The following is a 109,014-nucleotide window of genomic DNA, read 5'->3' as shown; positions in this document are numbered from 1 at the left end:
GCCTTTTTTTCGACAAAAAAGTTAATAATGTTATATATACTGCGATACAAATTCGATTGATCAGGCGAGTCATGTCGTCCGGAGACCTATTTTTTATATCATTCTATATATATCTCGCAAAACTGAACAAATTTTGTTCTACATGTCCTATCAAAATTTTCTTGAGAAAAAAGTTATTGATTGCAACATTTATCAGATTGTTAAGGCGAGTCATAAGGCCCGTGGGCCTTTTTCTTGATATCATTGAAAGATCTTGCAAAAGTGAACAACTTTTGTTCTACATGTCTTATCAAAAGTTTCTCCAGAAAAAGGTTATTGATTGTGACACAAATCAAACTGTTCAAGCGAACCATGAGGCTCGTTCGCCTTTTTCATGATGTTGTTCGAAAGATCTTTCAAAACTGAACAACTTTTGTTCTAGATGTCTTATTAAAAGTTTCTTGACAAAAATGTTATAGATTGCAACAATAACCCAACTGTTTAGGTGAGCGATGAGACCCGCAGGCCTATTTCTTAACATCGTTAGTTAACGCTTGCGAAACTGAACAACATTTGTTCTACATGTCTTATCAAAAGTTTCTCCAGAAAAAAGTTATTGATTGTGACACTATTCAAACTGTTCAGGCGAGCCATGAGGCCCGTTGACCTTTTTCATGATGTTGTTCGAAAGATCTTGCAAAACTGAACAACTTTTACTCTAGATGTCTCATTAAAAGTTTCTTGACGAAAATGTTATAGATTGCAACAATAACCCAACTGTTCAGGTGAGCCATGAGACCCGCAGGCCTATTTCTTAACATCGTTAGTTAACGCTTGTGAAACTGAACAACTTTTGTTCTACATGTCTTGTCAAAAGTTTCTTGAGAAAAAAGTTATTAATGTTATTAATTGTGATACAAATTCCACTGTTCAGGCGAACCATGATGCCCGCAGGCCTGTTTTTGATATCATTAGATAGATCTTGCAAAACTGAACAACTTTTATTCTACATGTTTTATCAAAGTTTCGTGAGGAAAACGTTAATCATTGTAACAGAAATTCAATGGTTCAGGCGAGCCATGAGGCCCATTTCTTGATACGGCACGAAAAATCTCAATAAACTGTACAACTTTTGTTATATATGTCTAAACAAAATATTTACGATTATAAAGTTATGCGACATTTATCAGAAAGTTAAGGCGAGTCATAAGGCCCGTGGGCCTTTTTCTTGATATCGTTTGAAAGATCTTGCAAAACTGAACAACTTTTATTCTACATGTTTTATCAAAGTTTCGTGAGGAAAACGTTAATCATTGTAACAGAAATTCAATGGTTCAGGCGAGCCATGAGGCCCATTGGCCCATTTCTTGATACGGCACGAAAGATCTCAATAAACTGTACAACTTTTGTTATATATGTCTAAACAAAATATTTACGAGTATAAAGCTATGCGACATTTATCACTATTAAGGCGAGTCATAAGGCCTGTGGGCCTTTTTCTTGATATCGTTTGAAAGATCTTGCAAAACTGAACAACTTTTGTTCTACATGTCTTATCAAAAGATTCTCGAGAAAAAAGTTAGTAATTGTGACACTAATCAAACTGTTCAGGCGAGCCATGGGGCCCGTTGGCCTTTTTCATGATGTTGTTCGAAAGATCTTGCAAAACTGAACAACTTTTGTTCTAGATGTCTTATTAAAAGTTTCTTGACAAAAATGTTATAGATTGCAACAATAACCCAACTGTTCAGGTGAGCCATAAGACCCACAGGCCTATTTCTTAACATCGTTAGTTAACGCTTGCGAAACTGAACAACTTTTGTTCTACATGTCTTGTCAAAAGTTTCTCGAGAAAAAGGTTATCAATGTTATTAATTGCGATACAAATTCGACTGTTCAGGCGAGCCATGACGCCCGGGAGCCTTTTTTAAGATATCATTAAATAGATCTTGCAAAACTGAACAACTTTTATTCTACATGTCTTACCAAAAGTTTCGTGAGAAAAAAGTTTATCATTGTAACAGAAATTCAATGGTTCAGGCGAGTCATGAGGCCCATGGGCCTATTTCTTGATATGACACGAAAGATCTCAATAAACTGTACAACTTTTGTTATATATATCTAAACAAAATATTTACGAGTAAAAGGTTCTGATTTTAAACGTGGAAAAAAATTGGACACTTTTTTAAACTCCAGTTTCGACCCCTACCGAGCTTCCATACTAGGCACTTCCGGAAATTTTTAAAACCCAGGTGCACAACTACATCATGTCGTCTAATATCACTGAAAATTTCAGCACTCTAGCTTTTACCGATTTTGAGTTTTTGTCTGGACAAAATGGTCATCTGAAAATCGATAAAAGGGGGATAACTTCCAACCGGAAGTGATTTTTCAAAAATTGAAACGGCGGTACAAACTTCATATGGCAACGCATCAATCCTGAAAATTTGAAGCAAATCGACCCAGCCATCTCCGAGAAATCTTCTGCACAAAAATCGGTAAGGAGAAAAAAAAAGAATAATAACTAGATTCGATCTCGTTGCGAGCAACGAGTGGGTCTTCCGTCCAAATTTAGATGTGATTAGATAAGAATTTGACTGAGATTTTCGTTCATAAATAATGATACAAATATATTGTCTAGACGTACAATTTAGCTTTGGTAATGTTTTACAAATATTGATCATTTAAATGTTATAAATTAAAGACTCTCTCTACCTCTCGGCAACTAATTAAAGGGGTCAGCTTTTTTTTGAGAAAAAAGTTAATAATGTTATTTACTGCGATACAGATTCAACTGATCAGGTGAGTCATGCCGCCCGGAGGCCTATTTTGTTTTTTTATATCATTCTAGATATATCTCGCAAAACTGAACAAATTTTGTTCTACATGTCCTATGGAAATTTTCTTAAGAAAAAAGTTATTGATTGCGACATTTATCAGACTGTTAAGGCGAGTCATAAGGCCCGTGGGCCTTTTTCTTGATATCATTTGAAAGATCTTGCAAACCTGAACAACTTTTGGTCTACATGTTTTATCAAAAGTTTCTCCAGAAAAAAGCTATTGATTGTGACACTAATCAAACTGTTCAGGCGAGCCATGAGGCCCGTTCGCCTTTTTCATGATGTTGTTTGAAACATCTTGCAAAACTGAACAACTTTTGCTCTAGATGTCTCATTAAAAGTTTCTTGACTAAAATGTTATAGATTACAACAATAACCCAACTGTTCAGGTGAGCCATGAGACCCGCAGGTCTTATTCTTAACATCGTTAGTAACGCTTGCGAATCTGAACAACTTTTGTTCTACATGTCTTATCAAAAGTTTCTCGAGAAAAAAGTTATTAATGTTATTAATTGTGATACAAATTCGACTGTTCAGGCGAGCCATGACCCCCGCAGGCCTATTTTTTGATATCATTAGATAGATCTTGCAAAACTGAACAACTTTTATTCTACATGTTTCATCAAAGTTTCGTGACGAAAAAGTTAATCATTGTAACAGAAATTCAATGGTTCAGGCGAGCCATGAAGCCCATGGGCCCATTTCTTGATACGACACGAAAGATCTCAATAAACTGTACAACTTTTGTTATATATGTCTAAAAAAAATATTTACGAGTATAACGTTATGCGACATTTATCACTGTTAAGGCGAGTCATAAGGCCCGTGGGCCTTTTTCTTGATATCGTTTGAAAGATCTTGCAAAACTGAACAACTTTTGTTCTACATGTCTTATCAAAAGATTCTCAAGAAAAAAGTTAGTAATTGTGACACTTATCAAACTGTTCAGGCGAGCCATGGGGCCCGTTGGCCTTTTTCATGATGTTGTTCGAAAGATCTTGCAAAACTGAACAACTTTTGTTCAAGATGTCTTATTAAAAGTTTCTTGACAAAAATGTTATAGATTGCAACAATAACCCAACTGTTCAGGTGAGCCATGAGACCCGCAGGCCTATTTATTAACATCGTTAGTTAACCCTTGCGAAACTGAACAACTTTTGTTCTACATGTCTTGTCAAAAGTTTCTCGAGAAAAAAGTTATTAATGTTATTAATTGTGATACAAATTCGACTGTTCAGGCGAGCCATGACGCCCTGAGGCCTAGTTTTTTATATCATTAGATAGATCTTGCAAACCTAAACAACTTTTATTCTACATGTCTTATCAAAAGTTTCGTGAGAAAAAAGTTAATCATTGTAACAGAAATTCAATGGTTCAGGCGAGCCATGAGGCCTATGGGCCCATTTTTTGATATGACACGAAAGATCTCAATAAACTGTACAACTTTTGTTATACATGTCTAAGCAAAATATTTACGAGTAAATAGTTATGATTTTAAACGTGGAGAAAAATGAGACACTTTTTAAAACTCCATTTTCGACCCCTACCGAGCTTCCATACTAGGCACTTCCGGAAATTTTTAAAACCCAGGTGCACAACTACAACATGTCGTCTAACATCACTGAAAATTTCAGCACTGTAGCTTTTATCGTTTTTGAGTTTTTGTCTGGACAAAATGGTCATCTGAAAATCGATAAAAGGGGGATAACTTCCAACCGGAAGTGATTTTTCAAAAATTGAAACGGCGGTACAAACTTCATATGGCAACGCATCAATCCTGAAAATTTGAAGCAAATTGATCCAGCCATCTCCGAGAAATCTTCTGCACAAAAATCGGTAAGGAGAAAAAAAAAAGAATAATAATAATAAGAAAAGTGAAAAATCAACAATAGAATAATAGAAGGGTCTTCCGCTGAAGACGGAAGACCCTAATAAGTATTTCCTATTTTCAACCTATGTATAGGTACTGATTCAATACTTATTTTCTTCTCGGTCAAAATATGTTTTATACTTATTACTTAAACCTATCTAGTTAGAATTCATACCAATTTAAATTCTAATGTTATATAGTTTTGAAAATACTTCATTTTGTAGCGAAAGGGTTGTTTAAATCAAAAACATCTGCCTCTGCTAGATTGTATCGTTTTTGTTTTATAAAAGGTGAAGATAATGAACAGTGATCAATCTGATAACCCCTACAAGCAATACAAAATAGATAGATGGGCAAACACGGACCCCTGGACACACCTGAGGTGGGATCAGGTGCCTAATATTCTTCATATTTGCCAATACAACCTGTCATTTGGGTCAAATGCTGTCTGGTGTGTTTCATACCGATTGTTAGGCTGTACTAGGCATACTGATTTTGACTGCAGATTACTCAGTTTACCTGATCAAGATACTCTACGGCTCATGGCGGGCATGACCGGTCGACAGGGGATGATTTCTCCTTCTAGGCACCTGATCGCACTTCTGGTATATGCGGCGATCCGTGATTGCCCAATTAACAGTCTATTTTGTATTCCTTTTAGGAGTTGAGATATTGATTACAGTTCGTTATCTTCACTTGTCATTTATACCCAATTTGTAATGTATCATACAAGTGAAAGGTTAATATGACGAACGGTAATCAATCTCATAAGGAATTAAAAAAAAATAAGTGTTGGGCAAACATGGACCACTGGACATACCTGAGATAAAATCAGGTGCGTAGCAGGAGTAAGCATCCTCTGTCGACCGGTCACACCCGCCGTAGAAGTAGCATATATTTGAAACTAATTCAAATCCTGTAAATACATGATTTTTGTCGATATATATTTTTTCCAAACAGAACGCCAATTCTTAAAAAATGTCTAAATTGAATTACCAGAAATTTTGTATGAAAATTTCGTTTTTAAAACTATAATTCTATATCCCCACTTTGTAAAGTTCCATATTAAATCATGAAACAAGACATTGTAGAAACCGACCTCTAATCGAATACTATAAAATTTATGCAATTCATGGAATCAAAAATTTCTCCGAAATGAATAATGTACTTATATACAATGGGGATTTGGCTATTGTTCATACATAAACAAAAGAAGTTTTAGAATTGAAATTACAACGAAAGATTTCAAGATATACGAATTTTAATAACTGATATTTCTTAATTCTTGAACTTTAACACAAACTCAAGGTGCAGACCTAGACTTGTACATGACACATCTAGATATTTCTGTAATACACGAAACTTCCCATATTCATATAGCAATATTCCATTATCACCTGCATATGTTGTGTATATATCTCAACTGATTTGATGGGTAAGAGCTTGTTCTGTGTATAATCAATTTTTAATTCGAGGCAGGCTACTGACAAACAAGTTGATGGTGCAGGGGTTTCAACAGTCTCGTTTAAAGTCAACATTCGCAAATTATATGGTCGTTATAATGATCAAGTTTGCCACCACAACCTATAAGTTGGTCAAATGCCATGTGACGTGTTTCATACCAATTGTTAGGCCGTTCATCGTTCACTGATATTGACTACGGATAACTCCTCCTAGGCACCTGATCCCAGCTCTGGTATATCAAGGGGTCCATCTTTGCCCAGCTCTCTACTTTGTATTGCTTATAGGAGTTATGAGATTGATCACTGTTTAGTATCTTCTTTCTTACACTGATACATGGTATATAACGTATTCCGTCGTGTGTATACATGTATTGATATTTGACATGACATTGGGAGTTCGACTTTCTGTGAACGAATTCAATGTTCTTAAAGGTCATACACAATGCGGTAATATCCTACGTAATAACCCCAGCTTTTGTGTGGTTGGACACGTTCTCCAACAATGTTTGTACAGAGCTCCAATTCGGAATTAAGGAGAAATAACACACCAATTACATTCCTCAGTTTAAGATCACACGGTTTAAAAGAAACACAGAAATATTGCTGCTCTTCAGTTTATACATTCACTTATTTTTCAAAAGAAAGTCAGCCACTATGACGATGTGGCATTCCTCCTAAATACAAATCCAATTGGTGATATTCCTATGTTCCTATTACTTCCCCCCCAAATTCATCGTATTATAAAAGGTTGACGAGTTTTCAAAATACACATATGGGGCATGTTAATAGGAGAATATTTGGTGATGTTGGACTTCATTTTGATATTCTTCGCATAACCGCATGCGTTTTGCACACAGCATATAATTATTGTTACATTATTCAGGATTTGAAATGGTCAATTCATACACCTGTCATGGTAAGCAAAAGATGTATGTAAGAGTTTGCTCTGTAACATGCTATGTGATTTTAATGCTACGGTAATTTAATCCTAGCCCATCATCCAAAGGGTAGTGATAATCCCAAGATGAAAATTTGAAGATAATGAGAGCAGCGATCAATCTCATAACTCCTATAAGGAATACAGAATGAAGAGTTGGGCAAACACGGGTTCCTGTACTTAGCAGTGGTGGGATCAGGTACCTAGGAGGAGTAAGCATTCCCTGTCGACCGGACAATTTAATCGTAGCAAGATTGGCCATTGTGGTTTACATGCTATTAGAAATGGTGTCCATGGAATGCAATCCTAAAACCCTATTAAAAACCGTCTCCCTTTTGGAAGAATCATAATTGATGTCGTATTTCTTATAATAGATAATGAAGTTCAATATTCACATTTTGAAAGCATAACGAATACACAAGATGACATCCCAAAAGATATTGAAAACATACATAGTTGTACATGGTCAGTGGATTAGGAATGATTGTATCCTATGTTATACTTACCCTAACCCTGACGTTACACTTTCAAAGAATGCTTGTATTCAGCGTTATATCCTAATTATCGTTACTAATCATCTTATTTGCATTGTTTTCTTCTGGATGTTTATGATAGTTATAAGGATCTAGTTTGCCAATACAGCCCATCAGTAGGTCAAATGCTGTCTGACGTGTTTCATACCGATTGTTAAGCCGTTCTTGGCACACTGATCTTCATTACGGATTACTCCGTTTACTTGCTCAAGACATAGGGTTCATGGCGGGTGTGTCCCGTCGACAGGGAAAACTTACTCCTCCTAAGCACATGATCCCACCTCTGGTATGTCCAGGGGTCCGTGTTTGTCCAACGATGTATTTTGTATTCCTTACAGGAGTTATGAAATTGACTGTTTGTTATCTTCAACTTTCATACATTTGTAATAATGTTGTGTTTTCACTGATGCAATTGAATTTAAGGTGGGATTTTCTGTTTTTTTTATACTTAAATGAAGAAACCGAACGGCCGAGATTAATTTACATGAAATTTTCTGAGTGTGTTGGGCAAGTAGTATGGAATCTGACCGATTATTAAATACCATTAAAACCAGAATTTTTTTTTTTGCGTTACTTGATAGGCTACATGTATATACTTTTTAAGGATTGTATGCATATAGAAAATTTATGACCTACTTTCTTGCTCTTCCTCACGGGCATATCCACTGTCCATATATAGTAAATTGCCGTAGAGATTGTTTGTACTCTGTGTTAAAAGCACGATTGTATACTGCGTGTAAGGAATACGAAATGGAGAGTTGGACAAACACGGACCCCTAGATATACCAGAGGTGGGATCAGGTTCCTAGGAGGAGTAAGCATCCCCTGTCAACCTGTCACACGCGCCGAGAGCGTTACATATTATACCATAGTTAAATAACTATCGGCTTTTAAGTAAAGTGCTCAAGATAATATGCCGTTTGCTTATTCTTGCGCACGAGATATTTATTCTCAAACACGATATACTTATTTTTACGCAAGAGATAATGCAAAGGTGAAGATAGCAAAGAGTGGTGAATTTCATAACTCTATAAGGAATACAAAATAGAGAGTTGGGCAAACCCGAACTTCTGGATATACCAGAGGTGGAATCAGGTATGTCATACAACACTACAAACGTGTCGTAAAACTATACAAACTTATTTCAAGAGAATACACTACTGTACTTGCTAATTAATTCAATGACAAACCGAAGAGGTGGTTGTGATTACGAAGATGAAGTATACAATTGACCTGAACAAACTGAACCTGGGTATTTAACACTGTTTGATAATAGTTCACGGTGTGGAGGATTTTGATCATTTGATACCTTTGTTAAAGCCGTACACCATTATTGACACGTTTAACAGCTAGTTAATGAAGATTTAAAGTTTCTGATACCATCTTTAAATTATATGTTGTAAAGACATTGCAAATACACCAGTGTAGAGTATGAAATTCTCTATTTGAAAATGTCAAGTATTCGAACCTACTTCTATTTTGTGTAATTCAGAAAGTGGATTTATAAAAGTTTTTAATTACTTGGGAAATGTGTTGAACGATGCCCTGTCACATTTTAGTATTCAGATATGATGAAGGTATGGATGCTTATAAATGTTAATGGATTAGAAACACTTTATCATTATTTTTTTCTTTGAATCATTTATTCAAAATTATCAATATTTGTAGAGAACCCTTGAAAGATCTAACAGAAGACGACGAAAAGCAGGTAAGTTTAAATAGTTATATCATTAACTATAACTCCTTCCTGCACTATTGTACTTTCAACCATCATTACGATAAAATTATATTGATTCCAAACTTTGAATTGTACGTGCTTTCAAAAGGTCCCAGGAAATATATAGTAACGCTGCGATTAAGCAATTTAGAAGAGACGGTTACAGTTTCGTAGTTTGCCTTATGAAACGAAAGTAATTTAACGCATGTGTCAAATCTTCATTGCGTTGATTTGTTTGTAGCTAAATTAAAGTGATATGAAATTACCAGCCGCCATTTTCATTGTCAGGCTCAAAGTTTAGGTAACAGTAAAATTGTCTTTGTTTTCTTGCTTATCAAAAATAATTTTAGAATAATCTGTTAATTACAACTCCAAATAAAAGGCTAATTTTTTAAACCAAGACATGAGTTCTGTGTCGTAGGTGCATTTACTGGTACTCTGGGTGGCTATATAGTAAATGGGACAAAGAGTTGGGGAAACAAGAAATATTAAAGACTAATTTTTAAGCATAATATAAAAACTTATACGGTACCAATTTTGATGCACCAAATGCGCATTTCGACAAATAATGTCTCTTTAGTGATGCTCAACCGAAATGTTTGAAATCCGAAATAACAATGAAGTTTTAGAGCTATTATAGGGAAAACAGTGTGTAGGCGGTGTTATGCGAGTACAAGTAGGTATACAAGGGATAATACAGAATTTTCCCCCAAGGGTGTGGAACTCACTACATTCAATGTTCCCAATCTTCTCTCGGGTATAAGACAAGGGGTGGGACTCTCTACATACAATGTTCCCAATCTTCTCTCGGGTATAAGACAAAGGGGTGCGACTCACTACATACAATGTTCCCAATCTTCTATCGGGTATAAGACATGGGGGTGGGACTCTCTACATACAATGTTCCCAATCTTCTCTCAGGAATATAACAAGGGGTGGGACTCACTACATACAATGTTCCCAATCTTCTCTCGGGTAAATGACAAGGGGATGGGAATCACTACATACAATGTTCCCAATCTTCTCTCGGGTATAGGACAAAGGGGAGGGACTGTCTACATACAATGTTCCCAATCTTCTCTCGGATATAAGACAAGGGGGTGGGACTCGCTACATATAATGTTCCCAATCTTCTCTCGGGTATAAGACAAGAGGGTGGGACTCTCTACATACAATGTTCCCAATCTTCTCTCGGGTATAAGCCAATGGGGAGGGATTCTTTACATACAATGTTCCCAATTTTCTCTCGGGAATAAAACAAGGGGGTGGGTCTCTCTACATACAATGTTCTCAATCTTCTATCGGGTATAAGACAAGGGGGTGGGACTCACTACATACAATGTTCCCAATCTTCTATCGGGTATAAGACAAGGGGGTGGGACTCTCTCCATACAATGTTCCCAATCGTCTCTCGGGTATAAGACAAGGGGGTAGGACTCTCTACATACAATGTTCCTAATCTTCTATCGAGTATAAGACAAGGGGGTGGGACTCTCTACATACAATGTTCCCAATCTTCTCTCGGGTATAAGACAAGGGGGTGGGACTCACTACATACAATGTTCCCAATCTTCTCTCGGGTATAAGGCAAGGGGGAGGGACTCTCTACATACAATGTTCCCAATCTTCTATCGGGTATAAGACAAGGGGGTGGGACTCTCTACATACAATGTTCCTAATCTTCTATCGGGTATAAGACAAGGGGGTGGGACTCTCTACATACAATGTTCCCAATCTTCTCTCGGGTATAAGACAAGGGGGTGGGGCTCACTACATACAATGTTCCCAATCTTCTCTCGGGTAAAAGACAATGGGGAGGGACTCTCTACATACAATGTTCCCAATCTTCTGTCAGGAATATAACAAGGGGTGGGACTCTCTACATACAATGTTCCCAATCTTCTCTCGGGTATAAGACAATGGGGAGGGACTCTCTACATACAATGTTCCCAATCTTCTCTCAGGAATATAACAAGGGGTGGGACTCGCTACATATAATGTTCCCGATCTACGCTCATGGAAAAGAGAATGGGGCTCGCTACATACAATTTTCGCAATCTATTCTCTTAGTGTGGTGAATATTTTTTATTCAATGCCAAGCTGAGAATATATTTCAAATCTATTTTAAAATTACCACCTAGCATTGGCATATTTTCATAGATTTTAATATCTGACGTAGATTTAAGTTTCCAACGTGTTTTGTCAACACCTCCCCTCTCACTTACTCCCGTTTTGTCGGTAACGATACGTTGGGATCATTCAAAAGCATATGCTTAATCAAGATAATCATGATAGTATTGTTATTATACAGGATTTATAAAACGCCAAATATAATGTAAAATTACTCTAAAGCACTGTACATGACTATATTAAAAAATGTACAAGTAAATTACATAAATTTAAAATATATAAACCATACAAATACGTTAAGAAATGTGAGCATATACAAATATTAAAATTTGTATGAAAAACAAATGCAACAATGGATAAATCAATATATCAAGATAATATAACAATGTATGAAATAATACAACAATGCACATGTCAATACATTAAAATGATATAAAAATGTAGAAGTCCATATATTAAGATGAATAAAGATTTCAGAGTAGTCTGGATATGCTTTTGATAACATGGATACTAAACAAAGATCATTTGACAGCATGGAAACTTAATAAAGATAATTTAATATAGCGCTCACGGCGGGTGACCGGTCGACAGGGGATGCTTATTCCTCCTAGGCACTTGATCCCACCTCTGGTGTGTCCAGGGGTCCGTGTTTGCCCAACTATCTATTTTGTATTGCTTATAGGCGTTATGAGATTGATGACTGTTCATTATCTTCACGTTTTCATTTTCTAAAACAACACATGTTTCAAATTATACATACCATATTGTATTGCTAATCTAATTTATTGACAACTTGGACGCTTCAACATGAAACATATCTTTAGAATAGGTTCCAAAAGCATCCGCAAACAGGTTTCCAATGAAATATGTGTGTAGCACATGTGCATAACAGGCGTGTATGGCCAGATAATGTGTATTGACTCTGAATTGACAAAGGTCAATATCATTAAAAACATCATTTAGCGAAGTTAAAGGTCACCGAACAATTCAAAATTAGAGAGACTTCACAATATTCGATAAAGAGGTTGTTCAGAAGCAGATACATATCTTATGAAGATTATTTATAATCCTAATCTAACATCACTTGGACAAGGTGAAGATAATGAGAAGAATATCAGTATACCCGTGAGGGTCATAATTACATAACTGTAGAATAAAACCGATCAGGTTGATGAGTTTGAAAGATGCAAGGTGAAGATAACGAACAGGGATCAATCTGATAACTCCTACAAGCAATACATAATAGATAGTTGGGCAAACACGGACCCCTGGATACACCAGAGGTTGGATCAGGTGCCTAGGAGGAGTAAGCATCCCCTGTTGACCGGTCAAGATGAATCAACAACATACTACCTTTTTTTCATTTTCATGTGACTGTTAAGGTCCATGGGCCTCCAAAATATCAATATTCCATGTACTCTGTTAGTATACGATATTTTAATTACATGTACTCATGGTCAAAAGTCAACAATGACGTTAGTAAAAATATGTATTTTCTAGAATCTCTGTTTAATCTTTTTAAGTGTGAAGAGCAAAGCAATTTATTGTGAGAAATGAAAAACAAAATGCTTTTACAGTACTACTCCTTGAGTTTGATGCATTTATACAGACGTTTTGTAACAAATGGCATTTTACATGTGAAAAGGATAGGTCTAAATTTAAGATTATTCGGGACGACTTTAACTATGACGTATTTTGTCAGCCTTTGATATTTGTAAAATAAATTCAATGCACGCAACAACTTCACATGTGGTCAGAAAGAAAACAATGGCTTTGAGGTGTTTTGACATCGAGTTCATCGTTCGTAAATCTTGGAATACGGGCCTATCAAACTAAATTCGTTGTGTTAGAAAATGTACTAAAGCATACGAATTGATTGGAAAGTAGCTTAAGACAGCCAAGTGGTCAGAAGAAACTCGATTTATTTCGGAATAGAAAACGTGTCAAAAACACGGGTTGTATTTTGAAACATCTCTACAACCCTATTTCGTTTGCATGCATATTTAAAACTTTTTGGTTTCGTTTTCTGTATAGAGTACCGTGAAATTGATATCTTTATCAAAATTGAAATTTACAAAATGAGCATAACGTAAGGCGAGCACAATATGTATCTTTATTCATTTGCAAAATATTGAAACTTAATCCTATCTCTATCAATTCAGACATGTGAACAGATTTCAATTTAAGTGCAAAACTTTGAAGAAGGCGTTTGGAAATGACCAGTTTCAAGCTTTTTATAAGAAGACGCCATTATACAGATCTTGATTGTTTCGTTGTTTTACGGGGTTTATTTTACTCTTACTGAGATATCACCAGCTGTAGGTGAAGTACCACAAATTTAGACCTATACTTAGCTCTCAGGGCTGTAGCAGTTGGGGATTCTTTACCGTGTCAACGCTTGCCGTTTTATCGGCCATATCTGAAAGCTCTTTAAAAATGCCGAACCTTTGGAGAAGGTGCGATCTCCACTTTTATTTCCGTGAGCTCGAACTCAAGACTTGTCTGTTACATCGTGAACGTTTTACCACTGATCTATCAGTGTTGTAGGTTGTGGACAATGGAAAGGAGTATAATCATGGCAAATGATAGATGGTTAATAAAATGCTTGTATTAAAAGAATGGAAATAATTAACAAGCTGTTGAATGGATGTCCATAAAGGTAATATGTTAGCCACATAGCTCAGAAGCTTAATAAACCAAAGAATATTTAGAGTGAAAAAATCTTGTCAGCTCAACTGAGCCAAAGGCCCGAAGAACATATTGCATTGCCAATGGAATAAGATGTACGTAATTAATTTGGAATATAGGATGTATCTTAAGATCCGTTCTGCCAAATTACATTTTAGCCACGATCTTCAAAACATACTACAGTGAAGAGTACTATTCTAGAAAATCGAGATGAATGGAGAGCAAGAATCAATGTAAGCCATTGGTATTCAATACTTCGGCATGTCTATCTTTCTTCCATTACAATTATTTTACTTATAAAATTGTGTATGGGGTTAGTCAAACATAAACAAAATGTTCATCCTCAACATTAGCAATGACTAGTGTTATTGTCTATATATTCTTACCGTTCCACAGACCAAAAGTGATAACATCACTCGAAAAAAGGTTGTATCCTTTGACGATGAAATGACACGGCAGAGATTGAATGCAAAGCATGATACGGGGTCTTGATTCTACAGAAGAAGAAGACATTCTAATATTCTAACAGCATAAGGTGTTACATAATCTGTGTATCGCTGATTGCAGATAATACAACGAATACTAAGAGTGGTTTTTACGCTAAACTGCACATATGAAGCAAAAGACGACAACATAAATGTCACTGTAAATAAGCTATCCAATAATCAAACAACAGACAAGTCTGCACTTTCAGCCTGTCTATATTTATTTTCATATACAAGGTGAATGGTCGTGTGTGTCAGATTATTATTGTTCTCGCAATGATACGAACAAAATATGAGTCATTCTTCGCTAATAATAATTCGTTAAGTTCGCTGGCATTGCATTCCTCTCATTAAAAGTATGTGATTTTTTCAACTAACATTGGTAAAAGATGGATTTTCAAATTCGCGAATTTGTGCAAACTATTACTTTCAATGAACTCCAGTATATAGCAATATTAGTTAAACAGCACTTTTTCATAACTTAAAAATATTTTCGCTGTTAGTTATTGAAAATTTAGTCCTTTTTTCCTTTGACAAGTCGCGTTAGCATAAGGAATATGATGTTATAGCTTCCCTTTTGACTATACTCCACAAATCGATAAAGTTCTCGCTTATTACATTTAAATATCAATCATAAAAGATATAGTATAGAATAAAATTGACTTCCAAATTAGGACCTAATTAGTGATTCCATACAACAAATGTGATTACGCATACATACGATGCACAAAGATAGCAGAACGAAAGACAAAATAAACTCTTGTTCAGCTTCAATAACAATATGGCATGGTGGATAGATTTCTTAATCAACATACGTGTGAAATATTCTATAAATATTTGCTGTTTGAACTTGTATAAATTCTCTAAAAATTGTGCTCAAAGCTTAAAATAATACGTTAAGGTACAATGCATACTGACAAAGATATTATATATGTCTTAAGTTAATACAATAATCACGTGGTTTGAAATTGAAGAACACCCTGGAACTGTTACTTTGTTGTTTGGCAAATTCACTAAAGAAAAAACAAAAACAAAAAATTTCTAATCATTTAGATTTAAATTCCCTCATAAAATAAACTCCAACATTTCAAAATACTTTACTGATGTTTTCCAGGTCAAGAAATTCATCTCCCGCCCTTCCGAAACCAAAAACCATACAACTCGCTCTCGATTATATCAAATTATCTCCAAAGAAGACCTTTTATTATTTTCGGATATCCTTTCCTATTTACTAAGCTAACAAAATATCAACATAGATCAATCATACATTTTGAAATAAATTTTATTTACTAAATTTTACTACTACAAAACTTTTCAATCTGTTGTTTTTACTATTGTGAATATATCCTCCGTGTTTTGTTGAAAGATATTTTATTTCTGTATTTCTATTCAATATTTGTATTCCTTATTGCCGATGTACATGTATGTACTGAGATTCCGAATTTCCTCTGCAAAACGAACCCATTTACATCCATCCCCAGACTGAAGGGAAGGGATACCAAAACAAATCTACCCGATTATCTACTGGCATCATCTAACGACTTTATATATTCGCCCATCTCTGAAATCTTAAAATTGATATATAAGCAATGTTTTTTATCATAGGCACATTTTGTGTCCTTCCAAAACAGTCCCGTGGGGATCCGAGTTAGAATAGGTCCTCAGTACCCCTTGCTTGTTGTAAAAGGCGACTAAATGGGACGGTCCTTCGGATGAGACCGCAAAAACCGAAGTCCCGTGTCACAGCAGGTGTAGAACGATAAAGATCCCTCCTAAATTTTACAGCCCTTCACCGGCAATGGTGACGTCTCCATAAGAGTGAAAGATTCTCGAGAGGGACGTTAAATAATATACAATCAATCAATCCATTCAAACATGGCACCAATTTGTGCGGTACCGTACGATTTGAGCGTGGTTAAGTTCCGTTAGAGCATATAAACCAAAACAAACGTAAGCGTGACGACAAATCGAGAGGAACAATCATGGAGCTATCGTATCCCATAAATAATAGTATTCTGTAATCTATATACCTCCAATTATGTATTGAGCTTGGATAAGCTAGATCCCATTCTGTACCTAGTACATTTAGGTCTCCAATGAGTATTACATTGGGAATAGTTTTGTTGGATAATTACTCACAAAAATATTCATATGTATAAAATCATTCAATGTTTTAATATGTATCATCGATTTTAGATAATGAATCAATTCTAATCATAATAAATTTGTATAGAAAAATCCATGAACTCGTTTTTCACTGGGTGAAGTCAGGAGCAAGGTAAATTACTCGCGTTTACTTTTTGTTGTCAAGGAACATTGATATCCGCGGAAACACAACAGGAAAGAATGCAGCGCTTCTGTTGGAATTGTTAAATCTGTTAACCTACAATTAACAAGCATGTTGTCTGTCCTTAGAACACTGGAGAGGATTTTGAGAAACAAATGAAAGTCCCAAAAATCTTAATTTGGAATCGACAAGATGATGTGAATATTGCTAGAATTCGTTTTGGTCATTCAAGGTTGAAACATTGAGATATGCTTAACCGGGACTTCAATCTAGAATTATATTCTAATTACTCGTTTCACTTAAACGCAATCCGAACATCGCTCGACTTATTCCGTCAAGTGGAGAAAAAACCTGCAATACATCACCATATTGTAATTATTTTAGGTCATATGACAAAACAAATGACAGTGATTCACCCGCAATTTACATTATGACCACAAAGAAACCCACATCGAGTTACCAGTACCTAGAATTATCGTTGAATTTTTTAAAAAGAAAATGTGAATGGCCATAATAATTCAAACTGTCGCCTTCAAGGCATACATGTATTTTGACTGCGGATAACTCCGTTTACCTGATCAGGATATGGGGCTCACGGCGGGTGTGACCGGTCAACAGGGGATGCTTACTCCTCCTAGGCACCTGATCCCACCTCTGGTGTGTCCAGGGGTCCGTGTTTGCCCAACTATCTAATTTGTATTGCTTGTAGGAGTTATCAGATTGATCACTGTTCGTTATCTTCACCTTGCATGTATGTCTAGTAACAAAATATACACCGGTTTGGAAGGTCGTTATCTTATGTATACATGCAACGTGTAAAATTGAAGCAACCATATATTTCTAGAATAAAACGTTCCATTCAACTTTTATTTATAATTTATATCCCACTAAAGGAGAATTACCTAAATATATACAATAAAAGAATAAACATACCAGACAGTAAAGCAGAAAAATCGAAAGAATATGTATTCTTTCTCTGTCGATCATCCTCTCCATCACCGCGGCGGTGGTCTAGAGGTTGAGCATTCACCCCACATGCGAAAGGCCGGGGTTCGAATCCCGGCCGCATCAGACACAAGTCGTTAAAACAGGTAGTGACAGTTTCATCGCCAAACGCTCAGCATCAGGTGTGAATGTCACTGGTCCTCGGAAATGACGTTAAAAACGGATGTCCCGTGTCACAGGAGGTGTGGCACGCCAAAGAACCCTCACTGCTCAATGACCGTAATCGCCGAACATAGGCCTAAATTTCAAGCCTTTCACCGGTATTGGTGACATCTCCATATGAGTGAAATATTCTTGAGCTTAAACAATACAAAATTAAATCAAACCACTTCATCCACATTTCTCACATCTTGACTTTGAAAGACTTATTCAAACACCAGGAGTTGTAGCACAGATCTATTCTCTACCATCAGGATCACTGCTTGCGTCACAGACCCCTGCTTTAAACTTCTCTTTACACTATCCTAAAGATATCCCATACAAGAAGAGTCTTCTTATTTAGCATTGCACCAGAACGATTTCCCAACACACGCTGCAACCACAGATTACTGTTTTTCTGTCATCCAGCCTTTTTCATCAATCTGCACAAGGACATCAGACGCCAGCTTCTCTTTTAGCATTGTCTTTCTCTTGAAGATCACCATAGGGTTTAACTTTGTACCGTCAGCAAGGCAGCTTAACACAACAACCGTCGTGGATGACCTATCTGCACTTGTTGATATACTGTCACTGTTTTCTGAACAGGGATTTCAATTTCCTCGGCAAGAAATCGGGTAGACCTGGATACAATTTCCTCGTATATAAATCATCGATTGATGTATACATGACTTCGCTGTATAGGATGACAATTATTCCGCTAGTTTCCCTTTAATGTCTCTAAACCTGGCTCGTTCAAGTGAATGTTGACTTGGTTCAACCCCCCAAAATATACATGGTTCCGCACTTCTCTTTAATCTTCTACCTAAAGGTGTTGTTCATAAAACTAGAATGTTTTAAATATCACCACTTTAGTTCAAAACCACACACTAACAAATAATTGAATTACTTTATGAGATTGTTCACGGTTCGTTATATTCACATATCAGTCATTGGATTATGAGATTGTTCATGGCTCGTTATGTTCAAATATCAGTCATTGGATTATGAGATTGTTCACGGTTCGTTATGTTCTCTTTTTGTGTACTGTGAAAGCCCTTCGTACCAGTATTTCTCCTCTTGTTCGTTGTAATCAGTTTTGCAACATCACCAAAATACAGTCCACACAATATCTATTATATTGCAGTAAAATATCTTGAATAAGACTACACATGCTCTTCCAGTATGATTAACACACTTCATCGTAGTTTTCAAAATAATAGTTGATGTTCTGCAAATTGAATGTTTCTGTAAATGTAATTGCTTGCCTATTTTTCTGTAGAAGGTGTAGTAGATGGGTTTCTACAGCCCACCAAAATGAAGGCTTACCTAGGAGCAAAGGAAATCAAAATCACATGGCAGCCCCCTCTTCACACTAGAAGAGGGACCATGGCTTATCAAGTAGAATGGCGGGAAAAATCAAAACCAGCCGCTGTGACAAATAAAGCAGAAACAAAAGGACATACGTACACTATCACACACCTTCAGGCGAACACAGAATACGACGTACGGGTGCTGGCTTATCCACCTGGAGCTATGCCCACCATACCTGAGGAGGGAAACAAAGCTGAAGGTGTGTATTTCGTCACGACTTTTGCATCTTCCTCCAGATACGTGCACTTTGGATACTCTGACTAATATGATTACACATGTCATTGAATTCAATGACTTCATACATCTAATACTAAGTATGTCAAACTTTGTAGTTCCACCAAACTTAGATGAAATTCAGCAGCAACAAGTGCAAAAGATCCCTGAAGGTAACAGAATCATGTTCTTTTCCCTTTGTATGTTTTCCCCCAGCACATTGTAAAGTAACACTGAATGAAATGTTTTCATTCAGAGTAAAACAGAGAGATAAGTCATTTGAATCAGCATTGTATTGAATTCATAACAAACTTTGATATTGTTCCTATTTTCGTTTTCGCAGGGTCCATCATCGCACAAGCAGGGACCGAATTTGCTCTGATGCAAGGTAATGTGTTATTGTAGGTAGGATGATGGGATATGGGTAGTTTATATTGTAAAGTTTCTTACAAGTTAACACTTCTATCATGAAATATATTCCTTTTCTTATTTTGTAGCTAAAATAAAGGATGCAGAGAAAATCATCCAGTCAAAGCCTGCAGAACTAGAAGCTGTCGACGAAGGTAGAATATTTCCCTTACTTAATTGTATCTAAATTCTATAAGTGCAGAACTGAGTCATATGGGTCAGAACAAATCCTTGATATAGTGCAGCTGAATTTCCTAACAAAAGACAATTAAATGATTAATAAAATTTATTCACAATTAATAATTGATAGAAAATTGTAACAATAGCAAAATATGAACATTAAATCCGAACAGAATCTACACACACACAAAATAGAAATCCAAAATCGGAGTTCCGGTGAAATAAAATCCACATGAATAAAGTGTCTAGCCAGAGCTTTTTTTTTATCAAAACAATGTTAGTGTTTTTATTATAGGAGTGGATTTTCTAGTACAATTTTGTAAGACCATGATGCAACCATTACGTAATCGTTCTACTAAAAATAGCATGTACTGAGATCCTGAACAATCTAGATCACAGGTTTGACAACAAATATAAACATCACTTCTCTAGAACAACCTAGTTCAACTTAGTGCAAATACCAATACACAATACCTTACACAGCACGAGTCTGGTTTTCATTGAAAGCTGAGTTGGGGTACTGTTTGTTCTGAAGTTGAAATAAAAAACGTATTTAGAAGTCAGTCCTAAACAGTAAACAGACGAGAATGGAAGTATTCATTTATATCAACTATCTGATAAATCGAGATAATGCAAAGTGAAGATAACGAACAGTGATCAATCTCATAACTCCTATAAGCAATAAAAATAGATAGTTGGGCAAACACGGACCCCTGGACACACCAGAGGTGGGATCCGGCGCCTAGGAGGAGTAAGCATCCCCTGTTGACCAGTCACACCCGCTATGAGCCCTATATCCTGATCAAGTAAACAGAGTTATCCGCAGTCAAAACCAGTGTGCCAAGAACGTCTTAACAATCGGTATGAAACACGTCAGACAGCATTTGACCTAATGATAGGTCGTATTGACGAACTAAATCGTTATAACGACCATATAATTTGCAAAATGCTGACTTCAATCGAGACTGTTGAAACCCCTGTACCATCAACTTGTTTGTCAGAAGCTTACCTCCATTTAAAAACTGACTATACGCAGAATAAGCTCTTGCATATCGAATCAGTTGAGATATATATACACCATATGCAGGTGATAATGTAATATTGCTACATAAATATGGGAAGTTGACGATGGAGAAGCTGAAATCATCCCGTTTGTCATACAGTTGAGTTGTCAGTTTGCCGTTAATGCCTACTTTCAATAAAATATTTAGGTATGAAGCAGAAATTGACGACTCTGTGGTGTCCTTTATTTCGAGCTCACAGGGATATATGAAATCAACATATGAATGAAAGTTATTATTGTTAATAGACAAAACGTCATCGATATATCGAATGTCGAATTCAAGGCCACAGCGAGAGAATTTTTCTTCTCACGTAGAAGTTTTTTAATAAATTCTGGTTCATATGAATATAGAAACAGGTCAGCTAGCAAAAGAGCACAATTCGTGCCCATGGGAATTCCAACAGACTGTTGGAAGACCTCATCACTAAAGGCCACGAAGATATTGTCAATGAGGAACTCTAGCAAATCTTTTATTTCAACTTCAGAGGATGATATGAAATGAAGTTAGGCAAATGAGGTGTAAGGGCCTTGCAATCGATAAACAAGTTTTATTCTACCCATTTGTGCGTCCAACATGGTTTAGAAAATGGGTCAAATTCATGGCTTCTATATTATTTGGTCTCATGATGCCATCGAAAGAAGACAAGTATTTTAAATCTTTTGATTCTGAAATATCAGAGATGGCGATACAACAGGGAGAAGTCATGATCACCGGGCAAAATCTGTTTAATTTAAATAGTTATATATTTAAATTAAAGAGATATGTCTCTTTGAAATAAATTGGTATCTGTTTTTGAAAATTTAACGAGATATCTCTCTAATTTAAAGCGATATCTATTTTTACATTGATAGATATATATCTCTTTACGCTAGAGAGATATCTTTGTCTTTGAGAAATATATTTCTCGCTTTAAGAGATGTCTCTGAAAGAGAAAAAGATATCTCCTTAGCTCAAAGAGATATCTCTTTTGGTTAAAGAGCTATCTCCCTAGCGTGTATATATATATATATATATATATATATATATATATATATAAAAGCACTAAAGTTCGAACAACACCCGATATATATATATATATATATATATATATATATATATATATATACCTAACTCACAGATATATGTCTACAACCAATAGAGATATTTCTCTAGTGTAAAGAGATATCTCCCTTATCTAAAGAGATGCCTTATTTTACGACTGGATAGTAAAACGGCTTGCCATATAAATGCGTTCATAACAACAACGATGGTACTAATATTATACCGAATAAGGAATTTATTCGCAACTTCGAATATTAAACCATTCTCTTGTATTCTACGAGTCAATTGTTAACAATGTATCAAAATAAAACATAGATTAACTCACCAAATACTTTATTTCTTTCTGATTTGTTTTTTATGTTGAAGATTCTGATAACGAAAGTACAACTACGTCAAGGCGGGGTGAGTAGAAACAATTTAAATCATCTGTGTGACTCAGGTGACCCAATTTGATCACCTCGTATCCAGGGTCATGTGTCGTAAAATGTATGGCACTTGGTGAACAAGTATCTGATTTGAATTGTAATCAAATTCTGACTAAATATCCTGTTTTAAGTAACAATAAGTACAACATATACTGATTGATAATCGACAGATACTTCGTAGATTACGCGTTGAAGCTTGAAACTTTCATGCTTATAGAATGATCAACCATAACACACAATGTTTAAAGAATAATTGACTTTAACACACAATGTTTATAGAATGATCGACTATAACACACAATGTTTATAGAATGATGACTATAACACACAATGTTTATAGAATGATGGACTATAATACACAATGTTTATAGAATGATTGACTATAACACACAATGTTTATAGAATGATCGACTATAACACACAATGTATAGAATGATTGACTATAACACACAATGTATAGAATGATCGACTATAACACACAATGTTTATAGAATGATGACTATAACACACAATGTTTATAGAATGATGACTATAACACACAATGTATAGAATGATTGACTATAACACACAATGTATAGAATGATTGACTATAACACACAATGTATAGAATGATCGACTATAACACACAATGTTTATAGAATGATGACTATAACACACAATGTTTATAGAATGATGACTATAACACACAATGTTTATAGAATGATGACTATAACACACAATGTTTATAGAATGATGACTATAACACACAATGTTTATAGAATGATGGACTATAATACACAATGTTTATAGAATGATTGACTATAATACGCAATGTTTATAGAATGATCGACTATAACACACAATGTATAGAATGATTGACTATAACACACAATGTATAGAATGATCGACTATAACACACAATGTTTATAGAATGATGACTATAACACACAATGTTTATAGAATGATGACTATAACACACAATGTTTATAGAATGATGACTATAACACACAATGTTTATAGAATGATTGACTATAACACACAATGTATAGAATGATTGACTATAACACACAATGTTTATAGAATGATGACTATAACACACAATGTTTATAGAATGATGACTATAACACACAATGTTTATAGAATGATTGACTATAACACACAATGTTTATAGAATGATGGACTATAATACACAATGTTTATAGAATGATTGACTATAACACACAATGTTTATAGAATGATCGACTATAACACACAATGTATAGAATGATTGACTATAACACACAATGTATAGAATGATCGACTATAACACACAATGTTTATAGAATGATGACTATAACACACAATGTTTATAGTATGATGACTATAACACACAATGTATAGAATGATTGACTATAACACACAATGTTTATAGAATGATGACTATAACACACAATGTTTGACTATAACACACAATGTTTATAGAATGATGACTATAACACACAATGTTTATAGAATGATGACTATAACACACAATGTATAGAATGATTGACTATAACACACAATGTTTATAGAATGATGACTATAACACACAATGTTTATAGAATGATGACTATAACACACAATGTTTATAGAATGATGGACTATAATACACAATGTTTATAGAATGATTGACTATAACACACAATGTTTATAGAATGATCGACTATAACACACAATGTATAGAATGATTGACTATAACACACAATGGCCCGGGTTCAGTGAATGTGTGTTATTTGACGAGGTTTTTCCACGGTCGTGATAGGCCTGTGTTTAGAGCGTTTGCTTCGTGACTGGTAGGTCGTGAGTTCGAGTCCCCTTTGTGCCTTGGTGATTGTAGTTGGGGAGGGGGGCTAGGTTCGCAACCGAGGGGTTCGTTTCTCTATCCCGGCGGTGTATCAAACCTAAAACGTTTAACATAGTAACGGTTCATTTGTAAATATACTGGCACTAGGTGTGGTCTTTTAGATATGACCTTGACAACAGGCGCCGTGTCATGGCAGACATTGGTACGATTATTATACCTCACAGTTCTAAATTTGTGGCATTTCACCTCAAGCTGGTGAGTGAATAAGTATTCTCGTGTAAAACGAATAGAGAAAAGCTAACCATACTTTCTTGCAGAAATAAAGTTCTCACGACCTACACCTTATCTTAACGTGCAGTTATAATTAACCTAATCCTAGCCCTTAAAGTTAAAACGTTTGCCAAAAATTAAAAAGTTCCTATATGAACTCTACTGCACATAACAATAATTCACAGATATACAAATTACATCTTGTCACAATCACATAACTATAAATTACATAAATACAAATTATCTCTTATCACAATCACATAACAACAATTCAAAGAAATACAAATTATCTCTTGTCGCAGTCACACCCTCGAAGTTGTTCAATATGGATATACATGTCAGATTCTACTGTACATTGTTCAATATGGATACACATGTCAGATTCTACTGTACATTGTTCAATATGGATACACATGTCAGATTCTACTGTACATTGTTCAATATGGATACACAGGTCAGATTCTACTGGACATTGTTCAATATGGATACACATGTCAGATTCTACTGTACATCGTTCAATATGGATACACATGTCAGATTCTATTATACATTGTTCAATATGGATACACAGGTCAGATTCTACTGTACATTGTTCAATATGGATATACAGGTCCTACTGTACATTGTGTAATTATTGCACTGGGAACACTTCCTGACTAGAAACGGCTACCCTCCGTTCTGTTTTCAGTTTCTAGTTGTTTCAAACTTAAATGACTGTTTAGGGCCATGGCTCTAGTTGGAGTTTCTCTGTTAGGGAACTCCCTTAACGTCCTAATGGCGACGGAGACAACTCGAAAGCACCAACATGAGGTTAATATTGAGTTGTCGCACCCGTTTCCTCGAACCCTTGGCATTATAATTAGGATAAGAACGCAAGAGTGAAAAATATGATCGCAACAATGAGAGGATACAAGGGTATTAATACGACCTTAATCTCCCCCGGTAGTCGTGCGACACCAACCTCCCACGCTCACAATGAGAGGATAGGAAGGATATCAATGCAAAATTAAGCTCCCACATTCACAATGTTACCCTACAGGTGACAATTAGAACACCATAAATATAGGGTTATCTCTCGATATAACGCCCCCCTCCCCGTTATAATACCAACCCCGCTTATTGCTAAAAAAAATTCCAAGTCCTGTTTATCTTGCTATTTAAATACCCGGTATTGCGTCATCCCTCTCATACCCCTATTCTAACACAGGTACCGCTTGGTCGATTACCGTTAACACCCTCCCCCGAATAATACCTGCGAATTATCTTACCTCGCGAAAAGTTTTTACTAACCGCGCCTACACAATTATATGCCCTTTGTTTTCAAGGTGTTCAGTTTTTTGAGTAGATAATCACTTAAGTTTATAATTTGAGTTCAAACATTTAGTCATTGAATTGCGGCATGGCGAACACACAGATATAGAGTAGGTGTGTTATTTTGGATATTAAACAAAACAGCATATAACAGGGGGTGGGGCTGTAGCTTTCTTATAAATGCTTGTACACCGTAGATGTGTATAGAGTAAATAACAGTCAAGGACTCTTTTTCAGTTGATAAACCTCCTATATTGGTACCTAAACGGAAAGAGCCCAAGAGTAAGTATATCTATCATTCATCATCTGTATTTAACACAGCCTTCACTTATTTATGGTGAGAGTCTTAAGCTAAAGCGCTACATTCAAGATGCCGGTGAAGAAGTTCGAAGTTAATCTCGGTTGAGATTCATTTCGGCTGGATTTTACATAATCTTGGAGCAGTCCTTCATATTTAATGTCTGGAAAATTAATGTGCACCTAAGTGATATTGCCGCTCTATTCAGATGAGTTATATGTTTATTAAACTAACTCTGTATCAATATTGGTGCCACATTACTTACCATTTAGGTTTGTAAATTCCACAATAATAACTGTCACTAAATTTTCCGTTCAGTTGATGACTTCCATGGCACAATATTTTATCTCCTGAAATTGAAGAGTCCATATAGTCTGTTTTATTCAATTTTCTTATATATAGTATCTACACATACCTACTTGTATATCGAACATCCAGGTTTTATGAGTGTGTATGATGTGCATAAATCTTGTTCACTACGAACTACCCAGAAGTAGGAATCTGTATGTGTAATGTTGATACAATTCACCGTTTCAAACAGGAATATAGCTTGAGATACTTTTTAAAGTTTCTCCAAGACTGTGGTTTTTCATATCTACAGAAATTAAGATATTCTACTTGATACTTGACAATAAATCAACATAATTAAGTTCAACACCTGTAATTATCATATCGCTTTGCTGTAATCAATCATTATACATGTATATGTTTTTTTCTTTTTAGAAGTTGTGTTCATTATTCTAAATGATCTCTTCAAGAAAAGTAAACCACTTCCCATCTTAAAGAAAACCTTAGGTAATGACATGTAATTCAGTTTCATAATTCATTTTAAAGAAATCATTATCATTTGACATGCAATGTAATGTAATGACGTGTATTGCGGTTTCATGAATTTTTTTTTTTTTTTTTTTTTTTAGAGAAATCAGTTTTCGTGGATTTGTATAATGTAACTTTATCGGAAGTTAATTTATTACCGTCCTTAGTGAAAAACTGTGCTGCGGTAGTTCAATGGTTATATCGTTCGCTTTGTGTATTTGATTAATAGCTCGCTCCTATGATTACATACTGTACACATGTGAGTCATGTAATTTGATAAATGCCTCGCTCCAATTATTCCACATGTGAGTCACGTGATTTGTTCTTCATCATCTCAGTGAAAAACATGCAAAATGGTCCAGTAGCCAAATTCTCTGTTTGGATTCAAACTTTGCCAGTAATATCTAGTATGAATGAATTGAAAATGTGTATCCCGATCATTCTACTGGTACAAGGTGGTAGACATGTTTCTAAAAATAGACCCTCTGTAACAAGATTTTAAGTCAAATTTTACTGTTTTTTGGGGTTTTGTTTTTTTTGTTTTTTTTTGTCCAACTGTGGGGATAAATCAAATGAAATCTTAAATAACTGTTGATATATTTTATTTTGCAAGTTAATAAATCAGGTAACCGTGTCTTGCAATTACAGTCGACATGGCTGACATCCATCCTGTTTAAGTGCAAAAGGTCATGAAAATGACATATTGTCACATTTTGAAAAATATGCAAATTTTCTAAATTTTTAAAATACCCTTACAGTCATAGCGGAGAATTAAACTTTAAAAAACATTTTGCTTATCGTTAACCAATCTATTGTATACAAAATATAAAAACTCTGCTGACGGCAAATGTATTTTATAGTATTTTTTACGGTATGAATATATGATATATTTTCATGACAAAATGTCAAAGTTTTTAGAGCATGTGTAGTGTTATATACATAATGAATTCAGAAAAATTGAAAACATCAAAAAATGTCTCAATAAAAAATGATGAGATTACCTAAAGTGTTCTAGGAAAATGTCTTTACTGGGGTACTTTATCAAAACCTCGTTGATAAAATGGATATATTGATTGGATAGTAAAACAAATAGATAGATAGATATATTGCAATTCAATATAATGACTTTGATGATGTAATTGGTTATTAAAAGAGTGTAAGAATATAAATGCAATTTATCTCTCACAGCAAATTTGCTAAAACTGTTTGAAAGAGACATGATTGTGAAAGATGACCTCATAGTAAAACTTCACAATGGCGGGAAGGACGACATTATGCATGAACTGCAGAAAATCACGTCCAGAAAGGATTTCTTCAGTTACAGCATGTTTATGTGCTTCATTGCGACCCACGGGAACATTGAAGGATTCAACACCAGTGATGAACACACGATCCCTTACCAAGATTTATTTAAAATGGTCTCCAAAAACGTTTGGAAAGATTTCATGGACAAACCAAAGATTTTCTTCATAGACACGTGTCGCACGCGCATGGACAAAAGAGGTATTTTACATGTATTAATTGGTATAAATTCTAATGTTGATTTTCAAACTGCTGTGATTCAAGCGGCTATGATAAATTGTCTTTTTTTTTTTATTTCGGTAAACAATGTGGCCGAAATTACAAAGAATGGATCATAATCAATGTTTCAGAATGCGGCTTTACAGGATTGTTTATGTTTCAGCGTGACATTGTAATAATCATGCAGTATATATGCAGCTCTTTTTCATTTTATTTAAGATCAAACAGGTAAATTTACAATCTCGACACAGATTTTAATTAAAGTCTTATTTGTTTCTAGAGCTGTCCGAATTTCCAGGTTTACCGGTACCGTTATATTTAAAATCAAAACTTACAAAGTTGGGATGAGATGCATAAACAAACAAAAGCATCTAACAAATCATTTTTCATTAATTCCATTTAGTAAAACGAAAAGTATGGTGTGAAATCGAATCATAGACGTTTGGATGATTCAAAGTTAAACTGTTTTCCAGATAGAATTTCAACTAAGCAATTTCAACTCTTATCGAATGCAATATGTAAAATCTGTATTTTCTCACGAAAAGTAAACTTAATCAGAACAGCCAAGATCCAATCGGATCACGCGCTCGTCCTTTTCCGTGACTGGTAAGAAGACTCGGACATGGATCGGCGCAAAGATTGCATCAAATCGATGTATTTCTTTGCTGCATGGGGATGAAGTTAAAAGGCTAGAACTGAATCCCTGTATATGTGTTATTTGAATTTTTACCAGATTCATTTTTGGCATCATTAACGACTTATTCTCTCTAATACATAGACATACAAGTGGGAATTGATAGTGGTTGAATACATTAGATATTTATGATATCTTACATGCGTTTGAAAGCTTGCGTTTTATATTGCAATGTACGACCGTGACGTCATGGTTACATTTATGTACATGTATTACAGCAACCGACTCTGATGGCGTCGATCTACATGTTCATACGAAGTTCATTTATGGTTAACCGAGTGTTACGATTGCCTAAGATCCCGCAGAAAAATGCTTTTACGTACGACTTATCAGACCAGCCTAAGATCCTGCAAAACAATGCTTTTACGTACGACTTAATCAGAACGGCCCAAGACCAGGCAAAACAATGCTTTTCAAGTATTTATTTATTTCAGGTTTGTATCCAAAAGATCTGAAGATACAGGAACTGTCGTTGAACGAGCTATCTGTAAAATGGACACCTCCAGAATTGTTTGAACATTTCGAGTTGAACTACTTGGTGAACGTATATGAATTCGATCAGAACAAAGTGTACGTCAAAAAACATGAAATTGTTTCCCAGGAACCCAGTTGTTTGCTCAGTGATCTTAATGCGATGACAACCTACAAAATAAGTGTCTGGCCAGTGCTAGCAAAGACACAGAAAAAGAAGGGCTGGCCCAATCACACAAAATATATCATTCAAGACGTAGGTAAGTCTCATATTTCTTCTTTGTATCACGATCTGAAATTATACAAATGTAACTTTAGCCTTGGAGGATACCTGATTCTCTTGCATCTGTATATAAAATCACGATGAATAGAGTTACCAGAGTCTGTCTATTTTTGCCTGATTTCGCCTGTCTCTCATGGTATAGTTAACAGACTGTCTATGTTTGGTATATTTCGCTTGTCTTTCTATCATGGTATACCGAGTGCTATCAGAAGGCGTAACAAGTCGAAACCTACATGCAGATTCTTAGAATTAGTGTTTGATATAGAACAATTTGTGTTATAAAACTCTTTCAAAGTCCACGTCTGCATTGGATATTTACGGAAAGCATTGTGACCAATGCAAAAGGAGTAATATTATTTACACTGATCATATAAAACACAACACTCGATCAAATACAGTTACCTACACTGCTGATATGAAATACTCGAATAGATCCTCAGTACATCATTGCTTGTCGTGAGAGGCGACTAAATGGAGATGAGATCACAAAAACATATGTCCTCAGTATCCCCTTGCTTGTCGTAAGAGGCGACTAAATGGGGCGGGTCCTTCGGATGAGACCGCAAAAACCAAGGTCCCGTGTCACAGCAGGTGTGGCACAATAACGATCCCTCCCTTCTCAAACCCTAAGCGCCGAGCAAAGGCCTAAATTTTGCAGTTCTTCATCGGCAGTGGTGACGTCTCCATATGAGTGAAAAAATCTCAAGCGGAACATCAAACAGTGTATTATCAATCAATCAATCATACGTACATTTGCAATGTAGATGAACTCTTTTCAGAGAAGTAGCATACCTTTGCATGATATTAATCTTTCTCCTTATCTTAATGAAGAGGAACCAAGAGAAATCCAAATGGTAGCAGCTTCCACTCATTCAATAACAATATCATGGTGGCTGGAGAATGACGTAGAGGGACAGAAATTTATAGCTAAATGCAGAAAGAAAACTGGGGGAGATGAAATTTCCGAGCAGCTCGAAATTGTTCCAGGGCAACAACAGACCCATATGATAGATTACCTCAGTAGCAATACTAACTACCTCGTTGGAATTTACATTGGTTCTACGGTATATCTTCCGGAAGTCCAATTCAAAACAAAAGCTAAAAGTAAGTACTATTATATTTGTACAGTCATCTGATTATGTGTTAAATCGTCAAATGGTTTACTTCGAAAGAGAAAGCGAGAGGAAACCATGAATAAAGTACATGTAGTTTAAATGTCTAGGGATTTTTGTACGAAATTTAATATTGATACTAACCGGTCGAGGTAGCTCAGTAGTACAGAAGAGAGATTGGTAGTTCGAGCCCCGCATGTCATGCCTGCGTCAAACCTAACACCCAAATATAGGTAGTGATGCATCTTCGCCAATCCCTCGGTAATTCGAAAGTGAAAAGCACGTTGTTTTTTTATATGACCTTAAAAACGGAAGCCTCATGTCACGACAAAGGTTGGCATGTTAAAGAAACCTCACTGCTCCGGCCCTGAGTGCTACGCATAGGTCTAAATTTGTGGTACTTCACCTACAACTGGTGATGTCTCAATATGGATGAAAACTTCTAGACGAGATGTAACACAAACAATACAAAATGTATGTTGGACCCTATAATATCAATTTCTTGCAGAATGCTTCAACTTCTTTTTATGAAAGATGAAGATAACAAACAGTGATCAATCTCATAACTCCTATAGGTAATACAAATTAGAGAATTGGGCAAACACGGACCCCTGGACACCTCAGAGATGGGATCAGGTGCCTAGGAGGAGTAAGAATCCTCTGTCGACCGATCACACCCGTCGTAAGCTTTATATCTTGATCAGGTACATTTAAACGGAGTTATCTGTAGTCAAAATCAGTGTGCCAAGAACGGCCTAACCCTGACAATATTATCTCCCTTACAAGATTTATATCTATACTAACTGGAGACGCAAAATTGAGTTGTTGACATTAACGGCAAACTGACAACTCAACTGTATGACAAACAGAATGATTTCAGCTTCTCCATTGTCAACTTCCCATATTTATGTAGCAACATTCCATTATCACCTGCATATGTTGTTTATATCTCTCAACTGATTCGATACGCAAGAGTTTGTTCTGCGTATGGTCAGGTTTTGAATCGAGGCAAGCTACTGATAAACAAGTTGATGTCAGCGTTTTGCAAATTCTATGGTCGTTATAACGATCTAGTTTGTCAACACGACCTATAATTGGGTCAAAAGCTGTCTGACGTGTTCCATACCGATTGTTAGGTCGCTCTGGGTACACTGACTTTGACTACGGATAACTCCGTTTACCTGATCAGGGTATGGGGCTCACGGCGGGTTTGACCGCTCGACAGGGGATGCTTACTCCTCCTAGGTACCTGATCCCACCTCTGGTGTGTCCAGAGGTCCGTGTTTGCTCAACTCTCTATTTTGTATTGCTTATAGGAGTTATGAGGTTGATCACTGTTCGTTATCTTCACCTTTCATATGGATATTGAAACTGCGATGTATCTTAACCCCTGCTCTTTTTGTAATACGTATATGTACATTAATCAACGACTTAGTCACCATTCCTACTTTTTATAAACCCACTGCTTTAATCTTTTATTAACCCCTTCTTCTTTTCAGTTTGCAAAATAGGTTTACATAATCAATGAATTTAATTGGCTTCCCCCTTCTAATTTGTTTGCCATATACATAGAAATATATATATTTATACATATCACAACCCAACACTTTGATTCTGAGAGAGAGAGAGAGAGAGAGAGAGAGAGAGAGAGAGAGAGATTTTCGTTATTAACAATCACCTCTTGAGATGAAACGTGGATGTTAGATGTAGGTGTGTTGTAAGGCAAATTCCAAACAGTAAGAGCATTCAGACTGGATAATTCTCTCATTTGACTGGTAGATTTACATAATGAATATTCCTTTGTTATTGCATATTCTAGTACAGCCACAGAACCTGATATTTGAGGATGTGCAATCTTTTGAAGTCGTTGTTTCCTGGGAGCCGCCTCTACAGGAATACCATGGAATATCGCACTACTTGGTGGAGTACAGATCCAAGTTTATTATTGACTTTGTTGAAGTGCCTGCGAGGCCCATATCAAAGAAATATGAATGCAAACTTTCAGACATGGAGCCTGATATATTATACAAAATAAGAGTTTATGCAGAAAAGGATAAAGGAAGAGGCGACCCCACAGATTTCATACAATGTCGAACCCCAAAGGTTGGTAAGTGGAGCATACTATATAGGTCGCTACAGAGGAGTATTGAACTCTTGGCTGACAGTTCTGAAGGTATCTGTCCCGTGGGGATCCGGGTTAGAATAGGTCCTCAGTACCCCTTGCTTGTTGTAAGAGGCAACTAAATTGGGTAGTCATTCGGATGAAACTGTAAAAGCCGAGGTTCCGTGTGACAGTAGGTGTGGAACGATAAAGATCCCTCCCTGCTCAAAGGCCGTAAGCGCCGAACATAGGCCTAAATTTTGCAGCCCTTCTCCAGTAATGGCGACGTCTTCTTATGAGTGAAATATTCTCGATAGTCCCTATCAATATTCAATCAATCTGAAGGTATCTTTGCTTTTTTGCGTCAAGAAAATTCTAGTATTTGACACATTACGTTCCGGGTAGTGTGAATTCTTTTACATTTGAAGGTATATAGGTCGGGTACCTCGCGAATTAATTACCAAGAAAAAGATTATTGTTTCCGTATTATAAGCTATATAAAATGTGCATTTCTTACAAATCCATCACATTGGTCTTAATAAAGTATTGGTCTATTCAATACAAGGGGAAAAAATGAAATTTAACCACCTTTCAATGAAAGGTGAAGATAATGAACAGTAATCAACCTCATAACTCCTATAAGGAATACAAAATAGAAAGTTGGGCGAACACGGACCACTGAGCACACCAGAGGTGGGATCAGGTAACTAGGAGGAGTAAGCATCCCCAGTCGACTGGTCCCACCTGCTGTGAGCCCTATATCCTGATCAGCTAAACGGAGTCATCCGTAGTCAAACTTGGTGTGCCAAAAACGACCTAACAATCGGTATGAAACACATCAGACAGCATTTGACCCCATGATAGGTTATATTAACGAACTAGATCGGTAAAACAACCATAGAATTTGCAAAATTCTGACTTCAATCGAGACTGTTGAAACCCCTGTACCATTAACTTGTTTGTCAGTTGCTTGCCTCGATTTAAAAACTGACCATACGCAGAAAAAGCACTTGCGTATCGAATCAGTTGAGAGATATAACCACCATATGCAGGTGATAATGGAATATTGCTAATATCTATCACTCAAAATGGTTCTCCCTACCCATTTTTCTGATTGTAGTTTTGCTTTGTTTAATCTCTGAACTTATCCCACCAACAGCCTATAAGCCGTCCACGCTTTCGAGTCGCCATTTTGTTTATTTGTGATGTAACGTGATCATAAAAGGAAAGAGAAAGGAATACAGAGGTTGACCCCTGTCAAATGACAGCTAAATAGTAAGGACATGCCTATTCCGAATAGAATACCAAACGTGTAAAATAATCACGTGATTGATCTTGTAGGTCCAACAGACTTGGAGATAAAAACCGACACAACAACGATATCAGTGTTCTGGAATGAAGCCGTGCTTCCCAGTGAAAAATCTAAAACAATTTACAGACTATCACTACGTTATGACGGCGTTCTTATAACCAACGGTGCTGTGTTTCGATCCAAGAAAAAGGAACCGCTCCATAAGTATAGCTGTAAGTTTTCAGATCTATGGACTGGAACACCGTACAAGTTAACAATATTAACAGTGTCTGATGACCAGATCTGGGATCCACCTATCATAATGGAAGTTAAGACGAGGAAAGGTAAAACAAAAAGATTATTAATAATTTTGATAAAAAAAGAACCCAGTGAACATATTAGATAGAAAAGCGTGAAATCTACGGAAAATCACATTCAAACTATTGAGTAATCGTGTCCAATGTAATCTATACGGTTTTCTTTTATACGTCTGTCTTTAGATGGGTCGTATATTTTATGGTACAGCGATTTCTGTACGCCCATCCTTTTGTAGCTTTCTGTTTTCGTTTCTCTGTCCCATGTCAAGCTAAAACCTGCTGTGTATCTGTCATGGGAGTCACTTTAGATCATATTACAATTTGGATCCACTTCAACCTCTCTTCCCTTTGTTTCATATGTAATGTGGGGTATACGTGTGTGGCAGGATGGTCGTCAGGTATTGAAATAGCAAGAGGAGTTCTATGGTTTATTCTGTTTTAATACATTAAAACTATGAGTAAATATTCATCATCCTTTTCAGTACTTTACAAAGGAGTCAAATGAAGAAGGGATCTGTAAGGATATACCATGCAAAACAATTTAGATACAGATATACTGTTACAATATACATACTACACTAACTTTGCTTCACTTTACATAGTTACTTTAATCAGGATGAAGGGTCCCGTAACGATAAAATCTATAAAAACAATTTACAAAAGATAAGATATAATGTTACAGTACACATACTAATAAACTTACTTTGCTTCACTTTAAACACATGCTGTATTTTTCTGCACTCACACTTTACAAATTGCATTTTACTACATAAAGATATCACATACTGCATTTTACTACATATACATATTACACACTGCATTTTACTACATATACATATTATACATTGTATTGTACTTCATACATTACATACTGCATTTTAATGTATATACACATTACACACTGCATTTTACTGCTTATACACAATTACACACTGCATTTTACTACATATACGTATTACATACTGTATTTTACTGCATATACATATTACACACTGCATTTTACTGTATATATATATTACACACTGTATTTTACTACATATACATATTACACACTGCATTTTACTACATATACACATTACATACTACATATTAGTAGATATACACATTACATACTACATTCTAATACATATTCATATTATACACTGCGGTTTACTGTATATATATATATATATATATATATATATATATATATATACATATATATATATATATATAATATTTTACTGCATATACACAATTACACACTGCATTTTACTGCATATACACTATACTTTATTATATAACATTTTATTGCGTACTCTGGGCGTTTCCCTATACTCAGACATGAACAGTGTACCGTACATTTACGTTTTAAACTTTTACTCATACAATGCAAAAGGAAGTATGTCGCAACTTGGCTGATATTACCTTAAGTAAACTTCAACAACTCATGGCTGATGAAAAACATCCTGCATAAGCTTGTGACTGGCGTATTCTGTACCATTCCCGGTACTCTTGTTACATCTTGGTATTCATATTTCATTCAGATAATGCTAAAATCAACTTTTAGAAATATTTTGGTTTTCTCAACTAATCAGCTGAATGAACTTGACGAAATATTGTTATCCGTCGTCGTGTATCGTAGGCGTTTGAACATTTTCTCTTCCCAGAATGATCACTAAACTTGATATGGAACATCTTTTGGGTCAATGGACATGATTGATAGAGGTTTCCCTCTTACAATTACTACATCACATGTTTTTCTGTTTGATGTCCAATATATAAGTCAAATCTCTATCCTACCACCATTACTCCTAACTTAAGGGGTCAGACATTTTACAACAGGGGATGCTTACTCCTCCTAGGCACCTGATCCCGCCTCTGGTGTGTCCAGGGGTCCGTGTTTGCCCAACTATCTATTTTGTATTGCTTGTAGGAGTTATGAGATTGATCACTGTTCGTTATCTTCACCTTGCATATAAGTCAAATCTCTACCCTACCACCATTACTCCTAACTTAAGGGGTCAGACATTTTACAATATATAAGTCAAATCTCTACCCTACCATCATTACTCCTAACTTAAGGGGTCAGACATTTTACAATATATAAGTCAAAACCCTACCCTACCACCATTACTCCTAACTTAAGGGGTCAGACATTTTACAATATATAAGTCAAAACCCTACCCTACCACCATTACTCCTAACTTAAGGGATCAGACATTTTACAATATATAAGTCAAAACCCTACCCTACCACCATTACTCCTAACTTAAGGGATCAGACATTTTACAATATATAAGTCAAAACCCTACCCTACCACCATTACTCCTAACTTAAGGGATCAGACATTTTACAATATATAAGTCAAAACCTTACCCTACCACCATTACTCCTAACTTAAGGGGTCAGACATTTTACAATATATAGAGACGCTAATATCTTCATTATTACTCTGTAATAACTTTAGTTAGTCCAGATGAGGTTTAAAAGAAAAAAACACCGTATGGACAAATAAGCCCAACCCTGTAAACAGAACCCCTGACTCAGAAGCCATAAATTTCACAACTTTGTTAAGAACCTCTAGGAAATTCTTCTAAAGAGACCCACACTGCATACTTCACATAATAAGAAGGCATATACCAGAACTGAAATTTTTTTATCCTGGGTCAAGAACTGAAGCCTCAGGGTAGGGTTATATGGATGATTCAGTGAAACAGAGTTGACATCTGTATGAATCTTCCTTATTTCTTAACGAAAATATATAGCAAACAAATAACCCCTGCCAACACAGTTGTTACAGAGGAATATACCTACATGTTCGTTGTAAAAAAAAAGTTACATTAAAAGTATAAGTATTCTGACCGGATGATGTGTAATAATCAATCACAAAATCTTAAGCCCACATCGTTCGGGGGTTTGAAAAAAACATTCGTTGCACCATCAGCATGCAACACCTTTATTCATGTAAGATTTAAGGTGACAGAGATACCCCGATGACCGGTAAGGTCTATGGGACTCTTGTATCTTTGTGACGAATCTCCGGCAAGTCACTGTTAAGGCAAATGAGTCTTCGCTGTAAGGCGTATCCTGCTTACGTTAATGTCTTAATTTAACTTTTCCTCTTTTGGCCAATAGCAAATATGATACATTTCTCATTTTCTATTAACTTCATTTTGGTTTGTTTACTACTTGTAGTTGTTAATATTCCATTAATATCAATATTATATGCTTCTTGCGTTATGTAATTGTAATTACTTGAATAATGAAATAATCTGTAGAATGCAAGGTGAAGAGAATGTAAGTAAATATTTCAAGAATTTTGGTTTGTTTTAATAAATGTAAACATTTGCACCAATCAATGTACACTGTTATCAGACAGGAACAGGACGAGCTTAGAACCAAGAGACAACAACTTCTACATTGTGTATGGCGACTCCTTGTCCGGTACTGCAAAAGGCACGGACTGCTGGTTTCTGAATTCAGTGATAAAACATCTCAGAAATAAATACTTGCAGTAAGTTATGATTCTGATCTGTATGTGACACTTGCTCTGTAGTTGAGCTATTGCATTTTCGTCTTAGAAATGTTGAAGACACAAGCAACTGCCTCATAATTAAATACCGTTTTGAAGATATACATATGACACCTGCGTCAAAATTAAAACTACGAAATATTTAAAGCCTTTTAGCTAACATGAACCAAAGGCTATGATGAGCTCTTTCAATGTGCGACTGAGATTCTTCGTGACTTCAAATTTTCATTTTCATTTAAAAAATAATGGATGAAATTCAACCAAACATGACAAATGCTATGCTTATAGGCAAATATGATTTAGATTTATTTAAATGCAAGATAAAGTCTCCTACAAGGGGACATAATTAGACATTTTTGGAGTGATTTTATTCTAATGGTAGGGATATAATGTACATGATTACATAAAAAAATCCCTGAAGGATAAAGAGGATGATATTTGTAAAATTAATACGCAGATTTCCATGTTGTGCAAATGTAAGCTAGAATATATCACTATGTTATGCAAGCAATTCATGTTTATTCAGGTTTAATAATGACCGTCAAGGTCAGAGGAGAGGAAATAAGATTTCAACCTTTACATAACATCATGTAGGATATTTTGCAGAATGCTACAACTACAACGTACCAATGAACGTGTTAATTTAAAGAGGCACTACAGCTTATTTTCCATATCTTAATCGTGTAGGTCTTTTTCAAATACTAACTTTGTTTTCAATTACAGGATTATTCCATATATCTGTTAATTAGGTGTCATATCAGATTAATACTAATATTTTTTATTCCCTAGACATAACCTTGAGGATATTGTAGGCTTCGTGATGGAGGACCTTCCAAAGAGACAAAAGAAAAAAATGCGGGAACCTGTCATCGTCTCAACAATACAGTCCATAATCCCGATCTAGTTACTGTCAGCAAAATACATCATTACAATCTAGTTAAAATCAGCAGGTTACATAATTACAATCTAGTTACAATCAGCAGGTTACCTAATTATAATCTAGTTACAATCAGCAGAATACATAATTACAATCTAGTTACAATCAGCAGGTTACATAATTACAATCTAGTTACAATCAGCAGGTTACCTAATTATAATCTAGTTACAATCAGCAGAATACATAATTACAATCTAGTTACAATCAGCAGATTACATAATTATAATCTAGTTACAATCAGCAGAATACATAATTACAATCTAGTTACAATCAGCAGAATACATCATTACAATCTAGTTACAATCAGCAGAATACATCATTACAATCTAGTTACAATCAGCAGAATACATAATTACAATCTAGTTACAATCAGCAGACTACATAATTACAATCTAGTTACAATCAGCAGAATACATAATTACAATCTAGTTACAATCAGCAGGTTACCTAATTACAATTTAGTTACAATCAGCAGATTACATAATTACAATCTAGTTACCGTCAGCTGATTACATAATTACAGTCTAGTTAAAATCAGCTTATTACATTAAATAATTACAATCTAGTCAAAATCAGTTTATTACATTACAAAATTACAATTTAGTTACAATCACCTGACTACATAATTACAATCTAGTTACAATCAGCATATTACATTACATAATTACAATCTAGTTACAATCAGCTGATTACATTACATAATTGAAATCTAGTTACAATCAGCTGATTACATTGTATAATTACAATCTAGTTACAATCAACTGATTACATTACATAATTGCTATCTAGTTACAATCAACTGATTACATTACATAATTGCTATCTAGTTACAATCAACTGATTACATTACATAATTACAATCTAGTTACAATCAGCTGATTACATTACATAATTGCTATCTAGTTACAATCAACTGATTACATTACATAATTGAAATCTAGTTACAATCAACTGATTACATTACATAATTACAACCTAGTTACAATCAACTGATTACATTACATAATTGCTATCTAGTTACAATCAACTGATTACATAATTACAATCTAGTTACAATCAACTGATTAAATTACATAATTGCAATCTAGTTACAATCAACTGATTACATTACATAATTGCTATCTAGTTACAATCAACTGATTACATTACATAATTACAATCTAGTTACAATCAGCTGATTACATTACATAATTGCTATCTAGTTACAATCAACTGATTACATTACATAATTACAATAGAGTTACAATCAACTGATTAAATTACATAATTGCAATCTAGTTACAATCAACTGATTACATTACATAATTGCAATCTAGTTACAATCAACTGATTACATTACATAATTACAATAGAGTTACAATCAACTGATTACATTACATAATTGCAATCTAGTTACAATCAACTGATTACATTACATAATTGCAATATAGTTACAATCAGCTGATTTTATTACAGAACCGGTCTTCATTACTGTGTCCACTTTGATTTTCTTCATATTTAGCATGTATGTTTTTTATCTTAATTAACATTTGCCACACCCACAACAGTCACAACACATATTCAACACAGAGCATAGAACACACTTACACACACCATATCACACACACACACACATATACACACATATACACTGTGTACGTACAAGGTTTGCTGCGTTGTGGCAAAATCCGGAGATTCAGAGATGAGATGGAAAATGACAAACTGTAACACAGCAATATTTCATAGCTAAATAGGACGCTGACGTTTCTTGACTTGGTTGTATTATATCTGTTATATCTAGTTACATGTGTGCGGTATCCAGGCAGACGACTGTCTTATCATTATTTCATAATTATCATTCAATAAATCGTAAACTATTAGCTTCCTGTTTATGTTTTGTACAGCTACCTCTGCAAAAAGGTTTAATTTGAAAAAGAAAATGCGCATAAAACTTTAACATACTAAAACTTCTAATTTTATAGTAGTTTCGCATTGTCGCGATGGTGTAATCCAACTTCTTGATGATGATCACGTTTCACAAATGTAAAGATGGTGGACGTCATATTGCATTAAGCTCTGACAAAAGATTATAAAATGCACATATACAAGTTTTTCTTATCAAGTTATATGTACAAAGGAGAAGGCATGGCTCACATTCTCACTAAAATTTCATGATAAGACTTTAAAAATTTGTTTGGAGACAATGCATTATTAAAGATATACAATCACGATCATGATGTACGTCTTAGTAACTTTAGAGTTTCAAAAGAAAATGGCATACATATTTATTATTATCATTATTTGAATTTTACATACATTTGTTTTGGAAGAAAGGGGCGCACGTTTGACTGTGTATTATCTTAATACTAGAGTTGCAGATGATACAGGTGTACAAAATATGTAAGTTTGAGAAGTAGAGAACTGTGTTCTATATATTCTGAAGAAATATTTGCTTTAAATGTTATCAATGTTGGCTATGAATGAGAAAATTTGGAATTGTCATTAATTTTGTGAACTTGGAATATACCATCATCACAAATCACGATTATTTAGTCCACACTTTCATGATAGACAGAATCAATGAGAAACACCCGTGAGTAACCGACAATGGAAATCCGCTAAAACTGATGCTTATTTCACATTGTTACATGTAGGCCGTTCTTGACGCACTGGTTTTGACTGCGGATAACTCCGTTTACTTGATCAGGATATTGGGCGCACGGCGGGTGTGACCGGTCGACAGGGGATGTGTATTCCTCCTAGGCACCTGATCCTCCCTCTGGTGTGTCTAGGGGTCCATTTTTATCCTACTCGTAAATTTATGTTCTTTGTAGGTGTTATGAGATTGATGACTGTATTTATCTTCACCTTTTCATAAAGTGATGAGTTTCAGAAGTGCCCTTGATCATTCCCGCCTCTATGATTTTACAATCGGCCATACATCTTGAATACAGAATTATTAAGCTTTCATACACGTTTATGAATTGCTCCTCCCAGGGGTTTTATTGTAGTTGACTGCATTTGATGAAGAAAAAAATGTCAAAGCTACAGATCAGAAAATTGCATACGCCATCGAAAGAAAAATAAGATTTGTTCCACCGTAAACTTGCGGACAATAGGCTTAATTTGCGGAGAAGTGTTGACCTTGCATGTGTATCACTGATGGTGTTGATCAGTACATTTCCTATCAATCCCAATTATTATGTGATGTCGTATTGTGACATTCTTTCTTCTATGATTGTCAGGCGTCCTTTGTTCTTTACTAGTGTGGTCGAGATTCCTGGCAAGTTGAATATATATTTATAAAGTTCAACCCCCGTCAATATTCAAAATAATTCATTTATCATATTTCACCTTCCATTCATGCTATTATCTAACTACTGTTCCAGACCGGTCGCAGTATCTCAAAACCTAAATATATGTAGTGTTTGCTCTGCCATACGCTCGGCTTATAGCATCACGGGTATTTCGGATATGACTTTAAAACGGAGATCCCGTTGCATGTTAAAGAACCCTCATTGCTACGGCCATGAACATTAAGCATAAGTTTAAATTTGTGGTACTTCACTTCTAGCTGGTAACGCCTCAGTGTTTACGGGGGTAAAACAAACAAAGAACCATTGTTCCAGTCCTCCAAATATTGTTGTAACATGGTGTTAGTCATGTATATTTTCAGTTTTCTATGTACTTTGGGGTACAGGAATTACGGATCGTTAAAACATTCGATTATACTCAGGTAACCTGTTGTAAAATGGGCTTGTTTGCGTCGTCCGTTAACATTTTCGTAAAGAGCCATTTGTAATTATATTTGTATCGAGCGAAATAACACCTATTATTTTTATTCCAACCCCCCCACCCCTCATCTGAAAGGGTTGGTTCAGAATATTAAAATATGCTTGCATCATGATATCGGAGACGTGTCGTATATGCGATTATGAAATCAATTTGTTATAATACTGTTACGTAAGATGGAAAAAGGTGTTTATTGTTTTAATAAAAGGTAAAATTCACATGATTTTAAGTTTTTATTTGTTGTCTCCGGCCGATGATGTGCAACGGGTTTTGCTGTTCCTCGGTTACTATTGGAAACAGGTGTGGGTTTTCTGTTGTGGTGGTGGTGGTTGTAGAGGTGGTTGTGGTAGGTGCCTTAGTTAAATGATGACTACAATCGTAGCTTAGGGAACATATCTCGAAATCAAACTTCCTGTCACTGAAATATGAACATGTTGAAACAATGTAAATTATATAAAATTCATTTGATCCAATCGTTCAAGCTGGACACACGACTAGGGTTTGTTTTTCTATCGCATAGCTGGGGTTATCCGCGTGCGTGAAAATTGACGATTTTCTAGGTCATAGGTATACAAATGATTTTACGGAATATAATTTGGCAGGCATAGTTCTCAAACATGAAAATTGATAAGCGCTGTATTGTTAATAACTTGCCTGTAAAGCGTTTTACTTTCGTCAGAAATAACTGGCGTTTAAAAGAATCAGTATATTTCCTTCTATTTACCTCCCATGCTGAAGAGTGCTACATGTACCTTTAGCATGGAAAAACTGCGATACAGAGAAATCCTTCTTGAGAAAATACATATTGAATATGGCTGCAGGCACCTTTGAGTGCAAATTAAGCTATTCAAAAGTTGGCGGTATGATACAATAACATAAGTCAAAATTATCACACTGCAAAACAAAAGTTATACGGATTATAGTGAGTGTATGCACGGCTCTGCCTACCTGTGTACCGAAGAAGTGGTAAAACAATGTGGATGATTAACTCTTCTATTTAATGGACTCACACAATAATTAAACAGTGGATGACGGAGTCTTTTATCGGGCTAACACAATAATACAGCAGCGAATGGCCAGCTTCCATTTACCAGACACATGCAATGATAGAACACTTATGGTTGACAAGCCCTTTCGGTCAGGAATTCCCATTTAACAGACACATGCAATGACGTAAATTTTAAAGATACAAAGGATATTGCCGAATGTTTTGATAATTACTTTTGTAACATTGATCATGAGCTAGGAAAACATTTTGATGACACTTTACCTACAGTTGAAGAACAAATACCTAAAAATTCTTATACAATACCAGGTATAACTGCATAATTTATTGAAAATGAGATAAAATGTATGTCTGCATCAAAGGCAACAGGTGTTTGGATGGTATCTCTGTCAAACTTCTAAAACTTTCATCAAACAGTGTATGTGATATTCTTGCATATATTTTCAACTATTCTATCTCTTCATGTACTTGTGTAGATGACTGGATAAAGGCACGTGTTGTACCACTTTTTAAATCAGGGGATGAATGTCTAGTTAATAATTATCGGCCTGTATCCATTTTACTATGTGTTAGCAAAATTTTAGAAAGGCATGTTTTTAATTCATTTTATGAGTATTTGTTAGTAAATTCTCTAATTACAGATTGTCAGTCTGGTTTTAGGCCAAAACACTCAAGTGAAAGTACTCTTATTTCTCTAGTAGATAGATCACTTAAAAATATTGATGAAGGTAAACTTACTGGTGTACTTTTTATAGACTTACGGAAAGCATTTGACACTGTCAATCACAAGGTTTTATTGCACAAACTCAAGTCATTTGGCATAGATACTTTTGAATGGTTTAAATCATATCTAACAAATAGTACACAGAGGGTTATTTGGAAAGGCAATTTATCGGATGAAAAAAATGTAACCATTGGAGTTCCGCAAGGCTCTATTTTAGGCCCATTGTTTTTATCCTGTATATTAATGAATATCCACAAGCACTGAAACATTATCATGTAAATATGTATGCAGGTGATACTTCACAAGATGTAACAGATAAGTCAGTGGAAAATATTGAGTCAAAGATGTGTGAAGATCTTCAGCGCAGTATAATGTGGATTAAGGAAAATAAATTTAGTTTAAACCTGTCTAAAACTCAATGTATGCTTATTGGATCGGCACAAAAATTATCAAAGTATCGAAAATTACTTGGTATTATTAATGATGAAACTTTGTCCTGGAAAAGTCATAGAATCACTTATGAACAAGATTTCCAAGAGAATTGGCATTTTAAGAGAAATAAGATATTTTATGTCAAACGATGCGCTGCTGATGACTTTTTATACTATGATTTTTCCACATTTTACATATTGTTGTACTATATGGAGCAATCCAAGAAATGCTGTAAATGTGAATAAGCTTTTTATATTGCAAAAACGAGCTGCAAGGGTAATTCTTAACATCAGAAATTTTGAAACACCATCTAATGTCATGTTTACAGAACTTAACTGGTTGCCTCTAAAATACGGATGTATATTTAATTGGTGTTATAAAATTTAGAAATTCATTTCAAAATTAAGGATTATCTCCCTCATGCATAGCTCTTATCCTTGGACGAATTTGGCTCCATTGTTTTGGCACGCTGTTTTTTGGCTATATTTAGCTCTAAAACTTCATAGTTATTTCGGATTTCAAACATTTCGGTTGAGCATCACTGAAGAGACATTATTTGTTGAAATGCGCAGCTGGTACATCAAAATTGGTACCGTATAAGTTTTATCTATCAGATTACTTTGTCTATAGAATAGTCATTTTAGTGTATAAAGTTTTACATGGTTGAATGCCAGATTATTTAAATGTTTTTAAATATGTATCAGAAGGCAGTCAGAGGCAAACTAGAAATTCTAATTCAAATATATTGTATATACCCAGGGCAAAAACAGATTATAGTAGAAGATCTTTCAGCATTTCAGGGAGCACAGTGTGGAATGCCTTGAGTCAAAATATAAGAAACTCAACAAGTGTTGTGTGTTTTAAGAGAAATTATCTTAGAGATTATTACCATACTTTTTCAGCTTCATTTTGTTCCTATTTATCTTGCATTCATAATTATTTCTTAAGTTTATATGTATTCTACTTATTTTAATCTGTGTTTATTTTACTAATATCTGTCTGTATGTATGTTATATGCAGGACCATATTGAAAACTAACGTTATCGCTAAATATGTAATCCTGGATAAATAAAGGCTTTATTATTATTATTATTATTATGGAACACTTGTGGTCGGCCTGACCTTTCGGACAGAAACTTCCATTTAACAGACACATGCAGTGATGGCAAACTTATGGTCGACCAGCCCTGTCGGAAAGAAACTTCCATTTATCAGACACATTAAATGATGGAACACATATGGTTGACCAGATATTTCGGACATGAACTTACTCGGACGTATTATTGTGAAAACTAACAACTCCTCTGATGAATTGGTTTGCTGGAACCAAGTAACTGAAGTATCCTCCAAATCCATTCAGCCACCCGGTGTATTTGCAGTTATACACGCACATCACTGTGTGAGATAAAACATAACACAATACATAATGGTATCTGACTTCCGTTTTTTTTTTTTATTAATATGCTATATCATAAGGTTTCAAATATCACCTTTTTGGCCAAGTGATTTTGGTGAAGATTTTTAAATGGCCCAATTCTAGTTTTCCCTTTTCTTGTCTTCCCTTGAAAGGATATATAACTCCTCATTTGAACAATTTTTTGTGCGGATCGGGGGTAGAATAGGTCCTCAATACCCCTTGCTTGTCGCAAAATACGACTCAATGGGGCGGTCGTTCGGATGAGACCGCAAAAACCAAGGCCCCGTGTCACAGGAGGTGTGGCACAATAAAGATCCCTCCCTGCTCAAAGGCCGTAAGTGCCGTGCATAGGCCTAAATTTTGCTGTCTTTCACCACCAATGATGACGTCTCCATATGAGTGAAAGAATCTCAAGAGGGACGTTAAACAATATACAATAAATCATTTGAACAATTCCAAATCTCCTTTTCTCGAGGATTTTTAAGTTTGGTTGAAATTGGCCAAGTGAAAATGTGATGTTTACAGACAGACAGACAGAAAACGGAGAGAAGGTGATCAGAAAAGATCACTAGAGCTTATGGTTCAGGTGGGCTAAAAAATAAAAGTTTGGGTAAAAAGTTTGACTTATGTCAAATATTTGACTTTGCCTTGGGCTTGATTCCGAAGTTTTCTCTAGTGAATTTCTTATGTAAGTCGAAGATAACCAACAGTGATCAGTCTCAAAACTCCTATAAATAGAAAGTTGGGCAAACATGGACCCCTGGATATACCAGAGATGGGATCAGGTGCCTAGGAGGAGTAAGCATCCCCTTGCGACCGGTCACGCCTGCCGTGAGCCCTATATCTTGATCCGGTATACAGAGTCATCCGTAGTCAAACCAAGAGCGGCCTAACAATCGGTAGGAAACACGTCAGACAACATTTGACAGGTTGTATTGGCAAACAAGATTGGCAAAATGTCAAAGCCCTTCCACAAAACTAATTTGGCAAATTTGATCGAAAATTTTCCAGGGTTCTGGAAAAAACGCAGACTCACGATCGTAAAACTTCTTTTGAGCCTTGAGGAACTCAAGAGAACACAGAGACATGGTGATTGTCTACTTACGCGGAACATCACAACATTTAAATCTGAATTTTCTATCTTCAAAATAATTGTCGTGATAGCTTTCTATTCCGTCAATGATTCCACCCCGGGGACATTGAAACACTAGAGGTTTGTCCATCTCATTCACGTAACCTGCATCAAAATATGAAAAGGATTTATTAGGAAGCATTTTCATTTTTGTCTAATATCGAAGAGAAGTATCAAAACATCTTAAAATGGAAGAATAATAGAATTTGTGTAAAACCACACCTTATATTACATTCCTCTAAATCAATTTATATATGTTTTCATACAATGCAATGCTTCATAATATATTGAGGATTATTCAGCTTTCTACATCTAAGCCATGTCTCTTCATCTAAGCAGTAGTCTAGTTTAAAATCAAGCAATTAATATTATGTTAGGCTTGATCATTTTATGTTTAAATGCAAATACTAGTATCCAATGGTTCCAAATTTGATTCGTTTTACGTGCGAGAAATTAAGTACAGTAGATTAATCATTTTTGTATAATACGAAATTGTGTCGAGTGATCAACAAAATACAGTTTTTGTTTGTGTAGGGAAATTATAGTACTTGCTGTCTACGAAATTATTTATGTATGAATAAATTACTTGTCATAAATTCAGTAGATTAGATTGCCCTTGAAAATTGATGAAACCACAAAATGTAAATACAAGTCGGACACGTAGCTGCCTATACGCATATACCCAACTGCGTACACATCATTTGCTTAAGTCATTACAAGTACACACTGTGAGATGGCATAATGAAACACTTAAGAAAGTAATTTTGTGACTTTGTGCTTTGGAAATAGACAAGAAACCCTGTTTCTACGCACAAAAAATACTTAAGTATTTTCATTGGTAGAACCCAGGATAATCGGGGGAGGGGGGCTTCACCCCTGGGCCCCCGTCTCAGGGCGGCCACCAGGCCCTATGCCGTACTATGCATACCCTTCATTCATAACGAACAGTGATCAATCTCATAACTCCTATTAGCAATATAAAATAAAGATGGCAAACATGAACCCTGGCTATACCAGAGGTGGGGTCAAGTGCCTAGGAGAAGTAGCATCCCCTGTCGACCGGTCACACCCGCTGTGAGCCATATATCTCGATCAGGTAAATAGGGGTATCCGTAGTCAATATCAGTGTGCCAAGAATGGTCTAACAATCGGTATGAAACAAGCCAGACAGAATTTGACCCAATGATAGGTTGCATTGGCAAACTAGATCGTTATAAGACCATAGAATTTGCAAAATGCTGACTTTGAACGAGATTTGAAATCCCTGCACCATCAAATTGTTTGTCAGTAGCTTGCCTCGATTTAAAAGCTGACCATACGCAGATCAAGATCTTGCGTATCGAATCAGTTGAGAGATAAAAACATGATATACAGGTGATAAAGCAATATTGCTACATAAATATGGGAATTTGACGATGGAGAAGCAGAAATCATCCCGTTTGCCATAACGTTCAGTTGTTCGTTTGCCGTTAATGTCTACTTTCAATAGAATATCTAAGTAGGCAGCAGAAGTGGACAACTCTGGTGTTTTATTTCGAATCCACATGGATATATCGAATCAGCCTATGAATGAAAAATATAATGGTTAATAGATAATACGTCGTCGGTGTATCTAAATGTGGAATTGAAGGCCACAGCAAGAGATTTATTCTTCTCATGTAGGAGTTTTTGAATAAATTCTTCTTCATAAGAATGTAAAAACAGGTCAGCTAACAAAGGAGCACAATTCATGCCTATGGGAATTCCAACAGACTGTTGGAAGACCTGATCACCAAAGACTAAGAAAATATTGCGAATGATGAACCCCAGTGTATTTTTTATTTCAACTTCAGAATACTTGTGCATGGAATCAGAGTGATGTTTAACAATAGTAATTTTTTAGAACGTTGAATTGAAAATATCCACAAGCATTAGCAATAAATAAATCCGTTCTCTCTCTCTCTCTCTCTCTCTCTCTCTCTCTCTCTCTCTCTCTCATGCTCCATCTTTAACACTTCGTTATATATGAATAAATGCGTACTCGCCATCTGGTTTTCGGGTTTCGTTCATAGAGTGACACGCTCAGAAATTTAACGCGTCGTTTGAAATAAATTGAAAATGATTGATGATTGATTGATTCATGTTTTCTGCCACACTCAACAATTTTTCAGTTATATGGTGGAGCCCAGTTTTTATTGGTGGAAGAGAGAAGAACCCAGGTCAATGTACCTGGGAAGAGACCACCGACCTTCCGAAAGTAAACTGGGAAACTTTCTCACCGCCGCGAGCGGGATTCGAACCCGCACCGACAGAGGTGAGAGGCCGTGTGAATTTGAGCGCGATGCTCTAACCTCTCGACCACGGAAATTGAAAAGAAATATGAACAGTTTTATATTGATCTATCAGCATTTTTCTCAAAAATATCATATTCAGAATAATATCTACAAAACGCACACCTTTCCGATCATGTTAGAAAACAAATCCTCAAAAGGCTAATATTAGGACGGTTTGACTTAAATCTAGAAATGATATTTAGTGTTTAAACATTAATGAAGATATTTTGAATGTGTAGAAAAATCATAATTATGCTTAAAAACTATTCATGGTAGACCATTGCCTGGCTGTTGAATACAGGTAAACTTCCCTTGGGGTACTAATCATCAAAACCAGCCAGTACAAAATTACACCAATCAAAATAAATTCTGAAGATTTTTTATTAAAGGATAAAATGTACAGAAGGCTTATGATGAGTTCAAGAGTTTAAGTACTGTGTGAAACATGTACTAAGAATGTGAAACCTTCGTTACCGACATATATATGTACATAGCGTACATTAAACTATAATCTAAACATCAGTATCTAACGAATGCCAGATAAGCCTGAAATTCAAAGTGGTGACCATCACAGTTGAGGTGCAAAATAGGCATGCTCCTGCGAGCATAACGCTATATTTGCATCTCTTTTCTGGTTTATGAGATGGTCCCCAACATCTGTTGAGAAAGTGAGAATGATTGTACCTGTCCAAGCGCAGGATGAATGCAGGAGAGACGAGTTGGGGCTACATCGGAGATTGAACTTCCGGTCATGATGATAATCACTGAATGGACTTTGAATCCCTGTCAGGTACTGGCCATTGGGGCATTCAAAGCGAAACCTTTTGTCATAATCGTTTACCCAGGTCCAGTCAGAAACACAGCCTTCGAACGTCAAAGCCAGAAGAAATATTGCTGCAACAATCACAAATCGACTGATAGGAAAAAATGAACCTACGATTCAAAATATTAATTCAACATAGCGGTGAGAATTGTAGTATAAATTGTGTCGTAGTCTTGATTTAGGGGTTGTAATCAAGCCATTAGTAAGTTTTCAATGAGTTGTAATTAAGGTTTGTTGTAATCAATCCATTAGTCAGTTTTCAATGAGTTGTAATTAAGGTTTTAGTCAATGGTGTATGGGAAGCGTGAAGTTAACGCACAGTGATCAATTAAAATACAACTCCTAAACAGGGCTAAAGCACAGCCTTGGAGAAACCAGAGGTCGGATCAGGTGTCTAAAAGGAGTAATCATCCCTACGGACCGGTTACACCCGCTGTGACACTCTGTCGTGATCAGATAAACGAAAGGATTGGTTGTTTATTGTATGACGTCCCGCTCGAGAATTTTTCACTCATATGGAGATGTCACTATTGCCGAAAAAACGCTGCAAAAAGTTAAGCCAATATTCGGCACTTAAGTCCTTTGGGCAGGACGGGGTCTTTATCGTAGCACACCTGCCGTGACTTGTTTGCTGTCTCATCCAAATACTCGACAAGCAAGGGGTACAGAACACCTATTCTAACCCGGATCCCCACGGGGTAACAAAGTAATCCGTGTATAGAATCAGGAGGAGTAACTATCCCCTGTTAACCGCTCACACCCGCTGTGAGTCCTATATCTAATCAGGTAAGCGCCGTAATCCGTAGTCAGAACTTGCGTGCCACGAACGGCCTAACAAGTCAGACAACATTTGAGCCAAGGACAGGTTGTGTTGACAAAGTAGAAGTTGACGATGGAGAAGTTTGTAAGAAGTCTAGGAGTTATACCCAAAGTATCTATCAGTACTCTACGAGTTGCCCCTGACCTGAAATTATCTCCATTTTGTCATAGGTAGGGTAAATTCTTTTTATTACAAATTATGATATGTTTTTAAAAAAGCGATTTTAAGAAATATATATAACCGATATATGGTTTCCTTCAAAATGGGATGCCAGTGCTCAATATTTCCCAAATGAAAAAATAATGCTTCTATACCAATATTCATAAAATCTGCTTCATACCAATAGTACATACCAAAACACTTACAGATGGTGACGTTTCACAATGGGATATCAAAGAACAAAACCAAGCAAAACAACCAAAGCAATATTATCCACCAAGATCATAGCAGAATTATTAGCGAAATATGTCAGTTGTTTAAGAGATAGATAACAGCTATACCTGTGAGAGTCATTATTTCCGTACTGTACCTACTGATAGCCTATTTAACAGTCACATATAACATTATCAGAGTAGTACATGTAACATCAAAACCATGTTGGAGACGCGTCCGTTTTTAAAACAATTTTGTTCCGATTATTTTCGACTTGCTTACTTGGTACATCTCCATACCCACGAAAATACACATGCAAAACAATAATATTAGGGTAACAAAATCGAACCTTTATGCTGTCATAAAGTAGAATACCAGAGAACTCTTTAGTTCGATATGTTAATGCCATAGATACAGACAAATATGACAAATATACAATAGTGGTTATGAGAGGCTCTGTTTGTCATATATCTCTCAAGCTGATGTAGATGATATATTAGCGGGGGGGGGGGGGGTCTGTGTATTTAAGTAATTTTATTCATATATTCATACACAAAATATAATACAATGATAGGTTGTATTGGCAAACAAGATCATTATAACGACCATAGAATTTACAAAATGCTGAATTTAAACGAGATACTTGATTGATTGATTGTACATTGTTTAACGCCTCTCTCTCGAGAATCTTTCACTCATATGGAGATATCACTATTGCCGGTAAGGAGATGTGATATTTAGCCATATGATCGGTGCTTACAGTATTTGAGCAAGGACTGATATTTATCATGCCACACCTGATGTAACACAAGGCCTCTGATTTTTCGGTCTAGATCTCACCCGAAGGACCGTCCCATTTAATTGCATCGTACGACAAGCAAGGGGTACTGCAAACCTATTCTAACCGGGATCCCCACGGGACACGAGACAGTGAAAACCCTTGTAACATCAACTTGTTTATCAGTAACATGCATTGGGTGTATCAACTGATTATACGCAGAACAAGCTCTTGCTTATCAAATCAGTTGAGAGACCTACACATTACATACAAGTAAAAATGGAATATTGCTTCGTAGATATGAGCCGATGGTGATGGGGAAGCTTACGTAATCCCTTTTGTCATAACATTAAGTTGTTAGTTTCTCGATAAAATCAATGTTCAATAGAATATCTAAGTATGAAGCATATGTGGAAAACTCTGTGGTGTCTTTCATTTTAAGTTCACTGGGATATATGAAATGCTGTCTGACGTGTTTCATGCCGTTCATAACACACGGATTTTGACTACTGATTGCTCAGTTTACCTGATCAAGATATAGGGTTCACGGCGGGTTTGATCGGTCGACAAGGTATGCTCACTCCTCCTAGGTACATTATCCCACCTCTGGAATATCCAGGAATCCGTATTTGTCAAACTCGCTAATTTTTATTCCCCATAGGTGGTATTGATAACTTTTTTCACATTTCATGAATGAAAATTATTTTGTTGATAGATAAAACATCGTTCATATATTTAATTGTAGAGTTGAACGCCACAGAAAGAGATTTATTCTTCTCATGTTCAAGATTTGAATAAATTCTACTTCATAATAATAAAAAAAAAACAGGTCAGCTAACAAATTAGCACAATTCGTGCCCATAGAAATTCCAACAGATAGTTGGACGACCTGATCACCAAAGACTACAAAGATGTTGTCAATTAGGAACTCAGTATATCTTAACATACTCTTCAAAGTACTTGTGTGCAGAATCAGTTTAACAAAGCAATTCTTGGATGACTGATCACTAGATATGGATATTTCCTTTTTCTTTTGTTGAAGACGCAATTGTCTTTGATGTCAAAAAGTCTAACCTTTAATTGGCCATGTAAACTGTTCAAAAGTAATACGTTTTAATGCTGTTGATTTAAGAAAAGCGTTGTTATTTTGAATTTACGAAAGGTTCTTTAGAATTTGTAAAATCCATATTGGAATGACACCACTTCTTGCATATGTTGTGGCACAATACGATTGAATTTACAGTATCATCTTGTGACTAAAACAATTTCTACAAAACCATCGTAAATCAAGGATCCTGCCAAACTTATCCTAAGTCACTAACTGTCCACTGATTATGCTGTTCATCGTAAGTCATCTGCGATTCTGATTATCCTTTGGATTACCGGTATTTAGATCCCTCTACTTTGATCTATTGTATTGTATTGTTTATTACCATGAATCGTTCAGTTGGTAGATTTAATGTTTCATTTTATGCAAGATATGAATTTTATCAACACATATTATCATTTTCAATATGACATATCCAGAAGGCAAAGCAGGATAGTGAAAAGAAGATTACAAAGACACCATGTTACTGATTTGTGTTGACTTTTACGGTGACCTCAGGCGACCTACTTTAATGTCTCCCTCACTAACTATGTCACTATAGATCATGGTAGCCCTAACTCACAGTTTTACAGTGGGGAGTACGATTTGAATTTGGAAAACGAATCTCTTCTTTTGTTTATCATACATATATGTATATAGCACTGAATTGTGTATCCGTTCTTAATCTTAAGTCCAGGTATATTGTTGTTAACCTGGTCTGCCATATTTTCGTCTTTATCAAAGTCCTCTTTCATTTTAAGTAGTAACCGAATAATCTTTATTAATATGATACGTGGTGCCCAATATGCAGATGTGCAATAAGGTTTTGGAATTTTCAATTTTATCCTTGGGGCCAAATGGGGTAAAAATTATGACTTTTCTAAACAAACCTGGTTCCCTAAACTCCTCTTACAATTTACACAGTAACCAAATTTTCTTTTTGGAAGATTATTGGTGGTGCCCAGTAGATGTTCAGTAAGATTTGGAAATTTTCAATTTTACCCAGGGGGACAAATAGGAGTCAAAAAGCGGTGATTTTCTACCAAATTCTTGTTCACAGAACTCCTCTTACATTTTATGCAGTAGCCAAATCATCTTTTGGAAGATTATTGCTGGTGCCATGTAAATGTGCAATATGGTTTTGGAATTTTTATTTTCATCCTTGGGCCTAAATGGGGGTCTATAAACGACGATTTCGTTTATAAAACAAACCTGGTACCCAGAACTCCTCTTCAAATTCATGTAATGCCAAATAATCTTTTGGAAAATGATTGGTGGTGTCCTATAAATGTGCAATAAGGTTTCAGAATTTTCATTTTTATCCTGGGGGCCAAATGGGGGTCGAAAAACGACGCTTTTTCTAAAACAATCCTTGGTTTCCTAACTCTTCTGACAATTTATGCAATAGTTATTTACACGGGAGAATGGGGTGGAAAAAGAGCGAACAAAATCCTAGAGATGGGATATCAACCATTTTAAAGACATTTCAATAATCAAAAAATGATAGGGGTTGGGGTGACCCCTGGACACTTTCCCATCAGAGTATTTGATGCATCTTGATATGAGCACAATGAATATATATTGTTTTGGGATTAAGTCCTCGGTTGTTAAGTATATCACACTTGTTTCTTTGTCACACTCCTCTTTTAACAATTATAAAATGGGTTTTGGATGAATCCAGGGCACTTGCCCAACAGAATACTTAATGCACCTTGAAATAAGCAGCAAGGATATATATGGTATAAGGTATGTAAAACTTATACGGTACCAATTTTGATGCACCAGATGTGCATTTCGACAAATAATGTCTCCTCAGTGATGCTCAACCGAAATGTTTGAAATCCGAAATAACTATGAAGTTTTAGAGCTAAATATAGCCATAAACAGCGTGCCAAAAAAAGTGGAAACCAAATTCGTCCAAGGATAAGAGCTATGCATGAGGGGGATAATCCTTAATTTTGAAATAAATTTCTAAATTTTATAACAGCAATTAAATATACATCCATATTTTCAAGCCAGTAACGAAGTACTTAGCTACTGGGCTGTTAAGTAATAATTACCATAGCTTCTTTTCTGGTTACACAAGTACAACGTAGAATTCGTGTATATCTAAATACAAACACTTGCGTGCAGATATTACTATCTTATGACAGCATCTAGTTTCCAGTTGTATCTGTCACGCCTTCATTTAAATATACCAAATCACAATGACTTATTAATTAGGAGTCTCTGTCTATCTGCAATAAAAGCAGGTGTCAGCGATTAAAACTTCCATTGATATTTAAAACACGATGTTGAATACAGTACGTATTTTTGCGGTTTTAGTATTTATTTCTTTACAATTTGGATGCAGTTTCCAAATGCCACCAGTCCATATTGCAAAAGTCATGCGAGGTAAGTTTTTTCTGGTGTAGGCATAGCCATTCTCGACGCTAAATTGTATATAGGACGCTATCATTCACTCAGACCAAACCACATGACCGGTTGACAAGGGATGATTACTTCTCCTAGGCATCTGATCCCACCTCTGGTATATCCAGGGTTCAGTGTTTGCCCAACTCTCTCTTTTTTGTATTGCTTATATGATTTATGAAATTGATCACTGTTCGTTTTCTTCGCCTTTCATTATTCCTCCGATCCTAGGCAACCGTTTGTCGTAAAGTTGAGTTGTTAATTTGCCGATGGCATCTATGTTCGATAAAATATCAAGGTATGATTTTGACTACGGTTAATTCCGTTTATCTGATCAGGATATAGGCCTCACGGCGGGTGTGACCGGTTGACAGGGAATGCTTACTCCTCCTAGGCACCTGATCTCGCCTCTGGTATGTCCAAAGGTCCGTGTTTGTCCAACTCATGAATTTGTATTCCTTATGGGAGGTATAAGATTAGTCACTGTTGGTTCGTTTTACCTCTCATTCATGTACATCTGACAGTATGGTCTTGGTTCACTGGTTTATCAATCCTAATAAGCATGATCATTTACAGATTGCGAATGTCCACGTATCTGTGTGAAGTATCTGCATATATGTCTAATAGCTGGGGGATGCAGACGATGTAAAATGCCGAACTATGGGAAAAGAAGGTACGAAGTTGTTAAACGGGCTTCAGAATCAACTTGCGCAGATGTAAATTTTATTGTGGTTATTATATATGAAGTATTTCGTTCTCAGTGTGTAATTTGAAATAACGTTTATAAATGTGCTGCTCTGCTCCACAGTTTGGCATGAACAAAATACAATCTTATACGTTTTCTGATAACATATTATCTATATATTATAACGTATTTTAGTTTTGCAAAATCAATTTGTAAATATTCTTGTGAAAGTATGTAGCATTCTCGTTCAAATACACTTACTTTCTTCTATTACCATAACTTCACTGCGAATCCCATCTTATAATTTTTTAAAATTTATTTTGATATTTAGGATATGTCAATGTTAATAACATACAATGAAAGTGTTCTTTTTATTGTTTTTATCCTTTGTTTTGCAATTTTATAAGAAAATGATTAACATTATAAAAAATAAAAACGTCACATTTGATATAAAACGTTACGTTTGCTCAATTACATTATTTCGTTTTCTAGTACATGTATTATGGGGATTCATCCGTGTTAGTAAAATATTTTATCGGAAGTCAAAATCAGTCTTCCAAGAACGGCCTAGCAATCGGTATGAAACAAATCAGACAGCGTTTTACCTAATGATAGGTTGTATTGACAAACTAGATGTTATAACGACCATATAATTTGCGAAATGCTGACTTCAATCGAGAATGTTTAAAAACCTGCATCATCAACTTGTTTTTCAGTAGCTTGCCTCGATTGAAAAACTGACCATACGCAGAACAAGCTCCTGTGTGTCGAATCAGTTGGGAGATAAAAACACAATATGTAGGTGATAATGAAATATTGCTACCGGTACATAAATATGGGAAATTGACTATGGAGAAACTGCAATCATCTAGTTTGTCATGAAGTTGAGTTGTTAGTTTGTTTTTAATATCAATTTACATTAAAATATCTAAGTATGAAGCAAAAATGGACGACTCTGTGGTGTCTTTTATTTCGAGTTTACAAGGATATATCGAATCGACATATGAATGAAAGTTATTATTATTAATAGATAAAACGTCGTCGATATATCTAAATGTAAAGGCCACAGCAAGAGATTTTTTTCTTCTCATATAGAAGTTTGTGAATAAATTCTGCTTCATAGGATTATAAAAACAGGTCGACTAATGTATAATGTCAAATTTGAAAAAGCTTAATGTTGGATTTCAAAATTAACCCTTTTGATATTGTATTTCGTGCTGGATGTAGATAAGTAAGCTTGTCTAAATTCTTCGTCTTTCATGCTCAGTACTTAATCCAACAGCTGACTAAGGCATACCATACTTATAAAAAGTATCCCAGAAGCCCCTAGTGTCATATTTCTAAACAAGTGTCTTTTATCTTTTAGTATATGTATATACATCCACTCATGTTTAAAGTTAATGCTTTGTTTCTTACAGTTATGTTCCCAAACATCAACCTAAACTGGCCACAATATCCGGAATACATCTACAGAATTGAATCCAATTAATCGTGAACGTGGAAAATGATGCTGTGATAAACCATGATATCATTCATCATTCACTTTGGTCTATGTTCTTTACAATGTTTCGCGAGTCATTTCCTCTGAATATAGAGGGCGCACAGTACGTTGCGGTCTTTGATTCATGAGTAATATATATATATATATATATATATATATATATATATATATATATATATAAAAGAATTGCTGTATATCATATTATAAAGTACCAGTGAAAATTATTGGAAAGAATTTTAAAAGTGCAATGACTGAAAAATTGCACGTCCTCTGTGTGAATTATTAGCAGTCAATGTTAGGTCATGATGTTACAGAATATGTAATTAACATTCATTGGTTCTTGACTTCTTTATATATCAAGTTGTCTTTGGCATATTCCTCGTGTTTTGTGATTATTTTTACATGCACAATCCAATACATACACTTTAATTTCTTCAATTGCACAATGTATGGTCTTTTTTCCTGTGTCACGTTTCAGCCATGTTTTCTGTATATTGTGAAGTTAATTGTTTTTCCATTAATTTTGACTTGAACTAGTAGCCACTTTTAGTATATTTTGTGTTGTTGCTGATATCTCTGATGTCAGTTGCAGTTTTATATATTTCGTACAATATGTTAGGTCAAGCCCACGTTGTTTACTGTTTTTGTCAATCTTAATAAATTATCACATTTCGTGCAAACTGTGTTTCGTTATGACTATGAACTGCGTAAAACAAAGGTAAGAGATAAAGCACGGTGTTGGGTTCAATATCATTTGAGATATGTATGAATATTGTTTTCACTTCACACTGTGGAAAAAAATACTATACAAATTATTCACTTAAAAGTATGTACATTTATGCTGTATGAATTGGATATAACTATTGGAATAAAAGTACGTGTGTTTTTATTACGCTATTCAAGTGATATTCTTCATGTATATTATACCATTAGACTAGATCGGATTAAAAAATAATCAAGTTGAGTTCCTATTTATCTTTGAGTCGGATGACATACGCCCCATTTCGAAATATCTATGATTACGTGACGGCAAGCTGAATTTAGAAAGTAAACAATTATAGCAAGCCAAAAGTATGGAAAACCTGCGGATTGTTGGCGGAACACGTTGAAACACAACCAGACAGCGAACGATGTAGAGAGAACTACTTTAAGCGATATACGTGCGAGTTTAATAAACTATTTTAAGACTGTAAACTTTTTTACTGTAAACAAATCCTCTTCTGTTATATTTCCAATGATACATTTCCCGCGCACTATCGCACATTCACCACAAACGTCAATCCTTTATAATAATCCCCATTTTACGTTGTATTCAATTGACCAATACTTTAATGCCAATCAATGTTTTGTTGAATTTACATAGTTTATTACGGCGGGTTTGATCAGTCAACAGGGGGGGGGGGGGGGGGCTTACTTCCCCTACGTTATTGATCCCATCCTGGTGTGTCCAGGGTTCTGTGTTTGCCCTACCCTTAAGTTTGTAATCTGTAGCGGAAGTATGAGATCGATAACTGTTCGTTTCTTCACTTTGCCATGCTGACAAAATTCCAATACAGAAAAATTATTGTTCAAAAGGATATGTATAACTTTTTCTTTACTGAAAGTTGAAGATGACGAACAGTGATCAATCTCATAACTCCTATAAGCAATACAAAATAGAGTTGGGCAAACACGGGCCCCTGGATATACCAGAGGCGGGATCAGGTGCCTAGAAGGAGTAAGCATCCCCTGTCAACCGGTCTGTGATGGGAAATACATGTATTTAAACTAAGTAAATGGGTTTAGAGGAATTTTACATAGCTTTATAGAGGATGCATGGTTTCAATCTAGGATATTGTCATCTGAAGGAATTTCACATTTTCTGGCTTTGGGGGACTTCACAAAAAAATCAATAAAATTCCATGTGAAGTTCTCTTTCGATAAAACTGGTATTTCTTTATACATATAGATTCAAAAGTCTGTAAGAAATTATTTACATTCAGTTAGACATTGTGTCACCTAAAGAGTATTTGAGCGGTTTCGAGCCAAATGGGTCCTTAAGGAATTTAATACTAAAGTATAAACTATAGAGAGCAATCCCCTAAAATGTTAGAGCAATGTCGATTGTCGTTAAGATAACACAGCCAATCAAAGATAACAACTAAGTGGTGATTGGTCATGATGACGTTTTTCTTTACAAGTAAGCAAAAACAAATGCATAACTTTTTGTCATTATGACGTTTTAAAACAGAGTTGAATATTACAAGTTTTGTTTTTTTTAATAGGAATGGTTCATTTATTCAATAACATTTAAATCAGTTGTATTTATGGAGGAGTAAGTGCTGCATTTATTTGAAAATAGTGATATATTTTTTTCGTTTTTAATGTCAGTAACAAATATTGGGAAATGATTCGTACAATGTAAAAGTTGTCAATATGCTAAATGCCATTTCAAACAAATACAAATGTATAAAGATTAACAAATATTCCGCCACTTTAAAATATAGTTTAAAGATTGTCTCTTCGGATCTCCGCTAGTACGGATGTCAGCCCTCTTCTGCCAGAAGCGCCCTTAATCTGCTAGCTGCAGCTTGTAATCTACAACAAAGATATAGAAAGGAAATTATCTACATAAAAACACATTTCTACCATATATCCGCCAGTTATACGTTGTTTGTGCAATTATTACAAGACATTTAACTTATCAATGACAATTGTTGATGAAAATATTGTAACATGATGTTTCATTTTCAGATGAAATGACGCAAAACCTATCACGATCCGTAGATTTGCTCCATGCATTAACCTGTTAACATTTGAACTTTTCAACTTTCAATGTAGTATGTACATGTATATGATGAAAAGCAACCAAAACATATATTTCCATAAACGTCAACAAAGACAAAATCAAGGGTACTGCAATATTTGTACTGTTTTAGACATATCAGGTGCGGTACGCATCATACATAAGGCTATTGGGATTTTAAAGGCGTAATAACGCGAACGAAAGACGTATTACCGCGTGTCCAAGTCGTAACAACGAGAAAAATGTTTAATGGTTATACAATAATAGAATGGGTATGAGGGAAATGGCGGATTCATTGTCCCTCGAAACATAAAAAGTTATTTAACGAGGCGGCGAAACAGCGAAGGAAAGAGTTTTTTTTAGAAGGGGTTCATAAATTTGCTATTTCCCGAATTACCCATTCTATTAACTGTTTTATTATTCCGAAACAATGTTGTTAATTACATCAATGGGGAGATAGTCCCAGGGAGTAGCTCTTTTTGTACAGGAAGTAATCCTCAGATGGGAGAAGGCATTATCAGAGAAATAGACAGTTTGATCATCTCATGTAATAGAGAACAATCAGTAGCTTAACGTGAAAGAAAAGCGTAATAACAAAAACGAAAGTAACACAAAGCAAAGACGTGCGTAACAAAGCGAGAAAAGGTTGATAAAACAGAAAGTTAAAATACGTAAAACCAGCTGTGTCCCATAAGCCTAAATATGACGATTGTGTTCACCCTATACAATGAATAACAGTTTTCTTGTTTGACTTTATTTTTGTAGCATAATTTGATCTCTAAAAGCATAAAAACACTACTGGTAAATGTATTCATTGTCATTCTTTTTCAAAAATGATAAGACGTGATATTATGAGGAAAATTTACATTAAATAACTATGCTTCTATCTTTTGATAATAGGAGTTATGAGATTGACGTTATCTATTCGTTATCTTTACCTTTCATAAGAGATATTTAGATTTTTAAAAAATAGTAACTTAATAACTTGCGTTATTGCACCTTTTTTCCAACGTAATAGCACTTTTGTTTTTACGTTACTCCGTTTACCTGCTCGAGATATAGGGTTCACTGTGGGGATGGCTGGTCGACAGAGGATGCTTACTTCTCTTAGGCACCTCTCTGGTGTGTGCAAGGGACCGTGTTTGTCCAAATCTTAATTTTTTTATATTGGAAGTAATCCTCCACATCTGCTTCGTAGTTAGATATTTTATTGATAGTAGATATTAACGGCAAACTAACAATTCAACTTTATGACAGACGGGATGATTTCAGCTTATCCATCGTCAACTTCTCATATTCATGTAGCAATATTCCACTAGCACCTGCATATGGTGTTTATATCTCTCAACTGATTCGATACGCAAGAGCTTGGTCTGCGTATGACCAGTTTCAAAAGTCTCGTTTAAAGTCAACATTTCTCAAATTCTATGGACGTTATAATGATCAAGTTACGAAAGGGATTTGTAGAGAGTCGATCTTCATAACGGCGCCATTATACACCTTCGTTTTCAGTCCACGCTATTACGCCTTTGAGACACGTTAACACCAATTAGGTTCTGTTAACCCCGTTTGACCTCTATGACGGCATTTTACCTTTAAGCTCCATAAGAAAGTTTGTAATATTACTAATAATGCACCTACTTTATGCAATACAAGTTATATAAGTATGGAAGCGTGTACCAGTATGTTTAAGGGATATGAACTATGAAATTCGCTTTGTAGCTGTACACCCTCTAAATTTTTCTACACTATTTTTTTTTTCATTGTTTCTTAAGAGTTAAGCCATTGCTGTCAATGAAATCTGATGAATTGATAAACCTTCAATTCACCTCTCCGTACTCGACATAATTCAAAACTTCAATAGAATGCGAGTTATTATGGGTACAAGTTGTTCACCTTCATTGTTGTGACGGAATTAAGACTATTTGATTCAATTCCCGAGAGGTTACGAACGGGTTTTTCTTAATTCTCGCGTAATTGTTTTCAATCCGATGATTCTTGACAATGTTTTAACTTCATTAAAGGGACATTGAAGCGCCGTACTTCCATGTATAATGAATGAAAACAGCCCATATTCTTGCTTTGATAGCATAAGCTTATTTTAAAAATTAATTAGTTTCTTTATTCGCTTATTTTGACGTAGATATATATATATATTTCATCAGTATTTAATGGTAGTACACAGACCACAGAGAATTGATGTTATACAGTACCTGGGAATAACTGTGTAGATTTACATGAATTATTCACTAGAAACCCAAAGTACATCGTATACATAATACATCCTTTACGTGATGCAAAGATAAGTATTTTCAAAATCTGTGTAATGAAATTTGAAAAGTCATATTTCATTGTGCTGTATAAAATTCTTTGTAAAAATACTCCGCACTTACCCTCGTTTGCCGTAATTTGGAGTTTTACACACTCGGCATGCTCCGGCGACCAAACATTGATTCAGATTTCTGATACAGTCATACGGGCACTGGCACTCTACAAAGTCAATATTAATAATTTAAAAAATCCGTTCTTTTATTACGGAGAACATGGATTTTTTTTTAAGATAACACACCTATTAAGTATCCTCGTATTGATTTTTTACCTGAGCGCTTCATTGGTTTTAATCACTATCTAATCTTTCTTCATTAGACATAGATGAGTAAAGTTGATTTCTTATTTACAATATTAAACACCAATCACAATGCATCTCATCTCTGATCTGATCTTTGTTTATAAATTCCTATGCTATGACAGTGATAAACAACCGGCTTTGATTATTAAATCCACACCTTAAATTAATTTGTCACTCTCATCAAAGATTTGTTTTAGAATTGACGAACCCCTCCTCTTTATCACTTTATTGCTTACGTCATGATCAGTTAGATGTCTTAATTCGCTGTTTGAAGTTTTCTCCATTAGGCTAAGCCTAGTAAGTTGATGTTTATTCATGTTATCAGTTGACTAATGTAATTATATTGTGCAATACACTCCGAATTTTATTATCCCTTTTCTCTCTTTGGGGGGGGGGGGGTGATAGGGCTGTTTTTGCTTCTTTTTTTCCAGGTCATCTGAGTCAATTGTAAAATCACTTGAAGATTTCTCTCATAAGTCTACAAAGTTTTTGGAAAGATAACGTCATAAGCGATACGTCATCACGTTTTGTGCATGTGGCGTATCGCGGACGATTTTTACATACATGTGTATATGTTCACGTGACTCCTATCAAATGAGCAAAGGTAATGCAAACCACTCTTTGATAGAGGATTACCCAATGAACAAGCAATGAACTCGAACATTGTGAACATATATTTGCTATGCTTCATTTACTCCAAACACTGAAGAGATAAAAAAAAAAAGTCGGTGATTTCACCTGCTGTTTATTTTAGCCGGTCTTACATTGAGTTTTGAGGCGTTTATCGAAATTCTGTAATCACCTAGATCATGGCAATGTTGACCAAGGTCAGACGAGGAGCATGAACAGACATTAGATGCTTGGCCTTGGCATAAAGATTATTGATAACCAGAAAAAAAGCATATCCCCTGAGGAGTTTTCTTTGTTTAACAAATCTTCATATATCCTGAACATCCATGCACTAAATTGTTTACTATACCGAATCAAGCACATTTATCAATTAATTATCAAAACAAAAACAAACCCAAAAAAATCAACTAGTACTCTAACATATGAAATGTGAGGATAAGGAACAGTAATTAATTTCATAACTCTTATAAGGAATACAAAATAGACAGTTGGGCATACAGGATCCCTGAATATACTAGAGGTGGGATCGAGTGCCTAGAAGGAGAAAGCATCCCCTGTCGACCGGTCACACCCATGCATTTATTCAACTCATTGTCAAAATGAAAACTACCACCATCCAATTAAAGAAATCAACAGTCTTGGAATATTTAAACAAAACACTATTATGAATTTTCTAACAACTCAAAGACTGACATTAGCGAAACTAATAATTTGACAAATCAATCACCTCCTAACGATGTCGGGTTAAACCCGAAGATTCGTTTCTCTTGATCATTGATGTTGATTTTAACACGACAGTTTCCGGAGCAATGTGCTCAGACGTTTAACTATCCACACCCCCAGCGATATCCAGAGAAATGTGCTCAGACGTTTAACTATCCACACCCCCAGTGATATCCGGAGAAATGTGATCAGACGTTTAACTATCCACCTCCAACGATATCCAGAGAAATGTGCTCAGACGTTTAACTATCCAGCTCCAACGATATCCAGAGAAATGTGCTCAAACGTTTAACTATCCAGCTCCAACGATAACCAGAGAATTTGCTCAGACGTTTAACTATCCAACTCCAACGATATCCAGAGAAATGTGCTCAGACGTTTAACTATCCAGCTCAAGCGATATCCATCTGATTTAGTTGATTTGGTTTGGTCAACATTGCGAAGAACATTTTGAAATGCGAGCTCATTTGACTCCAAGTGGTCAAGCAGGTCAATATCAAAGAATGAAAGTGTTCTCTGTCATTACTTACAAACTTTCTCTCCCTCTTCTGCACAGGTAAAGAATTATTTAAAACCAGTTTTCTCTGCAATTCATAGATTGTGTTCACATCAAACACCAGAGTGTCTCCACTTCTGTATATCCTCCCCCAACATGGGGTTCGTGTTCTGTCTCCCTCCTCCGTTCTATTCCGTTCAGACTGGTTAAACCGGCTTGAATAAATATTTCATTGATCCCATTAAATTCGGCGTCCTTCACAATATCAATGCTTCTTTTCTCTTTAAGAAAGCGTTTTCACCCTTAACTGCAGTGCACTTTTCTTGAAATATTTTCCGATGTTTTCCAGGCACCAAAGTAGAATAATTTCAACGCCTTATTCAAGTCGTCGATAGCCATGTCTTCAAAGTGTCTACAATCCCGTGGGGATCCGGGTTAGAATAGGTCCTCAGTACCCTTTGCTTGTCGTAGAAGGACACTAAATGGGGCGGTCCTTCGGATGAGATCGCGAGAACCAAGGTCCCGTGTCACAGTAGGTGTGACACGATAAAGATCCCTCCCTGCTCAAAGGCCATAAGCGCCGAACATAGGCCTAAATTTTGCAGCCCTTCACCGGCAGTGGTGATGTCTCCATATCAGTGAAATATTCTCGAGAGGGACGTTAAACAATATTAAATCAATCAATGTTATTTAAATGTTTTACACAGAAGCACTATATACCACGTTTTGTCCTGCCCAGGAGTAAGACCCTTAGCCCCCGGGGATCATGAAATGCACAATTTTGGTAGAGTTTTGAAAAATGGTCAATTTTTGCAGTTTCTACCACCTCCTTAACGGTGCCGGAGGTGCAGTAGTCCTGAAATTTACAATTTGTGTCCCTCTTGTCCCAAAAATGCTTCATACGAGAAAGAATTGGAAGAGTAGTTATCAAGAAGTTATAAATGTTCAATTATTAACGTACGATGGATGATGTGCGATGACGAATGCAGACCAATTGCAAAGAGTCACCCAAACTCAGATGACTTAAGCAAAACGTTCAGAAATAAAATTCATCCTGGCAATACTTCTGAACTGGAGAAATACTTGCAGAAGTGCTTACCAGTTTTAATCACCATAAACACATTAAGGCATCTATGTTTTGAGAATTAGATAAGATGCATTTATTGCATCATCAGCGTTTTAAATTTGTAAAGATAAAAGTTTTATTTCGCCCGTAACCTGTGTATGACAACACAAGAATATGGATCCAATTTCACATTTTAAAAAACTTTGAAGTTTTTAAAGCACAATTTACTTTATCTAATGAAGAGTATTTAGAAAGAAAGATCTTAGACAGTAAAACGTACCCCGGAGAGGAGTATGTAAATTCTAACTTAAAACTACATCTTTTTACATCATTTTCGTACTACAACAGAACGCATTGAATATGAATATACGAGGGCGAGTTAATAAGTAACCAGCCTATCCCATTTCAGATTGACAGAGACTGTCACGATTTCCATGCCTTGTTTCAATACATGTTTTATACCTGGGTACAAAATTGCATGCGTTTCGAGTCATTCTTTAGTAAGATATTGAATGTCAAACATGGCTAGTGATGCAAAGGCATGGGTTTTTTTTCTAAAGTTGAGAACTGTGCTATAATTCGGTACTTGTTAAATACAATGTGTTTAAGGTGATTAAAAAAGGTAAAACAGGCAAGGAAATACACGACGAGTTAGCCGATGTTTGTGGGTCTTCTGCACCATCTTATGCTCAGGTTAAATTCTGGGAAGGTGAATTCAAACGCGATAGAACGTCTTTAGAAGATGAAGCCAGGTCTGGACGCCCACTGGATGCCACCGACAAAGAAATGTGTAAGAAAGTTCTGGATCTGGTATACTCTGAATTCAGGTGGAAGAAATAGCGCAGGCATTAAGCATTTCACATGGTAGCGTTTCGACAGTCGTACATGATCGTTTAGGTATGACAAGCTAAACAGCCCACGGGTCCCCAAATCCCTTAGCGATGAGTAAATGGCAATCAGAGTATCAGTATGCTGCGCTTTGTTGAAGCGTTTTAGGTCAAAAGAGGATTTGCTTTTGCGTCTAGTGACTGTAGAGGAGACTTGGGTTCATTATTATGAGCCAGAAAATAAAACTCAGAGTCGTCAGTGGGTAGGGCCTGGGTCCCTGAGGCCAAAGAAGTTCAAGACGCATTCTGGCAAGGCAACCCCTTGGCACGCAAAATATCGTTTCCCTGATGTTCGAAAAAGAGTAGGCTCACTGGGGGCGTCAGGGAAACTCAAACACTCACAACCAAACATAATTCAATTAGTTAACCGCCGTAAAATGGCTGAAATATTGCTAAAACGGCGTAAAACCCCAATCAATCAATCAATCTTTTGGCAAGGTGATGGTCACAGTATTTTGGGACGCAAAAGGCGTTATTATGTTGGACTTTTTACCCAAGAGAAGTACAAAGAACTGGAGTGTACTATGCAAACTTGCTAGACCATCTGAGAACCGCCATCCGTGAAAAACACCGAGGTAAACTCTCTAAAAGTGTTTTGCTGCAACAGGATAACGCAAGAGTCCACACTTGCAAATTGCAAAGGATGCTGTAGAGCGAAACGGGTATGAATTAATACCACATCCTGCCTATTCGCCTGACCTAGCTCCTAGCGACTTCTTCCTATTCCCAAAACAGTTTTGAAGTTCTGAGCTGATGTCACTTGAGAACTGTTGGTCTAAGTGCATCACATTAGAGGGCAATTGCATCGAAAAAGAAGAGGTGGATTTCAACCGGAAATAAGTTAGGCTGGTGACTTATTGACTCGCCCTCGTAGCTCAAATGTATGTCAATGGGAAAAAATAAACGATGTTGTAAAATGCGATCAATATTTTTGGAATGACAAATAAACAAACACTGCAAATGACACTTTCCTAACAACGATATCGATATAATTCATTTTAACGTCACACTATTAGAAATTGCGCGAGAGTGGTCAAAATAATAACATGATTAGAATGAAATTTTGGGAAATATGTTTTTCAAAACTTTAAAAACCAGATGCAATTATGCATTTTTAGGCGCAGACACTTGACCACTGGAACTAGATATATTTTTTTCACAAAGATATTCATTTTCTCCCTTTTATGATCTAACAATTTTCTGTTTGGTTGCGTATTTATACAGTGTGAGTCAACATATACACTGACAAAATCGAAAGACAAGAAACCCAACCCGCCATTTTCTGAAACCGCCTCTAATTTTTGAATTTTATAAACTTTTCACCATACTGATCACACAGTAATTTGAATTATCCTTCTTTTCGGGGAATAGCGATTGGTCAATCGTTTTCATTATCTACTCCCACCAAATTTAAGAGATTACAACTGTGAATTATAGCTAATCATTAAGTTTTCATTCAAGTGAATGGATTGCCTCACCCTGAGACATTATGGACATTATGGTAGTTAACTGCAATTCAATTCCTAAAATATTCTCCGGTACCCTTGAAGCTGTTCTCAAGCACATATCAATCAGCAATTGACAATTTGAATTTGAATACAATTTAAAAACACAAAACAGTCCCCTTGGCGGAGGAGAATAGAATATACGTCCTATGTCTTTCAGTAGAAGGTGTGGTTATCATTAAAGTATTGACGGAGCATGATTGGAGCATTTATTCACTACTCAGTTCCTCCCTGCAATGATTTGAACTTATATTAATGTACAAATGTATCTTTCAAAATTCATAGTTTTTATTTTAGATTTCACTGCCATGCAGAAAAATTGAATGATTGTATGAAAATGCATACGTGTGTGTAATACTGCGACACTATAATATAATTGACAAGACATCGACCCGCTACAGGACTTGTAGTGGAAATTTATTGACGTGTTTATGAATGAACGCGTAAAAAAACAAAATTAATGCTTTATTGCTATACCTGCATTAAGTCTTCAGTTTATTTGATCTTTAATTAGTTTTCTTCTTATTTTATCGTAGTCCAATTATGGATTGCCGCAAGGATTGCCGACAATTAAACTGGGATGACGAGGGGAAAACGCAGCTTTGCTTCCATTCATGTTTGTTTTTAAACGAAGTACCCAAGCCCCCCCCCCCCCCCCCCCCCCCCCCCGCTTGCACCGAACCTTTTTTTCATTGGAAGTAAATAGCGATGAAGATATTACATGACGTCGTATCCTCGGATACATAGCTAAACAGAGCAGTTCGAGTATACTGTAAATATCATTGTGACTGAGTCGTTTTTCCAAGATCATGTTGTGAGCTACCTTAAATTTACTCTACCTGATGAGGATAAACTATTATCAATTTACAAAATGTATCCGTGTGTCTCTCGAGATGATAACAGTTAACAATTTCCCTACGTAAATCAGTGTGACTCTTCTCTGAAGTTCAAGGTTTAGACAAATGTGAATCTATGCTACGTGAGAATTTTTCTATTCTTAGACGGTTCTTCATACATTGATTTTGACTACGGATTACTCCGTTTACTAGATCAAGATATAGGACTCACAAAGAGGGTGACCGGTCAACAGGTGATGCTTACTCCTCCTAGGCACCTCTGGAGTGTTCAGGGGTCCGTCGTTGCCCTACCCTCATACCTGTATTCTTTGTATGATTATGAAATTGCTATCTTCACCTTTTCTATATCAATTTGTAAAGCTACATCTTTATGGTTCTTGAGATTTTACCACAACACCAGAAAAGCTAGTTCACTAGCGAGGCAGTATAAGTTCCTTCTACACTGTCCGCTACCTTTGTTATTGAGATCTTAAAAGAATTTTCCTAAAATTTTCAACCGCAGTTACAGAATCGGAGACCATAATGCTGATGAAGTTAAATCCGTACCTACACGAGGACACATAACAATCTGACACATCATGCTATAAATCTCTGTGTAAAATCAAAAACTCAGGCTGGCTAAAATTTAATCACCAATCGAAGGAGGTGGACATTTCCAAAAACCCAAAAGTGTCAGTCCGACATACCTAGACGTAAATCGTGTCAAAACTTTTATCGCTGAATGTTTATTACATTGAAATTAAACAAGCGACCTTTGACATTTTAATAGAAATCTTATTGTGTTAAAACATGGGGTTCTAAAATGTCCAGAGTAAAGATGCTATGCCATTTGTGCAATATATTTCAGTCATGAAACAGAAAAATCATGGAAGCGGGGGGGGGGGGGGGTCTCCTTTATTGACAACATTGATTTTCCATTATTTTTACATGCACAGTTGGCTGTTTTCACATGTATGAAGGAAACCCATGCATTGTGAATTTTTATTAACGTTAAAATATTGATTGGCGTGATTGTTGTAAAATTATACAGCAATATCTTCGCGGCCTTCTGCATTGTTGATAATGTCGCTTCTAAAAAAAAAAAACTACCCGGAAGTCTTGAACTAAATTACGCAAGCGCACTACCTTCCGCATCAAAGAAAGATAACTCATGTTTTAGGATTTGCCTATAACAGGAAATTGTGTACCGGTTACAACAGAGAAAGCTAGTACCACTTATAACAGGGATATGTTTGTACCGCTTATAAAGGAGAAAAGTTTGTGCCGCTTTTTACAAATCAATGTTAGTACCTCTTGTAACAGAGAACGATTTGCACAGCTCATAACAGAGAAAGGTTTGTACCGTTTATAACAGAGATATGTTTGTGCCGCTTATAACAGAGATAGGTTTGTACCGCTTATAACAGAGAAAGGTTTGTGCCGCTTATAACAGAGAAAGGTTTGTACCGCTTATAACAGAGAAAGATTTGTACAGTTTATAACAGAAAACGGTTTTTACCGCTTACAACAGAGAAAGATTTGTACCGCTTACAACAGAGAAAGATTTGTACCGCTCATAACAGAAAAAGATTTGTACCGCTTATAACAGAGAAAGGTTTGTACCGCTTATAACAGAGATATGTTTGTGCCGCTTATAACAGAGAAAGGTTTGTACCGCTTATAACAGAGAAAGGTTTGTGCCGCTTATAACAGAGAAAGGTTTGTACCGCTTATAACAGAGAAAGATTTGTACCGCTTACAACAGAGAAAGGTTTGTACCGCTTATAACAGGAAAAGGGTTATACCACTTAAAACAGAGAAAGATTTGTACCGCTTATAACAGAGAAAAGTTTGGGCGGCTTATGACAGAGAAAGATTTGTACTGTTTATAACAGAGAAAGATTTGTACCGCTTATAACAGAGAAAGATTTGTACCGCTTATAACAGAGAAAGGTTTGGGGCGGCTTATAACAGAGAAAGATTTGTACTGCTTATAACAGAGAAAGATTTGTACCGCTTATAACAGAGAAAGGTTTGTACCGCTTATAACAGAGAAAGATTTGTACAGTTTATAACAGAGAACGGTTTTTACCACTTACAACAGAGAAAGATTTGTACCGCTTACAACAGAGAAAGGTTTGTACCACTTATAACAGAGAAAGATTTGTACCGCTCATAACAGAAAAAGATTTGTACCGCTTATAACAGAGAAAGGTTTGTACCGCTTATAACAGAGATATGTTTGTGCCGCTTATAACAGAGAAAGGTTTGTACCGCTTATAACAGAGAAAGGTTTGTGCCGCTTATAACAGAGAAAGGTTTGTTCCGCTTATAACAGAGAAAGATTTGTACCGCTTACAACAGAGAAAGGTTTGTACCGCTTATAACAGAGCAAGGTTTGCACCACTTATAACAGGAAAAGGGTTATACCACTTATAACAGAGAAAGATTTGTACCGCTTATAACAGAGAAAAGTTTGGGCGGCTTATGACAGAGAAAGATTTGTACCGCTTATAACAGAGAAAGGTTTGTACCGCTTATAACAGAGAAAGATTTGTACAGTTTATAACAGAGAACGGTTTTTACCGCTTACAACAGAGAAAGATTTGTACCGCTTACAACAGAGAAAGATTTGTACCACTTATAACAGAGAAAGATTTGTACCGCTCATAACAGAAAAAGATTTGTACCGCTTATAACAGAGAAAGGTTTGTACGGCTTATAAGAGAAAGATTTGTACCGCTTATAACAGATAAAGGTTTGTACCGCTTATAACAGAGAAAGGTTTATACCGCTTATAACAGAGAAAGGTTTGTACCACTTATAACAGAGAAAGGTTTGTACGGCTTATAAGAGAAAGATTTGTACCGCTTATAACAGAGAAAGGTTTGTGCCACTTATAACAGAGAAAGGTTTGTGCCACTTATAACAGAGAAAGGTTTGTACGGCTTATAAGAGAAAGATTTGCACCGCTTATAACAGAGAAAGGTTTGTAAAGCTTATAACAGAGAAAGGTTTGTGCCACTTATAACAGAGAAAGGTTTGTGCCACTTATAACAGAGAAAGGTTTGTACCGCTTATAACAGAGAAAAGTTTGTACCGCTTATAGCAGAGAAAGATTTGTACCGCTCATAACAGAGAAAGGTTTGTACCGCTTATAACAGAGAAAGGTTTGTACCGCTTATAACAGAGAAAGGTTTGTACGGCTTATAACGGAGAAAGATTTGTACCGCTTGTAACAGAGAAAGGTTTGTACCGCTTTTAGTGAAGAAAAGTTTGCACTGCTTAATACACAGAAAAGTTTGCACTGCTTAATACACAGAAAGGTTTGTAACTCCTATAATAGATTATTCAATTTCAGGGAATAAAAACATAACTAAATAAAAGGCAGTTTTTATTGTCAACTGCAGCACTCTTGAGCACTCGATTATTTCAAGTATACATAGACGGTATTTACAAAGCAAAAGGACAAATGTATCCCATACTGGTAAAGGTAATCTGATAACAGTTTGAATTTGAATTATTTGACACACATATTTTGAAGCTGAGGTGAGTTTTCCAACTTTCAGTTATTATCAAATGACGTTCTGGTGCATCTGTCCACTATATTGCAAACGCTATCTGTTGTTCATGTAAAACAAAAATTAATCTCCGAAATGGGGCACCCTGTTTAATCTCCAAAATTATGCGCCACGAAAAATGTGCCTTGTGAAGCGTTGCAGTTCATACCTGGATTTTTTCCTCAAATTATGTTTATTTCTATATTCACATTCTACTTTCATTTTTGTCGAAATTCCCAGTCGTTGAAATAGAAGTGCTATAATTATCAGGATTAAAATATGCGCATAAGATTGATACGCACATAACTGCAAGACGTTCATGAGGAAATGACTATCATTGTAATCTGTAGAGATCTCAAAGGCATTGACATTAGAAAAGTAAATATTTAATCATTGCACACGGAATAGCGGTTTCTATTTAGGATTTGTTTAATTCATTTAACCAAAAACACTCCTAACTTATATACTATCTTGTGAAAAATATACACTAAATGTATTTTAAAGGCCTTGGACATTAAATGAACATAAACAATATTTTCATGACATGTTCGTTAGTCATGATATCCTATCTTCATGACTTGTTCCTTGGTTGTGATATCATATCTTCAATATTTTTTCCGGAAGTTATGATACCATATACTCATGACTTGTTCCGGAAGTTATGGTATCCTATCTTTAGACGTCGTAAAAGAGAGATATCTAAATTCTTGAATACGAAGTTAGTGATTTAAACACTCGGACATAAAGAGACACATATTTTCCTCAATGCGATAATCATTTTGTGAGATGTCGACGATTTATTCTTAAACACTTTCCAGCATGATTTAAGGGATGCACAACCTTTATAATCATAATAATTATATCTATTCATGGTTTAAAGATTTAATGAAAATAAATCTAACTTGGATATTATACTTGAGGAAATTTTCTTCCGGTAACTCACCTTGAAATCAATAAGAATCAAGGGTTTTATTAGAAAAGGTTCCATTCAAATTCAGATAAGAAAACTGAACCAATTTCTTCGAACTTACAAACAAACAGGTAAGTGAATGCATACTTGTTTTACATAAAAGATTCATTTATGGAGGTCGTGAAATGTATTGGGAAGTTACTGTACAGTGTGTGAATTAAAAATAACACACGTTTTTAAAACCGTATATTTTGAGGGAAAAGAAATTATATTCAATGATTAAATCTGATTTATTCTTCATCACCGTGTTCTTCATCACATCGTTATATTGTGAATAAGTTAATGTACATTGATAGCCAGCATGATATCAAATCTGAGGTCAAAGATAATAATTACGAATATGAAAGAATCAAAGACAGAAAAACTGACTTACCTCTCATCACCGTTAAAACATGATGTGGTACATTAGCCATAGAGATAATAAAACATGAAGGTAAGAGACAAAGCAGTGTGAAAAAGCACTTTGTATACATGGTTTAATTAATAATGTGTGTTACTTATGGTTTTATATTTTCCTTAATGTCTACCCTCTTCCTCATTTATATGTTTTCGTGAAAGAAAGGAAGGCGTTGCTATGTTATCGAATGGAATCCATGAATCGGGTGGGTTTGACATCAAAGGATCCAGACCGAGGTATCCCGAGGGGAATCGGAATGAAATGGCGTCAATGCTATCAATACTGAACAATACTTCATTCAAATTTCAAAGTGAATGGACAAATACTACGTAATATATGCATAAGTCTTAAATATTTATGCGTAATTGTTTTCTCCTCCGTAATCTATGAATTTATTCTTTCTGAATAAAGGATAACATGCTTGCTTATAATAATAACAGAACATAAATCAATAGATATCATGAATTATCTTTAAGATTCTGGTTGACACATACTATTCAGTCTGATGCAAGTGTTGATATTAAAGGGGGGAAAAGGCGTGTTCAGTATGTGTAATATTTGTAATGAAAAACTAAGGTGGAAACACCAATCACAAATACAAGTGAAATCATTTCAATTTTATTCAGTAATTTTAAAAGTTCACATAATGGAGAGTTTAACCTACCCAAGCTGAAGTTTTCTATTTATTAAACAGGGTCATGCAAATGAATCAAGTTGTATTCCCAAAGCTTGGCTAAAACGATTACTTCCGGAATCAAATCGTCTTAAGACACAGGAAATCTGCTGGCATCGAGGAAACACTTCCATAGTAATTATAAATAGTAATAACAATTGTCAGTTAGCATTGGTGACGGTGTTTGAAATGTGTCCGCCTTTAATATCACAATGAAGTGTTCTTTATGATGAGTGACAATATTTTACAGCTAAAGAAACCATGAACATACGCGCGTTACCCGTTCACGTGTGGATCTATTCACAAAATGTCTCCCCAGCATGTTCACTGTTACGTCATCAAATTTGGGAGAAGACATATGAAAGTTCACCGTCAGGTTTACCGGATAACCAAAATAGGCTTTTTTGATGAATTATTTCCTCACAGTGGTTCCAATCATAAGTCGTAACAGCAATAGGTTAACGAGTCTCTGATTAGAGTTATAAAGCACAATATGGACATTATCCTTGGGGTTTAATGTTGCCACAAAGTGACTGAAGTTAAGATAGATAGGTAGATAGATAGATAGATAAAGAGAGATAGAGAGATAGAGAGATGAAGAGAGAGAGAGATAAATAGATGGATGGATGATAATGTTTTTCTTGGAAAGAGTTATGACATTGCTTAGATATTTTTTTTCAAATCTTATCAAAATACGGATCAGTCGATTTTATTCTATTTCCGAGAAGGGTAAATGACACTATCTGAATTCAGATAAATACTGTTTAAAACATATATAAAATGATACAATTTGTCTGACAGATATTCTATCTATGCATTGTGAAAGAAGCCTCAAAATACATTTTATAAAATTGTTTAAAGCGGTTACTGAACATCTTCTAACATCAACTACAGAAATACAATAGTAAAACCCCTTACAACCATGACAAAACCATATTTATTCTTTCTGTTAACAGCAAATTACTTATTACATTCATTTCCAAACCCTGATTTTAGAAACGTCAGTGAAACCAGATATTGTTGTATTGTTATACAGGGAGTGGAGGATGGATCACAAAAGATGACGTGTGGATGCATAATGAGGGAATTCGAATATTTCAGAGAGGTTATAAAGAACTTATATCAAGGCATAAAAACGTAGTTATGCTTGCAATAAATGACTTCATTATAAATGCTCCTCTGAAGAACTACGCTCCCCATATATTTTTTGTTATCAGAAAGAGTACTAAAAATAGAAAAGGTTTATTTTGTAGTCTGGAAGCTAAAGAAATGTGATTTTAAAATGGCTAATAGCAAAGTGGTTCAACTATAGAATGAAGATCTAAGTAAAGATAAAAATCATTTTAACATGTCTTCTGTGGAAAGGACTACGTTCAAAGATCCACCGACTTCCTGTTGCATGTTTACTTTAACATGATGATTTAAAAGTTAATCAATGTCACCTACACGCTTCCTAAATCAATCCGATTTCATTGTTTCGGGATATTCTAGCCACACAAAATCTATCAAGTGTAAGAAAACATTTGTAGATAGCTGAAGGACAATACAACAATTTATTTTAAATTTTGATAATATTGAATATGTGAATGTTTTCCTTCCTACGTGTAAATTGGCGGCATTTAGCGCTCGCATTTTGACAGGGAGCACGGGTTCGATTCTCGACCACGTGCCGCGTAAACCATTTTTAAGTTGGGTACCAGCATTAAAAATGAAAGTCATGGTTCTTTCATATATGAATTCTAAAGGTCTCCATTCGCACTTCTCGGACCTTTCCGATGCGCAGAAAAACATCCTGCAATATATTACGTCAACCTCCATTTTTATATCAAATCAAAATACGACTATAGAAAATATTTATTGCCTTTCTTATAATACGAGGGCTGTTCGATATGTAATGTGTATTGTACGATATCTCAAAAGCATTCAACTCAAATAGTGAAATGAATATTACATCCTTTCAAAGTATGTTACGTGGTTTGAAATACATAATTTCAATCTCTGAATCCATTTCTGGAATGCGTCACGGTAAGTTGATTTAGGTAGACCTCTGAGGCACTGACTGATGGCTGAGCCAAGGTCTTGTCGGGAATTGTAACGACGACCAGATAAGAACTTTTTAAGTTTTGAAAAAAGGAAAAAGTCGCGTAAAGAACCCTCATTGTTACGGTCTGAACAACATGTTTAGACAATTCATCGATTGTAGATGACATTTTTACTTACTTAAGCGAAGAACATTCGATTTGGACGTACAACAATAAACAAAGACACAAAACGTATTTATAGATACATACACCAAACACGGATGCTTCCAACTGATACAATAAATGTGAAGATAATGAACAGAGATCAATCTCATAACTCCTATAAAGGTGAAGATAACGAACAGAGATCAATCTCATAACTCCTATAAAGGTGAAGATAATGAACAGAGATCAATCTCATAACTCCTATAAAGGTGAAGATAATGAACAGAGATCAATCTCATAACTCCTATAAAGATGAAGATAACGAACAGAGATCAATCTCATAACTCCTATAAAGGTGAAGATAATGAACAGAGATCAATCTCATAACTCCTATAAAGGTGAAGATAACGAACAGTGATCAATCTCATAACTCCTATAAAGGTGAAGATAATGAACAGAGATCAATCTCATAACTCCTATAAAGGTGAAGATAACGAACAGTGATCAATCTCATAACTCCTATCAAAGTGAAGATAATGAACAGAGATCAATCTCATAACTCCTATAAAGGTGAAGATAACGAACAGAGATCAATCTCATAACTCCTATAAAGGTGAAGATAACGAACAGAGATCAATCTCATAACTCCTATAAAGGTGAAGATAACGAACAGAGATCAATCTCATAACTCTTATAAAGGTGAAGATAATGAACAGAGATCAATCTCATAACTCCTATAAAGGTGAAGATAATGAACAGAGATCAATCTCATAACTCCTATAAAGGTGAAGATAATGAACAGAGATCAATCTCATAACTCCTATAAAGGTGAAGATAATGAACAGAGATCAATCTCATAACTCCTATAAAGGTGAAGATAACGAACAGAGATCAATCTCATAACTCCTATAAAGGTGAAGATAACGAACAGAGATCAATCTCATAACTCCTATAAAGGTAAAGATAACGAACAATGATCAATCTCATAACTCCTATAAAGGTGAAGATAACGAACAGAGATCAATCTCATAACTCCTATAAAGGTGAAGATAATGAACAGAGATCAATCTCATAACTCCTATAAAGGTGAAGATAATGAACAGAGATCAATCTCATAACTCCTATAAAGGTGAAGATAATGAACAGAGATCAATTTCATAACTCCTATTATAAGCATTACGAAATAGATAGTTGGGCAAACATGGACCCCTGGACACACCAGAGGTGGGATCAGGTGCCTAGGAGGAGTCGTGAGCCCTATGTCTTGATCAGGTAGTCAAAATCAGTGTGCCAAGAACGGTCTAACAATCGGTATGAAACACGTCAGACAGCATTTGACCCAATAATAGATTGTATTGACGAACTAGATGGTTATAACATCATCTGTACAATGACGATGGAATCCGTCTGTGAATTTGGATGCAAATGCCTTAGAAATGTCAAGGAAACCTTTCAAACAGCATGTTGAATTTATATTTTCTGGTCTCTCAAATTCTAAGACGAAAGAGGGAAAATGTTCTTACTTATTGATCTAGGTTGGCGAGAAAGGTAGGAACATTTATTCAATTTGGACCGATTTCTCTAATGGTGGCAAGAAATAGCTTGATCAGTATTGTCAAAGTTATGCAGACTACCTTAAACCTCGTAACAATGAAATCTATAGTCACTACAAATATCAGATATGCTGTCAGTCTGATTCTAATCCCTTTGACCAATTCGTAACTGAATTGTCAAAGACTGTCATTCCCCAACAGAGAAAATTAAAACAAAAAACACCCACATATTTATTAGAACCACAAAAAGCCGCGAAAACCGTATTAGTCAAGGCTTAGAGCTAACACTAGATAAATCTACAAAAATCGAACATTTTGTATGAGATGTCTGCTTCACAAGCGAACTCAAAGTTAAAAGATTACTAGTCCGTGGTAAACCGAAAGTTGAATTTTCTGGCTTGCGTAACCAAAATTATTGGCACAGGAAAGTTCTAGTGACAAAAAGTCGGAAAACAAGAGACATCCAATTCGACACAATGGCATGCGCAGTTGTCATAAATATTGAACAATACATGCATTAAAATCAGAATATCCAGCTTTTGGTAAAAAGTACCAGAAGTGTGGAAAGTAAAACCATTCAAAAGATGTGCGGTAACTAACAAGGTCACCTTGAGAGAGGATACCGTTGATTAATAAAATGGCGATAATGATGATAATTGTGTAAAGCAACTGTTTATAGGATCCACTGAAACCATACACAAGGCTGATGATAGCCAATGGTCAAAGGTGATAATCATGGGAATGCTTACTTCTCCTGGGCAGCTGATCCCACCTCAGGTATCTCCAGAGGATCATGTTTGCCGACTCTTCATTTTGCATTCCTTATAGGAGTTATGAGATTGATCATTGTTCGTTATCTTTACCTTTTTATCTGACACTAAAGTTAGGTTTCATGCCAATTGTTAGGCCGTTCTTGGCATACTGATTATAACTATGGATAACTCCGTTTACCTTATCAAAACATAGGGCTCACTGCGGGTGTGACCTGTCGACAGGGGATGCTTACTCCTCCTACGTGCATGATCCCACCTCTGGTATGGCCAGGGGTTCGTGTTTACCCAAATCTTTAAAACAAATTCTTTATAGAAGTTAAGATATTGATCACTATTCGTTAATTTCACCTTTCATACTGTAGGTTTATGATATAAATGTCTGTTGAATGATAACAAAAGGACTGAGTCATACTCAATTTCGTGTGTATGCACATCTATTACTGCTTTTTCATTTTTGGGATATTGAAATGGCCATAACTTTGTAATTAAATACGAATCTTTTTTTACAATATGAATTCCAAATTAAAAGATGCTAAATAAAATATGCGTTCCCAATGAATGCGCGTGCTATGTAATTTTTAGCTTCTTTCATCGGTTATTGATATATGACATTAAGCAATTTCAAAGAAATGTTTTGAAAGTTGTGCAGCACATATATTTGTGGACTCTCCATTAAGCAGCAATGTCAAAATCACTTATAATTACACACAGGTGTGTATACACGTATGCATCCAGCTTCGATTGTCTAATGTTTATATATCATCCATAGTGAGCCTCGTACATGTATATTGATCAGGTAAACGGAGTAATCTGTAGTCAAAATTAGTGTGTATAGAACGGACTAACAATTGATATGAAACACGTCAGACATCATTTGATCCAGTCACAGGTTGTATTGGCAATTTAGATCGTTATAACAACCAATATTTACATTTGCCAATGCACTTCCTTATATGACAGTACTAATGAAATCGATGTTTAATTTCGTATGACAAGAATTTGGTCACGTGATCAGTTTGTTCTTGCGTATGAATACAATCACCGCTTCAAAAGTCAGTTTCTGTATTTTCACCTGGGTTCTTGCTTATGCAATGCAGTGGGGGATTTAGACCCCCCCCCCCCCCCCCACACTCTCGCCTCAAATTTAAATAATAGAAATAGTGCGAGTTAAATTCCAGATTGGCACCCAAAATGGCTGAGTATTTTGGCTAATACTTTACTTTCACCCCCACCCCACCCCCTTCGTAAAACCTGGATCAGCCGCTGCAATGATATCATAACAGAAACAAACGCAGCAGGATATTTATACAGATTTTATTTTGTAAACAAACAAGAATTTCATCAATTTATAAAAGAGAGACATTAAACATATCATTCTGTTGTTTCATTTTATACAGTTTTAAATACCGTCTTCAACTTCTGCATGGTGATTTTATAAAGTTCTATGATATTGGAAGCGAAGACATGTAGACAGAGTTATAAGCCTATTTACTTTATGGTGATAAGTTAACTTGTTGTTTGCTGGCAACTTCCATCACGGCTATGACTCGGCATGATCATAAGCGAGGCTGGTTTCGAGGCTCGAAAAATTTAGATGTTCATGTCAGGGTACCGGTGCGAGTCTTCATTAAAATCCTACAACAGAAATTTCTCAAGTGAACAAAAACTCCGTCAGTTCGTTTTTATTTACTTTTACACACACTAAAGGTAAATAAAAGACGCAACCTACCTGCACTTTGTCTAAATCTGTCCTACTGTCTTGAATCGTCTCCTGCATGGCTACGTTTACCGCAAGTCCTAACGATGAACATACCGTAGTTTCTTTCCAAAAACCTGACTAAGAGCTTAACGTTAACTTGACCCATCATATCCACCATCAATTCTCTCAGATCCTTTGAATTTCTGTCGAAATCTGTGATCAACAAGCGTTTTCAACTTAGTAAGCTAGACCGACACCAGTTTCTCCATCGCTGATCGCGACCAAATCACATCACGGATGTAGTTTACTCCGCTCTTCTTGTCGCCATTTCAGTTAACTTTACGCTCTAAATTACCTTTATTTTACACATGTTTCGTCTTTTTTAACATTTTCAATTAAATATCTCTATCTAAATATTCTCTTTTATATTGTTCCTAATTTTTTATTCGATAAAACGCTAACGAACTATATTTTGTGTTCAACGATCGTTATTTTGGTCATCTGCTACATAATCATGGAAGCTCGGTAAGAACACAAATCAAAATAGAAAATATAAATATAAGAAATAAAATATCATTTTTGAATGTTATTGGGATATGACATGAAGTTGGTACGTGATCAAATTCATGTCATATCCCAACAACATTCAAAAATGATATCTTATTTCTTAATAAAATTTTCGAAATGCTGACTTTAGATGAGACTTTTGATACTCCTGTAGTATCACCTTGTTTGTCAGTAGGCTGCCTCGATTTAAATACTGATCATAGTCAAAACAAGCTCTTGCGTATCGAATCTGCTACTTTAATAAATGAAGTTGACTATGAAAATGCTGAATTAATTCAATTTCTCATTAAGTTGAGTTGTTAGTTTGCCATTAGCATCTATGTTAAATAAAATATATATGTACAAGGCAAATGTGGAGGACTCTGTGGTGTCTTTTATTTGATTTGAACATTCATTTATGAAAATACAAAGGAATTGGTCATAAGTTCTAACAACCTAAATAAAAGCCTTTTTCTTTTATTTGGTGTTCACTGGGGTCAGGTGCCAAGGAGGAGTAAGCCTCCCCTATCTACATACATTTCTTGTTTTTCTATATTTTGCCCAGTCTTCAAAAAATAAGTTTTCTTTAGGAGTTGAGTGAGTAGCACAAACACGGTCCCCAGGACATACCAGAGGTGGAAATATGTGCCAAGGAGGAGGAAATATACCCTATCTACCAGATAAAAGCGACCTGAGCCCTAAAGTTTGTTAAGGTGAACGGAGTAATCTGTAATCAAAATCGGTACGAAAACAAAGGCCTAACAAATTGGTGTGATACACGTGACGTGATATATTGACATCTAGGAATTTATTTATCATTTATCTCGTTGGTCGCATTTCTATACCAAACACTTTGGAAAGTTTCACCTGAAAATCGTCTAACATTGTCTACGCAATTGACGCTAGTGGGCTGATTCCTTTTGGGAAAACGTAATACTAAAGGGCAACAAAATAAAAGAATATCGAGAAACAGGTTTCAAATCAATAAAGGGGGTAATCAAAGTATCTATTAACATTGTAATTCTTCAGATTATTTCATATAATTTGATCTTGTCCATGAGAGTCAGAATACTTTAAAAATATAGTATAATACTAACAACCCAACTTGAAGTACCCGTTTTCGTAGACATCGAGAATATCACTGGATCAAGATGCAGGACACTGTATTTCCATATGTGAACAACGAAAACTAAGGTACGAATCTGACTAGTTCACATGGCTGTAACGAGAACTATTGTAGAGAGTCTGACTGGTTCATTTGGGTGTAACGAAAACTAACGTGCAGAATCTGACTTGCTCACATGGGTGTAACGAAAACTAACGTGCAGAATCTGACTAGCTCACAAGGGTGTAACGAAAACTAATGAATGAAATCTGACTAGTCCATATGGGTGTAACGAAAACTATTGTAGAGAATCGGACTAGTTCACATGGAGATATATACAAGGTCTTTATTCAATGTTACCTTACGTCAATATATAGATAAGTTCACACCATATCAGCATGAAACTTTATTCTGTTCCATTGAAAGTTTTAACACCAAAATACAGACTGATGGACCATGTAAATTTCTGTATTTAGAGATGAAAACATTATATACGTTACATGAGGTATATGTTTTGGTTCCAGATGACAAAGGTTGCAATAACATGGCCACATTGCCGTTGTTTGTAATGCTCATTATTACAACTGTATTTTAAACTTGGTTTGGCTTTCGTATTACTACTTTTTTACTGAAGGCTCTGTTTTAGAAAATAAAAATCTTCAAAATTTCCTCAGTTTTAAACACAATTGATAGTCCAATCGATGTGACGAATATATATGACTTAACGCACATATACTGGATTACAAAACGTACAGAGATAAATGTTGGATCCAGTATATTTTCCACGTGTATCAATCTCAAATCTTTGCTCCTCATGAAAATATTTACTGGTGTGAAGGAGAGTGTGAAACGTATTGTGCCACTATATATGGGGATGCTTACTCTGATCCCACCCCTGGTGTGTCCAGGGGTCCGTGTTTGCCCAACTATATATTTTGTATTGCTTGTATGAGTTATGAGATTGATCACTGTTCGTTATCTTCACCTTGCATATGCGAGAAGTGGTGTACATCAAATATGAATTTTCTACAAAACTCCAAACAACTTTAGTAAATTTGAAATTATAAAACCTTTCCCAAATCAACAACAGCAAAATGTATGACCTTTTAAACATTTTACACGACCTTTCCTCACACAGGGGATGATTACTCATCTTAGGCACCTGATCCCACCTCTGTTGTGTCCATGGGTCCGTGTTTACCCAACTATCTATTTTGTATTGCTTATAGGAGTTATGATATTGATCACTGTTCGTTATCTTCACCTTTCACCAAAATAAAACTGGAACACGGAAATATTCATATCTTTCGATCAAACGATTACTTTGTTAAATATCACTCTGATTCTATGCACTAGTACTCTGCAGTTGATATGAAAAAAGATGCTGGAATTCCCCATAGAAAATATCATTGAAAATATCTACGAAGCCTTTGGTGATGAAGTCTTCCAACAGTTTGTTTGAATTTCTGAGTTCACGAATTGTACTCCTTTATTAGCTGGTATTTGTTTGTTAGAAGCAGGATTTATTCAATGACTTCTAAATGTGAAGAAAAGAAATTTCTTACTGTGACCTTTAACTCAACATTTAGTTATAGAAATATCTTACTGTGACCTTTAACTCAACATTTAGTTATAGAAATCTCTTACTGTGACCTTTAACTCAACATTTAGTTATAGAAATCTCTTACTGTGACCTTCAACTCAACATTTAGTTATATCGACGACGTTTTATTTATTAACAGTAATCATTTTCATCCATTAGTCGAATTAGTATATCCCAGTGACATCGAAATAAAAGACGCCTCCTAGGCACCTGATCCCACCTCTGGTGTGTCCAGGGGTCCGTGTTTGCCCAACTTTCTATTTTGTATTGCTTGTAGGAGTTATGAGATTGATTACTGTTCGTTATCTTCACCTTGCATAGTCTTCACTTCTGCTTCATACTTGGATGTTCTGAACATCTCTGTGTAGTGTTTATACCTCTCAAATGATTCGATACGGAAGAGCTTATTCTGCATATGATCTGTTTTTAAATCGAGGTAAGCTACTGAAAAGTAATTTGATGTAACAGGGGTATCAGCAGATATGGTTAGAATCAGCATTTTGCAAGTTCTATGTTTGTGAAAATGATCTAATTTGCTAATCACTGGATTGAATGGTGTCTCACCCGGTTCATACCAATTTCAGTTCTTTAAATTCTGATTTTGATTGTGGATTGCTCTATTTATTTGATCAAGATATAGGGCTCGCAGCGGGTATGCTCGCTCAACAGGGGATACTTACTCCCCATAAACACTTGACCGCACCTCTGGTATGTCCAGGGGTCCTGTTTACTCTACTCTCAAACTTGTATTCTTTGTAGATTTATAAGATTGATCTCGGTTTGATATTTTATGCACGTTTTCATCATTGTATTAGGGAATGAAACTCAATCGTTATTATCAAGACCAGATTGTGTGTTGTGTTGAATTCGAACATTAAGACCCATATCTAATGCAAGGATGACACTTATTTCTGAATTAAAGGTCAAAGATACATATATTTCATGTCCATTCTATATATCGTTGGACCTCTACCAATAAGACTTAAAATAAAATACTGGCATGTTTTTACGATTAAATAAATCTGTTTAAAAAGGAATTTTCATTCTAACTTACAATGTTAAGTTTCTGTTAGAAACACGTGCCTACTGCCCTCGTATTGCATTCCTTTTTCAAAAGACAGCAGCTTGTTTAACAAAATAAACCTACAAATAAACATTCCTATCTACAGAACGAGAACATGCAATTACATAGCATAATAACAGTTTTATATCTATTAAAAGATGAGTTTTGAAATATAAAGCATTTATTCTTTAAAACCACTCACCTTAAAATCGTACATCTTACGTTTAAATATGGGACGAGGAGTCAATCATACTTTTGGTTACCACTGCAATCACATTGACTCCGCAAACCTTTTATACAAGACAGAAATTCACATTAACCAAATAAGTCCATTCTATTGAAGTTAAAATCCTTGTTTACTGGTCACTGAACCCAGTGCAGATTCTATTTGTTTTAACCTCTGTGTCAACTTTCGCAGTTAAAGGCTTATATTTCAAGGTATTGAACTTAATGAATATTGGTGAATATTGACCGACTCTTTTTAACTTAACAATTGCTAACATTTCACTAATACATATTCAATCACAATTACTTTATTCCACAGCTAAACTACAATTCAGTTGTTTAATGTTGATAATTATTCATTTTCTCGTCAAGTTGGAAACTGAAGTTGATGCGAATATGTGTACTTTCACAGTTGCTAGAGAAATATTTCAAATTGTGAATAATAATATTTATTGGTCCTTAACAGTAAATCAGGGTCGAAATGGTGTAAGGATTAATTGATACTTTGTTGATAAAATATTGAAGCCGACTACCAGAGCTTGTTGATTCGATCTTTGCTTAAAGCAGAGCGTACAATAACTAACTTGTACTCGGAACATTTTGGTGAGGTTACTACCATTTCATGAAAAGTCTGCGTTCAGAAATCATAATCTTGTAAAAATGAAAGGTGAAGATAACGAACAGTCATCAACTCCTACAAAGAATACAAATTAAAGAGTTCGGCAAACACGGACCCCTGGATCTATTTCTATGGGATCGATTACTTCATCTCACCGCACTGACCTTTAACGAAATCCCGTGTTACAGATACAGCTGACTTTCCGCACATTTATGATGTTAATCGTATCTTTCCTACCGACAAAATTGGCTCCCTATCTGAAAAAAAAATTATGCAACTCTGCCATGGATAGCTACAAATCTAGACTTGCTCAAGTCTCTATGGTTTTATTACATTATCATTTCATCCAAATTTTATTGTGTTTTTCTGCTCTCTACCATATTTAATGTCACCAAACATAGAGACTTGTAAACCCTGCACATGGCTTATCAGCCTCCTAATTAAATCTGTCATCATGTATCCCTCTGTAGGGTGTTTTATGACCTTTCCCCAAATCAAAATGTTTTAGTTTAGCTGTTGCATTCCTAGTGTTTCCATATGGTCAATTCACATGGCAGTTTCTACACTGTGAAAGTTTTTCAGTTTTATTAGATCACCTTAGTAAACTCAGTTGACCTATTGCAACTGCTCTGTGTCCATTGTGCGTTAACAATTCTTGATAACTACCATTCCAATTCTTTCCAAATTTGGTATGAAGCATCCTTGGGACAAGGGGGACATGAATTGTAATTTTCAGGACTCCTACACCCCTGGGGCCTTAGGGCAGGGCAACAATTGGCCAATTTTCAAAAATATTCTCTAGAACACCACACATGTGTAAGAAAAACTAAATGCACTGTGATACAGAGCAGGAAGGACTCTACCAAAACTGTAAATTTCATCATCCCCGGGATAGAGTTTCTGACCCCAGGGAAAACCAAACGTGATATATAGTGTTTATGTGTAAAACGCTTCGATAACATCTTTTGTGCTATTGATACTAAATTGTAACTCAATGGATATTTAGAAAGAAAAGGTAGTCCTTTACCAAAATTGTAAATTTGATGATCTCAGGGGGTAGGGGTTTTGGTATCAGGGTGGGGCCAAAATGGTCAATTATTATATGTGTGAAAAATAGAACTATTTCAACTTCTTCTTGATAGCTACTGTTCCAATTCCTTTCAAATTTGGTATGAAGCATCTTCGGGACATGTCGTAAAACATCAACCAATCTTCCGGACAAGGGGGACATAAATTGTAAATTTCATGATTCTAGATGGTAAGGGTTTTGTTTCATGGTGGAGCCAAAATTATTATAGTGATTATTATGCCCCCCTTCAAAGAAGAGGGGCATATTGGTTTGCACCTGTCGGTCGGTAGACCACATGTTGTCCGCTCAATATCTTGAGAACCATTCACTTGGTGATAATGATATTTCATATGTGGGTTGGTTATGAGTAGAAGAGGACCACTATTGTTTTTCAGGTCAAAAGGTCAAAGGTCAAGGGTCAATCTACTCTGGACATAGGAATATAATGTCCGCTCAATATCTTAAGAACCCTTTGCTTGAAAGACATCAAACTTGGCACACTGGTACATCCTAAGGAGTAGATGACCCCTGTTGATTTTGAGGTCAAGGGTCAAACTGGATATAGGAATATAATGCCCGCTCAATATCTTGAGAAGCCTTTGCTTGACAGACATTAAACTTAGTACACTGGTATATCTTCAGAAGAAGATGACTCCTTTTGATTTTGAGGTCACATGGTCAAGGGTCAAACTAGACATGGGAATATACTGTCTGCTCAGTATTTTGAGAACCCTTTTCTTGACAGACATCAAACTTGGTACACTGATTCGTCTTCAGGAGAAGATTACCCCTATTGAGTTTGAGGTTACATGGTCAAAGGTCAAGGGTCACACTGGACATAGGAATATACTGTCCATTCAATATCTTGAGAACCCTTTTTCTTGACAGACATCAAACCTGGTGCACTGGTACATCTTCTGGAGTTGATGACCCCTATTGATTTTTAGGTCACATGGTCAATCCACTCTTGACATAGGGAGCTATTGTCTGCTCAATATTTTGAATTGATGATGCTACTATCAATTAAATGATGTGTGTGTATAACCCTTTTCAATTTTGCACCATGGGGGGCATATGTGTTTTACAAACATCTCTTGTTGTTTTTATCATTTGAAGGACTTCTTTAAGTTTACTGATGCAGTATAAAAACTAATTGCATAAGTTGGAAAAGCAGAAAAGAATGTACAAAAAAATGGTGAATTTTGCAAAGTTATTCCAAGGATCATCAAAGACAGAATATTTTGTGTTAATTGAAAGATATTACTTGCACATTGACATAAATACAGACACCCATACTAATAAAGTTTGCCTTAAGTGTGTAAGAAAAGTCAATAAGGTGAATGAAAGTGTTTTGAAACTTAAGACAAACTATAAGTGAACAATAGGGAGTCTGTTGCAATCCTATGGACATGGAACATCTAAGAGATTAGTTTCTGGTTGAAATTTAAATCACTTATAGATAACTGATTTAATTCTTATGATATGGCTTTAGAAGATTAGATATTTCTGTGTTCATTTTAATTCAGAGAAGTTTTAATTGTTCAACTTTGTAACATTTTGGAAACCCCCATAGCCATACATCACCTGTCAACTTATCAGCGATTCTGCAGCACCACACTGCAGCATTGTAATATGATCCCTTTACCGACCGTATTGTGGTCGGTGATTTTGCAGGGTTTACAAGTCTCTATGTTTGGCATTATTAAACGTATTAAAGAGAGCAATGATTATTAAACATAGAGACTTGAGCAAGTCTACTACAAATCGTCTAAGGGTATTTATGAATGTGGTTGATGACACCTCATCCACCAATCGGATCACGCACTCGTCCTTTTCCGTAACCGGTAAGAAGACTCGGACGTGGATCGGCGCAAGAATTGCATCAAATCGATGCATTTCTTAGCCGGAAGCGCGCCCGTGGATGAGGTTAAAAGGCCAGAACCGAATCCCTAAATGTGTTATTTATATTTTCACCACATATTCGGTTTTGGTACCATTAATTTCTTATTCACTCTAATACATAAACATGTAAGTGGAAATTGATAGTGGTACAATACCTTAGATGTGTATATTATCTTAGAATCATTTGAAAGCTCACATTTGAAAGTGCAACGTACTACTGTGACGTCATAGTTACGTTTATGTATACGTAACAACCAACTCTGATGGCGTCGATCCAATACGAGGTTCATTTGCGGTTTCGGAAATAGCCGAGTAGTCACGATTGCTCATCCACTAGTTAGGATATCTATGAATGTGGTTGATGACACCTCATCCACTAGTTTTACAGAAACCACTCTGCTGCTCAAGTTTACAATTCCTCTTCTCGTTCTCTACAGCCACGTATGCAATGGATGGTGATTGTTTGCAATAGATGTCAGCCAAGACAGGTAGTTTCTGAATTTCAAATTTCGACAGTATAGAGGGGTTCACTATAAATTTTATTTGTTTTTTGTCCCCCTCCCTCCGCAATCTAGCATTCTTTTGATCTTAATGCAATGTCTGGCGTCCTTGGTACTTAATTGTTTTATGATGATGTTTCAATAGCAATACTGGAAGATGAAAGGCGAAGATAACGAACACGGATCCATCTCATAACTCCTATAAGATATGAATTTTGAAACGTCTATCTGCGAGACCATCTCTAGCATGGTTTCTGCCACATACTCGTAATACATTTTCATCATCCTGCTGAAGATCTAGCTTGCACATTGAACTAACCTTAGCAATTTGCCTTCAGAATTGCTGTATAACTTGCATGTAAACTTCAATTTGCATATAATCAATGATGATCAGCTTCATGCTGCGCTTACGTTTTGCATGATAAAAGGTGAAGGTAATGAAAAATGATCAATCTTATAACTCCTATAAGGAGTACAAAATAAAGAGTTGGGCAAACACGGACCCTTGGACACACCAGAGATGGGATCAGGGTCTAATTTCTTCAGAAAGTATCTTACAAATCGCATGGCCCATGAATGAAAGTCCAAAGATCAGGCACGATTATTCTGACTTCAGCCCTTTTCTCACACAAGTGTACTAGTGTGACCGGTCGACAGAGGATGCTTACTCCTCCTAGGCACCTCTGGTGTGTGCAGGGGTCCGTGTTTACCCAACTCTCTATTTTGTATTGCTTATGGGATTGATGAGATTGATCACTGTTCGTTATCTTCACCTTTCACTAAGTTTGGTCACTGTACACATTTTCTAAGAATTTCAGTCACTTTGAAATTCCAAACAACAGTATACGTGGAAATATTCAATTTCAGATGTAATGTCACTTACATATAACCACAGAAAGGGTTTGAGCTCATTTGTATATATTGATCGTGTTACAAGGTCAATCGGCTTTTTCTTGGATTTCACAAATGTTCATTAGTCATTAGTAATAAGAATACTGGAACACAATTACAGGCACATGTATGGAAAGACCTGCTTTTTGCTTCAAAGGTAAACAAAAGAATAAGTGAAGATAATGCACAATGGTCAATCTCATGAAAAAAAATATATAACTAAGAGAAAGACAAACATGGTCACCTGGACGAACCAGAAATGTGCTCTCCGTCGGTCCTAGTCTTGGTATTGTATTCCTTATAAGAATCATGGGATTGATCAATGTTCGCTATCTACACCTTTCCCTTTTATTGGTTAGTGGGTTAAATATTGTTTAACGTCCCGTTCGAGAATTTTTCACTTATATGGAGACATCATCACGTCCGATGAAGCGCTGCAAAAGTTAGGCCTATATTCGGGGCTTACGTCCTCACAGCAGGGAAGGATATTTACCGTGCCACACCTGCTGTGACACAGGGCATATTTTCGGCCCCATCCGAAAGACCCCCGATTTAGTCGCCTCTCACGACAAACAAGGAGTAGTGAGGACCTATTATAACCTGAATCTCTACGGGACTTTATTTAATGCCATTGAATAAATAATTCGCTCATTTTTGGTGGGGTTTTCTAAGTGTTAGATGTGAACAGGCAAGTACTGATATAAACATAATTGTCCACACAAAGGTAACATTCTTAAAAATCTGCAATACTCAAAATCAAATGATCGATATCAATTAATTTGCCGTTTGACTGAGTGGTTTCCGAATTCTCAAATCCTTGCATGTTTTTTGCAACTTACATGAACTCTTAAGTGTCTTTACTAATATCACCATGTATTAATACGATAGCAAAATAAGCTTATTTGCTCCTAACCATTCCCCTACATCGATGGTTGCATAAACAATGAACAAATTCAAAGACCATTCGCAAAAGAAATGAAAGCGTTCGGTAGACCATTGCATGTCACGTTTATCAAAACATTCCTATTAGAGTAATAAATCTCTTCTGATACAAAAATGTTTAATTTGAAATGTGTATGTCTATAAGATATGACATGAGAATTATAGAGAATTATGGGGTACAGGAAGGATATAAGCAGCACTCAAGGGTAAGATGACAGACTAAATTATTACAGTAAATCTTCAATGTCGGAAAGAGTTATTCATGCAGAATTGGGTCAAACTAACTATTAAAACGTCCATATCTGGGTTTAGATTGTCTGTTTCTGTAAAGTGTTTTTGAAAATTCAGCAACGTGCAATATTGTTTTAAAAACACTTCATTCTAAAAACATTGATTAAAGAACGTGACCAGCTGTAGGTCAGGTCCCGCGGATTTTGATATATGGTGGGTGCTTACGACCGTAGAGTTAAGGTTTCTTCATCATATCAATACTAAACGTCTATCGTTTGTTAAGGTCTCATCCAAAAGATCCCAAACGGAACAGTCACTACCTAGCTTAAACATCGGCTCAGGTACCGGGGATAGTACTCAAAATCTCCCGGTTACGAAGCGACCCCCAGCACTATATAATCGCCTACAGCAATTATATTTACCAGATTTACCGTAAGCTATTCATTAGATAATTCCTTCTGCATATTTCCTTGATATACTTTTGACTTCACTTCTAGTACCATGACAACAATTTCAATCCTATCTGCCACAAAGTATCCTAGGGTAAAGGGAATTCAAGATAGAGTAATGGCGAAGAATCGTATATCGTTTATATTTGTTAGTTTATCCCAAACAAATTGTCTATTCACGTATGCCCTATATTGTTGTTTTACTTCTGATCTTGTATCTCATTACAATTTTAAAAAGAGACGCTTATATCGAAGAGCTGATGATTCCTAATAAAAGTTATTCGTTATATTAAATAAGTTCATAAAATGGTTTTTTTTTAACTACAGGGAACGAAAATCATATCGCTGTAAGCGTTAATTTATTATAGTCGTGTTCGTTGTAACCGTGTTTTATTGCAGTCTTACTTTTCAATATTTATTGCACCTCATGTACATTGTTTGAGCAAATGAATTAAATTAAACTAAATAGCAGGTCAATTGTGTATATTCAAAAATACATGAGCTACAATAGATATTGAAGGGTATGGATAAGAAGATCGCAGAGCTTGTTATGAATTGCCTTATGAAGTGTTGTATCAACATATGAATTGTTGTATAAAGTGTTTTATGAACTCTTTCACATTCATTTTATGCTTGATACCCCGTTTTTCCCTAACAGTTACGATTTTGTAATTTTGCGGAAAATCCTATCCGGATACCACAATAAACCGTCATGAGAGAGTGCTGCCTGCCTCTGGACATGATCTTGTTTATCTACAGACCAGTTGTTTGTTTTTGTATAATTCGTAATGCCATTGAATGAATTTGAATAGATAAATAGTAAAAGTAGTCATTGTGTTAAGCTTCAATTCAGAGATGGCATGGATCCAACTCCCTATCGGTATATATGTATGTAATTACACGCAATTGACTTTTCGGCACCTATAAGCTGAATTGTTGAACGTTAAAGTTACAAGCTACATATACCCCGAGCACTTTACAAACTTTCAAGTCCGTTACGAATGATCACGATTTTAATATTAAGGTAAAAACAAATATCACGGACCAGTGAAGACATACCCATTCACATTTTGTTCATATCGTATTGATAAAAAATGTTCTCAACGACAGCTAGTGTTTACGGAAGTAGATTCCCATGAAGGTGGTGTTCTTAGAGCAGGATTTCCGGATACTCAAATACGTGAATAGTTTTACTAGTAATGATGGTAATTACGATTCACGCCTGAGGCCAACATTTTACCCAAACAAAAAAAAAAGATTAGATAAAACATACAATTGTACCTCCGAGTTCTCAGTTATACATCAACGGTTAAAGTAAGATATGACGTAGATTGGTAATATTCTTAATATTAACTAATAGCATCTTACTGATTGCACAAGTATTAAAGATGACAAGAAGTACTTGACTCATAGTCGCTGCCGGACAAGGCCATTCAATTCTGGAATTTTTTTCATAGGAGTTGTGAGATTGATCGCTGTTCGTTATCTTTGCCTTCCTACATTCCGGAGAAACTACAAGTTTGATTATTCATATGTTGTGACTACATAGCAGATCTGTGTTTGTTAAATTTGACAAAACATTACTCCTACTTTGATTTTAAGGCTTTAAAAATCAAATGTATGTATTGTAAAATGATCACAATAAATCTTTATACCGCAAAAATAAGACAGTGTGTTTTCTTCGTTTCTCGCTACGTGGCCTTGCATGGATCAGGTCACCTCGTGAGTCCCCTCGTGGACCAAGCCTCGGGTCCTTATTTCAACATGTTGACATCATAAGGGGTAATTGATTGTATAATATTAACTTGCTTCTTTTAAATTGAATGGCAGATTGTGTGTCACAATATATATCGAGATTTATAAACAATGAGCCATAAAAGATTTATTACCGACAAAACATGAATGGCTGTCATGTAATTATTCTTGTAAGGAACTAAAATAGCTCTCATTAGTACGTTATGTCTGCTTGCACGGGTATCCAAGAAATCCTCAAGTCACAGCGTTTAATATCTTAAGAGACAGGTCATTAAGTGTTTAAAATCTTCTTGTAAACATTCGAGTTAATAAAACAAACGTGAAACGTAGAATGAATAGACCTAATGGGCAATAAGATAATGTTTTGTCCCACTTGATAAACAGTGACCTTATCTTCTGCATCCCTTATGATCCTCTCATATATGTCATAGTTGGAAAACAGTCTCACAAATGAAAAGGGCCTCGTGAAAGGAGAAGATAACGAACAGTGATCAATGTAAAACTTATAAGGTATCAATTTTGATGCACCAGACTAACAGTCCACCAGCAGAGGCCTCGACCCAGGGGTCTTAATGTAAAACTTATACGGTACCAATTTTGATGCACCAGATGCGCATTTTACAAATAATGTCTCTTCAGTGATACTCAAGCCGAAATATTGGAAATCCAAAATAACAATTAACTTGTAAGAACTAAAACAAAATCTCATAACTTCTACATGTATAAGCAATACAAAATAGAGAGTTGGGCAAACACGGACCCATGGACATACCAACGGTGGGTTCAGGTGCCCAGGGTTAAGCATTCCCCGCAGCATTTTACCCCTTTTCATGTTGTATTAGCAAACTAGATCGTTATAGCGACCATAGAATTCATACATATGCTATGATTTAGATCATAAGAGGATGCTGTTATTTTAATTGACTATCAATTATTTTTTAGTAATAGTTCCCAGCAATTTTAAGCTACTAAATTCATATTTGTCAAAATTAGTTTTATGTCGTCTTGAAAACTTAAATTCACCAACTTTTCTTGTCAACATTCAAAATTCAAAAAGTTTCATATTTATATTTATAGGAACACAAAAGTCTCCGAATTTTGAGAACAGCATTTGCATGTGACACACTAAAACTAGTGTTGGAAACATTGGTTTTATAATGGTTGATTGACAAATATCTCTCTATCATAAGATCTTTCAATTGTGAACCCCGGGAATGAAAACATGACGGAATTTTTTAAGTTAACCCGCTAACCGCTAGGCTACTGTAGCAGTCCCAGATCTAGTTGTTATAACTCCTATAAAGAATACAAAATTAATTCAAGGACAAACATGGAACCCTGAGACCAGATGTCCAGGAGGAGTAAGCATCTCCTTTCGAGCGACCCCACCTCCCATAAGCCCTATATTTCGGTCAAGTGATCCGCAGCCAAAACAACTGTGTAAGAATGGCCTCAATTCGTATGAATCATGTCAGACAACATTTTACCCTATTACAGTTTGTATTGGTATATGAATGTCTAGCTTCCTTGTCTAAATTCGTATTAAATTCATGATGAAAAGAAGAAGAAAACGAATAGTGATCTATCTCATAACTCTTATCAGGAATGCAAAATTACGAGTTGGACAAACCCTGACTCCTGGCCATACCAGAGGTGGGATCAGGCGCCTGAGAAGAGTAAGCATCCGAACGTCGAGAATGCTAATTCAAAAGGAGTTCCAAATTAAATGTTCCTTATGTATTATAAATAATCTCTCTCCGTATTGAAAATTAGATAATGATTTTACGAATGCAACTGTATTCCGTCATGCTGAATAGTTGATTAAAGGAAACATGAACGCTCGTTCATGATTTCAAAATTTTGAACTCAGTATTGCGAATGTGTTTATTTTGGTAGTTTTTGTCTAGTCGAACAATTTAAGGGCAAAATTATGAATGTGCTTTGTTTTCTCTCGTCAAACGGAATAATCGAAAACATGATAATGCACTATATGAATGACAAACAGAAAATTGCTACATTGTGAACAGTGGCCTGTTAACTTGGACATTGTCAGGTAGTGTACAACCTCATTTCGATCAAATGTTTCAACTTTAAAACATTTTTCGACTTATTCTTACCTTCAGGATCTGTGTCATCAAATTATTATCCGTAGTCGGAATCAGTGTGCCAAGAACGGCCTAATAATCGGTATGAAACACGTCAGACAATATTTGACCCAATGAGAGGTTGTATTGACGAACTAGATGTTATAACGACCATAGAATTTGCGAAATGATGACTTCAATCGAGACTGTTGAAACCCCTGTACCATCAACTTATTTGTCAGTGGCTTGCTTCCATTTAAAAACTGATCATACGCAGAACAAGCTAAATATCGTAATTAAAAATTTATCTAGCTTTGAAGCGTGTCCGCCACTTTAACTCTCAGTTTTGTTATTTCAGGGTAGTTTATCTAAACGAAAGTAGGTTTTTAATTAAAATAAATAAATAAATGTTTATTCGACATGTACATACATGCAACCGTACATACATAAATACCTAGGATAACCGATGATACCTCAAAAACTTATTTCCAATTGGGTCCTTTGATGCACGAATGTTTCCACTAGGGGGTCATTTATGTGAGAGGAAACTGGAGTACTCGGAGGAAACCCACGTGTCCGAACGTGCGATTGTCATACCCGCTCATATACAATCACTGCTGATAACGGGGATCGCACTCAGGTCGCAGCGGTGAGAAGCGAGAGCGCTACCTTTGCGCTACCTGGAAATCCATCAATTTTACGATATTTACTAATCATGTGAGATTCTAATATAGCTTACCGAAAGGTAAAGATAATAAATAGTGAACAATCTCATAACTCCTACGAAATAGAGAGTTCGACAAACACGGACCCCTGAATATACCAGAGGTGGGATCAGGTGCCTAGGAGGAGTAAGCATCCCCTGTCGGCCGGTCACATCCGCCGTGAACCCTATATCTTGATCAGGTAAACGGAGTTATCCATGGTCAAAATTAGTGTGCCAAGAACGGCCAAACAATCGGTATGAAACACGTCAGACAGCAAATGAACCAATCATAGGTTGTATTGGCAAACTAGATCGTTATAAAGACCATAGCATTTGCGAAATGCTGATTTTAAGCAAGACTGTTGGAACCCCTGCACCACTTACTTGTTTGTCAGTATCCTGCATCGATTCAAAAACTGACCATAAGCAGAACAAGCTCTTACGTATTGAATCATTTGAGAGATATAAACAACATATGCAGGTGATAATCTAATATTGTTATATAGATATGGGAAGTTGACGATGAAGGAGCTGGAATCATCCCGTTTGTCATAAAGTTGAGTTGTTAGTTTGCCGTTAATATCTACTTTCAATAAAAAATCTAAGTATGAATCAGATGTGAACGACTCTGTGGTGTCGGTCATTTCGAGTTCACTGGGATGTATCGAATCGGTATATGAATGAGAAGTATCATAGTAAATAGATAATACGTCGTCGATATATCTAAATGTCGAATTGAAGGCCACAGCAATATATTTTTTTCAAGTAGAAATTTTTGAATAAATTTTGCTTCATAGGAATATAAAAACAGGTCAGCTAACAAAGCAGCACGATTCGTGCCCATTGGGATTCCATAAGACTGTTGGAAGACCGGATCACCAAACACCACGAAGATATTGTGAATGAGGAACTCCAGCATATTTTTTATTTCAATTTCAGAGTACTTGTGCGTTGAATCAGAGTGGCTTTAATAATGTTATTTTTTTTGGCCGACTGATCACTAAAAAGGAATATTTGCGTTTTCCATTTTTGTTGAAGAAGCAACTGTCTATGATTTCAGAAAGTCTAGTCTTTGATTTATTGTGAGGAATGGTCGTGTAAAGTGTTGAAAAGTCCATAAGCAGAAGCTTGTTCTGCTTATCGTCAAAGACCATAGCATTTGCGAAATGTTGACTTTAAACGAGACTGTTGGAACCCCTGCACCATCAACCGGTTTGTCAGAAGATGTTAATTTGTGAAAAGATTTGCGATTTCAAGTTTGTTATTTAATACGAGGAAACTATGCATATCCCATGTCTCTTCTCAAATTTTATAAATACGTCACGATGCCGAAAGCTATTGTATTTGAAACTGTTCTTGGTAATTTGGAGTGTCATTTTAAATTTAGACCTATGCTAGTCGCTTAAGACCATTAAACAATGAAGATCTTTATCGTGACACTTCAGTTTTAATATTTCATACAGAAAATTCGCCTCTTTCGCTTCTAATACCGGAGGCTTTGCAAAGATATTACTGCAGCTCTGGGATGAGGCCCAGATTTTCAGCACCTGAAGCGACTGTCATACTAAATGAACTACCAAGGCAGTTTGAAATAGCAATGAATCTTTGATCTTATAGTAATATTCTTTATGGATATTAAGGGTTTTTTTCAGAAAAGGACTTCATACGGAGATCACCACAGAATATCAAGGATAATACTAGTACTTCCATGTTGGTCAACAATGTAAGCTCATTGTTGGCCGCCACAGAAAATCCAGAACTAATCAATACATATTCCATTAATACAATCTCAAATAAATCCGACAAATCACAATGAGAAACTTGAGAACATCAACTTTTTTAATTTCACTAACGAAATTTTAGCATTATACCCTATACAATAAATCGATGAAATGATTTCAGGTTATTTCTTTAGTTTCAAACGATTAATTACAACCTATATTGTAAGAAGAATGCTACCGTTGCAGACAGTTCATTGAAGTTCATGAACTGCTAGACATTTACCTTAATCTTTAATCTGAAGAAAACTTCAAATATCACAGATATTATATCAAGTAAATTACCTCGAGTGTAATTCGATGGACATTTATCAAAGGGCGGATGTAACATTCATCATATATCAAATGACCCAGTCTCTTCTCCATAGAATTTGGGAAAACTTTTACAATAAATAATTAACACAATGGACCTTTATCTGAACATTTATCTTTAGTCAGATTTCTTTTCTCAGAAAGCGCAAATTTCACTGGGAAATGCCGCACGTACATGAACCTTATTTAAGGATATTGAATGGATTGCGACGTATCACGAAGAAACTCTAAGCCTTGAAACCATTCACCCTTTCCTTCAGGGATCGTCGCATATTCCAAGATGCGTTTTTGAAACATTATGACCCCAACGAAGACACAATAAAACATTGGTACAGAAAGAAAGATCATATCAAAAGGAATGCACAATAGAAATATAAGAGCCCAGTCAGTCACCATTCAAAAGTAATAAGCAAGATTGGGGTTTTGGACAAACTGCCGAGAATATGTCCCCTGCTTTAGTCGCAGATACATAAATTTGTTTGTCAATAGCCTCCCCTTATTTAAAAATTGAGCAGAACACGCTCTTGCGTATCGAATCAGTTGAGAAACATAAATATCATGTGCATTTCATTATGGACTATTGAAAAATAAATAGGGGAAAACCTGAAGTCATTCCTATAAATTTCACATAGTGCATGGATTTTTCCAGAACAAAACAGCAAGACCATATATAAGTGATGCATCCCTATGTTATGTGATTAAAAGTCATGATCCTGTAGGGCCAGGGTAGATTTTATAGTATGATGTCAAACTTTTTGTGGGAATAAAGAGGATAAAAAATCTTTTTAAAAATCTTAGACACCTGATCCCACCTCTGGCATGTCCAGGGGTCCGTGTTTTCCCAACTATCTATTTTGTATTGCTTTTAGGAGTTATGAGATTGATCACTGTTCGCTATATTCACCTTGCCTCAAGATTTACTGACTTTACACGAGACTTTTAAAACTCATTTAGCATCAACATATTTGTCGGCAGTTTGCTTGGGTGTTCAAATTGATCATACACAGAACATATTCTCGTTTATCAAATTAGTTCAAAAACATAAACACCATATGCAGGTGATAATGGAATATTGCTACATGAATATGGGAAATCGACAATATGGTCACTTCAGTTGTTGAAGTCACCCTCTTCGTATAATATTGAGTTGTTAGTTTGTTGTTAACATCCAAAATAAATAAAGTAGATTCCATAACAATCGCTTAAACAAATCAGCTAATAAAGGAGATCAGTTTCTGACTTCCATTTGTAATGAAGAAATGATTGTGATGTCAAACGAACTTAAGTCTTTAATATAATGTGAGAAATGTTGCCGTAAAGTGTTGAAAAGTCGTAGGATTTGATCGTCAACTTCCCATATTTATGTAGCAATATTCCATTATCACCTTCTAATGGTGTTTACATCCCTCAACTGATTCGATACGCTAGAGCTTCTTCTGTGTATGACCATTTTTTAAATCGAAGCAGGCTACTGACAAACAAGTTCATGTTACAGGGGTTCCAATGGTCTCTTTTAGAATCAGCATTTCGCAAATTCTATGGTCTTTATAACGATCTAGTTTGCCAATACAATCTATCATTGGGTCAAATGCTGTCTGACGAGTTTCATGCTGATTGTTAGGCCGTTCTTGGCACACTGAGTTTGGCTATGGATAACTCCGTTTACCTGATCAAGATATAGAGCCCACGGCGGGTGTGACCGGGTGACAGGGGATGCTTTCATCTCCTAGGCACCTGATCCCAACTCTGGTATATCCAGGTGTCCGTGTTTGCCCAACTCTTTATTTGGCATTGCTTATAGAAGTTATGAGATTGGTCACTGTTCGTTATCTTCGCCTTTCATGCTGTTAATTTTGCAAATGTTTTATAATTTCAAATTATTAATAAATGTTCCATGAAATTTTGAGATTCCACATTTGATTTACATCACTTCTTGCATATATTGTGGCACAATATGTCTGAAGTTTCTCCTTCACAGCAACATATATTTTTGTGAAGAGTAACGATAGGGCTTTGGTAGAACATTTACTGAATCCACCAATGTATCTGACTTTTTGTGAAGTTTGGATTTGATCATAGGTATGGTCTTTAATTTATCGTGAAGAATGGTCGTGTAAAGCGTTGAAAAGTCATACGTTTTGATGTTGTTGTTTTGAGAAAAGTTTTGCGATTTCAAGTTCACTAAAAACTCTTTAGCATTTTTCAGAATCCACATTTGATTTACATCACCTCTGGCATAAATGCATATAGTCGCACAGTACATTTGAAGTTTCTCATTCATAGCTGCTAATATTTTCGTAAGGAGCAAAGATATGGCTTGGTAGAACACTTTCTGGATCCAGCAATGTAGCTTTGTCTGTTAGAGTATTTATGAAATTTAGGAATCCAATATAGGCACGGTAACTCATATTCATCCGACCCAATGACTGGAATATTGAATGTGTCTAAAACTGAAGCATGGGTTTGAAGAATTTTATCTTTTGAAAGAGCAGTTGAAGTAAAAGTATGATTACCAAAAGTGGAATTAATGCGAATTTCATTTAAGATACAGTTGTAATAATGAGCCTTACAAAGACAATGTTGTTACAAACTTTGCTGGAACCAAAACGCATTCCTAGTGCAACCTATCTAATTCTTTTACCACTTCTGGTTTACTAGACACAGAAGGATAGATGATACGTACTTTTGTTTTAATATGTCTAATGTAAAACTTATACGGTACCAATTTTGATGCACCAGATGCGCATTTCGACAAATAATGTCTCTTCAGTGATGCTCAACCGAAATGTTTGAAATCCGAAATAACTATGACGTTTTAGAGCTAAATCTAGCCAAAAACAGCGTGCCAAAGGGATTTAACTTTCCTCTTATACTTTTAATCGATTCTGAAAATGTATCAAGTTCTTCTTTTTCGTATTTAGCCCATCGTCTGTCATAATCTTTGACAAAATTCATAATAGAAATGAAGTTTTGTCGCCAATTGAAAGACCGAGGTTCTCTGTATCTGATAAAAGTTTAAAATGTTTATTTTTCAATTTATAAGAGTGAAAGCTGCTAAATTATCAAAACAGTGTATAGGTCATCACACTTTTTAAGATGAGAGACATACATATACAAAATCATATATCAACGTCAGAAAATTGCAATTTTTCTTCAACAGCACTATCACAATATCACAACAGCTGGTTAAAATGATATAGGAGTTATGAGATTGATCACTGTTCGTTATTTTCACCTTTATAGGAGTTATGAGATTGATCACTGTTCGTTATCTTCACCTTTATAGGAGTTATGAGCTTGCTCACTGTTCGTTATCTTCACCTTTATAGGAGTTATGAGATTGATCGCTGTTCGTTATCTTCACCTTTATAGGAGTTATGAGATTGATCACTGTTCGTTATCTTCACCTTTATAGGAGTTATGAGTTTGATCACTGTTCGTTATCTTCACCTTTATAGGAGTTATGAGATTGATCATTGTTTGTTATCTTCACCTTTATAGGAGTTATGAGATTGATCATTGTTCGTTATCTTCACCTTTATAGGAGTTATGAGATTGATCACTGTTTGTTATCTTCACCTTTATAGGAGTTCTTCACCTTTATAGGAGTTGTGAGATTGATCACTGTTTGTTATCTTCACCTTTATAAGAGTTATGAGCTTGATCACTGTTCGTTATCTTCACCTTTATAGAAGTTATGAGATTGGTCACTGTTCGTTACCTTCACCTTTATAGGAGTTATGAGCTTGATCACTGTTCGTTATCTTCACCTTTCATAGTAGTATTCATAATGATATCATGAAGCTGTTTCTTTACAAAACTATTCAAAATTTCTGTGAAAATAAGGAAAATCTATCGCAAAATGAACTTGATGAAGGATCCAATGAAAACAGAGTTGTTGCCCTTGGATTCAATATTTTGAAACATATTATTGATCATTTACATACAACTTTGACTTTTGAAATATCTTATGCTTGGCAAGATTTTTTTACAATAACCATTTGAAAAGACTTTAATAAAATTGATGGTAATATGCACAAATCTAAATAAATCATTGATTTTTTAAAATCTGATGACGTCACAGGAGGGTGGAATTACTTTAAAGTGTTTAGAATTGGAACGCGATTTTGAAGAATTTCGTCTTTTGAAAGTAGAGTATTGATATTGAATGAAAGCCGAGCGGTTTTTTTAATTTTTATTTAAAAAATACAGTTTTAATAATGAGCCTTACAAACAAAGAGAATGTTGTTACAAACTTAGTCAGTTGAAACCAGTGCATATTCCTTATGTAACAGATTTCAGGTCATCATTTTCAACTATCGACATCACTAGTAATGAAATGTCCCGTTGAACTACAGTTGAAAGAAGAACAATTGCATGTGGGAGGAGTATGTATCAAATGGTCTATATTTAAACACTGTAAAGTTTGCAAGTCAATGTGTTTTTTCCAAAGTGAAAGGTGAAGATAACGAACAGTGATCAATCTCATAAACCCTATAAGCAATACAAAATAGAGAGTTGGGCAAACACCGACCCCTGGACACACCAGAGGTGGGATCAGGTGCCTAGGAGGAGTAAGAATCCCCTGTCGACCGGTCACACCCGCCGTGAACCCTATATCCTGATCAGGTAAACGTAGTTATCCATAGTCAAAATCAGTGTGCCAAGAACAGCCTAACAATCGGTATGAAACATGTCAGACTTTGTAAATATATGAAAACCTCGGCATAAGATTTTATTTATTATTTACAATGTGTTCACTGTGATTCTAGTGGAACGATGAGTTCAATATCGATATATTTGTTCTGAATTGTTGTATTGTATCTTCTTAATTTTTGTTATGCAAGACAAATGAAATAAAATCTTTAAAAGTGTGATCTCAAGGATTCCTGTCTCACATGTAATGCTATTATGACATAAAGAAAAATGTAGGTTAAAGTGTTAAATGGTATTTGTCATTGCTGTAAGCGCTTTTGCCCTTGTGATTTTTATTGTAGTAAAATCATCAATTCTCTGATTTTCTATAGGAAAAATTTAATACTTTCATTTAACACTGAAGAGATTAATTGAAATGATGCATACATGGTAATTCATATCAATGAAAGGTTTAGCAGCGTTTACTTTGTATTGCTAGAGTAAATACATGAATAAATAAACATCAAACTGTGATGTACGAGAGTAAAAACTTTATTAATTTTTTTAACAGTAAAAACTTTGATAATTGTATGTACCACTGTAAACCCTTTGATGATTCTATTTTATATGCATGAACAAGTGAAGATAACCATCAGAAAATTTTCTCATAAAATCTTGTAAAGGGTACAAAACTAAGAGAATATCAAACATGGATCCCTGGACCCACCAGAGGTAAAATAAGGTGCTTAGCAGGATTAAGCATCCCCTGTTGACCGGTCAACTTCGCCGTGAGCCATCTTTCTTGATAATGAAAGATGAAGATAACAAACAGTGATCATTCTCATAACTCCTATAAGCAATACAAAATAAATTGTACGCGGAACATTTTACAAAACAGCAAGATTAATAGAATGTAAATTTAACTTACCTTAACTTTAAAGACTTGTTTTCAGTATCAGCAACACCTATTCGAATTTGGAGTAAAACAATCGAGTCTGCTATTTTCCTCAGCATCTAGTGATCTCCCCCAAATTCAATTCAGATCCATGGCGACTGTTGGTATCCATAATCACTCAAACGGTTCAGGGTTTTTATTCCCAAATGACTGATTCATACGCACACACACACATATATATATCTGTGATTGCATTCACTATGATTAAAGAAGAACTTAAAAAGAACAACAACAAAAAAACGTCAATCTTGTCTGTGATAAAATTTTGTATCAACCGAAGCGCACTGGTATTCATAACATTGATGATTTTAAATATCAAGTGGGTAATAAAATACGATACTGATTACAGATGATCCGAAAGAAACTGTAAAAGATGAGATAGATAAATTAAAATATGTTATACTCTTTTTAGGGACGGATGTGAAAATTAAGATTTTGCACTAGTGTTTAGATTGAATTTAGAGACCGATATTAAATTTCAGATTTTGCACTAGTGTTTAGATTGAATTTATAGACGGATATGAAATTTCAGATTTTGTTCTAGTGTTGTCTATGCCTAGAATGAATTTAGGGACGGATATGAAATTTCAGATTTTGCACTAGTGTTTAGAATGAATTTAAGGACGGATATGAAATTTCAGATTTCGCGCTAGTGTTTAGAATGAATTTAGGGACGGATATGAAATTTCAGATTTTGCACTAGTGTTTAGAATGAAGTTAGGGACGGATATGAAATTTCAGATCTCGCGCTAGTGTTGTCTGTGTTTAGAATGAATATGTGAGTGTCTGTTACATTTATCCGACTAAGGGATATTTTACGTTCATCTCTCGTTAAATATGAACCTATACAAAATTCATCACTAGACTTAGTTTCATTGTTCAGCTTTGCAATCATGGCATCCATTTGTTGATATTCAACTACATTACAAAGTTAAAAGTGCATGCTGGAAGGAATCCCGAGTTTTGTCGATTAAAATGAATTACCTTCAAGTTACTTACCGGTTGATACATACGATCCAAGCATTTCTAAAAAGACGCCTAGCGCTAACATACCGGTACATGCAGTCGGTATATAGTTAGAATATACATGTATGTTGTATGTTAAAAATAAAGATTATCATTGTAATTATCATTTTTGTTGTTATTCCTCATTCTTTTATTATTTTTAGTCATGTTGGAAGCGGATAATGTCATTGTAATTATCAATTTTATTGTTATTCGTTTTACTGGGATCGGAATATTACAGGTGTTTATTATTACATTGATTTCAGATAAAGAAAAGAAGTTCCTGACGGTAGACTTGTGCAAGGTGAAGATAACGAACAGTGATCAATCTCATAACTCCTACAAGCAATACTGTTTTGGCTATATTTAGATCTAAAACTTCATAGTTATTTCGGATTTCAAACATTTCGGTTGAGCATCACTGAAGAGACATTATTTGTCGAAATGCGCATCTGGTGCATCAAAATTGGTACCGTATAAGTTTTACATTATGACCCCTGGGTCGAGGCCTCTGATGGTGGACTGTTAGTCCCCGAGGGTCTCTACAGCCCAGTAGCTAAGTACTTCGTTACTAGCTTGAAAATACGGATGTATATTTAATTGCTGTTATAAAATTTAGAAATTCATTTCAAAATTAAGGATTATCTCCCTCATGCATAGCTCTTATCCTTGGACGAATTTGGCTCCACTTGTTTGGTACGCTGTTTTGGCTAGATTTAGATCTAAAACTTCATAGTTATTTCGGATTTCAAACATTTCGGTTGAGCATCACTGAAGAGACATTATTTGTCGAAATGCGCATCTGGTGCATCAAAATTGGTACCGTATAAGTTTTACATATAGTTGGGCAAACACGGACCCCTGGACACACCAGCTGTGTGTTTCCGAATTATCACAAACTGACTTCCCTATAATGCGAAAAGTGCAATTCATAGATAAGTTTGGGCACTTTTTCTTTGATTACACGTAAACTCAAATTCGATTGGGGTTTAGTCCATAATTTTTCTTTTCCTAATTTTATGCAGCGTCAACTTTCCTGATTTTAAAGCAATATCAGCTCTAAATGTAACAATTTCTTTTGTAGATTTGTTGCAAAATGTGCTTTTTACGATTGTTTAGTATTTGATTTCAATCAAAATCATTAATAGAATTAAAAGTACATAATGCATGTTTAAAATTTTATCAAAATAAAGGTTTATAATAATAATAATAAAGCCTTTATTTATCCAGGATGACATAAATAGCGATAACGCTAGTTTTCAATATGGTCCTGCATATAACATACATACAGACAGATATTAGTAAAATAAACACAGATTAAAAGAAGTAGAATACATATAAACTTAAGAAATAATTATGAATGTAAGATAAATAGAATACAAAATGAAGCTTAAAAAGTATGGTGATAATCTCTAAGATAATTTCTCTTAAAACACGCAACACTCGTTGAGTTTCTTATATTTTGACTCAAGGCATTCCACACTGTGCTCCCTGAAATGGTGAAAGATCTTCTATAATATTCTGTTTTTGCCCTGGGTATATACAATATATTTGAATAAGAATTTCTAGTTTGCCTCTGACTGACTTCTGATACATATTTAAAAACATTTAAATAATCTGGCATTAAACCATGTAAAACTTTATACACTAAAATGACTTTTCTATAGACAAAGTAATCTGATAGAGGCAACCAGTTAAGTTCTGTAAACATGACATTAGATGGTGTTTCAAAATTTCTGATGTTAAGAATTACCCTTGCAGCTCGTTTTTGCAATATAAAAAGCTTATTCACATTTTCAGCATTTCTTGGATTGCTCCATATAGTACAACAATATGTAAAATGTGGAAAAATCATAGTATTAAAAATCTTCAGCAGCGCATCGTTTGACATAAAATATCTTATTCTTCTTAAAATGCCAATTCTCTTGGAAATCTTGTTCATAAGTGATTCTATATGACTTTTCCAGGACAAAGTTTCATCAATAATAATACCAAGTAATTTTGACTCCTGAACATATTCTATGACATGGTTATTTATCACTAAATTTAATTTTCGATTCTTTGATAATTTTTGTGCCGATCCAATAAGCATACATTGAGTTTTAGACAGGTTTAAGCTTAATTTATTTTCCGTAATCCACATTATACTGCGCTGAAGATCTTCACACATCTTTGACTCAATATTTTCCACTGACTTATCTGTTACATCTTGTGAAGTATCATCTGCATACATATTTACATGAGAATGTTTCAGTGCTTGTGGATAGTCATTAATATACAGGATAAAAAAACAATGGACCTAAAATAGAGCCTTGCGGAGCTCCAATGGTTACATTTTTTTCATCCGATAAATTGCCTTTCCAAATAACTCTCTGTGTACGATTTGTTAGATATGATTTAAACCATTCAAAAGTATCATTGCATATGCCAAATGACTTGAGTTTGTGTACTAAAACCTTGTGATTTATAGTGTCAAATGCTTTCCGTA

At 35.4% G+C, this 109,014-nt stretch overlaps 2 protein-coding genes and 1 long non-coding RNA gene across 4 annotated transcripts; 1 reads left to right on the top strand and 2 right to left on the bottom strand.

Annotated features, from left to right (window-relative positions):
* The first annotated feature begins 9,060 nt into the window (after positions 1 to 9,060).
* On the top strand, positions 9,061 to 39,744 carry LOC125647436 (uncharacterized). Its single transcript, XM_056142573.1, has 16 exons — positions 9,061 to 9,199; positions 9,291 to 9,330; positions 19,352 to 19,642; positions 19,776 to 19,829; positions 20,000 to 20,044; positions 20,154 to 20,219; positions 22,716 to 22,751; positions 26,394 to 26,438; positions 27,178 to 27,249; positions 28,459 to 28,773; positions 29,920 to 30,216; positions 31,071 to 31,343; positions 33,171 to 33,458; positions 34,794 to 35,087; positions 38,418 to 38,556; positions 39,364 to 39,744. Exons 1-16 carry the CDS (start codon positions 9,191 to 9,193, stop codon positions 39,476 to 39,478), a joined length of 2,379 nt encoding a protein of 792 aa, XP_055998548.1. The 5' UTR covers positions 9,061 to 9,190; the 3' UTR covers positions 39,479 to 39,744.
* A 3,710-nt stretch (positions 39,745 to 43,454) lies between these two features.
* Positions 43,455 to 52,518, bottom strand: LOC125683799 (dermatopontin-like). Of its 2 annotated transcripts, XM_048925267.2 has the most exons (5): positions 52,449 to 52,518; positions 50,990 to 51,199; positions 47,967 to 48,098; positions 46,716 to 46,839; positions 43,455 to 43,700 (listed from the first exon to the last, which is right to left on the bottom strand). In XM_048925267.2, the coding sequence occupies exons 1-5, from the start codon at positions 52,459 to 52,461 to the stop codon at positions 43,508 to 43,510; spliced, it is 672 nt and encodes a 223-aa protein (XP_048781224.2). In that variant the 5' UTR covers positions 52,462 to 52,518; the 3' UTR covers positions 43,455 to 43,507. The 2 variants fall into 2 exon arrangements, with proteins under 2 accessions (XP_048781224.2, XP_048781225.2); XM_048925268.2 differs by lacking the exon at positions 47,967 to 48,098.
* Positions 52,519 to 60,931: 8,413 nt separating this feature from the next.
* Positions 60,932 to 86,646, bottom strand: LOC130047455 (uncharacterized). The gene is made up of 3 exons (XR_008796342.1): positions 86,460 to 86,646; positions 63,962 to 64,058; positions 60,932 to 61,360 (listed from the first exon to the last, which is right to left on the bottom strand). It is a non-coding gene; the product is annotated as an uncharacterized LOC130047455 (long non-coding RNA).
* Positions 86,647 to 109,014: the final 22,368 nt, after the last annotated feature.

Source organism: Ostrea edulis, chromosome 6, assembly GCF_947568905.1.
Source record: "Ostrea edulis chromosome 6, xbOstEdul1.1, whole genome shotgun sequence".
NCBI lineage: Eukaryota > Metazoa > Mollusca > Bivalvia > Ostreida > Ostreidae > Ostrea > Ostrea edulis.
Note: the sequence above shows the minus strand (reverse complement) of the source record. Positions and strands in the feature narration are given on the sequence as shown.

Bases quoted from the DNA above. Each gene is read 5' to 3' on its own strand.
- LOC125647436 (XM_056142573.1), top strand. The intron at 19,830-19,999 runs GTAACAGAATCA...TCGTTTTCGCAG, and splicing joins AGTGCAAAAGATCCCTGAAG to GGTCCATCATCGCACAAGCA. The intron at 20,220-22,715 runs GTAGAATATTTC...TTTATGTTGAAG, and splicing joins ACTAGAAGCTGTCGACGAAG to ATTCTGATAACGAAAGTACA.
- LOC125683799 (XM_048925267.2), bottom strand. The intron at 48,099-50,989 runs GTACAATCATTC...ATTTTGATGCAG, and splicing joins TTCATCCTGCGCTTGGACAG to GTTACGTGAATGAGATGGAC. The intron at 43,701-46,715 runs GTAAGTTCATGT...TTCATATTTCAG, and splicing joins TTTCACAATAATACGTCCGA to TGACAGGAAGTTTGATTTCG.